Source organism: Papio anubis, chromosome 6 (genome assembly GCF_008728515.1).
Source record: "Papio anubis isolate 15944 chromosome 6, Panubis1.0, whole genome shotgun sequence".
Classification (NCBI taxonomy): Eukaryota; Metazoa; Chordata; class Mammalia; order Primates; family Cercopithecidae; genus Papio; species Papio anubis.
In genome coordinates this window covers 112,201,453-112,345,631 of record NC_044981.1, presented here as the reverse complement: position 1 = coordinate 112,345,631, position 144,179 = coordinate 112,201,453, and the positions used below count along the sequence as shown (strand labels likewise).

The 144,179-nt window shown below is 44.1% G+C and overlaps 1 protein-coding gene and 1 non-coding gene across 3 annotated transcripts; both read left to right on the top strand.

The window, feature by feature from the left end:
- The first annotated feature begins 29,227 nt into the window (after positions 1-29,227).
- Positions 29,228-138,334, top strand: PPP1R14C (protein phosphatase 1 regulatory inhibitor subunit 14C). 2 transcript variants are annotated; one of them, XM_021937729.2, is made up of 4 exons: positions 29,228-30,177; positions 102,184-102,267; positions 104,310-104,342; positions 136,724-138,334. In XM_021937729.2, exons 1-4 carry the CDS (start codon positions 29,872-29,874, stop codon positions 136,796-136,798), a joined length of 498 nt encoding a protein of 165 aa, XP_021793421.2. In that variant the 5' UTR covers positions 29,228-29,871; the 3' UTR covers positions 136,799-138,334. The 2 variants fall into 2 exon arrangements, with proteins under 2 accessions (XP_021793421.2, XP_031523214.1); XM_031667354.1 differs by lacking the exon at positions 104,310-104,342 and having other exon boundaries at positions 29,770-30,177.
- Positions 52,358-52,461, top strand: LOC116275597. The gene has a single exon (XR_004184712.1). It is a non-coding gene; the product is annotated as a small nucleolar RNA U13 (small nucleolar RNA).
- Positions 138,335-144,179: the final 5,845 nt, after the last annotated feature.

The window sequence follows — 144,179 nt, the reverse complement described above, 5'->3', positions numbered from 1 at the left end:
TCTCACCACTGGCCCCCAACTATCCAGGACACCTGGCTGCATCAGGGGCCAGCTTCCCTCCACCCCGTCAAGACCCTCCATGCTCCACCTTCTCACCTCCTCTAGGTGTCATCTGCTGAGACCCTCCCTACCCACGTGGCAATCAGAGGGACCGCCACACCCACTCTTGAGGGACACACATCCTAACAGTGGCTCCATGCACCCATGAAACCCAGTAGGGCCTATAGGGGAGGAAGCTCAGCCTCATGGCAGGGGTAGGAGTTCAGGATGCGCCACCCCAAAATATGTTGCTATTCACTGACAATTAATTATTTTACGCTAAAAACACTGGAAAAAAGCAGGTGCAGGGCCAGGCATGGTGGCTCACGCCTGTCATCCCAGCACTTTGGGAGGCCGAGGCGGGCAGATCACGAGGTCAGGAGGTCAAGACCATCCTGGCTAACATGGTGAAACCCCTTCTCTACTAAAACTACAAAAAAATTAGCTGGGCATGGTGGCGGGTGCCTGTAATCCCAGCTACTCAGGAGACTGAGGCAGGAGAATGACGTGAACCCTGGAGGCAGAGCTTGCAGTCAGCTGAGATCGTGCCACTGCACTCCAGCCTGGGTGACAGAGTGAGACTCCGTCTCAAAAAATAAAAAATAAAAAAAGCATGTGCGGGAAGAGCACGCTGATCTTTTTTGTTTGTTTGTTTGTTTTCAGAAGCAGGAGATAAAATACCCATATAAAATGTGACTATTGGCCGGGTGTGGTGGCTCACACTTGTAATCCCAGCACTTTGGGAGGCCAAGGCAGGTGGATCACCTGAGGTCAGGAGTTCAAGCCCAGCCTGGTCAACATGGTGAAACCCCATCTCTACTAAAAATACAAAAATTTAGCCAGGCATGGTGGCAGGTGCCTGTAATCCCAGCAACTCTGGAGGCTGAGGCAGGAGAATTGCTTGAATCTGGGAGGCAGAAGTTGCAGTGAGCTGAGATCGCACCACTGCACTCCAGGCTGGGAGACAAGAGTGAAACTCCATCTCAAAAAAAAAAAAAAAAAAAGTGACCATCTTGTACCAGCAAAAAGAAACATTCTTTTCATCAGAGAACGGAAGTTGAGGCTGAGAGAAATCTGTACAAACAGACCTTGTTAAAATAACCCTTACTGTCCTTTAGTCTCCCATACATTTCAGTTACTTTTCTGCAATTGCTATTCTTTGTCCAATGTAATATATAAGCACGTAGGCCTAGTTGCTTTGGGTCTTCATCTTTCTTGCGAGGGCTCCCACGTACACACAAATCAAATTTGTGTGCTTTCCTCCGGCTAATCTGTCTTATGTCAGTCCCAGCTGGAAGCCCTCAGAGGGTAAAGGGCCATTTCCCTCCCCTACACGTGGATGTCCTCGTGGGCAGGCTGCGGGGAATGACACCTGGAGACGGCATAGGTGCCGTGGAGGGTAAACTGCAGCTCACGACTCTATAGGACTCACACCCATCCATTGTTTTGCTTGCACAGTCTCTTTTAAAAATTGTATTTAGTTGTCAACATTTTAAAATGTTTTCACATAAAAATCTGAATTCTCATGGAAACCTGGAAAGCTGGCAGCGTGGGATCTGAATAGTTCTTGGTGGAAGTGAAGAATGTGCCTGTGTTTAACATGCGCATGCGTCTGCTTCACTCCCGGCCTGGGGGCCTTGTGGCCCAGCCTGGGGAAGGCAGTGCTGGCATAGACAAGGGGCTGCCAGGCAACTGGGGCCTGGTGCAAGTTTAGAGGAGGCCAGAGTCTAGATTCTCTGCTCGGAACCTGTGTGCCTGGAATCAAAAGAAAGTGACAAACCGCACCTGAGTAAATATAGTTTCACAATGAAGCGCATGCCAACACTTCTACCAACTAAGAGGCTGTATCACTCAGGAAGCTCTTCAGGGACCAAGGGACAGTCAGTGCAGGGAGCGGGAGGGTGGAGCTCAGGGCCGGCCTCTGGGGCCTGTGTGGAATGGTCTGCTGATGCTGTCTTGAACTCACTGATCCTTTCCCAACGAGGGTCATTTGGCACTTTGTACCCTCCCCAAATTATGTAGCCAGTCCTGGCAGAGCTTCACCAAAGCAGAATCTCCTGTGTCACCAAGGAGACACTGTTGAGTTTGTTTACTTTAAAGAGACTTAAATTGTTGGTGGAGGCTCTGGGGTTCTGAGCAGAGTGATTTCATGTAATACTGTCAGTGAAGTTAGGGAACCATTCAGTGGATGAGAGAGCTCCTAGGAGAAAGTGGGAACAACTGGACACATGCGTTGTTAAGTGATCAGAATGTTACTGTTCTCACACGGAGTGAAGTGAATCTCTTCTGTGATTTAAGGATTTTTTGCAAACTGTTGGATGGGCGGGCCAGAGCCAGCTGGGACCACAGGTGGAAGAGTGCTGGTGTGAGCGCTGGGAGGCCCTCAGATTTCAGTGAATGCTTTGGAAACCTCTGGGGAGAAGTCTACTCCCTGTTGCTACTTTTCTTCTAAATGAATACAGTGTAAATACCTGGCTAGGGCAGCAGCAACTCAACTACATGCTTTGAGAACTGAGTCAAAAAAGTGTAATATCTCTGCAAGTATGTTCTATTGGAGTCTTTGGCTAAATGTGTGGTCTTTATAAAATTAAGATAATTTTTAATTGACAAAAATTGCAAGTATTTATGGTCTACAACATGATGTTTTGAAATTTGTATACATTGTGAAGGGCTACATCGAGCTAATTAACATATCCATTACCTCATATACTTTTTTTTTTTTTTTTAGTGGTTTAGACACTCTCAGAGATTTTCAAGAATACATACATCGTTACTGTTACTAACTATAGTCATGGTGATTATGTAATAGGTCTCTTGAACTGACTCTTCCTGCCATATTGAAATTTTGTATCCTTTAACTAACATCTCCCCAGACCTTCCCCCTGTGCAACCCTGGTAACCACCATTCTATTCTTCTATTCTCCATTTCTCAGTTCAACTTTTTTTTTTTTTTCTTTTGAGACAGAGTCTTGCTCTGTCATACAGGCTGGATGATCTCGGCTCACTGCAACCTCCACCTCTGGGGGGTCAAGCAATTCCCCTGCCTCAGCCTTCTGAGTAGCTGGGATTACAGGCGTCCGCCACCATGCCCAGCTAACTTTTTGTATTTTTAATAGAGACAGGGTTTTGCCATGTTGGCCAGGCTAGTCTCAGACTCCTGGTTACAAGTGATCTGCCTGCCTCAGCCTCCCAAAGTGCTGGGATTAGAGGTATGAGCCACTGCGCCTGGCCTGAGTTCGACTTTTTTAGATTCCACGTATAAATGAGATCATGAACTAATTTTCTTTCTGTGCCTGACTTACTCCACTTAGCATAATGTCCTCCAGGTTCATCCATGTTGACAGAAATGACAGGATTTGCTTCCTTTCTAAGGCTGAATAGTGTTCCATTGTGGATAAGTCACATTTCTGTATCCATTCATCTTAGGTGTGGGAGTGTAGATATTTCTTCAATATACCGATTGCATTTCCTTGGATGTATACCTGGAAGAGGATCATATGGTAGTTCTGTTTATAGTTTTTTGAAGAACCTCCATACTGCCTTCCATCATGGCTGTACTAATTAACATTCCTTTTCTTCCACATCCCTTGCCAACTCTTGTTACATTTTGTCTTTTTAGTGAGAGCCATGCTAGCAGGTGTGGGGTGTCATCCCATGCCGTTTTGATTTGCTTTGCCCTGATGAGTAGTGATGTTGAACATCTTTTCATGTATCTATTGGTTCTTCGTATGTCTTCTTTTGAGAAAAGTCTAAGTCCTTTGCTAATTTTTAAAATTTTAACTGTTTATTTTTATGGGTACACTGTAGGTGTATTTATGGGGTACATGAGATACTTTAATACGGGTATACAATGCATAATAATGACATTAGCAAAAATGGGCTATCTATCCCCTCAAGCACTGATCATTTCTTTATGTTATAAACCTTCCGATTATACTCTTTCTGTTTTATTTATTTATTTTTTGGGACGGAGTCGCGCTCTGTCACCCAGCCTGGAGTGTAGTGGTGCGATCTCGGCTCATCGCAACCTCCGCCTGTTGAATGTTGTCAAATGCATGGGTTCAAGCGATTCTCCTGCTGCCTCCTGAGTAGTTGGGATTACAGGCCCATGCCACTGCACCTGGCTAATTTTTGTATTTTTAGTAGAGACAGGGTTTCACCATGTTGGCCTGGGTGGTCTTGAACTCCTGACCTCAAGTGATCCACTCCCCTCTTGGCCTCCCAAAGTGCTGAGATTATGGGCATGAGCCACTGTGCCTGGCCTTCTTCCTGTTATTTTTATTTTTATTATTTTTTTTGAGATGGAGTCTCACTCTGTCGCCCAGGCTGGAGTGCAGTGGTAGGCTCACTGCAAGCTCCGCCTCCTGGGTTCACACCATTCTCCTGCCTCAGCCTCCTGAGTAGCTGAGACTACAGGTGCCTGCCACCACGCTGGGCTAATTTTTGTATTTTCAGTAGAGACGGAGTTTCACCGTGTTAGCCAGGATGGTCTCGATTTCCTGACCTCATGATCCGCCCACTTCGGCCTCCCAAAGTGCTGGGATTACAGGTGTGAGCCACCATGCTGGGCCACTCTCTGTTATTTTTAAATGTACAGTAAACTATTGTTGAGTGTGGTCACCCTGCTGTGCTATCAAATACTAGACCTTATTCATTCTACCTAACTACAGTGTTTGTACCCAGTAACTACCTCCGAGTGCTCCCACCTCCATCACCCTCACTGCACTTCCCAGCCTCTGGGAACCACTTTTGCTCATTTTAAAAATCAGGTTGTCTTCTTGCTATTGAGTTGTTTGAGTCTCTTATATATTTGGGATATTAAATGTATGACTTGCAAATATTTTCTCCCTTCCCGTAGATTTTCTTTTCAGTCTGTTGGTTGTTTCCTTTGCTGTGCACAAGCTTTTTAGTTTGATGCAGTCCCATTTGTCTATTGTTGCTTTTGTTGCCTGTGCTTTTGGGGTCACAGACAAAATATTATTACCCAAACCAATGTCATGGAACTTTCCCCCTATGTTTTCTTCTAGTAGTTTTAGAATTTCAGGTCTTATATTTAAGTCTTTAATTCATTTGGAGTTGGTTTTTGTATACGGTGTGAATAAGGGTTTAATTACATTCTTCTGCACGTGGACATCCAGTTTTCCCAACACCATTTATTGAAGAAACTGTCCTTTCACTATTGTGTATTCTTGGGACCCTTGTTGAAGATCAGCTGAACATAAACACATGGATTTATTTCTGAGCTTCCTCTTCCATTGGTCTATATATCTTTTTCATGCCACTACCGTGCTGTTTTGATTGCTATAGCTGTGTAGTAGATTTTCAGATCAGGTAATGTGATGCCTTCAGCATGGTTCTTTCTGATAAAGATATTTCTGGCTTTTCAGGGTCTTTTGTGGTTCCATATAAATTTTAGGATTTTTTTTTCTATTTCTGTGAAAGATGTCATTGGATTTTCATGGGGATTGCACTGCTTCTGTGGATTGCTTTGTGTGGTATGGGCATTTTAACAATATAAATTCTTCTAATCCATTAGCACAGAATATCTTCCCATTTATTTGTGTCTTCTTCAGTTTTCCTTTTGCTTCCCTCCCTCCCTCCCTCCCTCTCTTCTTTCCTTCCTTCCTTCCTTCCTTCCTTCCTTCCTTCCTTCCTTCCTTCCTTCCTTCTTTCCTTCCTTCCTTCCTTCCCTCCTTCCTTCCTTCTCTCCTTAATTCCTTTTGAGATAAGGTCTCACTATGCTGCCTGGGCTGCAGTGCAGTGACATGATCATAGCTCACTGTAATTCTGAACTCTTGGTCTCAAGCAATCCTCCTACCTCAGCCTTCTGAGTAGCTTAAACTTCAGGTGCACACCACCACACATGGCTAATTTGTTATCTTTATTTTATTTTTTTGTAAAGACAGGATTTCACTGTGTTTCTCGGGCTGGTCTTGAACTCCTAGGCTGAAGCAATCCTGCTGCCTTGTCCTCCCAAAGTGCTGGAATTACAGACATGAGCCACCATGGCTGGTCTTCAATTTCTTTCATCAATATTTTATAGTATTTAGTGAACAGATCTTTCATCTCCTTGGGTAAATTTATTTCTAAATAATTTTTTTTTTTTTTTTTTTTTTGAGGCAGAGTCTTGCTCCATCACCCAGGCTGGAGTGCAGTGGTGCAATCTCAGCTCACTGCAAGCTCCGCCTCCCGGGTTCATGCCATTCTCCTGCCTCAGCCTCCCGAATAGCTGGGACTACAGGCGCCTGCCACCATGCCAGGCTAATTTTTTTGTTTTTTGTTTTTTTTTAGTAAAGATGGTGTTTCACTATGTTAGCTAGGATGGTCTCGATCTCCTGACCTCATGATCCGCCTGCCTCAGCCTCCCAAAGTGCTGGGATTACAGGAGTGAGCCACTGCGCCTGCCCCAATTTCTAAATAATGTCTGATGCTATTGTAAATGGAATTGTTCTCTTGATTTCTTTTTGGAATAGTTCATAGTACATAGAAATGTCACTGATTTTCATATGTTGATTCTGCATCATGTGTTGATTTCTGCAACTTCACTGACTTATTTTCTTTCTTTCTTTCTTTCTTTCTTTCTTTCTTTCTTTCTTTCTTTCTTTCTTTCTTTCTCTCTTTTTTTTGAGATGGGAGTCTCACTCTGTCACTCAGGCTGAAGTACACTGGCATGAACTCGACTCACTGCAACCTCTTCCTCCCAGGCTCAAGTGATCCTCCCACCTCAGCTTCCTGAGTAGCTGGCACCACAGGTGCACGCCACCACGCCCAGCTAACTTTTTGAATTTTTGGTAGAGATGGGGTTTCTCCATGTTGCCCAGGCTGGTCTCAAACTCCTGACCTCAAGTGGCCTGCCCACCTTCACCTCCCAAAGTGATGGGATTACAGGCATGGGCCACTGCTTCTGGCCTTGTTTATTATTTCTAACAGTTTTTTGATGGAGTCTTTAGAGTTTTCTATATATATTATTATGTCATCTATAGGCAGAGACAATTTAACTTCTCCCTTTCCAATTTTAATGCCTTTTGTTACTTTCTCTTGCCTAACCACTCTGGCTCAGACTTCCAGCACCATGTTGATTAGAAGTGGCGAGAGTGGGCATCTGTATCAGTCTGTTTTCATACTGCTATAAAGAACTACCTGAGGCTGGGTAATTTATAAAGAAAAGAGGTTTAATTGACTCACAGTTCCACATGACTGGAGAGGCCTCTGGAAACTTACAATCATGCTGGAAGGCAAAGGCGAAGCAAGGCGCGCCTTGCATGGCAGCAGGAGAAAGAGAGAGAGAAGGGGGAAGTGCCGCATCTTAAACCATGAGATCTTGTGAGAACCCACTCACTATATTGAGAACAGCAAGGGGAAAATCTGTCCCCATGATCTAATCACCTCCTACCAGTTTCCTCCTCTGTCTATGGGGATTGCAATTCGAAGTGAGATTTGGGTAGGGACATAGAGCCAAACCATATCACCATTCTTGTCTTGTTCCTGGTCGTAGAAGAAAAGCTTTCAACTTTTCACGGCTAGTTGTGGGCTTCTCATATATGGACTTTATTGTGTTGAGGCACATTCCTTCTATACCTAATTTGTGGAGAGTTTTTATCAGGAAAGGATGTTGAATTTTGTCAAATGCGTTTTCTACATCTATTAAGATGATCCTATCGATTTTGTCCTTCATTCTGTTCATGTGGTGATCACATTAATAGATATGCATTTGTTGAAACATCCTTGCATGCCTGGGATAAATCCCACCTGATCGTGCTGTTTCATATGCTGTTGAATTTGGTCTGTGATATGGTTTGGATAGGTGTCCCTCCCAAATCTTAGTTGAAATGTAATCGACGATGTTGGAGGTGGGACCTGGAGGTGATTGGATCATGGGGATGGATTTCTCACGAATAGTTTAGCACCATCCTCTTGGTGCTGTCCTCATGACAGTGAGTGAGTTCTCATGAGATCTGATTGGTTAAAAGTGTGTGACACCTTCCTCTGCTACCCATTTCTCTCCCCCCGCCCCCCCTTTTTTTTTTTTTTGAGATGAAGTTTCTCTCTTATCGCCCAGGCTGGAGTGCAATGGCGCAATCTCAGTTCACTGCATCCTCCGCCTCCTGGGTTCAAGTGATTCTCCTGCCTCAGCCTCCCAAGTAGCTGGGATTATAGGTGCACACCACCACCATGCCCAGCTAATTTTTTTTTTTTTTGAGACAGAGTCTCGCTCTGTCACCCAGGCTGGAGTGCAGTGGTGCAATCGCGGCTCACTGCAAGCTCTGCCTCCTGGGTTCACTCCATTCTCCTGCCTTATCCTCCCGAGTAGCTGGGACTATAGGTGCCTGCCACCATGTCCAGCTAATTTTTTTGTGTTTCATTTTTAGTAGAGATGGAGTTTCGCCATGTTACAGGATGGTCTCGATTTCCTGACCTTGTGATCCACCTGCCTCGGCCTCCCAAAGTGCTGGGATTACAGGCGTGAGCCACCGCGCCCGGCCTAATTTGTATATTTTTAATACAGACGGGGTTTTACCATGTTGGCCAGGCTGGTCTCGAACTCCAGACTTCAGGTGATCTGCCAGCCTGGCCTCCCAAGTGCTGTGATTACAGGCGCGAGTCACTGCACCTGGCCCCATTTCCCTCTTGCTCCTCTTCCTGCCAAGTGATCTGCCGGCTCTTGCTTCTCCTTCTGCCTTGAGTAAAAGCCCCCTGAGGCTTCCCAGAACCAAGCAGATGTGCCATGCGTGTACAGCCTGCAGGACTGTAAGTCAATTAAACCTCTCTTCACTGTATTCCCCAGTCTCAGGTATTTCTTTACAGCAATGCAAGAACAGCCCGCCACACTTTGATGGTTTTTGTTTGTTTGAGAACTTAAGGATCTATGTTCATCAGTGACATGGGCCTAGAATTTTCTTTTCTTACGGTGTCCTAAAAAGAAGTACATTTTCTTTAAAAAGTGACTTAGTAGGTTTTTATGGGTTGAATTAAGTCCTACCAAAAAATATGTTGAAGTCCTAGTCCCCACCCAGTACCTCAGAACGAGGCCTTATTAAGACAGCATCATTGCAGATGTAATGATTGAAGATGAGGTCGCACTAGACTTAGGTGGGCCTTCATCCAATGTGACAGGCGTCCTCATAGGAAGAGAAGAGGACGCACAGGCACATGTGGGGAGACAGCCATGGGAAACACAGGCCGAGATGGAAGTGCTGCAGCCACAAGTCAAGGAATGTCCAGGATGGAGGCGCACCACCAGACGCCAGGCAGAGGCAGGGATTCTGCCCTGCAGGTGTCAGAGGGAGTGTGGCTCTGTGGGCATCTTGATTTTGGACTTCTGGCTCCCAGAACTGAGCAAGAATAAACTGCTGTTGTATAAGCCACCCAGTTAGTGGTGCTTTGCTATAGAGTCCTAGGAAATTAGTATGCAGGTATTTCTCTTTTTTTCTGTCTTGAGTAAATATAATTCTTTCTGAATGTCAACATTTCAATTTTTAAAAACAAGGCACTCCATGTTTTTAGATATCTGGACCTCATTTTAAGCTCCTAAAGTTTTTGCCTCACAGGGGAACTTCAGTATTTTTAACACACACTGTGGTATACAGTACTAAGAAGTGATTCCATAGTGTTCTATGATCATTCCATTAAAAATCAGCTGCCATTAATGAGTGTGTGGCTATTTCAACATTTGGCAATCCTGGCCTGGTATATAAACAGCAGCGGCATTTTTGTCTCTTGCGTCCCTCAAATTCCTCTGTGGCCTTACCCCTGTCCCCTGCTCAAGGAGAAAGCACTAGAACCTTTCCTGGTCGTTTTCAGAGCTTTTCTGGTTACTTTTCATTGATCAGGTTCAATGCGATACTTAATATGCTCAGGTCAGTGTAACATCAAAGCTTGACTCCTCCCTACACTTCCTCCCTTCCTGCAGCTCTGACTGCCTCAGGCTAGGAGCTGCCCGGCTGTGATGGTGGTGGGAATGGCAGGGCTGTGGGGTGGGCTTCACCCTCTATCTCTATGCTTGGCTCTAGGGCTCCTCCCCAGTCAGCTACCTCTGGTGTATGGAGTCCAGGGCAGGAAGAGCAAGGAAGAGAAACCAGAAAGTTGACTTTCCATGATTAAAATGGCAGCCCCAGCTGGTCATGTTCACAGCTGCCTTTTCTCGTTAGAACATCACTTTCTAACATGCCTTACAGCTTGCTCATTTGCCATGCTCATTGTTTACTGTCTTCTCCCACTGATACAGAAGCTGTGCCAGGGCGGGGCCTCCGGTTTGTTCACTGATGTGTCCCAGGCCCCTAGAGGAGGCCTGGTAGTAGGAGGTGCTCAGTGAACGTTTGTTGGAAGACTCTGAATTAAACAGAAAGATCGGCAGCACCTTTCTGTGCGTGGCAGGTTGGAAAGATGAATTTGTTCCCCTGTGCCTTTTTGTGAGTTGGTGGAAGTCCCCTTGCCCAGCCCAGTGCCAAGTTCCTGTCACTGGGATCTCTGCTGCAGCTCTCTAACATGGGTGAAGCATCTCGTTCATATTTGGTTGCCATCGGCTCCATAACCTCTGTTACCAGGAAGGCCTTCTTTAGCTGCTTTGCTGAACCCTCCCTGAGGCCCCTTCGATTGGGATCCATGACATTCTTTCGCTTTGCCCTCTCCCGGCCACATCTGGTTCTCACTGGGGCTCCAGGCTTGGTTCCTGGGAAACAATGGGAGGTGGCTGTCCCCATGCAGTGCCTCTTCTGCCTCTGTTGGCACAGCTGCCAGCCTGCCAGGCTTGTCAAGTTTTTCAGGCTTGGGTTAGACACAGGCTACCTGTGTCCCCAAGTGCTACTGTTGCCGCCCACCCCTCATCCCCTCACCACCTTAAAATCAGGCACCTTCAACCCACCTCTCCTGGGCATGGGAGAGTGGGACACCCAGCAGCAACCGTCTTCCCCCAACTCCACCCAACTCCTTCCCATTCCCTTAATGGGAAAGAGGGTTTGAGAGTTGCCTGATTCCTCCTCTCCACCTTTCTTTTGCAAGTCCTGCATGGTGGTCTCATGCCTTACTTTGGAAGGTGGTATCTGTTGTCATTTGGAATCTCAGTGAAATGTGATTTGATTCCTGTTCCCAGGGCTTACTCTGTGCCAGGTCCCATGCTCATCACTATAATATACAGTCCATGCACATCTTCTCACTGAACCCTCATACCATCTCTGTGAGACAGGTACTATTCTTGTACCCATTTACATATAAAGAGACTGAAGCCAAGAGAAATTAATATCTTGCCCAGATCAACCAGCTACAAAGGTGACAGAGTCCAGATTCAAATCCAGGCTATCTGACTCCAAGGCCTTATACAGATTACTGCAATACACACAATTTTTGTCTGCGAGTTTTTTTATTTGTTTAGGAAATCCCTGAAAATGAAATTTAGAAATATTAACTATAAGGCTTCCTACAGCCTATGTTGTCCAGGATAGTATCTTTTTATTGAAAGTGGGGAATAAGGTTCAGGGTTTATCCATCATCTCATATCTCGTTATGGAGCAGAGACTGCTAAGGGATCATCAAAATCCATGTTTCTCCATGGCTGAGCTGTTTCTCAGGTCCCCTTGCCATATAGGAGTGGCCCATGGCCCTGAGTCCTTCCTACCCAATAAAATGCATGCCAAAGGGGTAGATACCATTTCCTGACCTGGCCTAAGAAACCCCACCCATGCTGTCTCCTGGGCTTTCCCTTTGCTGAAGACTTGATTTCAACACCCAGGGCTACCTTGAGAGCCACTTGACTTTCAACTTGGAGTTACAAGAACGTTTTCCACTTGAAAAGGTGAAGATAGCAGAGCTTTCCTGAGCCTGGGCCTCTTCGTAAGTGACTACATGGAGGATGGCTGTGCATCTATTTAGAACTAATATGTGAGCACCGAATAAACTTCTATGGTGGTGGAGCCATTACAGATTTTGGGTCTCTGCCATGGCAGTTAGCTTTTTCTAACGAACGCACACTGTGTAGCTGACACACAAGCAGGTGTATAAGCAGAACATGTGGCTTCCAGGCCACATGTGGGAAGTGCCCCACAAAACTCGGGTATGATCTGCTGATGCTGCTACTGATTTCCCAGAAAAATTAATGGTTTTCAAATGTTTATTCAGAAATAAACACTGATTCAGGTTTTTCTGAATAGCTTTCAGATATTACTGAATGCAGATAAAGGGTCAGCTACCTAGCTACAGCCTGGGAGGTGTCCTGGGGGCAGTTTCAAGAGTCCATGAAAAATGTGATCCACATATTATCTTGACCACATCTGGTAAATAGTCCCATTAGCAAATTCCCTAAATCCCATTCTAATTTCTCACGTACACACAGAAAATGTACTGTAACCTCCAGGAGTTTTGGCTAAAGGAAGTGTATTAGGCCATTTTCACACTGCTATAAAGAAATACCCTTGGCTGGGTGCGGTGGCTCACATCTGTAATTCCAGCACTTTGGGAGGCCGAGGTGGGCAGACCACCTGAGGTGAGGAATTCGAGACCAGCCTGGTCAACATGGTGAAATCTCATCTCTATTAAAAACACAAAAAATTAGCCAGGTGTGGTGGCTGGCACCTGTAGTCCCAGCTACTTCGGAGGCTGAGGCAGGAGAATCGCTTGAACCCAGGAGGTGGAGGCTGCAGCAGTGAGCCCACTGCACTCCAGCCTGGGTGGCAGAGTGAAACTCCATCTCAAATAAAACAAAACAAAACAAAACAAAAACGGGAATACCTGAGATGGGGAAATTTATAAAGAAAAGAGGTTTAATGGACTCACAGCTCTGCATGACTGGAGAGCCTCAGGAATCTTACAATTATGGTGGAAGGGGAAGCAGGCCCGTCTTACATGGTAGCAGGTGAGAGAGAGACAGAGAGAGAGAGAGAGCATGCAAGAACAGGGAAAACTGCCTTGTAAAACATCAGCTCTCCTGAGAACTCACTGTCACGAGAACCGCATGGGGAAACCACCCCCGTGATCCAATCACCTCCCACTGGGTTCCTCCCTCAACATATATGGATTATGGGGATTACAATTCAAGATGAGAGTTGGGTTGGGATACGGCCAAACCGTATCAGGAAGTCATCAGTCTTGGTCCTGCAAATAGAGCCATCACTGCCATCTTCTTGCTTGTGTGGTTAACATTTCCTTTCAATCCCAGCTATGCTAGCCATGTCCAGGGGAATTTTGACATCTGACAAGACAACTGTCTAAGGAAACAAGCAGTTCAGCTTTTAAAACAAGCTAAATTAATTTGTTTGCGAACATTCACTTTCCTCCTGAGGAAGAGCAGCCAAAACTCCAGGTTGTTCCCAACTACACCATGGTTCACATCTTTTTCGGGGTGCAGCTTTTTTTGTTTTTTTGTTTTTTTGTTTTTGAGACAGTCTCACTCTGTCACCCAGGCTGGAGTGCAGTGGCAGTTATAACTCAGTGCTGCCTTGAACTCTTGTGCTCAAGCAATCCTCCACCTCAGTCGGCCAAGTACTTGGGATGACAGGTGTGAGCCACCATGCCTGCCCCCATCGTGTGAGTTTGATGATTCCCTGTACCTGCCTGACACAGGGAGAGAGAGAGACTGGGTGAGTGAGAGCCTGCTGAGTGTGAAGATCGGATTGAGGGAGGAGGCTGTGGAGGGCCAGAATTCGGATTTGGAGGAATGTGAGGGGCCGTGACCAGGAAGAGCCTTCTCTGGGGAGCCTCCTTGGTGCTTCTTTGTCTCTGTGTGATGGCAGACGGGGGACTTGCACACAGTGGGCCCTTCATAGATGCTGACTGGAGGAACGGCTTCTGAGGAGAGGCTGCATGGCACAGGGGCTGCCCTGGATGGCTCTGCCCTCACCAGCTGTGTCTGGGAGAGTTACCTGACTTCTCAGTACCTCTATGGCCTTGATTGCAAAGTGATGAGCTGTCCTGAGGACTGAACAGTAGTAGATATAGAGCAGGTATGACGGGGGCTGGCATTAGCGAAGGGCTGTTTAAGCATTGCCATTGTCCCATGCAGCAATATTCATGTCTTCCTTGAATAGCAACTTTCAGAATGCTGAAGAGATTCTCAATGTCTTCCTCTTAATAAACTGAGTGGAAAAACAGTATAGAGCAATTCCAGGTTATCAAGATGATATTTTAATGCCCAAATAGCATTTGGTGTCCAATTATCTGTAAACCTTTTAAACAAATTAGCATGTGGAGTCAGGTATTTATTTGCTAAACCTTCTGCTTTCCATATACCATGCCAGGCACGGGGGTCACTGAGCTAATGTCATAAGCTAAACCCATTCTCTGTTTTCTTCAGAGATTTCATCATCTAAACTCTGTTGTTTAAAAACCATCTTTTCAAGGCCGGGCACGGTAACTCACGCCTGTAATCCCAGCACTTTGGGAGGTCGAGGCGGGTGGGTCACAAGGTCAGGAGATCAAGACCATCCTGGCTAACACAGTAAAAACCCATCTCTACTAAAAACACAAAAAATTAGCCAGGCATGGTGGCGGGCGCCCATAGTCCCAGCTACTGGAGAGGCTGAGGCAGGAGAATAGCATGAACCCGGGAGGCAGAGCTTGCAGTGAGCCGAGATCATGCCAATGCACTCTAGCTTGGGCGACAGAGCGAGACTGCGTCTAAAAATAAATAAATAAATAAATTAAATAAAAAATAAAATAAAAACCATCTTTTCAAGGCCGGGTGCTGGGGCTCACACTTGTAATCCCAGCACTTTGGGAGGCTGAGGCAGGTGGGTCATCTGAGGTCAGGAGTTCAAGACCAGCCAGGTCAACGTGGCGAAATCCCTTCTCCACTAAAAATGCAAAAATTAGCCAGGCGTGGTGGCACATGCCTGTAATTCCAGCTACTTGAGAAGCTGAGACAGGAGAATCGCTTGAACCCGGGAGGCCAAGGTTGCAGTGAGCTGAGATCATGCCACTGCACTCCAGTCTGGAAAATACAGCAAGACTCTGTCTCAAAAAAACAAACAAACAAAGCATCTTTTCAGGCCACACATTTTCTGAAACCACTTTGACTTTATATTTTAAGTCTTTAAACTGTTATAAGTCAATCTTTTTCTTCAGGACCCTTCTCTAATATTCTTTTACATATACCTCCATACTGGGCCTAGGATCTGTTAATAAGAAACAAGCTGACCTTCAGTGTATTTGTAGAAAGATTAATAATTTCACTCAAAAGAAAAAAGGCTGGGTGCAGTGGCTCACAACTCTAATCACAGCCACTTTGGAAGGCTGAGGCAGGTGGATCACTTGAGCCCAGGAGTTTGAGACCAGCCTAGGCAACATGGTGAACCACCATCTCTACAAAAAACATTAAATAAAAAATTAGACTTCTAGATTACTGACATTTGAAAAAGATTACTCCTAATTTTAAGTGCGCTATTTTGTATTCATTTTCTCTTTCTCCTATAACATGAAAAACAGAAAACATTTCAACACAGTAGGAGAGCGGGTGATTGTTAGTGTGAGGCTGTGGGCCCTGGGGAGTGCCCCCAGTGGGGCTGGCATTTCAGGCCATGAGACTGTGGCTCTCTGTTCTGCGCTCATGGCAGACAGCACTAACGCTGCCTGCAGCACGCTTCTTTCCTGACGCTGGACAGGGCCCTGGAGCCCTTCGCCACACAGAGAGAGCTAAGTGGCCCCTGCAAAGCCATGTGAGTTATCATTTGGAATGAAACTTATTCTCCACGCCAATCTGTAGGTGGCCACAATTAGCAGCCAGGTACACATGGCCCTGTAAAGGCTCTGTGTTAGCTCCTGAGGCTGTACAAACAAAGCACCACAAACTGCGTGGCTTCAAACAACAGAGATTTATCCTTTCATGGTTCGGGAGGCAGGAAGCCCAAAATCAAGGTGTCTGCAGGGCTGTGCTGCCTCTGAGGACCTTGGGTGGGTCCTTCCTTTCTCTCCAGCTTCCGCTGCTTCCCAGCAGCCTTGACGTTCACTGGCTTGTCGATGCGTCACCCCCATCTCACCTCTGTCATCCCATGACACTCTCCATGCCTCATCATGTAGTCTTCCTCCATGTGTGTCTGTGCTTGTGTCCCTTCTCTTCTGATGTGGACACCAGTCACTTGGGCTGAGGGCCCCCCTACTCCATGGGACCCCAGCCTAACTGATTACATCTACAATGATCCTCTTTCCACATGAAGCCACATTCTGAGGTTCCAGGAAGTCATAGACTGGGGGCCAGGGGACTGTCCAACCCAGCCCAGGCCTTTGCCTTTTGTCGTCATCACACCACTGGGTTAGTCCATCACGAGCTGCTGCCTTGGTCCCAGAGGAGCAGGAAGGGGACTGGCAAAGGGAGGAGAGGGCAGGGGAGGAAATGTGGCATTGGGGCCTCGCAGGAAACTCTGCCGGCAAATGGCAGTGGTGGAAAGACGAGGCACCTGGAGTAGGCATCTGGGGAGGTGGGTGGCCTGGAAATTAGGAAGAGGGACACAGTTCACCCCTTCGCAGCTTATCTCAGGCCAGGAACCAACCCTCAACTGCATTCCAGGATTGGCAGCTGCAGACGGCCCGGCTGATCCTACCCAGGTGTGGGGTCTGGCTTGTTCCTTGTGCTGCCTGTCTGACTTTAAAGGACAAAATAGAAGAAGAAGCATAATAGGTAAATTAAACTCTTACCCTGTTTTTCAGAAAGACTCCATATTCCTTGGCTTAATAGATTCAGAAACTTACTAGACTTTTTACTTTCTGAAGAGATGTCTGTGATGACAATTGCATTTCTACTGTCACTGCAGTGACAGCTTGGGAGGCACCTTGAGGCTTATCCTCATTCATTACAGGCTGTCACATTTCTGGGCTTTCAACTATAAATTCTCTTTCTAACTTCGTCAGGGCTCAGGTAGCCAAAGGGCATCTGTGGAATATTTTATAATATTCTTTTTCTGTGGGTTGGGCCGTTGGGGCAGAGGAGGTTAATGGCACTGAGGATTTGAGTCAACAGCATAGTGCTTTGCTGTCTACATGAGATACACCAGGTACAATTAGTGTTTGGTTTGTTTTCTAGGCTATAACGTTATTGCTGTGCCATGACATACAATGTTATAATGTGGTTGGTTTTTCAAACAGTCTGTATGCAACACATGTCAATAGATTTTTCATTTATCTTACTTATGAAAGCTAGAAAGAAATGCCTTTTTTACTTTTTTACTTTTTTTTTTTTTTTGAGGCAGGGTCTCACTCTGCCACCCAGGCTGGAGTGCAGTGGTGCAATCCTGGCTCACTGCAACCTCTACTTCCCCAGGCTCAAGTGATCATCCCACCTCAGCCTCCAGAGTAGATGAGACTATAGGCGTGCGCCATCATGCCTGGTTAAGTTTTGTATTTTTTGTAGAGATGGGTTTTACTATGTTGCTCAGGCTACTTTCGAATTCCTAGGCTCAAGCAATCCACCTACCTCAGCCTCCTAAAGTGTTGGGATTACAGGCATGAGCTACTGCACCTCACCTCCATTCTCTACATTTTCAACATACTGTAATTTATAGGATCAACATAATTCTCTACACAAGTTTTTGGCACATCTGCTGTTTGGATATCTGTCCCCTTCAAATCTCATGTTGAAATATAATCTCCAATGTTGGAGGTGGCGCCTGGTGGGAGGTGTTTGGGTCATGATGGCTTGGTGCTGTCCTAGCGATAGTGAGTGAGTTACAGCTAGACCTGGTGTTTACAAGCATGTGGCACCTCCTTCGTCTCTCTCCCTCTGGCTCTTGCCATATGAGATGCCTGCTTCTCCTTCACCTTCTGCCGTGAGTGGAAGCTTCCTGAGACCCTCGCCAGAAGCAGATGCCAGCACCGTGCTTCTTGTACTGTTTGCAGAATCGTGAGCCAATTAAACTCTTTTCTGTATAAATTACTCAGCCTCAGGTATATCTTTATAGCAATGCAGAACAGCCTAATACAGTACTCTTAAGGTTTTTTTATTTTTAATTAACAGACTTTCTTGGTGGCGTGAGATATTCACTTATTTACACAATTATGTAACAATTTCCAATTCCTTTATTATTCTATAATGAAGATATATATATATATATATTTTTTCGCCTGCCGGTCAATGTCCACTCTTAATTTTTTTTTTTTGAGACAAAGTCTTGCTCTGTCTCCCAGGCTGGAGTGCAGTGGCATGATCTTGGCTCACTGCAAGCTCCACCTCCCAGGTTCACGCCATTCTCCTGCCTCAGCCTCCTGAGCAGCTGGGACTACAGGCGCCCACCACCGCGCCCGGCTAATATTTTGTATTTTTTTAGTAGAGACGGGGTTTCACCGTGTTAGCCAGGATGGTCTCAATCTCCTGACCTCGTGATCCACCTGCCTCGGCCTCCCAAAGTGCTGAGATTATAGGCATGACACTCTTAATATTTTAAAACAGTTGGCAAATTGCTTTACCCATCTCAAGTGGTGAGTGAAATCTGTGCAATGATGGAAGAGGGTGTTCTGCGGGACTGAGAAAGCACCGGCAGGGAAGCAGCTGCTGCTGGGCCTGAGGCCTCTGTGGGACAGAGCCCAGAGGAGAGCAGCTGCGTGTGGGAACAAGTGAGAGAGGTCTGGGAAAAGAGGGCAGAGCTTGTGGAGTACACTTGTCACCCTTAAGACTGTCCTTAAATGGCCTGGGACAGTTGTCCTCCACTCTATCTGCACAGTGCGATCACCCAGGAACATTATTTATTTTTGAGACGGCGTCTCACTCTGTCGCTCAGGCTGGAGTGCAGTGGCACAATCTCAGCTCACTGAAAGCTCCGCCTCTTGAGTTCAAGTTATTCTCCTCCCTCAGGCTCCCAAGTAGCTGGCATTACAGGTGTCTACCACCACTTCCGGCTAATTTTTGTATTTTCAGTAGAGACAGGGGTTTCACCATGTTGGCCAGGCTGGTCTCGAACTCCTGACCTCAGGTGATCCACCTGCCTTGGCCTCCCAAAGTACTGGGATTACAGGCGTGAGCCACCATGCCCAGACTCTAGGAACTTTTATTTATTTGTTTATTTATTTATTTTTTTGAGACAGAGTCTCGCCCTGTCACCCAGGCTGGAGTTCAATGGCGCAATCTCGGCTGACGGCAACCTCCGCCTTCCGGTTTCAAGTGATCCTCCTGCCTCAGCCTTCCGAGTAGCTGGGATTACAGGCACATGCCACCACACCCGGGTAATTTTTCTTTTTCTTTTCTTTTCTTTTTTTTTTCTTTGTATCTTTAATAAAGACAGGGTTTCACCACGCTGACCAGGCTGGTCTTGAAGTCCTGACCTCGTGATCCGCCCGCCTTGGCCTCCCGAAGTGCTGGGATTACAGGCGTGAGCCACCCTGCCTGGCCTTCTAGGAACTTTTAAATAACACCAGTGCCCAGGCCAGACCCCCAGAGACTTTGACTTAATAGGTCTGGGTGGGCCCATGTGACAAGGGACATGGTACTGAACATCTGCCAGATGCCATCTAGTATTACCAATTAATTGTAGGGGTTTTCGTTCTTTTTTTCTTTCTTTCTTTCTTTTTTTTTTTTAGATGCTCTGTGGCCCGGGCTGGAATGCAGTGGCGCAATCTTGCCTCACTGCAAGCTCTGCCTCCCGGGTTCACGCCGTTCTCCTGCCTCAGCCTTCCGAGTTGCTGGGACTACAGGTGCCTGCCACCATGTCTGGCTAATTTTTTTGTATTTTTAGTAGAGACGGGGTTTCACCATGTTAGCCAGGATGGTCTCGATCTTCTGACCTCGTGATCCGCCCACCTCGGCCTCCCAAAGTGCTGAGATTACAGGCGTGAGCCACCGCGCCTGGCCCAGGTTTTAGTTCTTAAAGCAGAGAAAGGGAAAGGAAAAACTGCCTTCATTAGTTAGAACAATATTTGACAAGTCCAGAATTGGGACTGAAATAGTAGTCTTTGCGAGGGGAGGGCGCACGTTCCTTTTGAAGCTGTCTGTCCCCTGATGCTGTCCTACGATGTTCTCAGACTCCACCAAGCCAAGCTAGAATGGAAGGTGGGGAGTGGGGGTTGCTACCTGCCCATATACCCCGCCATAAACACACAGCCCTGCCCTAAAGACCCTGCCTCAGAACTGAGAGGGGCTGAAACATGTAGGTAAGATTTTATAAACAACTAGGCCAGCAGATTAAAAATAAGGTCCCATCTCCACTACTCATAAAACTTCAGGGTGATGTTAGGGTGCCACATAGCTTCTAGTAGCTTAGTTTCCTTATCTTGCAAGTGAATATAAAAACCAGCCTACAGGTGGATTACCTTACAGGGTTGTGGGAGAATTTAATGAGCTAGCATTTATAATAAAGTGCCTGACACATAAGAGGTGTCAGTGATGGGCAGCTTTTGGTATTACTAGACCCTAACTATTACCAGTCTGGGTCAACTGCTTACAGATGAGCCCAGCTCAGGACCTTCTCACCCTGGCTGTGGGCCAACTTCCTCGTGGAGATCACACACAAGCATAGTTGGGTCTAGACATCTCCTGTGAGTCTAATCATGAGGCCACGCAGTAAAGTCGCTTCTCCCACCTCCCCTTGTTGGTGCCTAAGGAGCTCCAGCTTCCAGAAGGCCTCTTAGATCTCCAGATAAATGATACTGGCAATATCAGGCCCTTCATGGATACCCAGCCCCCTGTTCCCTGGCACAGAGGCCGTTGTAGCACCTTAATACAGTGGACCACCCCAACAGTCCTAAGAGACCCAGTAGAACAAGGATGTCGATTTCAAAGGATTCTTGAGAAACCCTCCAGACCACATGGCTGGCAAACAGTGTGGAAAACCACACAGCCTCAATCAGAAGGTTCACATCTTCCTGGGTCACTGGGATCAGCATTATTTTTATAAAAGATTTCTGGAGGAGGAAATTAAAACCAGTGTGTCATTTTCTCAAGCTGGAGGGCAATGCCCAATTATTATTGCTATTATTATAGTTATTGCCAGTTGTAAATTTACACAATGAGACTTTTAGCACAGTGCTTTCCAGAGAGTTCGTCCTGAACCGCTGCCAGTTGGTGAATGGTTTATAATTAGTCCATGGTGAGGTAAGCTCATAAATGGAGAGTAGGTGTTCCGAAAGTTTTAGAGGAATGTGACATTGTCATGAGACCAATGGTGAAACTAGTCTCACAGAACAGGGCTCAGACCAGCCTGAGCGTTGTAGACTCACGTGGTGAGTTGCAGGAGGCACAGGCCATACAATAATGTTGTGCTCTAGGACCACGCCCTGCTTCACAATGAACTGCAAAACAACAAAATTGGTCCTTCACTACAGATGGCCTTAGGCGGGAGCCTTCAGAACCATCCCTACATTTGCAAATCTGAGAATGACTGCTCGCGGCCAGGTGAGAGTAGAGCTGGAATTACAATTTCATTTTACACCTGATTCCTCAGCCACTATTTCATGAGTGGCTCCAACTCACAAGGTATTGAAAGCTGAAACCAAATACTGGAGGAAAAGGTGATTAGAGATTCTTTTTCTTCTTCTTCTTTTTTTTTTCTTGAGATAGAGGCTCACTCTGTCACCCAGGCTGGAGTTCAGTGCAGTGGCACACACAGCTCACTGAAGCCTCATTTTCCCAGGTACTGCCCTACCCAGTTAATAATTTTTTTTATTTTTTTATTTTTTTAAGTAGAGGTGAGGTCTTGCTATGTTGCCCAGGCTGTACTTGAACTGCTGAACTCAAATGATCCTTCCACATTGACCTCCCAAAGTGCTAGGATTACAGGTGTGAGCTACTGCATCTGGCTGAGATTCTGCTCATGTGTAGGGCCCTAGAGGAATTGGTGACTATCGTCCTTCTGTTTACTATGGAAACATAGTAAAACCCACAGGAGCGTCTTGGTAGAGAGCAAAAGTGTGATTTCCTATGATTTAAAATCACCACCACCCCCAGATTGGAACTATATTGGGGAGAGAGGAAAGAGACCTATATTTTTGTATATTTGTATTATAGACTCAAGAGAAGAAACGTGTGCAGCTAGAAGTGAAGATGGTCTCACTCATTCACTAATCTGGGTGCACCTGCTATGTGCTAAACATCATTCTTCTTCCTAAACATATAACCCAATTAGCTGCATTCTGGTCTTCAGGAGTTTGCAATCTAATGGGAGGGACAGATGATAGCCTCCTTCTGTCCACGGTGGGACGCTCGGTACTACTATTTGTCTCACACTGTTTTAGGAAGTGGAGATACTGAGGTGAACACTGGCATCCTGTCCTCATGAAATTTGCCTTCTGTGGGGAGAGTAAGACAATGAACAAATGCATATATAGTTTCCAAGCTGTCATAAGAGCGAGAAAGAGCAATAAACAGGGCAGGAACATAGAGGGTGCAGAGAGAAGGTCTGTGGAGGGGACATTTGAGCAGAGAACAGATCACGCACAGGTTTAGTGGGTGATATGATAGAGCCAGGGGTGGTGGCCAATAAGAAGCATGAGGGGGATACCTCCCTAAAACTAGGGACATCAGGGAGAGCTTTGTCAGGGAGGTGAGGAGCACATTCAGCCTGGGCAGATGGGTGTCTTAGTCCATTTGTGCTGCTATAAGAAAATACCACAGACTGGGTGATTTATAAAGAACAGATATTTATTTCCTCATGGTTCTGGAGACTGGGAAGTACAAGGTCAAGGTTCCGGCATTTTGTGTCTTGTGAGGGCCTTCTTGCTGTGTCCTCATGAGGTGGCAAGGATGAAAGGGCAAAAGGGGAGAGGCAGCTCCCTTGTACCTCTTTCATAAGGCCACCAATACACTTATGAGGACTCTGTCCTCGTGGCTTAGTCACCTCCTAAAGGCCTCTCTCTTAATACGATCACATTGGCGATTAGGTTTCTACAGATGAATTTTGGGAGAAACATTCAGATCATAGCAATGGTAATTTCCATTTGGGTTGCTTTAAATTTGAGGTGATTGCAGTCATCCAGGTGTTAGTGCCCCCTGAGTAGGCAGTTGGACATACGTGTTTACCTCCCACTTATTGAGGCTTGTTAATGGGAGCAATAATTGAATTTGCTGCATAGAGAGTTGGAGCGGGACCCCCATGGAGATGGTTTCCACTGTTCTCTTCCCATCCCTGAAGTCAGGGTGTGCCCTTGGCCATAATTCCTTTGGGAAATTGCTAGAACCGTAGTGAGCCAGTCCTCCCTTCTGTGTTTGTGGTTCCTCAGCAGACAACAGAAGGCATTGTCCTAGGTGCTTTATTCCCAGTAACTCACTCAGCCCTCCCAAACACACTCACACACAAGCACCACTGATCATGCTGCAGATGGAGAAGTGGAGGTACAGACATATTCAATAACTTGCCAAGGTCACCCCGTACTTCAGTGGCAGAGGGTAAATTTGATCTAGGCAGCTGAGATATGGGTTTGTGCTGGTGACCACAATACACTTGTTCTCAAGCTAGAGGCTCTCCCAGTTGCTGTCTTCTCATCTTCATCCTCTGGGCACTCTGGAGGGCATTTCCTGAGGGAGGCTGGAGGCCCGGCCAAGGTGCCTCTTAATGTCAAGAATATGCTTTCTCTTTGGTTCTTCTGTGGCACCTCCAGGAGGTCACATGCATGCCCTTGGTCAGCCATTTGGGATCAAAGTTCTTCACCAGAACCCTGAATAACTTAATGATGGTAGAATGAGAATGCCTAGGGTGCTGGGCATGGTGGCACACACCTGTAATCCCAGCACTTGGGAGGCCGAGGTAGAAGAATTGCTTGAGTCCAGGAGTTCCAGACCAGCCTTTGCAATATAGGGAGACCCTATCTCTACTAAAAGCAAAAAGCAAAAAGCAAAAACTACAAAACAAAAAATTTAGCCAGGCATTGTGGTGTGCAACTTCCAGCACTTTGGGAGGCAGGGAGGTGGAGGATTGCTTTAGCCTGGGAGTTAGAGGCTGCAGTGGGCTATGATCAAGCCACTGTACTCCAGATTAGGTGACAAAGCAAGACCCTGTCTCAAAAAAAAAAAAAAAAATTTAAAAAGAAAAAACCCCAGAATATCAAGGGTATCAATAACCACCCTGGAGTGTGCCATTAAGATGAAGGAGAACTGGGATTCATGTTCATAAGTGCCCTGAAGGCTGCCAGCAGTGGTTTGAACAGTGGGCTTTTTGCAAGAGTGAGTCGCAATCCTTTAGTGGGTTAGGACTCATTTTAGTGTGCTGGGACCAGCATTCTTTAAACATAAAGACACAGAGTAGATTGAGTGGGAAGTGTCAGAGTATATCACATGAAACATGGGTGATATGGTTTGGCTTTGTGTCCCCACCCAAATATCATCTTGGATTGTAATCCTCGGGTGTTGAGGGAGGAACGGTGGGAGGTGATTTGTTCGTGGGAGTGGTTTACCTCATGCTGTTCTCGTGACAGTGATTGAGTTCTCACAAGATCTGATGGTTTTATAAGTGTTTGGCAAGTTCCTCCTTCTCCCATTCTCTCTCCTGCTGCCTTGTCAAGAAGGTGCCTGCTTCCCCTTCTGCCATGATTGTAAGTTTCCTGAGGCCTCCCCAGTTATGCAAAATTGTGAGTCAGTTAAATCCATTTCCCTTACAAAAACTACCCTGGTCTCAGGTACTATTTTTACAGCAGTGTGAGAACAGACTAATACAATGGGTAAGTGTATGTGTGTGGATATATATTTGGGTCATTGCATAAAATGTATTTATTGTGGTTTGTAGTTTTAAAAAATGTTTGAAAAACATTGGGCTTGAGTACTATTTACTGTGCTGGCCACCCATGACATATATATAGTAATGTTTTGTTTTCTCATGAATTGCTATATCTATGTACTGATATACTTTAAATATAAAGACATTTGCGGAGTGCATTGGCACTGTATGTGGCATGCCACAGATCTGAAGTTCTGGCCTTAGATCTGCTTGAGGTAATGATTTGAGGGGTCTGTGGCAGGTAGGTGGGAGTCAAAGCTGCAGGAAGTTGGAGCTCTAGCAAAAGCACCTGGGGAGGCTGTGAATGAGCAAGGAAAGAGCCCAGGGCAGAACTTGGTAACACCTACCTTGAGGGCAGGGGTGTAGGAAAAAGAGCTCACAAAAAACACTCACTGTGATGCAATAGATAAAGAGGTAAGAGGAAAACCAGGAGGGTGATGGTACCCGGAGCCAAGACAGGAGAGAGTCTGAATAGTGAGGAAAGGTTCAAGATTGTTAAATGTGGCAGGAGGTCAAGTTTTATAGCGCTAAAACTGCACCTGCGCTTGAGCAACACAGAGCTGGCTGGTGACCTCAGTGAGGGCGCAGGGCTCCACAATGAGATGGGAAGACCTAGAGACGTGGGGGAAGGGACACTTCCTCCAGAATGTTTGGTGGTAAAGCGAGGAGCACAAGAGGCCATTGGCTAGAAGGGAGGATAATTTGATCCTCTAGAAACAAATTTGAACCTAGTTTTTCAGAAGGAGACAATGTACCCCACATGTTAAGCTTATTGAAATGGGCAGAGATATGTAATCTTTGTTAAAAGGGATAGATAAAGTCATGGATTTTTTTTTCACCCATTTTTCATCATGTCTGAACAGTGAGGTTGAGACCTTCTGTTAGTTTCTGAGACAAAATTTGAGACTTGCAACAATGATGGCTGTTGCTTTTTTTTTTTTTTTAATGCAAGCAATGGCAAAATTATTTTGGAATTACGATCCTAAATTGATCCCAGCCTGATACAATCAAAGGTCCAGAATTAGAAGGAGAAAAAATAGAGGGTGAAACAGTAGCCAAAAGAAAAACTTCACTGATATACTGTCAACAGCTGTGCTGTTATCACTGTAAAGAACAATGAAATACTGGAATGAAAATGGAAAATGCTGTGGGTAACCAATGGAATCCCAAAGGACAGAATAAGTTTCTTCAACATTTGTAATGAAAACCAGACTGAAAATTATTTTTGATTTGTCTTTGCTTTATCAAATCTTGGAGAGAATTTGGATATAGGCACCTTATCATTTGACATTTATTACTCAAGATAAGAAGATTATGTTCAGGTTTGTGGGCCTCCGGGATGTAATTATAACATTGTCAAAGTGGATTACCAGGTGTTGCATAATTATTGTGACATTTAAGGAAATTTGCATCTGAGTATAAACATGTGTATTTAATTATTTTCCTGGGGGTGACAAAAGTTCTAGGACTCCTGATTAAGTCATCCATCTTGTCTAACAACCTTTGGGCATAAAGACCATATTCAGAGATAAAGGAGCTATACAATTCCTAAACAAACAAACAAACAAACAACTTCGTCCAATTCAGGAAGCAAGTAAAACATACCCAAGTTAAGAAAACATAAAACTAAGAAGAAAAAGATACTGGCAAATGAAACATCCTTAGGTTGACCTCTCATAGCCGGGAGTAATTGCCTTCAGGTAAAAGTACATTCCAGACCATTCAATTCACTGAAAACTCTTCATTGTCTTAGATTAGCCAGCACCTAAAAACACTTGACTAAATAGGCTAGAAATAAAAATGTTTTCCGGCTGGGTGCCGTGGCTCATGCCTGTAATCCCAGCACTTTGGGAGGGAAGCAGAGGCAGGCGGATCATGAGGTCAGGAGATTGAGACCATGGTGAAACCCTGTCTCTACTTAAAAAATACAAAAAATTAGCCGGGCGTGGCATCGGATGCCTGTAGTCCCAGCTACTCGGTAGGCTGAGGTAGGAGAATGGCCTGAACCCGGGAGGCGGAGCTTGCAGTGAGCCGAGATCGCGCCACTGCACTCCAGCCTGGGCGACAAAGCGAGACTCCATCTCAAAAAAAGAAAAAAAGTTTTCCTTGAACAAATGCATATATTGTTCTTGTAGATGAGAATATCACTGGTTTTGCTGAATTTAAATAGCTATGTAAGGGGTCTCTGGACTAGGAAAAATTCCTTTATTCCTAAATATTTTGGCTTCAATATTTGAAATCTGCAAAAGCAGTATTTCTATCTGTCAAAATGAGGCCATTACAAACCTAGAATGAAGTGTGTGTGTCTGGGGGTAGAGGAGATTATATGGAGTTCACTTTAAATATAAATTATGTACTGGGTGGAGCAAACGGATTTAAAGAGCGACCCTGGTTCAACTCTATTTGCCAGTCAGGGTGACTCACTTGAACATCTGAAGGCCAGCGTGCCTGTGGAAAGAGATTATTTTCTGGATATTCTTCTGTGAGTGAAGATGCCTAAAACCCATGTCTTTTAGTATCTGTCATTTCTGGAGTTGTAAGGAAAAACTGAGTTTTAAGCATAAACGAAAAAGCATCTTATGCAGTGAGAAAAAAATTGACGTCAGAATTTCTCAGAAAGAACTTAGTGAATTTTTATAAATTATTTGATGTTGTCCTTGAGTGACTGATTTCATTGTCCAAAGACTTAAAGGAAGGAGTTGGAGTTCCCCAGACTTCGCTAAACTGCAAGATGGCAGGTACAATTTTTAAAACAATAGGTATTGTCAGGTCCCAGGGCCAGAATGAGGCAGAGATTTTATGTAGTTTCTCCTTTGTTAATAACATTTAAGCTGTTTTCATTTTGATTTGCATTCTCCTGATTAGTGCAGTTGGTCAAAGCTGGTGCTAGCGGACTGAGCCAGATGTCTGGAGCCACACAAGCTGATTCTGTGTGGGAGACGCTGGGGCTGGTCCCGCCCTCCCTTCCCTTCCTCCTTGCAGACAGAGTTCCATTTTATTGAGGCGGTCACCCTCACCCTCTTGGCTGTGTGTTCGGGGTTTACAATGACCCACCCTAAAGGCAGAGGGGCAGAGGTGGTGCAGAGACTGGTCATCGGTCTCCAGGGGCAATCAAGGTAATTCGTCTCCCTTGTTTCTGATAGGCTGGGTGCAAAGCCCATCTTCTAAAGGACAGCTGGCCTCTTCTAGGCCAGAGATCCTTCAGCTTTGACTCCTTTGTAATCATGGCAGGAGTCCAGGGTCCACACCAGCCACCCTATTTCAACCCCTACAGACCCTTCCCCTTCACATTGTGAGGCTTGACATGTCCCTGTGAAGAGTCACAGGCGTGGAACACTTTGGGAAAATCCCTATTCAGGCTTTTACTGGAAAACCCCAGACTGAGGGAACAAAGGCGGTCCATCCTAAGCCTGGGTAGAGCAGAGCTGGGCACTGGTGGATCCCAGAGACTGAAGCGCCAGGAGAAACCTGCTGGTTACTTCCTTTTATTTTCTGTCTTTGTAAGTGTCAGTCTAGAACCCCACACAGGATCTTCTCCATCATAGGAAAGTGTTCTGAGGAAATTGACTTGGTATCTATTTTATCTCTGAGAAACTTCTTTGAGTAGCTGCCAGTAACCTTTAGGGCTCTTTTATTAAAAACAAACAAACAAAACAAAACAAAACAAAAAAACCGTTCATGGCCAGGCACGGTGGCTCACATCTGTGATCCCAGCACTTTGGGAGGCACAGGCGGGCGGATCACGAGGTCAGGGGTTCGAGACCAATGTGACCAACATGGTGAAACCCTGTCTCTACTAAAAATACAAAAATTAGCTGGGCATGGTGGTGAATGCCTGTAATCCCAGCTACTCAAGAGGGTGAAGCAGGAGAATCGCTTGAACCCCGAAGTCAGAGGTTGCAGTGAGCCGAGATCTCACCACTGCACCCCAGCCTGGGCGACAGAGAGACTGTCTCAACAAACAAAACCAAACCCTTCATAAAAGCCGCTTACTTGTATTCATTCAGACGTCTCTGTGGTTTCTATCAGTTCCTGTACAGGAATGTATTGTTATGTACAAGAAGAATGTGTTAGTGTCTCCCTAATTTTTCACATGCAGTTTTCTGTTTACAACTTCCCTCCCCACCTTATTGTCCTAACCCTTCTGATAAGCTCCTTCATGTGTAACTACTAGGCTGTGATGCTTTACAGTAGAGTCAGGCAGTGCTGTTGCCCTCCTGGGTGGAAGGGGCTGTTTGGAATGGGATTGAGAGAAAGCTGGCAGTGCAGGGGACGCAACGCTAGAAATGTGAAACCAGGGCCCTGTCGCCGACCCTTTTAGAGAAACGTTTACTGTCTGGATGCCCCCAGTCGCCTTGCCTGAGCGCCGTCACGCTTTCTGCCCTTTGATATGAAGATATCCTAATGCTCTGCCTATGATTAAGCAGATGCTTAGTAAGGAAAGAAAACACTGGTCTGGAAATAATTTCTCAAGCGCCGTGACTGCCTTATTGCACAAACATCGCCTCTTCGATGTTTCTCACAAGCCAGAGAGGAAGTGGCATCCATCGTGGCATGAATAGGAATGTGTGTTTGGAGCCGCGGGGCGGGGCTGGGAGGGGAGGGGACACTACCCAGCCAACCGAGGAGACGGTGGGGCTAGGAAAACCTCCAAGGGGAGCCTGCGGCGCGGTCCTTTCCTGTGTCCCCTTCGCTGCGGGTCCTGCCCAGGGCTGCGCCAGGTGGAGGTCCCGAGAGGCGGCGCGTTTCCTACGCTCCGGGACTGCGGGAGAAGCGCGAGTTCCTGTCTCTGAGACTAGAGGCCACGGACACCCGCGCAGGAGCATCTCCTGGCACCCTGCCCCACGCCCGTCCCTCCAGAGTCTACACACCGGCGACCGCCAGTGTCTAGGCGCACACATTTTCCACCCTGCGGAGACTCCCACGTCCCGGGCCCTCTCTCCCGCAGGCGCCAGATCCCGCCTGCGGTGGCTGGACTGAGAGGGTCCTCGGCGGCGTCTTTAAGGCTGCGGTCCCCGCCCCGCCGTCCTCCCCGCCCTCCTTCCTCCCGCCGCGGCTCCTCCCGCCTTCCCAGAGCAGCCGGGCGGCTGGGCGCGCGCTGCGCAGAGCAGGTGCCGGGGAGCCCTTCGCATGCGGTTGCCGGGCCGGAGGTGGTAGCGGCGCCGGGCGCGCTCCGCCCGCCCCTCCTCCGGGCTGCACTCGGGCTCGGGCGTGCGGAGACATGTCGGTGGCTACCGGCAGCAGCGAGGCGGCCGGAGGGGCCGGCGGCGGCGGCGCGCGGGTTTTCTTCCAAAGCCCCCGGGGTGGCGCCGGTGGCAGCCCCAGCTCCAGCAGCGGCTCGGGCTCCTCCCGGGAGGACTCGGCGCCCGTGGCCACGGCGGCCGCCGCAGGGCAGGTTCAGCAGCAACAGCAGCGGCGACACCAGCAGGGAAAAGTGACAGTGAAATACGATCGTAAGGAGCTTCGGAAGCGGCTGGTGCTGGAGGAGTGGATCGTGGAGCAGCTGGGTCAGCTCTACGGCTGCGAGGTACCTGGGCGCGGGGCTGGGAGGGTCGGGGACCTCTCTAGCTCCTCTGTGCCCGCGCAGGAATTCTCCAGGGCTCCAGCTCTGGGGCGCGCACGTCCCTGACTCCTGGGACCAAGTGCCAGGAGCGAGGCGCGGCGCCTTCTCTCCCCCGCGGTGCCCTCTGGCGTCGGGCTCAGCGGTTGGGACGCCCCTGTCTGGGTTCGGTTGCCGGTGCCCGGGCCCCCTTGGTGGCCGTGGGGAGGGCTGGGTCTTGTGGAGCACAGTGCTTTTCTCCCAGCTCCGGGTGCCTCTGGGCTCCAGCTGCAGCTGCGCAAAGCGGGGCTCGGAGGGGCTCGCTCCAGCTGCGCCTCAGCAGCCGTTGGGGAAACAGCAACCAAAGAGAGCAGCGCTCACTGCTGGGATCCGAGCAGCCCTGATTTTTGTGGAGAACGAGCAGGGAAGGAAGGAAGCTGTCTCGTGGAAAGGAGAGGTTCTGGGGATCTCAGAGGCCCCCTTGGTTCCTGAAATTCCCCGTGAAAATCCTGAGATGGAACGCTTTCCCCTTTCTAGCCAGCCTCGACGGTGTCTCCATAATTCGTTCCTGCGTTATCAGAGCTGCACTCGTTGTGCTTTATTGAAGCCGTAGATTTTCCTTTCTAAGCTCAGTTACTCCAATTGATGGGCGCAGAACGAGCATCTGGGGCAACCTCGACGGGTGCCTCGGTGGAAGGGCGGGAGCCCTGTGGGTCCCCTGCGGGATCCCGGGATCTGCCAGCTTCAGGCTCCCAGCTCCCCTCTCCTGCACGACATCGTGACTTTCCACAGTCCAGGGATTAAGGTCATGCACAAGTCTCAGGGACGTGTATATGTTTGATATAGGGATAAATATGTAGAATAAACTGGAGCAAAACGACTGAAGCCAAAATGATCTCTCATGAGCATCATGAATAACAGTAATTAATTCTAAATGAAGTGTCCTCCTCTTAAGGGAGTGGAGTTTGGAAAGGGTGGAAGCATGAACGGGTTAATAATTAAGGATGTGGCTTCTAATCTAAAGCTAGGTTTGTGTTCATTCAACTGTTGTGCTCTTCAACAAAGATGACAACCAGATGAACTCAAAGGCTTTACCACTAATGTTGGGTATTCTGTATTTGACACATTTCATGGCGTGTTGTGAAGACACATGTTCTTAAACACCCTCATTGCACAAGGAAACAGCTTACTCCTTACTACCAATGAATGATTATAATATAACGAAGCTCGACTGTATGACTAATGGGGTTGTAAAAATGTGTTGTTTCTCCAACCCAGCTCTTACAAAAAGCCAATTTAATTGCATAAATAAAAACTGGCAAACATAAGAAGTGCTCATGAGATTTTTATAGGAAGTTGGCAAAACTTGGTAAAGAAACAACATTATTTGATGTAGATAGGATTACTGTTGGATGAATGGATGTGCTCAGTCCTGCCTCTGTAGAATCCAGTTAATTTTCATTTATTTCATACTGTTTTTTTTTTCCTCCATTTGGAGAAGATTTGAGTTAATAGAAAAAGTATTGTTGAAATTAACAATGCTCCAGCATGGCTCTTTGTGGGAGACTAATTAGACGTAGATTGGGAAACTAGAAAGAGCTCTTCCCCCTGAGTAGACTGATAAACAATATATTTTAAAAAATTCTTCAGAGTAATTAGAAAAAATGGAGGTTTGATTGTTTGCTGTGTGGAACATGTAGGTTAGGTATATATTTTAAAGGGTAAACATGAGCTTGAATCTTTTCCTTGTATTGTACTTTTCTTCTTGGGTTTTAAATCTTCAACCCATAGCAAACAGCTAGACATTTGAAAGGGAGATTTTTTGTGGTGAAATAATACAAGATGCTATATGCTGCCTGCATGTCATTAATATGTGGCAAGTATTTCTCTTCAAGTTGTTTGTTCAGTCATTGTTGGCTGAAGGAGTATAAATCATTAGGAGGTTGTTGGCAATTTGTAATCACTGTGCTGGTGGTGTACCTCCATTTAATAATAAAGAAACATGGGCAAATAGGTAGCCAAATAAAGTCTTGTGTCTTTGCATCTATTTCTCTGCTGATAGGGCTCTATTTTTAGCATTGGGTTCTCTTGTTGAGTATCCTTTCTTTGTTGATAGCTTCAAGTATTTCAGCCTCTGGTTTGTGAATCAAGAAGGACATACCCTGGCTTGTAGCTCTGAACCTCATGCATATGAAGATTAGGAAATGTCCTTTTTACACTTAAAAGTGGTAATTCTTTCAAATGATCAGCCCATGAAAGTGACACAGCCAATTTCCCAGGCTTCAAACTTCAAACCTGCCAAGAAAGGCTTGAGTTATCTGCTGAGGTGGGGTAGAATGTAGACATCTTTAATTTCAGAACTTGATCCAGGCAGGTCAGCAGTCAAGATGACCTGACCTTTTCAGAATAGAAAATAATCTTTTGGAGCAGCATAAAGCAATGTATTTAAAAGGGAAGAGGAAGAGGAAAGAAGAAATACACAGAACCACTTTCTGTCTGTGGTTTTTTTCTGGAAGTATGCAGTGACTAATCAGTTTTGTATGAGAATAATGTCATAGGGGAATTTATTACCTACCTACTAGGTGACTAGGTGCTCTTCTAGGTGCTTTGGGCTAATTCATTTAGTCTTCACAACAACACTATAAAGATGATGTTCTTTTTATGCTTGTTTAAATGTAAATAAAGAAATGAAGACTCAGGGAGGATTAAAAGGCTTCTTCAAGCTCATGTAGCTGGTGGGTGGGTTTGGGTTGGGGATGAACCCAGTCTGGAATCTGAGTCCACTGTATAACTGTATAACCAGGCCTGTCTGTACCGTGCAAGAGAACAAATGAAGGTCTACAGGGCATCTGTCTAAATGCTTACAACTTATGAGTTAAACTAACAACATTTGTATGAAATTTCTTCTATCCACTGACCTTGACAGCTACATCTTCATAATGACCTGGAAGGCTAGGTTTGCATTTTGAATTCAAAATGTAACTTCTCAGAGTCATGAGCTGAAATGCAGTTGGGAGACTCTGCCCTGGCCCAGGTTTCTTTCCTTTTGCTTCCCATCCTTGGTACAGTCCCATCCTTGGTACTCCCATACCTGGTGAAGGACACTGTGTCCACCTGCACGCCCAGTCTTGGTATGCACTTGCCACTCCTTGACCATGATGCCTCTGCACACACCAGTGGTGATGTCCCCCTTGGGCAGGACAGATCTGGGAGGAGCTTGTTCATGCCCCAGAAGCTACTTGGGATTTGAGAAGGGAATTCTGGGGACCTGGATCACAGACTAAAACCAGGTGGAGGGACACTGGTTCTGGATAGATGGGTCCACTTTGTCGTAGGAAGTCTTCAGGAAGACAGGTTATGTGTGGCAGGAGTGGGGCCCGGAGATGTGGCCCCCTCTTACCTAGCTGAAGGGCAACATTATAAAATATCGTGCCAAACAGCCTTTTGAATACATAGATAAATGCTTTTATTGGATTCCAAAATGATTTGTTATGTGCTTATAGTTCTTTTCCATCTCATCTTCTCATGGGACGGCTTATACAGGTAAATTTTCAGCTAGGAATATGATTATAACGTAACTGTTAGACCAAATCTACATCTGTATCCACATTTAAGGATTTCTGTTTAAAGACTTTTTTTTATGTCTTCCAAACCCTGGTGGTTTTTTTTGTTTGTTTGTTTTTGTTTTTTTGAGATGAAGTCTCTCTCTGTCACCCAGGCTGGAGTGCAGTGGTGCAAACTCAGCTCACTGCAACCTCCACTTCCCGGGTTCAAGCAATTCTCCTGCCTCTGCCTCCCGAGTAGCTGGGACTACAGGCACGTGCCACCATGCCTGGCTAATTTTTGTATTTTTAGTAGAGACAGGGTTTCACTGTGTTGGCCAGGCTGATCTCGAATCCTGATCTCATGATCTGACTGCCTCGGCCTCCCAAAGTGCTGGGATTACAGGCATGAGCCACTGCACCTGGCCAACCCTGGTGGTTTTTAAGAGCATTTGAAATCTGGCATAATATCTACTTTAACAAGTACTGCAAGATGACTTACTGGATAAGTCATATGAATATTTCCAAGTTTGCCCAGCATCAAGATAACATCTGTACTTCCAGTTTTGCAATTCAATTTGCTTTGGAAATAAAAACATGTTCCTGAGCTCAGATGATTGCAATGCCCGTAGCATCCTAGCCATAAACAAGCTTGTGTGCCTCGGGTACTTGCTGTGTTGTTCTGACTGTCAACTTAGTAGTCTTTCCCTTTGCTTCCAGTGTCTGCTTTTTATAAAATGGTTCCTGACTTCTTACACCTTTCAGTCTACCCTGACTCCCCGTTACCCCCATTTTATAAAAACTGTCTTCTGAGAGATGTTAGTGGTGACACAGAAATAAATATCCCGTTGATTGCTGCCTGATACATCTGGATGTATAGATTGCTGCCTGACACATGGATACATAGAAACAGAGAGTCATAGGGCACCACTTAATCTTACTATGTATGCTAAGGAAAAATATTATAAAAGTAATCTGAAATACAATGTCATTAATGTTTAAATACAATGTTTTATTCCTCACTTTCTGAAAAATGATGATTTTCTTTTTCTTTCTTTTGAGACGGAGTCTTGCTCTGTCGCCCAGGCTGGAGTGCAGTGGTGTGATCTGGCTCACTGCAAGCTCCGCCTCCCGGGTTCATGCCATTCTCCTACCTCAGCCTCCCGAGTAGCTGGGACTACAGGCGCCCACCATGCCTGGCTAATTTTTTGTAATTTTAGTAGAGGCGGGGTTTCACCGTGTTAGCCAGGATGGTCTCGATCTCCTGACCTCGTGATCCGCCCGTCTCGGCCTCCCAAAGTGCTGGGATTACAGGCGTGAGACACCGCGCCTGACGATGATTTTATTTTTCTAAATTTATTTCATAATGCATTTATGGGTTGTGACCTGCAATTTTAAAAATACTGCTTCTGAAAGGGAGAAGCCTAAACGTGTGTAATAGAGTTAGCAGGCACTGGCTGAGTACTTAGCATGTACTAGGCAAGGTTCGTGTAATCCTGGCAACAACCTCTGAGACCCCCATTTTGTGGAGGTGGAATCTGAGACACAGAGAAGTTAAGAAGTTGCCCCAGGACTCTCAGCGGGGATGTGACAGAGCAAGGCTGTGGCCAGGGAGTCAGGAGCACCTTAGCGAATGCCCTGTCCTGCCTCCTGAGACAGGACAGAGCCTGGCACCTATGTGAACCCCATGGTTTGCGTGTTCCAGATGCTGTTGTCGTACCTTGTAAATGTGAGTGCATGTGGGGGACACACTGTCAGCAGGTTAGTTCTTGTACCTGGATGAGGCCTCTCCTTTTATGTGCAGGTCCTGGATTTCCATAGACTTTCTAGGTACGGATCGCATCAGCTGGCTTTGCTACTTTATTAGTGACCAAGCTGGAAGGTAGAAGCTGCTGCTTAGAACTCGTCTTGTGGATTGTTTGGTAAATCCCCATTTGTTCAGGTATTTGAGGACAGGCTTTTGAACAACAACAAAACCCAAAAAACTCCATAAACTCAACCTGTAAACTACTAAGGAGTAAATTACACATGCAAAAAGTCAGTAGATAAAGCCAGGCATGGTGGCTCACGCCTGTAATCTCAGTACTGACCGATTGCTTGAGGCCGGGAGTTGGAGACCAGCCTGAGGAACATGATGAAACTCCATCTCTACAAAAAATACAAAAATTAGCCAAAGATGGTGGCATGCGCCTGAGCCCAGGGAGGTCGAGGCTGCAGTGTGCCAAGATCACACCACTGTACTCCAGCCTGGGAAACAGCCTGCCTCAAAAAAAAAAAAAAAAAAAAGTCAGTAGATACAAGAATTCTAAATTGCCAAAGGAAGAAAAGAAAACTGCTTAACACATTCCCTTTGGAATAGTGGTTAGGGAAATGTGGGGTGGAAGCAGTGGTTACAATGTGTGCTTTGAAGTGAGATGAACCTGAATTCACATGTGGCCCTGTCATTCAGTGGGGGTATGTGATTAGGCAATTTCCTTCACCCCTCTGAGCCTCACTGTCTCCATATATATGTGTGTGTGTGTGTGTGTGTATGTGTGTATGTATAGAAAGAGAGAGAGAGAGAGAGAGTGCGAGCCCAGGCTAGAGTGCAGTGGGGCTATCATGGCTCATTGCATCCTTGACCTCCCAGGCTCAAGTGATCCTCCCACCTCTTTTTTTTTTTTTTTTTTTGTAGAGACAAGGTCTCACTATGTTGCCTAGGCTGGTCTCGAACTCCTGGGCTTAAGTGATCCGTCAGCCTCAGCCTTCCAAAGTGTTGGGATTAGAGGTGTGAGCCACCGTGCCTGGCCACTTTCTCTGTATGTTGAAGGAGATCATCCTGGTGCCTTTGCAGGACTGTCAGGAGGACTGACTGGTGAGACACCAAGCATAGTACTTAGGACATAGCACATCAGTGTTATTGGAGCCACAAGCTGCCACTAACTGTTGGTTATTCTCTGTGATGTGGAGAGAGAGGAAAGGGGGGAAGGAAAACAAGGTATTCACATCTATTTGGTGCAATAATTTGGAGAAGAGTATGTGGTTACTTTAGGGTCAGGGGTGTTGGCGTGTGTTTGAACTTGAACATGGGCAAATATTCTCTAAACGATTCCTCCTGTTTCTAGAGCCTTCCTCATTCTCTATGTTTCAGTGGATTTTTACATATGTGTAGGGAAGTTAGACTGTAACAACCTGAAGGCAAGGAACTGTCTTAATTTTCATCATTTAAAAGTTCGTAGCAGGACACAGTTCTTCAACCCTTAAGCATTTGCTTGAATGAATGTAAAAGGATCAATGCTCAGCAAATGTTTAAAAGTCACTGATGTTTTCGTATCTGAATTAGTTGGTGGTATTCCTTTATCATAGACATGGCTAGGGAAAAAGTCAATCTGTGTTTCTGTTACTATAGTCATATCACATTCTTGCATCCTTACAGCTTTATGTCAGTGCTGTTGGAAAATACACCTTTCTTCATTGACTTACTTGCTCCAAACGGAACTGAAAGGTGGTAATGGTAGCCAATTGACTTTGAAGTTTAGGTTGAGAACATTCTTTTGCAAATGTGATCTTCCCTGAGTCCTGTCCACTGTCTTTTCCTTTGCTCCTAACGTGCCCGTGCCACACTAGTTCTGCCTGCTGTTCTCATCTCTGTGGGTACATGCGTGCTTTTGCTGTCTTCTGTTTGTCCTTTTCCTCCCAGCCTAAAACAGCCTGGCAGCCCCTGGCCTCCCTCGCCTAGCCCACAGCTCTCTGCCAAGAAGTCTCTTTCTAGATGGAGGGAAGAATCAAATCTGAATTTTGTTTTCCATGTGGCATGTGCTTTGGCCACATGGTTTAGTTTGTAGTGCACGCTTTTGCTCTTGTTTCCTGCACTGGGCTAGTTCAAGCCTTCACCTGCCTTTCCAAGGCACCTCCCAGTCTCCTCCTGTGCGAGCTAGACCAGCCACCCTCCAGGCACTTCATTCATGACACTCCTTTTTTGGCTGAGTTTTCAACCTCTCTGGCCCATTCATTTCAGCATATACACAAGTTGAAATCTTTCTCTTCTGTTTAAACCACCACCATCCCCCACTACCGCACAAATAGCTTCCCCTCCTCCGCCCTGTACTCCCCCACCGCACGTGCCACCCTGTCTTTCTCCTTCCCTTACTATTTTCCCAGAAGATCTTTCTCCCCCTGGGACACACTCCTCCTTTATCCACCACAAACTGATGTCAGCTCCAACTGGCTTCCCTGAGGACCTTCTTGTTTCTCAATCCCTTGGCCATGTTTGCACCTTTCTTTGACTCGACCTCAGCAGCCTTAGGCACTCCTCACCCTCTCCTTTTGTAACCCTGTCCCCTGGCCCTGTGGGCCATCCGGTCTCCTGGTCTACTTCTTGTGTTCTCTCTGCCCTTCCTGTCCTCCTTTCTGGGTTTTTCCTCTCTTGCCTGCTCTTCAATGACGACATTTCTCTGTCTTTGGGCCCTGGCTCTCTTTTCTGTTTTTTTTTTCCTTCACTCCTGCGTGCTCTTTCTGGATGACAGGACCCTTCCTGTGGTTTTAGTTGTTGTCCATATGCGGACAACGTGTAACTCCGTATTTTTAGCCCTGATCTGTTTTCTGTGTGCCAGATGTATTCAGACAGCTTTGAAATGGACAGTGCCACATAGTACTCCAGAGAAACCTCATATTCAACTGGTCTGAAAATGTGTTTCTCATCTTCCTTAGCAAACCTGCTCCTCTTCCTCACTTCCCTCAGTGGGCGGCAGGTGCTGCTGTCCACAGTTGTTCCAGCCCAAGATTACGTGGCATGCTTATCTCTTGCCTCCTCCTTGCTGTCACACCCAGGAGTCACAAAGTCTTGTTGATGCTCCCACAGCTCTGGAATCTGAGTCTCCACTGGTCCCTGCTGCTGCCTTAATCCAGCTCCTTGTAACTTCTCACCTGTGTAATAGCAATGGTCACTGTAGTCCGGTTTCTTTCAAATTACAGCAACTACTCCTGCTACCGCACCCTCCACCACTGCTGCTATTGTTTCTACTACTTCTGGGACTAACCCAGCTCTCAGATGACAGCCAGGAGATTTATGCATCCTACCTCATACCATCGATCCTCCTAACAGCTTTATGAAGGAGATGGTGTTATCTTCATGTCTTCATTTTTTTGGAGGAAGCAGCTGAGATCTGAGTTGTCACTTGTCCTTGTCTAAGGTCACACTGATTCCAAAGTCACTTAGCTATGATGTTCCCATTGCTCCTGATAGCTGCACTGAAGAAGTGCTGATTGCAGACCTCGTCCTTCATGGGTGCTAATTTAATCCTCGCTGTAACTCTGCAAGGTAGGTGAAGACACTGAAGTACAGAGAGCTTGAGCTGCGGCCCCCCGTCAGAGGCCACATGGCTGGCAGGTGGCAGGGTCTCTGGTTCCTGGGTTGGGGCTCCCGCTCTGTCCCTGCTCCAGCTCCCCATGGTCCTTCAGAGCCACCTCCATGTGCTGCAGCTGGTGTGTTTTCTAAAATCCAGGTGGGATCTTGCTCCCCACAGCCTTCAGGATAAAGCAGGAGCCCTTTAGCACGTGACCAGGGCTCAGGGGTTTCCCTGCCCCAGTCTCTGGACTTGTCTCTGGCCACCCCTGGCCCTGCTGCTTCAGCTATCAGCTGAGTCCCTAAGGCAGCTCATCAGGAACCTCTCTGCCAGAATCACCTCCACTCACTCCCCTGCCCCTACTTCCCAGCTGTCTAGCTCGCACCTGTTCTTCAGCCTGGCACTTGGCAGTACCTTCGCAGGAGCTTCTCTGATCCATCTCCTGCTGTCAGGCTGGCTCTGGGGCCTTTCCAGGGCCCCTCTTTCTGTAATCCTGTCTCCTACCCTCACTGCAGCCTCCTGCAGGCAGAATCTTGTACCTTTGCAGCCCTGGTGATTCTCATACACCTGGCTGCACTTGGGTGTCCCTGCTATGGACTGAATGTTTGTGTCCCCCCAGATTCATAGGTTGAAACCCTAGTCCCCAGAGTGATGGTATTTGGAGGGAGGACTTTGGGGAGGTCATTGGTGTTAGGTGAGGTCGTGAGGGTGGAGGTCCTGTAATGTGATTAATGCCCTTGAAAGGGGAGGAAGGGACCAGAGCTCGCTTTCACTGCCATGCAAGGGCGCAGCATGAAAGCACAGCAAGAAGATGGAAGTCGGCCACCTGTAGACCAGGAGGAGGATGCTGGCACCCTGATCTCAGACCTCCAGCCTCTAGAACGGTGAGACAGAAATGCTTGTTGTTTGAGCCACTCAGTCTGTGCTATTTATTTGACTGTCAGTGAGTGACAGTGGCTGCATCTTCTGGTTTCGTGATGTGCATTTCAGAAATGTGTTCCCAAAATTAAACACATGAATATAATTTGGTTCTGCCTGTATTGAAAACCTGCTCTTTCACTGTCAACTTGAAGTTATGGTTCTTTTTCCTGGTTATAAATTATAACTATGGAGTCCTTTGAACATCTGAACTAAAAGGAAGTTGTGGCATAAGGCACAGATGTATGGGGTAATGAAAGTCTTCAAAGAAAGGGATCACGAGTTACTGCCATTCTCTATAATTTTAAGTCTTCAGCATGTCCAAGAATTTTGTTTGCACAGGAATTGCTTATTTCTATGTGAGTATAAATGCTTGTGCAAGGAAGTAGCAAGTGCTTTTCCATCTGTGGATAATACTCGGAGCAACAGGCTCACACAAGTCTTCATAGAACAAGAATGAAAGCCTGGATTCCTGCCTCTGCTTAAAAGTTAGGGCCAATACATTCTCACCAGGTTTTTCTTAGTCAGCACTGGCATTTTGGAAATCTGTTCCACTGAGTAAAAGCTTAGAAAAAAGAGAAGACCAGAGCGTAGGTGGGTCTCTAAATAATCACTTTATGGTTGAGGAATAAAGTGATTAAGAAACAGCTTCTTCATTTTGAAAGAATCCATGGGGAAAACTGTGGAAGGAGCTGTGGAGGGCTGGACTATTCATTCACTCACTCATTCATTCACTTGTTCAACAGATAACATAGGGAAGGAAAGGGGTTATAAGAAGCTTTACCCCTTTTAAACTGTGTAAGGGAAAAAATAGAAAAAGTCAAGGAATCCTTCCCATTATGACAGAAGAATGGAGGAGACTATAGGATTGAAAGCTCTTTGGGGCAAGGACTCTATCCTGTCCACAGCTGTGTTAGTGTATTCAGTACAGTTATTTAGTACATAGTGACTGCACATGTCTTTACTCAAAGTCTGCGTTTAGGAAAGGATATGATAAATTCACTGACATTATAATGCAAATGACTAAAAACAATTTAGTTATCTTTCATTTTAATAGGAAGTCAGATCTTAAGTAAGAGAAAGTAATCTCTTAAGAGCTGGGCTTCAGAAATGAATAAGCCAGGGCAGGATGTATGCTTTGTGGCTGTGGGAACCTTGCTGGCAACTATGAGATTAATTCCGGTCGGCCGTTCCCAGTGTGAGGTAGTGGGAATGGCCCTTGCCTGTGAGTTCCGTCTTAGTCGGGCCACTGCTGACCAGCTAGAGGAGCTTGGCAAGTCACAGAGTTTGTTTTCAGGTTTTCTTTCTTCATCTGAAAAAGATGAGGGAGGTCTGGGGCTTTCCAGCTCCAACCTTTAGAGGTTCTATGCTAAAGCCAGGGCTGCACTGGCGAAAGTGAGATGTATCAAAGAAAGAGTGATATTGAAAGCAGGAGAAATAGAAGTGTCTTCCCCTTCAAGGCAAACCTGAGACAAGGATTAGACTAGTTCACCAAAGGGCCATCAAATTTGCAGAGCTAATTTCCTGTGGCTGAAGTGGGAGCGTATCCATCCTGCACTGGCATGATGTCTTGTGTGAGTGGCTTGGATAGGGACTAGAATGTAAGGATTAGTTTAAGAACTTTTTAAAAAAATCATCTTTTCCTCTTCTGAAACCTCTCCTTAACTACTGGCTTTCAAGTTAAGTTTGGAATCTGCCAGCACAGACACTTACAGCCACCGTAGCTGCTTTTTCTTTGCATTTAATTGGGTTAACCTTTAAGAACTGGCATGTTTGACTTAAGATTTTAGGCATATAACCTATAATATTGACTTTGGGGGGTGCTTTTCTGTTCTTATTATTTGTCCTTTATCTTGGCACCTCCTAATTAACTAATGGTGGTATTTATTTTAACTTGAGGGAGGTTTGTTTTGAGATATGAAATGAGCATCTGAGAGGGAAAATCACAGCAGTTTTCAGGAGTAAAATTGAACAAGGTGAATTGTACAAATTAGCCTGAATAAGAGCATGACTAAATCTATACTGAGCAAATTACTTTCTATTGGGGAGTTTATTCCTGGAGTGTCGCTTTATAGTTAGTTTTAGTACTAATAAGAGGGGATAACAAGAAAAACTTAAGATTTTTTATGGACAGTTCTGGCAGGAAGTGAAAAGCAAAACTTACTCTTTGTTATATTTATTTGGTATAATGATAGAATCATAAAGCACCATTGGATAATCCCATTTGACCCGCATAAAGACTCTGTGACATAAGTAGTTACTCCATTTTAAAATGAGAAAACGGGGAGGCTCCAAGAGTCTTAGGAACATGCCTAAGTTTAAACTGCCTTGCTGTTTAAAAGGCTTGCTTCTTGGAAACTGTGAACATCAGTTGCACCATTTCCCCCCAGATACCTTCCATGTATTCTAGAATGTTTGGCCAATAGATTGAGCAAATCTTTTTTGTTTGATTTACTTGGTACATTTTCAAATATGCTTCATCTTAGTTGAGCAATTTACAGGATTCTGTTATTTCATAAGTGAACCATTTACAGGAGTCAGCCATTTCTTAAGAAAAATGCAAATCCTGGCTGGGCGCGGTGGCTCACGCCTGTACTTCCAGCACTTTGGGAAGCTGAGGCGGGTGGATCACTTGAGGTCAGGAGTTTGAGATCAGCCTGACCAACATGATAAAACCCCGTCTCTACTGAAAATACAAAAATTCGCCAAGTGTGATGGTGGGCGCCTGTAATCCCAGCTACTCGGGAGGCTGAGGCAAGAGAATCGCTTGAACCTGGGAGGCAGAGGTTGTAGTGAGCTGAGATCACACCATTGCACTCCAGCCTGGGCGACAGAGTGAGACTCTGTCTCAAAAAAAAAAAAAAAAAAGAAAAAAGAAAAATTCAAATTCATTATCTCTGAAGTAGACACCCCCGTGAGTGAGCTACTTCTTTCTTTCTTTGCCAGATTTGCATGGGCAGTTGGTCATGGAGTCCTTGCACTCTTGGTCTATCTATTTAGATGGAATTGGCTCCTTGCTCAATCCCTTTTGAGGTTAAAAGTTAGAAACTCTCTTTAAATAAGCCAAGGGATATGAGTATATATTTTATCTTACATAGTTGAAGGCAGCAGATATTATCACTGACATGGTAGAAGTAAAGTAATGCTTTTTCTAAGTACAATGTAAAAAACTATTAATAACTTGGTTTGCTTATGCTAAATGATGTTTTTGCTCAGGTCCTTAGCTGCTGCCACCAATCATCTGTTAATATTTTTCTCTTATATTTATATGTCAATAGTGCAATTGGCAAAGCCATTTCATTCATTTCTGCTAATATTAGTGGAATTAAATCTGTTTCAAGCCAGGTAGGTGAGGTGTTGAGTTTTCAGATTGACAGAGGTGGCTTTTCTGTTTGGTTCTTATGAGCTAATACTCTACATAACAATTCAAATTAGTCAACTGGCTTTTCTCATGTTTGTGTTGGGTTGTGGCCACTCTCTGACAAGTCAAAAGAAAATGAGTCATTGATTTGGTGCTAAAACATGATTATGCTTGCTATAATGAAAGCACCCTAGAAATATTAAAACTAAGAAAACAGCACGTACTATCTCTGTTAGACAAGTGCCTTTTGTTATGTTAAAATATTCCATTTCTTCATCAAAAAGAAAAAACTTTTTTCATAGGATATCTTTTATATCCTATGGTTCAGCATTTACTAATCTTACACCAGAAGCAGTTTACATGGAGAGATGTTTAGATAGTGAAAACTTGTCTGTATTATGGAAAGGTTGCCACCTAAATTAGCCAGAGACTCCAAAGCATTTAGCTGCCAGTCATGCCTTAAACCTTGGGAACATCCCATGTTAGACTTAGATTAAGAACCCTTTTAGGGGTTCAAAGAGGTGATGGGCTGTATTCAATGGTGAATGATCCCAAGGTTGAGTTAACTCATCACTCTGAAGAACAAAATGAGGAATTAGTTTACTTAGTTAATTACTGACACCTTACTATAAACTCTGAAGGAGGGCAAAGAATGAGATACAGATAATGTATAAAATATTTAGTAAAATGAAATTCTCATGTCAGCTGTTACAACCACAACTCCAAGGATGTGAGAGAGTGTGGTCTACACAGGAGGGGTGGAGTGGGTGTGGACCTCAGCCTTCTGCTCCAGGAGTCCATGCTTGTGAATGTCTTCCTACCTCTAGCGCCACTTTACAAAATCAAAACAAACAGAAAAGCTCCTAAGTATGGCTTCTTACTGGTGGTGGGAAACAGTTTGTCTCATTGTCTCATTTCAGAGATACCTACTGGTTACACACACAGGTTCTTTTCACATCCTTTATGCCCTGATTGAGAGGATGTCTTAGTCCATTTTGTGTTGCTGTCACAGAATACCTGAGACTGGGTGATTTATCAAGAAAGAGGCTTGTTTGGTTCATGATTCTGGAGGCTGGGGAGTCCCACAAGCATGGCATTGAATCTGTTTGGCTTCTGGGCTTCCAGGGAGAGTCTCATGCCATGTCATAACATGATGGAAGGTCAAAGGGGAAGTGGATACAGGTGAAGGATCAAAACAGACCCTGGCCTGGTGGGAACTAATCTGTCACCTCCAGAATGAATCCAGTCTCACAAGAGCAAGAACTCACTCACTGTAGTGAGAACTGCGCCAAGACACCTAGGCCCAGGAGGTGGAGTCTCTGTGACCCAAGCTCTTCCCATTGAGTTCCACCTCTTAAAGTTTCCACCTACCAACATTGCTGCACTGGGAATTAAGGTTGCAACGTGCCTTTTGATGGGGACATTCAAACCGTAACAGAGACGTTGCCTTCTAAGATAGACCCTCCCATCTTCCTGGGGTAGGGGAGCTGGCTTGGTCTGTCTAGAAGGATGAGCAGGCTGCCCACTACCTACCTTTATTAAGAGTGATTGTCAGTCATCATTCCTTGGCTAACTTTAATTTCCACTTTTAAATGATCTAATCCTTTCAGAGAAATTTTGAGGATTAATAATATGAAAAACCATCCCCCCAAAAGCTCAGAATATTTATGAAGGTATTATTAGCAACATCTACTATACTTTTGCTATAACTAATTCTGCCTTGTTAATCTGTGTATTCAAATTAAAGGTTGTTCTTTGACCCAATGGGGGGCAGAGGCTTATGAGATTTTTTTATTATGGAATATTGGTGGGGTTTCTACCTTGATTGCAAATTTGGTCACACACCAGGTTTTATGAATGTAAAATAATCTAATCAACACTCCAGAATGAAAACTCTTGTTGGATTGCTTCAAGAGAATTACTGTTCTGTAGTAGGAGCTCTATCACATTGAATTAAGTAATAATAGATAACATGTATTCTAGGTAAAACTCTTTTTTCATAGGGTATCTTTTATATGTACCTAAAAAAGAGATTCGGATGATACATGGTAACTATTAGTAGTGCTTTTTAGTATAATTGTGGGTAATTTATTTTATCTGTTTTGTGCAATGCACATGTATTTCTCCTATAAGAGAATAACTTCAAAGTTGTTTTTTAGAAGGGGCGGGCATGAGTATCCCACTGTTTTATTGTCATGGGTGAGAAAGGGGCACAAGCCCTCTCCTGCCACAGGGCTTTACAATGTTTGGAATAGCTTGATTGGTGTTTTTTCCATCTTCTCTTTTTGAGGAAGATGGGTTTTAAATTTTTAAAAAATTATAAATAAGGAAGAAAAAGCCAGTAAATTTGTTTATATTAGATTCTTTATATTTTCAGAGGAAGCAGCCTTAACACTTTGGATAGAACACATAACACTTTGGAAGACTCCTTTGGTGTCTTCATTTTTGGGGGGCAGGAAAGACAGTCTCTGAGGATGAGGATGGTACCACCACCCACAGGACGGAAGGAAAGTTAAAAGGAAGGTTGGATCACTTTTCAACTTCCTTCCGGAGCCCAGCCCCTTCTAACTGCTCAGGGGCTGACTTCTGTATCATCAGCTGTTCCTTTGCTTCAAGAGTCATAGACTGTATGTTGAAGATCTGTGCAGTTTGTGATATGTAAATTATACCTCAGTAGACTGTTAGAACACAAATACACACAAAAGCCTTTCTCTCTCTTCCTCTCTTCAGCCACATTTGACAGAGAGATTGTCTATATTCTTTGATCGCATTTTATCAACTTCTGTGACCTTCTTAGCCACTGCTGTGTGGCTTGTCCTTCTTTTCTACCCAGAAGGTTCATGACCTCCATGTTGCTAAATTCCAAGTGCCTGTTCCAGTTTTTGTCTTGTGTGCTCTCAGCCCCCTCCCCTCCACTCCCCTCCCCTCCCCCCCTTTTTTTGACGGAGTCTCGCTCTGTCGCCTAGGCTGGAGTGCAGTGGCGCGATCTCGGCTCACTGCAAGCTCCGCCTCCCGGGTTCACACCATTCTCCTGCCTCAGCCTCCCAAGTAGCTGGAACTACAGGTGCCCATCATCACGCCCGGCTAGTTTTTTGTATTTTTAGTACAGACGGGTTTTCACCGTGTTAGCCAGGATGGTCTGAATCTCCTGACCTCGTGATCCGCCCACCTCGGCCTCCCAAAGTGTTGGGATTACAGGTGTGAGCCACTGCGCCCGGCCTGTGTGCTCTCGGCTTTCTAAGCCACTCTGTCAATTATCCGTCCATCAGCCATCCCAGCATCCGTCCATCCTTCCATCATACAAGGCACTGTCCTTCTGTCCCTCCTTCCAATATCCACCTACTAGTCCCTTCGTCTGTCTCTGCCAGGCATTCTTTTTTTTTTTTCCAACAAATATGCTTTATGTTTTAGATGGTTTTAGATTTACAGAAAAATTGCGAAGACAGAACACAGTTCCCATATATTCTGCAACAGGTTTTACCTGTTAGCAACATGTTAGAATTATACATTTGTCACAATCAATGAACCAATATTGATACATTATTATTCTCTAAAGTCCATACTTTATTCAGATTCTTTAGTTTTTGCCTAGAGTCCTTTTTCTGTTCCAGGATCCCATCCGGGACACCACGTTGCGTTTACCTGGCATGTCTCCTTAGACTCCCTTGGCTATGCCAGTTTCTCAGCCTTCCTTTGTTTTGGATGACCTTGACATTATTGTGGAGTACTTATTAGGTATTGTGTAGAATGTCCCTCAAATGGCATTTGTCTGATATTTTTCTCATGATTAGACTGTGTTTATGGGTTTGAGGGAGGAAGACCCAAAAGGTAAAGAAACATTTTATCACATTCTGTCAAGGTACATCCTGTCAATATGCGCATTGCACAAAACAGATAAACAAAATAAATTACCCATATCGATACTAAAAAAACACTACTAATAGTTATCATGTATCATTCGAATCTCTTTTCTAGGTACATATTTTATATATATATATATTCACCTGTTGATATTCACCTTGAGCACCTGGCTGAGATAGTGTCTGTCAGGCTTCTTCACTGTACAGTTACTCCCTCTCTTTCCACACTGTATTCTTTGGAAGAAAATCACTATGTGTAGCTCATTCTTAAGTAATGGGAAGTTATGTTCCGCCTCATTGTGTAGCTACATAATGTATATGGAATTCTTTTGCATGGGAGATTTGTCTCTTCTTCCTCATTTGTTTACTTAGTCTGCTTTATTTATGTCACTATGGATCATGGATATTTCTTGTTTGCCTTGGATTATAATTCAATATTACTTTACTTTGTGGCCCATATTATTCCAGTTTTGGCTATTGGGAGCTGTTTCTATTGGTTCTTGTGTTCCTTTGACATACCCCCATGATCATGTGCGTGTGTGTGTATTTAATACTTCTTTACTTTCTAGCACTACAATACTTGAATACTTCTTTACTTTCTAGCACTATAAAATACTCATCTTGTATGTCTTCTGCCCCAGATTTAGAGCCAGTCATTTCTCCAAGGACCCCTGGTTCCTTTTATTAGAGATTGTTATTAGAAACCAAGATATGGCCAGGTGCGGTGGCTCGTGCCTGTAATCCCAGCACTTTGGGAGGCCAAAGAGGGCAGATCATCTGAGGTCAGGAGTTTGAGATCAGCCTGGCCAACACGGTGAAACCCCATCTCTACTAAAAATACAAAAATTAGCCAGGCGTGGTGGCATGCTCCTATAATCCCAGCTACTCGGGAGGCTGAGACAGGAGAATCGTTTGAACCCAGGAGGTGGAGGTTGCAGTGAGCTGAGATCATGCCATTGCACTCCAGCCTGGGTGACAGAGCAAGACTCTGTCTCAAAAAAAAAAAAAAAAAAAGGGCCGGGCGCGGTGGCTCAAGCCTGTGATCCCAAATCTTTGAGAGGCTGAGGCAGATGGATCATGAGGTCAGGAGGTCAAGACCATCCTGGCTAACATGGTGAAACCCCATCTCTACTAAAAATAGAAAAAATTAATTGGGCGTGGTGGTGGGTGTCTGTAGTCTCAGCTACTCAGGAGGCTGAGGCAGGTGAATGATGTGAACCCGGGAGGCGGAGCTTGCAGTGAGCAGAGATGGCACCACTGCACTCCAGCCTGGGTGACAGGGTGAGACTCTGTCTCAAAGAAAAAAAAAGAAAAGTAACCAAGAAAACCAACATAAGGGATGCCAGGTGTACTTGTTGCTACTGAAATGCCATTGTTTCTAAGATCTCTCACATGACAGCAAGAAAAGATATATGTATATTCTAATTTGTGTATATATATCTACAAATATTTCCATATGTAACCATCAGCATCTATATCAAGCTAAACATCAGCTCATTTGATGTCTTCGATTCTAATCCATTACCACATGGGTCGTGCTAGTCCCCTTTCTTTCCCTGTCTTTAAACTCCTACTGCAACAGAGACAAACCTGTGGTTCCCACCACCCGTAACCATTCCCTTAATTGTTCAGTTGTAGTGTACATGTACAGCAATATCAGAATTGTTAACTCAATCCCTATGGGAAACAACTTTATCAACTAGAAGATGGTGCTTATGTGCACTCCGTTTGCATTTGATTTTAACAGACTCTACTTATTTCTAGTTACTTCGGTTAGCACCCTTTTCCCCTATCCCCTTCAGTGAGGTTGTTGCATACATTTGTAATATAGATAGATTGTTTTATCACATTCTGCATTCCATCCTGGGATCCCGCAATCTCCTAAATGATTTTTTAAATTTGTGTATATTGTACATTAAGATTCATTCTTTGTGGAATCAGTCCTATGGATTTTAACAAATGCATAGTGTCATGTATCCACCCTTACAGTATCAAACAGAATAGTTGCACCTCCTAAAATATCTCCTGTGCTTTACCCATTTACCCTCCTCCTTTTCTTTTGTTTTCTTTTCTTTTATTTTGTTTTCTTTCGTTTTGTTTTGTTTTCTTTTATTTTTGAGACGGAGTCTTGCTTTGTCGCCCAGGCTGGAGTGCAGTGGTGTGATCTCAGCTCACTGCAACCTCTGCCTCCTGGATTCAAGCGATTCTCCTGCCTCAGCCTCCCCAGTAGCTGGGACTAAAGGCATGCGCCACAACATCCAGCTAATTTTTGTATTTTTAGTAGAGACGGGATTTCGCCATGTTGGCTAGGCTGGTCTCCAACTCCTGACCTCAGGTGATCTGCCCACCTGGGCCTCCCAAAGTGCTGGGATTACAGGCAAGAGCCACAGTGCCAGCCCAACCTCTGCCGTTTCTTCCTGAACCACTGATCCCTTTCCTATTGCTATCGTTTTGCCTTTTCCAGTATGTCATATAATTGAAATCATACAGTATACAGCATTTTCAGACTAACTTCTTTCACTACACAATATACATTTAAGATTCATCTGTGTGGTTTTTTTTTTTTTTTTGTGGCTTGATAGCTCAATTCTTTTTATGGCTGAATAAGATGCCATTGTATAAATGTACTACAGTTTATCCACTTGGCTCTTGAAGGACATCTTGGTTGCTTCAGTTTTTGATGATTACGAGTAAGCGTGGTATAAACACTTGTGGGTGGACTTTTGTTTGGATATATGTTAGAAATTAGTGAGGTCAAAATGCCACATGCACTTTTAGGTGCTAGGGACACAGGTGCTTAGATACAACAGCGAAAGAGTCCCTGTGCTCTTAAAAACAAACGCAAATGAGTAAATCAGAATGGCTTCAGCTCCTGAGTAGTGCTAGGAAAAAAAAAAGCTAATAGAATAATGAGTGAGAGACTGTGGCCAGGTTAATGGGGCCAGGAAGGGCTTCTTTGAGGAAGTTCATTGCATTTGTATCTGGGTCTGCATGATGAGGGATGGCACCAGCGGTGTGCAAAGCCCTGGGGGGACATACTGGACTCAGTTCATGCAAACACCCTGTGGCAGGATGAATCTTGGCATGACCAAGGGACTAGGAACAGAAAGAGGTGAAGATGTGAATGAGAGTATTTTCTTAAAAACTTTTTATTGTAGGCCAGGCACTGTGGCTCATGCCTGTAATCCCAGCACTTTGGGAGGCCGAGGCAGGCGGATCACGAGGTCAGGAGATCGAGACCATCCTGGCTAACACGGTGAAACCCTGTCTCTACTAAAAGTACAAAAAACTAGCCAGGCGTCATGGCTGGAGCCTGTAGTCCCAGCTACTTGGGAGGCTGAGGCAGGAGAATGGCATGAACCCGGGAGGCGGAGCTTGCAGTGAGCAGAGATTGCGCCACTGTACTCCAGCCTGGGTGACAGAGCCAGACTCTGTCTCAAAACAAACAAACAAACAAACAAACAAACCCTTTTTATTGTAGTATAACATGCAAAATACACAAAACCCAAGTGCAAGTGCACAGTTGATGAATTTTGTCAAATTGAAGCCACCCACCTTCCAGATCAGGAAATGGAATAGTGCCAGCACTGCAGGGGTCCCTCATGTATGCTCATCCCATTATTAGCCCCCTGTCCTCCCTCCAAGGTCATCTGATTAATTTTGCCTTCTTAAAAGCTTTTATGTCTGTTTTTGTTGTTATTGTTGTTCAACATTAGATGTGTGAGATACCCACATTGCTGCGTGTCATTTGAGGTTTGATCATTTCCGTTGCCACATAGTACTCCATGTGTGAATACGTCACAGTTGTTTTTTTATTGATTCTACTTTTGATGGACATTTGGAAGGCTTTCAGTTTTGAGCTATTCTGAATTGCGCTTCTGTGAATATTATTGCATGTGTCTTTTGGTGAACCTATGTCTGCGTTTCTGTTGGCTTATATACAGAGTTGCAAAATTGCTGGTTTATAGAGTATGTATATATTCAGCATTGCTAGGTACTCTCAGATGATTTCTTAAGTAACTGCACCAATGTACCTGCCCACGACACTATGTGAAAGTCCTGATTGTTTTCCATCCTCACCTACACTTGCTATCTTCTGACTTTTTCATTTAGCCGTCCATTATGTATATAGTGGTGTTGCATTATGGTTCAAATTTACATTTAGCTGATGACTAGTCAATTCCAGCCCCTTTTCATATGTTTACTGGCCTTTGGATATCCTCTTTGTGAAGTGCTTGTTCGATTCTTTTGCCCATTTCAAAGAGAAAAAACAACAACTTTGGGTTTGGGTTGTCTTTTATATATCCTGGACATTGATCTCTTATAGTCTAGATAAGAGCCCTTTGTTGGAAATATGTGTTCCACTTTGTGAATTGCCTTTTTCACTCTCTGAATGGTGACTTTTGAGGCACAGAGGTTCTTAATCTTAATATTTTCCAATTTGTCAGCTTTTTCCTTTATATTTGGTATATTTTCAACCTATTTAAGAAGCCCTTGTCTGCTACAAGGTCATGAAAATGTTTTTCTATGTTACCTTTTTGATGCTTCATTATTTTACCTTTTATATATAGATCTGTAATCCATCTGAAATTCATTTTTATGTGTGGTATAATGTAGAGATTAAGATTAAGATTATGTGTGGTATACAAGCCTGTAATCCCAGCACTTTGGGAGGCCGAGACGGGTGGATCACGAGGTCAGGAGATCGAGACCATCCTGGCTAACACGGTGAAACCCCGTCTCTACTAAGAAATACAAAAAACTAGCCGGGCGAGGTGGCGGGCGCCTGTAGTCCCAGCTACTCGGGAGGCTGAGGCCGGAGAATGGCGTGAACCCGGGAGGCGGAGCTTGCAGTGAGCTGAGATCCGGCCACTGCACTCTAGCCTGGGCTACAGAGCCAGACTCCGTCTCAAAAAAAAAAAAAAAAAAAAAAAGATTATGTGTGGTATAATGGACAGGTCTGAACTTGCCTTTAGGCAAGAGTTTTAAAATATCTGGGCTCCCACTCCAAGAAAAGATACTCAGATTTTGTGTTAGAGAAGACTTGACTTGCCTAGTTAATTACATTTCTTCTCTAGGCCCAAATATGTTTCTGGACCAGTTCTTTTGGCTAAAGTCCTTGGGGAAGGTTGGTTGACCTCAGATTGTTCAGTTGGCAGTACTGTACTTTTGTAGTACATGAGCATGATGACTGGGTATTCACATGCGTGTGTGAGATGTACCAGCCTTGAACCTTGTTATGACATTGGCACATTACCCATCTGCCCTGAATTTGGAAAAAAAAAATTCTTTTTTTTCCACTTGGACATCTAGTTGACCCAGTACCATTCATTTAAAGATCATCTTCTCTCACTGCACTGTAGTTAAAAATCAGGGGATACTGTAGATTGAACGTTTATATCCCCCTAAAATTTATATGTTGGAATCCTAAGCCCCAATATTATAGTACTGGGAGAGGGGCCTTTCAGAGGTGATTATGTCCTGAGGGTGGAGCACTCATGAATGGGATTAGTGCCCTTATAAAAGACACAAGAGAGCTCTCTTTCTCTGCTCTGCATCATGGGAGAACACATTGAGAAGTTAGCCATCTGCAAACCAGGAAGTTGGCTCTCACCAGACATGGGATCTGTGGCACCTTGATCTTGAACTTCCCAACTTCCAGAATGGTGAGAAATATATTTCTGTTGTTTAAACTACCAGTCTGTGGTAGTCTGTTAAAGCAGCCCAAACTGACTAAGACAGGAGACCTTATATGTGTGGCTCTATATAGATTCTAGTGAGTATGTTCGAATATTAGGTGGAGCCTTTCTGTCTTGCTCACTATACTCCATCTGCATTTCCTGGCAGTGGCCCCTGTGCTGTAAATATTCAATAAACATCAGTTAGTTGGTGGACAGGTCTGAACTTGCCTTTAGGCAAGAGTTTTAAAATATCTGGGCTCCCACTCCAAGAAAAGATGCTCAGATTTTGTGTTAGAGAAGACTCGACTTGCCTAGTTAATTACTTTTCTTCTCTAGGCCCAAATATGTTTCTGGACCAGCTCTTTTGGCTAAAGTCCTTGGGGAAGGTTAGTTGACCTCAGATTGTTCAGTTGGCAGTACTGCATCTATTTAACCATCCAGCCAGTCATACAATAAATATCTTTTATGGGCCTACTATGTGGTAGGCATAAAGTAGAACTGAAATAATAGGATTATTTCCGGAGTTTCTATTTTTAATTTTATAACATTTGTTGTTTCTTTCTTTACAAGTTAAACACTCAGTGCAAGGAGGGTAATTTTGAGAATATTCCTCCATATCTGAGGTAGCTTTATTGTTCTATTATAGTTATTTAAAATTTTTGTGTGTGACAGCCTGGATAAACAGGCAACAGGCCTAAGAATTAGAACTTTTATGTTGCTATCAGACTATTTTAAAACAAACAAAACCCTACAAAGAAAAAGAGATGAAAATAAATGTGAAGTGCAGTATTTCATACAGTGAATTCAGCGAGAAGTTAAGTACTTTTCTCATTTTCAAAATTTAGTGCCAAACCAAAGACCAAGTTTAGAAAAATAGACTAATGCATTTTCAGGAGGTTGGTGTGGACTCTGGATGTGCCAGTCAGTGCCAGTACACCAGATCGCATTGTGAGTGGGCCACGTGCCACATACCATGTGTCACATGCTGCATACTGCTCTTCTTTTTTTTTTTGAAATGGAGTCTCGCTTTGTCACCCAGGCTGGAGTGCAGTGGCATGATCTCGGCTCACTGCAGGCTCTGCCTGCCAAGTTCATGCCATTCTTCTGCCTCAGTCTCCTTAGTAGCTGGGACTACAGATGCCCACTACCATGCCTGGCTAAGTTTTTGTATTTTTAGTAGAGATGGGGTTTCACCATGTAAGCCAGGGTGGTCTCGATCTCCTGACCTCGTGATCTGCCCACCTCAGCCTCCCAAAGTGCTGGAATTACAGGCGTGAGCCGCTGTGCCTGGCCAAGTGCTGCTCTTCTTGGTAACTGCCCCCTGGGGAACAGAAGAGCCCTAGAGGCTTCTCCCATGGTGCCATCTTGCTTGGTGACACCAGGGCCTGGGGTTATGTCCCAGGGTCTCTTTATTCCTCCTTTCCTCTGGGGATGGATGTGAACAAAGAGGGGCAAGGGACAAGCAGATCCCCAAACTGGGGCCAGCTTCAGGAGGTAGCTGTTGGAAAATGGGGCTGCCTCCACCAGCACTTGTTGTCCACCACTGCCCATGTCCAGTGGCTGCAGTTTGAGCTGCTGTGAAGCCTTTTGGAGCCACTGGGAGAGGCAGCCTCGTAGCTTCCCCTCCTTAGGAGGAGGAAGCAGATTGCTAAGGGAACAGGGCGGCTGGTGCTTAATGTTACTTCCGTGATGGGACTGTGATTCTCTTTTCTATTTAGTTAATGTCATGTCCATTTTCCTTTTCAGCTTGTCTCAGGCGAATATTTTATATATTTAGTGAAACCTCACCAACCTTGAAGTCATGAATTTTGTAACTCCAGTCATTTGGAACCGAGTGAAGGAACCTAAAGGAAGGCAGAAAGAGGTCAGGCGCGGTGGCTCACGTCTGTAATCCTTGCACTTTGGGAGGCGGAGGCGGGCGAATCACTTGAGGTCAGAAGTTCAAAAACAGCCTGGCCAACGTGGTGAAACCTCTCATCTCTAAATACAAACATTAGGCCGAGCACAGTGGCTCACGCCTGTAATCCCAGCGCTTTGGGAGGCCGAGGTGGGCGAATCACTTGAGGTCTGGAGTTTGAGACCAGCCTGGCCAACACGGCAAACCCCGTCTCTACTAAAAATACAAAAAAATTAGCTGGGCATGATGGCGGGCACCTGTCATGCCAGCTACTCAGGAGGCTGAGGCAGGAGAATTGCTTGAACCTGGGAGGCAGAGGTTGCAGTGAGCTGAGAACGCACCACTGCGCTCCAGCCTGGGTGACAGAGCAAGACTCTGTCTCAAAAAAAAAAAAAAAAAAAAAAAAAAAAAGCAAAGAAAAAAGAAAGCAGAAAGCGTAGCTTTGAGACCCTAAAGAGATATGATATTCTCGGGTATGCTGGGGTATGTTCTTGATTTATCACAGAGGTCCTTGGGCTTCCACGTAGAGCTTCTGTGCTCTTACTTTAGCCACATTTCTAACAAGTTTGGTTTTCTGCTTTTTTAGTTCACTAGATTTAGAAGCAGCAAACTAGGCTGCTAGGTATACATCCTGGGAGAACATCTAGAAGTGACAGCTGACAGCCTGACAGTAAGGGAGGGGACGGAGCATCTATAAAAAGCTTGGAAGACCAGAGCCGTCTTATACTCTGTATAAGGCAAAGAGAGCTCTGAGCCTGTTGCAGCGTGTCCCGAGAGGCAGTGTGGCAGGACGCCTGGCCATAGGAGTGACCTGAGCCATTCAGACCCCAAAGGCAGGCACACGAGGAATCCCTTTAGAGAGATTTGAAGAAAAAGAGTTGAAATAATTTACCTATATAGAACCCTTGTTTTCCTTGGGATACTAAACACATAAAATAACTCCCCCTTTCTCTCCATGTCTCCCTTCTCCCCTTTCTCTTTCTCCCCTTCTCTCCTCCCCTCTTTCTCTCCTTCTCTCCTTCCCCCTTCCCCTCCCCCTTGCTTTTCTCCTACCCTTTCTGCAGTCCCTCCCCTCCTGACTCTCCTCTCCCCCACTCCTCCCCCACCTTGCTTTCTCCCTTTCGGTTTTAACTTCCCCTTTTACTTTCCTCTCCCCTACTCCTTCTCCCTAACACAATACAGCGTCCCTTTTTTTTTTTTTTTTTTTTTTTTTGTCTTTTGTCGTCTTTGAGGTTCACATATATGCAGTAAATTGCTGGTGAAAGTTTTAACAACTGGCTCTTATGAGAGAAAAAAATTCCTTGATTCACAGCAGCCCAGTTTCCTTGGTGTAAATTCTCACCATGGTTGATTTCAGGTGACCCTTGTGAGGTCCCTGGGGAGGAGCAGGGACAAGTACTTCCTCCATACAGATGCAGGAGATGGAAGTAACCTTAAGAGCGTAAGAATAGGAAAATGTCATCAAATAATTAGAAAGTCATGTTTTGAGTATTTACAACTTTATTATATACTCTTCTTATACAATTATATAATTTAATTAAAAATGTTAGTAACATTTAACTCAATGTATCAAAAATATTATCATTTTAACATATGATGGATATAAAATTATTATTATTTGAGACAGAGTCTCACTCTGTAGCCCAAGCTGGAGTACAGTGGTGCAATCTTGGCTCACTGCAACATCTGCCTCCCGGGCTCAAGTGATTCTCCTGCTTCAGCCTCCCACGTAGCTGGGACTATTGGTGCGTGCCACCATGCCCAGCTAATTTTTTGTATTTTAGTAGAAATGGGGTTTCGCCATGTTGCCCAGGGTGGTCTTGAACTCCTGAGCTCAGGCGATCCACCCGTCATGGCCTCCCAAAGTGCTGGGATTACAGGTGTGAGCCACTGTGCCCAGCCTCAATATAAAATTATCAATAAGATATTTTACACTCCTTAAAAATATATAACCTTCCATTATAGTTAGAGGTGATTCTATGACAAATTTTGACCAGGGAAATGAATTCACTGCATGGAGTGTCTGAATAATAATTTAATGGTAATTGATTCAGTTGTCATGGGAAACTTGTCCTTTTCCTTACTTCTTGAAATGTAAGTAGAAGAGGAAAAAAAATTAAAAATAGAAACAATAAAATAAGAACTTACGTATGACGTCTTTGAACTGTTGAACAAATGCCAATATCCAACTGTGTTGGACTTCTCTGTATATGGCAGAAAAAAAATCATATTTCGTCTCCAAACTGCTGTTAAAAGGTTGTTGTTGTTGTTACATGCAGCCAAACCCAATGGTTGAATAAAAGAGAAGGTGTCATAAGCAGAGACCTGTATAAGGTGAAGGCACAGGACAAGTGAATTGTGAATGAAGAAAATTCTAGGCTGATGAAATCAAATATGCAAAGGCCCAAGCGGGAAGGAGATGAAAGTAGAATGAACCAAGCTTTACTAATTACCAATATCATGCAACAAACTGCCCCACATCTTAGTGGCTTAAGAAATGCCTATCATTTATTTTGCTTACAAATCCGATTTGTGCATCATTTGTTGGGGGTGACTAATCTCTGTCTCATGGGGAATTAATTGATATGGCAAACTTAGGACCTGAGTATGTATTTTTAACATGACTCACTCCCGCATTCAGGAAACTGTTAGGGCCATGGGCCATTGTGTCAGCTCTTCAGCTACAGGCTTTTCCATGTGCTGTTTCGGTTTCCTTGCTGTATGGGGACTGGGCTCTGGAGTAAACATCTCAATACAATCAGGAAGAAGTTGTATTGCTTTTAATGACTTTTCCTTGGAGGTCACATAGTATCGCTTCTGTTCTAGTCACGGTTCTAACAAGGTTTCGAGGAAAAGGAACATAGATTTTACCTTCTGATGGGAGGAAAGTCAAGTGAGATCACCTTGTGAGGAAGGGAAGTGGAATGGGAAATACTGTTGAAGCCAGTTTTGGAAAATACAATCTGCCACACAAGAAAGAATAAGAAAATATGGGTGATGAGAACTGAATTCAACACATATTCATTACACTTTTGTCATGTCCTAGTTACTTTTTTTTTTTTTTTTTTGAGATGGAGTCTCGCTCTGACGCCCAGGCTGGAGTGCAGTGGCGCGATCTCGCCTCACTGCAAGTTCTGCCTCCCAGGTTCACACCATTCTCCTGCCTCAGCCTCCCAAGTAGCTGGGACTTTGGGCGACCGCCACCAGGCCTGGCTAATTTTTTTTTTTTTTGTATTTTTAGTAGAGATGGGGTTTCGCCGTGTTATCCAGGATGGTCTCGATTTCCTGACCTCGTGATCCACCGGCCTCGGCCCCCCAAAGTGCTGGGATTATAGACATGAGCCACCGCACCTGGCTGCTAGTTACCTTTTAAGCACCCATGATGTAGAAGTAGACCAAAAAGACAAAAGTCACTTCCCTTCCTTGTGGGTTTTACATTCTAGGGAAATGAGAGAGAAGAGTGATAGGCAATGAGGTTAGAAGAAACAGAGCCTTGGAGGTTACAGTACGATTCTTTTTTTTTTTTTTTTTTTTTAATGGTAAGGAATTTGAATTTTGTTTCCAAGTATGATAGCTTTTATGCAGGGAAGTGATATGGTCTTATTATTTTTTATGACTATAAAAGTTAACTTTTATTTAACATTTTTTTCAAAATACATTAAAAAAAATTTAAATGTTTTTTAGAGCAGTTTTAGATTCACAGTAAAATCGAGAGGAAGATACCTTTCCTGTGTACTCTCTGCCCAGTCCCCCAACACAGCCTCCCCACCAGCTTCCCCAGCGTGACACTCCCTAGGAGTGGTACATTTGTCACAATCGATGAACCTACGTTGACACGCCATTATCACCCAAAGTGCGTAGTTTACGTGAGGGTCCACTCAAGGTGTTGTACATTCCATGGGTTTGGACAAATGTGTAATGACGTTTATCCACCATGGTATGTTACAGAGGAGTTCCACTGACCTGAACATTCTCTCATTATCATGTTTGACAGCTGGCTTATAAAATTCCTGAAAATTTAACAGTGGTCTCTAGTGAGCTGGTACAAGCCAGCTCCATCTAGCATACCACTGCACATACCTAATGTCTTATAGTTGCAGGATTCTCTGTAATTTTGTATGAGCATAACAACAATCTAAACTCTATTATAAGGAGAATCCCAGAAGCTCACATTTAAAAGAGACCCGAGAGATCTTCTGTCCTGACTTCTCTGCCTGACACACTGACTCCATCTATAGCATGGTAAAAGGATCTTTCAGGGCCACTGCTGCTCAGATTTCTCACGTCTCCACACAGTGTCCGTGATTGACGCACACATTTGAAAGTTAAGGGATTTTCTTCAGGCTGCAAACCGGGACTGGAATTTCATCGCTTTCTCTCGTTCCTCTCTAATTTTATTCTCATGCAAACAGTCTGATTTCTGATTTCATAATTTAGCACAAGACATATTTTATTTAAATAGGGATGAATTTAAAGATCACAGAACCATGTCACTAAGTAAAATCAACAAATGTTTATCAGTGTTCAGAATCTCTCCCTTTCTTTGCTAAAGAATTTATGCTATGTATTCGTCACCTGTCTATAAAGAATTATAGATGGGAACCCTTTGCAGATGGGTAATTCATCATTAGATAGGTTATAGATAATCTCTCTATATATTCGTTACGTGGCATTGACATTTAGAACTAGTGGTTAAAGTCACTCTAGATGGGAAACATTAGATTCCTTCCCTAGACCAGGGAGACTGGACAGCTTTCTAGAAGATCTCTGTAACCCCCAGCATTGGTGCTTTTATGACAAGGCGAAGCTCTTTTGTAAAGCTGTGGTTTTGTGTGTGTGTGTTAATGCATCAGACCATTCCTGGCCTACTGTGCGAGGCCCTGTGGTGCAGGTGGGGAGGCAGAAATAGAGAGCGAGGTACAGCTGAGTGCAGACTCCCAGCTCTGAGCATCACTAGGTGTGTGACTTATTCAATTCATCATTTAGATATTGAGAGCTGATGTTAGGCATATTCTTTCTTTTCTTATGAAGCCTTGGTTTATTGTGGGCCTCAGAACAGAAGCTTCTTAGCCTGAAAATGAAGTTCTTTGGAAGTGCCATCTGACATGTCTCCTGATGGGCAGAGTTGCTGAAACCAGATAGCAGGGGGTTTGAGGGGTGCTGTAACTGACGTGGGGAGACTGACTGGAGACAAAGAATGAGGATAGTAACAGGAGATGACACCTCCTCCCCAGGAGGCTGGATGCATCTAGAGGCCTCGCGTGGCTGGATGTGGGTTACAAGGTCGCTCTCACAGTCAAGGTGTGAGCAAGGCCTTGGTCTTCCTATCAGCCGTGCTGTCTTCTAAGCCGCTCAGTCCACTCCCCATCCACCTCCAAACTGCTGCTTGCCTGGCCTCCCTCTTCATTGATGATGTGATGAACCACCCAAATAGACATGGAGTTTTTTTGTGTTTTGAAGTAATTTTAATTTACAGATTTGCAAAGAAAGCACATAGTTTTCCCCATGTACCCTTCACCCCGTTTCCTCCAATGTTGACATTTTCTTGTGTATTTCTCTATACTAAGAAATCAGCAATGGTACAAGGTAGCTAATGACAATCTTTATTGAGATCTCCCCATTTTTTCCACAAATACCATGTCTCTTCCAGCATGTCTTCCAGGAAACCACATTGCATGAGTAGAGTTCATTTTCAGCTCCTCTCATTTTCTCCCACACTTGGCACCACCCTTTTTCTTTCCCATCCCTATGGTGAGTGCCCGGGCCCAGCCTTTTCCACTCATGTGGAGCCTTTGGCACCCTCTCTTGGGCTCCCTTCCCCCGGATTCTCCCATCTTGCTGTATATGTGCTGCTCAGAGAGGCCACCATAAACATGACTCTTCTCAGGGGCCTCAGATCTCTCCCTGAATGAAGTCTGAGCTCCCTACAGCCCTTCTTTGTAACTTTCCAACTTGGTCTTGCACTACTTTCCAATTTCAGCCTTCTTCTGCAGACAGATGGGTCTCTTGGCAGACAGATGAGTCTCTTTAACTCTGCTTAATACCTGACGATGCCTAGTTCTCCCTGTGTGTTCCTTACATGCTTTATTTATCTTGTTCAGTCTTAGAATAATGCCGATGCCAGCCAGTGCTAGGAATTGAGGCCCGCAGAGGCTTATGGAACTGGCCCATGGTCACTCAGCCAGGACGTGGGAGCCTAAAACTGCAGACCTGAGGCTCTTAGGCACCCCACTCTCTCATCTCAACTTCAGGATAGCCTCGTGAGTTCTGCTCACGGCATTCCCAGGATCCCCCATCCTCAAAACTTCCTCTCTCTCAGTCCTGTCCATCCTTCAAAGCCCAACTTGAACCCCATCTCCATGAGGTCTTTTGTTTTAGGCTGAAATCAATTTGCTTACTCAGCACATCTCCCCCCACCCCCCCAGATTTATTAAGTATTATTGAAAAGTAATAATTATATATATTTGCAGTGTACAGACATGATGCTTTCATAGGTGCATACGTTGTGAAATGATTAAATCAAGCTAATTAACATATCCATCACCTCACATACATACCGTTTTCTAAATTGTGAGAACACTTACTAGCTTACATACTTCTTGGTATTTATAAATCAATTACAAAAAATGCTATGGCATCTTGGTGGGCACTTGCCATAGTTGCCTGTGGTATGGTTTCTTACGTGTGTGCATTTTTATCTTCTCAATTCGACTGTAAGCTCCTAGAGGGTGGGAACATTGGCTTATAATATTTGTGTCCTCTGGAAAGCCTGGCAGATATTCAGTGTTCAACAGTGTGTTTTAAATAAGTATAATTTTCTGGAAGATAATCTAATAATAAGTAGTGAAGGCCAGGCGCGGTGGTTCACGCCTGTAATCCCAGCATTTTGGGAGGCCGAGGTGGGCGGATCACAAGGTCAGGAGTTTGAGACCAGCCTGGCCAATATGGTAAAACCCCATCTCTACTAAAAATACGAAAAAAGCCTGGCATGGTGGTGCATGCCTGTAATCCCAGCTACTCAGGAGGCTGAGGCAGGAGAATTGCTTGAACCTGGGAGGCAGAGGTTGCGGTGAGCTGAGATCACTCCACGGCACTCCAGCCTGGGCAAAGCGGGAGACTCTGTCTCAAAAAAAAAAAAAAAATAATAATAATAATGAAGAGGATGTTCCATTTTTGCTCTCGTGTTTGAAACGTATGCTCGTTTGGCTTGAACACGGTTTATGATACCACTATGACATTTCATCCGTGTTGACCAAATAATAAAACCAGAAACAACAATGACAGTAGTAGCTCACATAGCGCTTATTATGTGCTGGGCTCTATTCTACGGCTTGCCCATGTTAACTCCTTCCATCCTCTTAATAAACCTGTGAGGTGGATGCTACTTCTGGTCCCATTGTAGGGATGGAACCAGGCAAGAAGAAGTCCAGTAACTTGCTGAGAGCCGTGGAGAAGGTGGTGGAGTTGGAAGGGGCCCTGTCTGAGCTGGGTTTCTTGGATCTGCTTCAGTGGGATCTCTCAGCAGAGAGCACATGGACCCAGTGCTTGCCTCTTTTTGTGTGTGGAATTACAGTGGTCATTTACTAAGGATGCAGAGCTTTGATATGTTGAATTTATTTTGGGGAAAGTGAGTCTGTTAATATTGTGAGTCCTTATAAATATTTAACTCCCTGCTCTTTATGACTAGTTAGTAATCTCCTTTGTAAAATATTACTTCAACAATGAAAAGCACAAATAAAGTTGAATTCCTTCAGCATGGGGCTGGTGAGGACATTTCCAAATGCAAGGAAGTTACTTTGACATCTCCCTGGTGGTGCCTTGGTCAGCCCAGGTACAGACGTGGGTAATTACCAGAACTGTTGCTTTGTGTGATTTCCCTAGTCAAAGGCTTAATCATTTGACAGCATCTAACCAAGTGTTACCAGGTAACATAACCCATGGCTCTTGACTGTGCTAGGTATGAGGCTGGTGTTTTCTCAGCAGAACCAGTTAAAATAAAACCTAGATGTCATACCCTAGTCTGGCCTGTTTTGGAAAATGCAGCTTGAACCACAAGCCCAATCTACCTGTGGTGTTTTATAACACTGTTTGGTTGGCCAGTCTTCTTCAGCGGGCCCTGAATATCTTATACTTCTCTCTCTGGTAACAGGTTCTGTAAACCGGCCACACCTGTCATAATGACTCCACTAAAGGAGAATTCAGAGCTCCACTGGGGATACTTAGAATAGTGAGATGATGTGGTCTTGTGTTATTTTCCCTTTCTTGGGGGTTATCCCTTGATTAATTACCTGTCTTTTGGAGAGAGAGTGTTCTTATAATTGGGGTGAACAGAAGGGCCCTAGTGGGCACCACAGGATGGGGGAGTGTGGGGCATTGCAGTAGAACCCAGGCAGCACTTGGAGCCAGCCCTACTGGCTATCTGGGCAGGCCAGCCCTGGAGGGATTCCTGTCTTCTCAACGGGAGTGCCTATGGCTTCCATGAGTTACCAAACTGGAAATTGCTTCTAACAATCGAGTTGGAGGCAGGGCGCCCGTGGTACTATCTGTGTCTGGCTTCCTTGGTAACTACCTCTTGTCTTGTTTCCTGCTTCCAGTCAATGCCTTTAGGATTAGGCTGAACTTTCCCCTTCATTGTATGTCTCAGCGTCAAAGAGAGGACAAAGAAGGAACATCTTGTTGCTATCTTATTTGAAATACCAGATTAGTTCAGGGTTCAATAAAGGTGAGACCGTCCTTCGCTTATTTGAAGGAATTGCTGTTAGTCTAATTCATGATCTGCGTCTTTCTACTGCTATTTTGGTGGATTTGTGGATTGGCGTCCCTGGGCCAGAAGAATTTTGTTATCATCCTCAAGTAGTCCACATTCAAACAAATCCCTTTTGGATCACAGAAGTAAGATTTTTTCCTTCAAGCTGTTATAATGAGTAAGGCCCAGGTAAGGGCCATGTCCTGCCATTGCTGCAGGTGTCTGGGTTTTGCAGAGGGCCTGAAGGAGTGGCTTCAAACAGGACAGTCCTGTTCATCATGTGGGAGACCTTGTGGGCAAGGAGATGGGTTTTATATGGAGGAGGACACTCAAGGAAGAGGGAGGAGAGATCACGAGGAAGGACCAGTTATTTAGGGCTGGTCCCACCCGCCAGTGATCTGGCCTCCCACTGTGTGTCTCTCTCTACCTTCTAGCATGCCTGTGTCCTAACTCCACGTCCTGTTTGCTGCCTTTTCCATACCAGAAATCCTAATGTCCATGGCTCAGCCTGGCCCTAGGTCCTGAGAGACGTCCTGCTGTGTAGCTCTAGTGGCAGATGTGGTGGACACGGAGCACCTGTCTGGGCACAATTCAGCCAGCCTGTTCTCAGTGGAAGCCGCACAGATCTTCTCTGCACCATGTGACCATTTGAAAACGGGTGCCCTTGACAATTCCGAAAAAACTAAGATAGACCGTGTCTTTTCCTGTTGTTTCTGTGAAAGGATCTGGGGAGAAGAGGCAAAAAATGAAGTGATAGTTTCAGAGCCATATATGGACCTCACTTAGTGGAGTGAGTGTTGGGGCCAGGTTTATATTGGGAAGGGAACTATCTTGGTAGATAAAAAGGGAAAACTCTTGCTGGTGTGACCAAAAGGCTGGAACCTGTCTGTTGACAGCAGAGAAGGCACGTGAAGAGTCATGTGTAGCACGTCCTCAGGCCTGGCTTTGGGGCCTGTGGAGCTTCCATGCAGATCCGGTGGTCACCGATAGCCTTACTATTCCTTTCGCCCTCTCAGTCCCTCTCTGTCTGTCTCTCCCTGGTAGGATCCAACATACACATATCTGTGGGTGCAAATACATAAGCAGCTCTGAGTCAGTCGTCTTTCCCTCATTGTTGTCCCCAAAGTCCCACAATCTTGTGTCCTTCTTGGAGACCCGTTTGATTCAGCATCCTGTGAGGCCTGGGGTTCCACTCCTGACAACTGTCAGGGAGGCAGGCAGTGGGGAGTGGGGCGTGGGCCGCTTTCTCTGGGCCAGTCTGGACTGCAGCAGAGCCCCAGCAACTCTCCCAACAAGGGGCCAGGGCAGACTCATCTTCTGAGGCCCGGTCGTCAGACGAGGAAGATGGGCTTCCCTGTGGCATGTGTGTTTCCCCTCGTCACTGTGTGGTTAGCCCCGGCGGGGATATAAATATTATCCAGCTGTTCACTGGTTAATGTTTTACCTTGCATGAGAATGTGTTGTTCCCAGGCAGCTGTGTGTCATAGTTACAGTCTCCTAGAGGGCTTGTGCGTGTGTCTCCTGGAGCCGCGGCTGGCCCTCACCCCCCATGCAGCCTCCGTGAGGCCTTTTATGCAGAGCCTTGCCCTTGTGTGTGCCCTCCTACTCCATCTGCATCTTGTCGTCAGTTGCTGGTGCCACCTCAGCAGGGTTTACCGTGACCTTTCTTGGGCCCATCTGGGAGCAGTGGGAGTAGGTCTGGACCTAGGGGTCCAAAGGGTCTTTCCCACAACCTAGCCTGTGTAAGAGGCTGGAGGAAATCCTGAATGCAGGCAGAGGAGCCTGTCACAGAGGCCCCTGGGGACAGTGGACACTGGCTCTGTGGGCCGACTGAGGAGCAAGACCAGCTAGAGCATGTCAGGGGATGGTGGGTGTGATTGGAGAGGAGGGCGGTCACAGCAGGTGAGGTTGTGTCCCTCTCCTAATATGCAGGGCAGCCTTTGAATTTCATTTCTTCAGTTCAGGTAAAGTCAATACAATTGATTTCTAGACCTGTAGACCTACACGAAGTATCTCAACCAAAGAGATGTTTATCTCTAACCTAAGCATAGCTCCAACTATTTTATTTCTCCCTTTGTTTTTTGGAATCATTAAAGGTAAAATTACTCCCAGTCATCACAATTGCCACGATGACATAAGATACTGCGTCAGAAATAGTAACGAGGGTCTTTATACTATTGTTTATTTCATTACTTGGAATGAAAATGACAATCTAAGGTGAAGAGATGGACTTAGTTTGTCTCAAATAGGGAAACATCTAGGTGTAGATTTTCAGATCTCACAGGGGACTAATTTCTTCATCTGCAGAGGAGGAAATAGACAGGATGTGTGTAGCTCTTGGGTGACCGGCTCAATACACAGATGCTGGAGGTGAAGGGAGCTCTCTAGGGAAAGTTGGTGGCTGCACTTACTTGCTTTCTGTACTCTCCCTGTCACTACGAATAAGGGAAGTGTTTTTAGAAGCTCTGTTCTACTTCCTAAAATACCTTATAATGCATTTCCTTTTGGGAGGAAGGGAGGCCTGTGGTGTCTGCCTGTCCTGAGATTAGAACCAACCTGGGAAGGCACTGGGGAGACCCAGGGAGGAAGGAGACTGTGGTCGCCAAGCATAGTGGCTCATACCTGTAGTTCCAGCACTTTGGGAGGCCAAGATGGGGGTGCTGCTTGAGCCCAGGAGTTCAATACCAGCTGGGACAACATAGCGAGACCGTGTCTCTACACAAACTAAAAATTTGCCAGTGTGGTGGTGCTAGCTACTCAGGAGGCTGAGGCAGGAGGATTGCTTGAGCTCAAGGGTTCAAGGCTGTAATGAGCTATCATTGCATCACTGCACTCTAGCCTGGGCAACAGAGTGAGACACTAACAGAAAGAAAGAAAAAGAGAGAAAGAGAGAAAGAGAGAGAGAGGAAGAGAGAAAGAAAGGACGGAGGGAGGGAGGGTCGTTCATGAAGCCTTTATCTATAACAGACAGCCCAGGTGTAGAGAGTCCAGATAAGTGTCTAGATTTTTCCATGTTGGCCTATGTTTTTAAATGGAAATGAACTCTGTAGACTTGCCCTTCATTAGAATCTGAATCCCCAAACACCTGTCTCTCATTAAATCTCCACCATTGGTTTATGGGCTGTTAAAAAAAATGGGATAATATCCGTGATGGCTGTCTTACACGGGTGACATAAATAACATTCTTTCCAAATACAGCTGTGACAAAACTGAACAATAATATCCATGCATAGAATTAGTGAGAAAGACAGGGGTTTGAGTCCCAACTCTGCCACATTACTGACTGTGTGATCTTAGGGAAGTTACTTAGTCTCTCTGTTTTTTGGTTTCCTCATTTGTAAGGTGTATGTTGGGGGAACAGGTGACAAAAGGGATGTTGTAAGAATTAACTGAGATGGGCCGGGCATGGTGGCTCCAGCCTGTAATTCCAGCACTTTGAGAGGCCAAGGGGGATAGATCACCTGAGGTCAGGGGTTTGCGACCAGCCTGGCCAACATGACGAGACCCTGTCTCTACTAAAACCACAAAAATTAGCTGGGAGTGGTGGTATGTGCCTGTGATCCCAGCTACTCAGGAAGCTGAGGCATGAGAATCACTCAAACCTGGGATATGGAGGTTGCAGTGAGCCAAGATTGTGCCACTGCACTCCAGCCTGGGTGACAGAGTGAGACTCCATTTCAAAAAACAAACAAACAACCAAAAAAGAATTAACTCAGATGATCCATGCGATAAAGCATTTAGCATAGTGTCTGGTAGACAGGGTGCACTCAGTGGATGTTTGCTATTATTATATTTGAGACAGAATAGTATGGATTGGTACAAGAGTTGACTTCAGCTCTAGCTGTGTGACTGTGGGCAAATAACACCCTGAGTCTCAGCTACTTCATCTGTAAGATGGGGATATTAGTTGCATCTGCATGAAAGAGTGGCTATGAGAGCTGTACATGGCAGGGCTTGGGGAAAGTAGTTTAATGAAATGTAAGCACTGTAAGATTTAATACTTCTGTGTTTCATCCAGCATTGTATAAGGAACTCTGCACCCGTGGGTACATGTCATGAGCTCCTCAGTTTGCCTCCTGTTGTTTTCTCTGATGTCCATGTTGTCACAGCTGTTCTTGGAAGAGTTGTTTTAGGCGTGTGTCTTGAGGTCCTTCCTGTGGGCACTGTAGTGGGCAACACAGGAGAGGCAGTCTGTGAAGCTCCCTAAGAGCATGGCTGGGGTGGGGGCGAGTGAAGTGAAAGCCTCAGATTGTGTGACTTTGAAGGGAGCCTGGTGCTGAGTCATTTGAAGAGATGATTTTTTATTGCTGAATGATGAGCCTGGACTACGTCAGCAGGTCTAAGAGGGGCTCTGGACAAAATAAGAGACAATCTGGTGCAAATCTACATAGTTACTGGAAAAATTAGTGTCCACATTCTTCTTATAGTGCATCCAAAATAAGGACAGAATGTCAAAGTGTAGGCTTATTTGGGTGAGAGAAAGGTAGAGAAACTACAGCTCTTCCCTTAGGTCAGATTTAAATTGAGTAGTTACTGATGTCTTTTTTTAAATGTGAAATTTAGTGGAGCTGCCTTTCAAAGTGCGGTGTTTATCCCCCCTTTAGTCTGTCTATCCATAGTGGCTGGGGGCTTCAGGTTAGGCTGGCATTCTACGAGGTGTTCTTGGTAAGGATTTCCTGGCATGGAGTCTCGCTATGTCACCAGGCTGGAGTGCAGTGGTGAGCTCTCATCTCACTGCAACCTCTGCCTCTCGAGTTCAAGATTCTCTTGGCTCAGCCTCCTGAGCAGCTGGGATTACAGGCATACACCACCACGCCCAGCTAATCTTTCTCTAGAGGTTATTATTATTCAAGGGTGTTTTTCAGGAAGTTGGTGGACAGTGGTGGGCATTTCTGCTCTGGGATTCAGGTTGTCCTTAGAGGAGAAATTCGAATAATCTGGTAGAACATTAAAAAAATGTTCTTGAGTATTTAACTGTTGGCTATCAATGTTCTTTTCTGCTGCCCTGTCTCTTCGCTTACTTTATTTCTTGTTCCCCAAGCAATCCACTTCTCAAATTGGCTGCTTGCACATAATGTTTTCAAAAAAATTTTTTTTTTGCTGATACCTTAATTAGGAAAAATGTCAGCTCTGCGCCTAGCCTTCTTGTTTCTAAACATAGTAAGATGCCTTTGTCCTTCGCCTTAGTTGTACCTTGCTGCAGAGCTAAGCTGTTAGGTTTGCTTTGAGTGTGTGTGAGTCATCTTTTTGACAAACACAGCATACCTTTTGTGTATATGTGTTAAGATCTTTCATTAAATGTGACTTGATTTATTTATGATTTTGAGCTAGGACAGGTTTTCTTTTTCATTGCTTCTCAAATTTGCCTTGAAATAGAATTACTTACTGCAGTAAATGATTTGCAGTATGTTTATCCCCTTCTTCTTCGTCCGTAGCAGCTGCTAGTTGAAGTGGGAAATAGGATTCAGTGGTGGAATAAGAATTAGTTTTTTTGGATATGCCAAATTTCTAATTGACTATATAGCTAACTAACTTGTGTGTAAAGGATATTTAAAAACCATAAAACTTAATCTTGTCGTTTGACTAAATTCAGCCATTTTCATGAAATTGGTATGCATTTATAGATTTTCAGGTTATGGTCAGCAGCAGAACAGCTTTAGACTGTGTAGTGGTCAAGGGCATGCACTCTCTATCCAGACCTGCCGGGTTTGAATTTGACCTCCCTATTTCCAAGCTATGTACCTTGAGGGAAATTATTCGGCCTCTCTGTTTTAACTGCCTCAGGCTGCTATAACGAAATACCATAGCCTGTGAAGCTTGAACAATATAGATGCGTTTCTCACAGTTCTGGAGGCTGGGAAGTCCGAGGTCAGGACCAGTAGATTGGGTGTTTGGTGAGGACCTACTTCCTGGTTTGCAAATGGCGGTCATCCTGCTGTATCCTCACATGGAGAGATAGAGATCATCCATTCATGAGGCCTCCACTCTCATGGCCTAATAACCTCCCAAAGGTCTCACGTCCTAATGTCATCACTGTGGGGGTTAGGGCTTCACCATGTGAATTTTGGGGAACACAAACAGTCAGTCCATGGTAGCACTCTCTATTTACTCAACTGTAAAATGGGGATAATAAAGATGTGGACCTACCTTATAAGGTTGTTGTGAAGATTAAATGAGATAATACATGTGAGATGCACAGTACTACTTACTGTCACCAAGTAAGTACAGCAGCCAGCCATGCTTTGCTTAGTGATGGGGATATGTTCTGAGAAATACATCCTTCAGTGACTTTGTTGATTTGTGAACATCATAGAGTGAACTACACACACCTAGATGGTACAGCCTACTACACACCTAGGTTCTGTGGTACAGCTTATTACTCCTAGGCTACAAACCTGTGCAGCATGTGACCATCCTGAATACTGTAGGCAGTTGTAACACAATGGAAGCATTTGTATATCTAAACACGTCTACACACAGAAAAGGTGCAGTAAAAATATGGTACTATAATCTTATGGGACCACTGTTGTATATGTGGTCCACTGTTAGTGGAAACATTATTATGCTGGAAATCCATAAATATCCACTCGATACAAATAGTGCAAAGATTCTGTTGTTTTTTAATTCTATCTTTCATGATTACTATAGCAAATTAGACTTTTCATATTTGAAGGGGATTTTTTTTTGGTATGTGTGTGAGTTATCTTGGACTATTAGCAAGCAATTCTGGCTGATGTTAGTCATAAACTTTACTTGAATTTTCTTTAGTACAGTCAGCCCTGAAATTATAAAGAGGAAATGAGTTGGTGAAAATGGGTGTGTAAATTCAACTTTATTGCTCCACCTGTACAAAAAGGAAGTAGAATAAAAAATAAACATATTTTGTGTTAGGACTTCAGGGAAATTCGGTGTTCAGAAAAATGCTTCCAAATGTCATAGCACAGAGAGAGTTATTATGAACCTGGTTAATATCTGACTGCGGGTTCTACCAAGTCACCAAACTGGGACGTTTCTTTTTCTTTTTTTTTTTTTTGAGACAGAGTCTCACTCTGTCACCCAGGCTGGAGTGCAATGGCACGATCTCGGCTCACTGCAACCTCCGCCCTCCGAGTTCAAGTGGTTCTCCTGCCTCAGCCTCCCAAGTAGCTGGGATTACAGGCGACTGCCACTGCACCTGGCTAATTTTTTGTATTTTTAGTAGAGACGGGGTTTCACCATCTTGGCCAGGCTGGTCTTGAACTCCTGACCTTGTGGTCCACGCACCTCAGCCTCCCAAAGTGCTGGGATTACAGGCATGAGCCACCATGCCCGGCCCAAACTGGGACATTTCTTAAGATGAGCAAATCAAACAAAAGTTTCAGTGGTTTATGTAGAATCTCGTGTTGATGTATATTTATAAGCATGTTTATTTTAAACATCTGAGAGAAACAGCAGAGACTTGCTATCACGTAACACCTACTTTCCGACTGTTCACATATTTCCCAAGTTTTAAGGAGTTCCTGTTGATAGCAGGTCAGTGATTCTTTTGGTTTTTGAAGAAGGATTAGTTGTGACAACCCCGTGAGCTAATCGGGCAAGGTGAATGTTGTTTTCTTCTCTGTCATAGATTCAGAAGTTAATATATGGGTTCTTTAGCAACTAATTTGCAGGTGTAGTCACACATCCAAGTGTGCGTGGAGAATGAGTATCCCAGGTAGGATGTGATGTGAACACAGGAGGGACTCAGTCTGTGACCAATCATGTCTTTGTGCCAAGGCACAAATGGAGTATGGAGGGGCCGTCTCCATCATTGCCACCTCCTCTTGCTCCTCGGCAAGCCTCACTTCCCTTGGAAGAGGGTATCCAGCCACCTCCTGGTAGACAGTATCTTGTAGGACAGTCACATGCTGCACAGGTGTGTGGCCAAGGAGCAATAGGCCATACCCTACAGCCTAGGCATGGAGTAGGCTGTACCGTCTAGATTGTGTAAGTTCACTCTATGATGTTTGTACAATGACAGAATCACCTATGGATGCATTTCTCAGAACATATCCCTTTTGTCCCTTCCCCCATCCCATCCTCTTCATGGCCATGTGGTGTGTTTTGTCATTACTGTACCTATATCTTGGAGACAGCAGTTTTTAAGCATATTTTGGACTTCTGTCTGCCAAAAATGTGGACAAGTAGCCTCTGTTTTGCCCTCAGTGGGTCCTTACTCCCAGTCTGTCTAGTTTTTCCCCTTGATTGAAAGGCTTCTTGAAAGCAGCCACCACACGATTTTGTTTACTCTTGTGTCCCAGAGTGTAAGACAGTGCCTTGCACAGGGCTGGTGCCCAAAACAATTTGTGAATTAGTTGGTGAATGAATAAAATTATCTATTTGAACAAACCAAAGCTGGGCACACATGGGTAGCCGCATAGCCTGACTGAGATACGCTTGATCATGAGGTTATGGCTTTATTCATCCGTTGGCAGTGGGATTGACTAATTCTCCCTTCATACCCTCATGTCCATGGTTGGGCAACCAGGACCTTCTCACCTAAACATACCATCTGTTGTTGGCTCCTGGCTATCATATTTAGTTACAGGTCTTTCCCCCTTTTCATTCCTGGCCGTTATTAACTATACTCCATTTCTGATGTAGTAGCATTCTCACTTCCTGCTTTTCAGTTTGGCTGGGTTGCATGGGTCCATTATTTACTCAACTTCTTTCTGTATCAATTTCCTCATCTATAATATGTCAACGATGGTATTGCCTCTCTTACAGGGTAGTTGTGAGGATGAAGGGGTTAAGTGCAGGTGAAACACTTAGAAAAGTGTGTAGCAATGGTCAGCCTGACACCGACTGTGTCTCATGAAAGAGTCACACAGACCTGCAAGGCCCCTGTCATCTGCCCTTTGCTCTTTGCCCTTGCCAACTACCTCACCGATTTCCTGACTGCTCATCTTGCCACGGGGACCACCCTTGCATTAACCACAGGAGTTTCCGGCAACAGTCCACTACCATATTCCTAGCACTTAGCATAGATTCTGACAGATAATGTGTTTGATTGGAAGATGCTGTGTTTCTGCCTACCCTTGCTGCTGGGTGCAGGGCTCAGGGCTCCACAGAGTGAAGGCTACCTCTGCATAATAGCTCTGTGGCCTCCCTGTCTCTATTAGGAAGCTGATGATCATTTATCATTCCAGCAAGCAGTGACAAATCAGCTCTGTGTATCGGTGAGGATAGGCGAGGCTATGTTACACTCAGGAGTGACCCAAAATTTCAGTGGCTTACACTAAGCAAGTCATATTCTCACTCTTGCTGTGTAGCTTATATTGGCTAATGTGGGTTTCTATTCTCACCATCACTCAGGGACCTAGGCTGCTGAGGCTCTGTGTGGACATGTGTGGCCATGACTCGCAAGGCAGGCAAGGGTCAGGCGTGGCACCTGTCGGCTCCTAAAGCTTCTACCAGGAAGTGCACACATCACTTCATGTCGGAGTTCCTTGGCCAAAGCAAGTCCCTTAGTCACACCCAGCTCCAGAGGGGCAGCAAAGCCCAGCCCTACCCTGTCTCTGGAAGGAGGCCACCGGAATATTCGTGCCTGGTCTTGCGATAAATGGAGTGGGGCCCCACTGTTCTCGGGTCTTCTATAAAGGAATGCCCCTTGCCACATCTCCACCCTCAGTTCAGATAATTAATTGTTTTATTTAATCAGGGAGAAAAGACATTAATTCCAGGAAGCTTAGCAAACAGGCTTTTCCTCGTGGTATGGTCTTCAGAAGCCCTCAGGAGCAATTTTCCCATCCATTTTGAAGGGATGTAATTCCACTGTTGGTCTGAAGAGCAAATGCCCTGCGTCATTTAGAGCTGGGCCTCAGAGGGGAGTGTGTTGCCAGACAGTGCCCTCAGTGAACTCAGTGATTCCACTGGGCTTTTGCTGAGCCCTGCTGTGTGTTTGGACTTTATGTGACCTTCAATACTGACTGATCCATAGGCTTGTCATTGTATAGGTGAGCTCCACATCCTGTCTACTTGATTTTGACAATCTGAAGCTGGAAGCATGGAAAGCTTTTGGGAGCAGCGCGTCTGTGCACTGTGTCAGGACCTGAGCTTCCGGGGGTCCAGAGTGGTTGATAAACATCATGATGGCTCAGAGAGGGAGAAGCCAACTGACAGTGTTTGCCGGAGGCCAAGGTGGGGTCAGGGCCTGAGGTGGGGGATGACCTGAAGCTGGGAACGGCCTGGGCCAGTAGGTGGCCGACTCAAAGACTGAGCACTGAGAACCTGGGGGAGAAAGGGGGAGAATGTTCAGGAAATGGATACCAGGCCGGGATGGCTGCTAAGCATGAGGCGAAGCTGGAGAAGTTTCTGTAGTCCAACCAGTAGGACCTTGTGGGCCAAGCCAGGGAGTCAGAATTTTCAGCTCAGTGAGGAGCCATGGAAGCAGCGGTGTGTGGGGTGGTCAGGTTTGACTTTTCTTTTAAATTATGCCTGGCTTAGTCTTTTTTTTTTTTTTTGAGACGGAGTTTTACTCTTGTTGCCCAGGCTGGAGTGCAATGGTGCGATCTCAGCTCACTGCAACCTCTGCTTCCTGGGTTCAAGCAATTCTCCTGCCTCAGCCTCCCAGGTAGCTGGGATTACAGGCACCTGTCGCCATGCCCAGCAAATTTTTGTATTTTTAGTGGAGACAAGGTTTCACCATATTGGTCAGGCTGGTCTCAAACTCCTGACCTCAGGTGATCCTCCCACCTTGACTTTTCTGTGTGTGTGTGTGTGTGTGTGTTTGCATGCTTTTAACTTCAACTTTTAAGTTCGGGGTGTAAGTGAAGTTTTGTTGTATATGTAAACTTTTTTTATGGGAGTTTGATGTACAGATTATTTTGTCACCCAGGTATTAAGCTGAGCACCCATTACTTATTTTTTCCTGATCCTCTCCCTCCTCCCACCCTTAAGGCCCCAGTGTGTGTTGTTCCCCTGTATGTGTCCATGTGTTCTCATCATTTAGCTTCTACTTTTGAGAACGTGTGGTATTTGGTTTTCTGTTCCTGCATTAGTTTGCTAAGGATAATGGCCTCCAACTCCACCCATGTTCCTGCAGAGGACATGATCTCTTTCTTTTTATGGCTGTGTAGTATTCCATGGTGTATATATACCAACTTTTCTTTATCTAGTCTATTGTTGATGGGCATTTAGGTTGATTCTATGTCTTTGCTATTGTGAAGAGTGCTGCAGTAAATATACACATGCACTGTCTGTATAATAGAACTATTTATATTTTTTGACTACAGGATCTTGACGAGATTTACATTCCTTGACCCCGGTTAAGTGGTACTTCACTTAATCATTGTTTTTTATTTTTAACATGCTTTACTTCTTGGCATGATTTGCATTTCTACAACTGATTAGTTTTCACAATACTTGTTTTAACCCAAAGATATATGTTACACCAAATAACCATATCACATTTAATCTGATCCTTTTCAATATTTTTTCACTTACACAGAAGACTCAACAATGTAAAAAAAACTGAAGTAGAATATTATATTCTAACATAGTTTTAGTCACTGTTGAGAAAGGTCTGTTTGTTTTCAGGATTTCTTTATTTTATTAGGTAGTTTTTCTAATTTGTTGTTTTGTCCAAATTTAGCTTTGTATTTATGTGCTTAAAACATTAAGGATCTCTAATTTAGAACAGATTAGTCTTCTAGATTAATTAGTCTTCTAGATTTGCTGGTTTGATGGTGAAATAATGTATTTTCATGAATCTTCTTTTGGTAATAGCTTAATTAAATGATCAGACAAATGTTTGTACAACACATTCTAAAATCATACATTTTGTTCAGAAGAGGTCAAAGGTGAATTGGAATTTTAAAAAGACCCCTCTGTGCTCAGGGCATGCCTTCCTGATGGGCGGGTCCTGTGGAAGATTGATTGGTGTGGGAACAGAAGAACAAGAATTATCTTCTTTTTTGTTGCTGTTGTTTTTTGAGACAGAGTCTCGCTCTGTCGCCCAGGCTGGAGTGCAGTGGAGCGATCTCGGCTCACTGCAAGCTCTGCCTCCTGGGTTCACACCATTCTCCTGCTTCAGCCTCCTGAGTAGCTGGGACTACAGGTGTCCGCCACCATGCTCGGCTAATTTTTTGTGTTTTTAGTAGAGACAGGGTTTCACCGTGTTAGCCAGGATGGTCTTGATCTCCTGACCTCATGATCCGCCCCACTTGGCCTCCCAAAGTGTTGGGATTACAGGCATGAGCCACTGTGCCCGGCCAGGAATTACCTTCTTATGGGCCATTTTTTCTTACAGGATTTTTAATTTTTTAAATTATTTATTTATTTATTTATTTTAGACAGAGTCTCGCTCTGTCGCCCAGAGGTGGAGTGCAATGCCGCAATCTCGGCTCACTGCAACCTCTGCCTCCCAGGTTCAAGCGATTCTCCTGCCTCAGCCTCCTGAGTAGCTGGGATCACAGGCACGCACCACCATGCCTGGCTAACTTTTGTATTTTTAGTAGAGACTGGTTTTGTCATGTTGGTCAGGCTGGTCTCAAACTCCTGACCTCAGGTGATCCGCCTGCCTCAGCCTCCCAAAGTGCTGGGATTACAAGCGTGAGCCACCGCGCCTGTCCCTTATAGGATGTTTTAATTAACCTTTGCTCACTCACTAAATTCCTCCTTCTTGTAAGTTCTTTTTTCTGGACAGCATTGAGATCAATCCTTGAGGGCCTGTGTACTCCCTTCTCCCCAAAAGCACCAGGTGAACAGTGATGCATTTGAACTATTTGATAGCACTCTACCCCTCACACCCCATTTCTTAATCTATTTCTGTTGACACAGCACCACCCCAGACAGGGATCATAATGCAATAGAGCAGACGTTAGTGTTCCTGCATGACTTGCTGTACATTCTAGTCCCATTTCTCAGGGCCACTGTTATTGGATTTGAGCCAGACTCTAGCCTCTTGATTGGATAAGGAAGACACCTGGCTGTCTTTGTTGCATTTGGAAAACATTCTGCTTTTTTTGTGGAAGATTGAGACATATTCTAGTCTCATCTTCAATATAGTATTAAGTCATCTTTTATGTTGGAGGCTTTCTGTTGATGGCTAAACTTATCATTGATGTTTTTGCTTTTCTTTCAGTAAGGAACATTTCTGACTTTACATTCTAGGATTGCTCCCATTTGAAACCTTTGAAACCTTTCTTCAAACTGATATAGAATGCTTTCTTATCAAGCACACCTCTGGATAAAACTGTCTATTCCTTGGCATCAACAGCCACAGTTTGGAATCTTGACCCTGAGTGGTTCTAACTGAATCCAGCAGCTTCTACTACCTTTCTGTTCTTTTAAATGAGTCACATAAATCTGTCCCTCAACCCCCCAACACAGAACCCCTCCAGGCGTCTACAGGAAGGTGAAAGCCAATGGTCACCCTTCAGCAAGGCTTTCTTAGGCATGTAGCCTGTCCTTGATTCCAACTTGTAGGTTAAAGGCGAGAAAAGGATGGTTTTGGTCAAATTCTCCCTTGATGCCTGACCCAGGGCAAACCATGTCATCTTTCTTATCCTTCTACATGCTATCTTTTGAGGTTCTTAGTCTCATGGCTTAAAATGCTGTCTATGTACTGGTAAATCACAAATGTATATCTCTAGCCTGGACCCGTTTATGAAACTTCATTCTTATATCTCCAACTTCCTCTTCAATGTCTCCACCTGGATGCTTAGTAGGAAGCTCAGCCTTAGTTTGCCCAAAACCCAGCTCCTGATCTTCAACCCTCCTTTCTCCACGGCTCTTCCTCCCCACTTTATGCATGTCAAGAATGGCAACTTCATCCTAACAGTTGCTCAAAGTCATCCTAGGTCTCTGTATTTTGCCTTCTTTTTTTTTTTTGAGATGGAGTCTCTCTCTTTCACCAGGCTGGAGTGCAGTTGCATGACCTCGGCTCACTGTAACCTCCGCCTCCCAGGTTCAAGCGATTCTCCTGCCTCAGCCTCCCAAGTAGCTGGGACTACAGGCGCGCGCCAGCACGCCCAGCTAACTTTTGTATTTTTAGTAGAGACGGAGTTTCACAATGTTGGTCACAATGGTCTTGATCTCTTGAGCTCATGATCCACCCTCCTCAGCCTCCCAAAGTGCTGGGATTATAGCCGTGAGCCACCACGCCCACCATATTTTTCATTCTATAGTCAATTTGTCAGCAAATCCCATTGGCTCTACCTTCAAAATAGACCCAGAGTCTGGCCTCCTCTACGTTGGTCCATACCACCAAGTTCTCTTGCTTGTATTACTTTTGCAGCCCTTACCTGCCCTCCCTTCTTCTTCTCTTGCTCCCTATCCTCAACCTAGATGCCAGAGTGATCCTGTTAATGTAAGTCAAATGCTGTACAGTGGTTATGTCTTTACGCTGGTCTATACCACCTGTGTGATCTGATTCCCCCACCCTACCCATACGGTTACCTCTCTGATCCCCCACTTCTTTGCCCTTCACTCTCTCTGCTCCCCACATTGGCCTCCTTGGTCCTCACATGTTTTCTCCTCTGGGCTCTGCAGCTTACTGTTCCCTCTGTCTGGAACGTTCTACATGGTTCCCTCCCTCACCTCTTTCAGGACTTTATGGTATGTCAGACTCCCAGTGAACCTTCCAGGATCAACTGTTGTTGAAGTGACAGCAGCCTCCACACTTCCTGGCTCCTTTTCCTACTTTGCTTTTCCCTATAGCACTTATCTCCTACTAACATTATTTTGCACATCTAAAAGCCAGGAGTGCAAAGATTCTGTCAATTTTGTTTCCTGCTCTATTCCCAGCATCTGGAATAATGCCTGACATATAGCAGGCATTCAATAAGTATCTGTGGAGTGAATTTATCCACCAGATGTTTATATATTGACTGTGTGCAAAGAACAGTTCTCAAACTTGGGAGAGACATGAGTACATCAGATGTCGGTATGTCTCTCAGAGCGTCTGCAACAGTGTGACAGGGGGCAAAGACCATAACACCTGCTCTTAGAATCTTCATTTAAGCATCATAGATCCTTGATTGAATTTGGAAAACATTCTGCTCTCCTTGTGGAAGATTGGGGAAATGTTCTAGTCTCATCTGCAATATAGTATCAAGTCATCTTTTATGTTGGAGGCAATATAGTACCTGTATATTTAACTGCTTGGTGGTGGATGTTTGCTATCCTTTAGCATCTCAGAGAGTATAGGGGAAATCTGTGTGTTTGAGTACTTATGCACATTGAATGTGGTTATTGACATGAAATTCAAAGGTGAGACTTTATAGGAGGGAGACCTTACCCTGCTGACTATTGATGAGGGAAATGATTTCAGGCACCGGAGTGGTCTCTGAACTGGAATTTGAGGTGTAGATAGGGAAAGAAGAGGGTTCCAGGTGCAGATGACTGTGCGCAGAGGCTGGAGCTTGCTGACTCAGTGTCTGGGAATGAGCACCATTCCAGATTCTGTTTCTCAATGTCTCCCTAAAGGGTACTACTGAATTCTCTTCTCAGGGTCCTCACAGAGCATGAAATTCTATGCATGAGATTTGATTGGCTGCAGGTTTAGGCTGGCCCGTTTTGACTTTTCCCATTCATTCTGTGGACTTGATTTGGATGCCGGCTGGGCTGCCTGCTTATTTTGTTGTCTCCAAATCCTGACCCTGATTATTTGTGTTGTACTCGAGTCTGCTAGAGCAGTGGTCCCCAACCTTTTTGGCACCAGGGACCGGTTTCATGGGAGACAATTTTTTTCGCAGACCAGGGGGTTGGGGGCAGATGGTTTTGGGATGAAACTATTCCATGTCAGATTATCAGGCATTGGATTCTCATAAGGAACACGCAACCCAGATCCCTTTCGTGCGTGGTTCACAATAGGGTTTGCACTCCTATGAGAATCTAATGCTGCCATTGATCTGACGGGAGGCGGGGCTCAGGCGGTAATGCTTTCTTGTCCATGCTCACCTCCTACTGTGTGGCCTGGTGCCAAACAGGCCACGGACCAGTACCACTATGCTTTAAAGGAGATTCAGATTGGCAAATTACCTATCTGCTCCAGGTGTCTGTTGTTGAATGCCGCAAAACACCCCCAAATCTCAGTAGCTTAACACAATATGTATCATTATATTTCATGGTTCTGGGGGTTGATTGGGCTCAGCTGGGTGGTTCCCTCTTGGGCTCGCACAGTTGGAGTCAGATGGTGACTGGCTCTGGAATCATCTGAAGACCGGACTGAGCTGGTTTTCCACAATGGTTCCTTCACCTACAGGCCTGTTTTCTTGCCCTCTCTGTTTCCACACAGTGTCTCATCTTTCAGGGCCTCTCATCTTTCAGGACTAGTACTAGTCCATGGCCTGGGGTTGGGACCCCTGTGCTAGAGGATGACATGGCAGTCACACATTTGGCTGGCCTTTTAGTGGGACGGAGATAGACCCTGGAATATTCTGAAGGATCAGTTCTCTTTTCCCAGTTATCTTTTTCTTACTCTGTTGTTTAAATACAGAGTATAAATCATTTTTTGTATAGGCTGTTCCTGGCAGATATGGGCCAAGCTTTGATTCATTGAGAGAAGGAAGCTTAGAGGTTACCAAGACCAGTGCTTCCCAAATCTCCTTATTATCCAAATCACCGAGGAAGCTTTAAAAAGTCACACAAGGCTTGTTTAATCAGCATCTCCAGGACACAGGAAGCAGAAAAAGAGGAGGAAAAAGAAGAGGAGGAGACAAGGATGTCTCATATGTGGGAAAATCTCAGAGACTGCTACACTAGACGGAAAGTTGGCTATGTCAGTGGTCCCCAAATGCCACACTACTCAGGAAAACAGGAAAACAAGAAAAAAATACATTTTCTGTATTAGAACTGGAGTGTGTGGATGTCTGTATCAGAGTCTGCGTTTTCAAAATAATTTCCAGGAGTGAGTAAGAGATAGGAAGATGAAGAAGAGAGTTATGATGAGGAAGAGATAGGAAATGAGAAGGAAAACTTGGCTTGCATCTTGTAGATAATGAGTAAATGCTAAAGTGCTTGATGGAGGCCCAGGGAGAAGGGGAGGAGTGAGGGGTGGGAGGTAGCTGTATACATCTGGAGGAGGGAGGGGACGACATCTGCCTCTGCTGGGTCACTCAGATTTGGAATGTCCTTGCAAGGAAGCGCATTCTGATTTTGAACAGCTGCTCTTGATAAAAGCTCATTCTCTATTTCCTTCTGCCATTCATAGGATGTGGCTTTGGAGCCCCCTGTCCTAAGCCTCCTTATCCCAGCTTTCATCCATTCCTTCAGTAGGCATTTATTTAATGCCTAATGTGGATGACACGGTTTGGCTGTGTCCCCACCCAAATCTCATCTTGAATTGTAGCTCCCATAATTCCTATGTGTTGTGGGAGGGACCCTGTGGGAGATCATTGAATCTTGGGGGGTGGTTTCCCTGATACTGTTCTTGTGGTAGTGAATGTCTCACATGATCTGCTGGTTTTGTAAAGGGAAACCCCTTTTGTCTGGTTCTCATTTCTGTTTTGCTGCTGCCATGAAAGAAGTGCGTTTCGCCTTCTGCCATGATTGTGAGGCCTCCCCAGCCGTGTGGAACTGTGGGTTCATTAAACCTCTTTTTCTTTATAGATCACCCAATCTCGAGTATGTCTTTATCAGCAGCGTGAGAACAGACTAATACAGTGGTCATGGTTTTCTTATTTCCTTTTTTCTCTAAATCCCTCTTCCATTTCTGTTATCTTCCACTTATCCCAAGAAATGGTTACTCAACAAATTCAAAACCCTTATAAGGATTTGGACACAGCTTGAGCCAAGATTTATCTTTGTTTGGCAACCCCTGTTTTTGTCTCTTGAGAGTATGTACAAAATGATACTGTAAACAGGATTTTAAGTGGCGTGTGTAATTTAGTGAAGAGAACCAAATAATGTTCTACCACAATTTGTATGCCAATTATAAATCATTCTTTTCCATTAATTAAAGGAGTAGCTCTTTGATTGCTTACCAGTAGGATGCAAAAATGATTAGTGTTTTATTTAAAATATTTTACATTTTATTAAACCACCTTGGCTTCTGACTACTCTTGACTCACAAACAGTTAGCACAAACAGTTCTGTCCTTGGTGAACCCGATAAAATGATTTTCTTGTTCTGCTATAAAACGTAAAAGAGGCTCTTATAATTTGTTGCACAGTTTAAGACCCTGTTTTGTTTATTTGACCACCGTTTGGGGGTTGATGTTTGTTATTCTTTAGCATCTCAGTGAGTACAGGGGAAGTCTACTTGTTTGAGTACTTACCCATGTTGAATACAGTTATTGACACTGATTTAAAGGTGAGATTGACTCAGTTAATAAATATGACAGTTGATCTAGGAGGCATTCTGTTTGGAATAAATTGATAAATAAAGACAAAAGTTATAAAAAGAATATGTGTCTGCTTTTGCTTTGTACTTTGCTTACATACTTAGAGCAGTTCCTAGTTACAGCCTTTTTAATATAACCTGTATGACCATCTTCAAATCTGTGCCAATTTCAAGAGGAAGTTAAATACTCATGCAATTATATGGGTTACTCTTATTCTTAACTTGAACATTTCAGAAAATGCGTTTTATGGTAGTTTTTAGCCTAAGCATTTTACATGGCAGAGAGCTCCAGTTTATTCACTCAGTAACAAATTGCAGTATGTGTATGTGTGGATACCATGTTATACATGGGGGCTAAAAAAAAAAAAGAAATGCAGTTCCTGCCCTCAAGGAGCTCTTAGTTTGCTAGTGGAGACAACTGATACACATCTTGATTGATGTTTTTTGCTTTTGACATAGAGTGTCGCTATTGCCCAGGCTAGAAGGCAGTGGTGCGATCTCGGCTCACTGCAACCTCTGCCTCCTGGGCTCAAGCTATCCTCGCACCTCAGCCTCCTGAGTGACTGGAACTACAAGCACCTGCCACCATGCGTGGCTAATTTTTGTGTGTTTGTACAGATGGGATTTTGCCATGTTGCCCAGGTTGGTCTCCTGAGCTGAAAGTGATCCGCCCACCTTGACCTCCCAAAATGCTGGGATTACAGGCATGAGCCACCATGCCCAGCCCCTTGTTTTGTTTTTTAATTGTTGTAAAATACACATAATATAAAATTTAACATTTTATCCATTTTTAAGTGTACAGGTCAGTTATATTAAGTACATTTATTATTTTTTTTGCAACCATCCCCACCATTCCTCTCCTGAACTTTCTCATTTTCCCAATCTGAGACACTGTGCCCATTCTTGATGAGTTTTAATATGCCTAGGACCACAGAGCTATGGGAGGCCAGAGGACAGGAAACTCCCAGTGCTAAGGCAGTGTCAGGTCACGGGCAGCAATTGGCCTGAATGCCCCTTGCCCATCTTCTGCTGTGTCCAAGGATTGAAGACCTGCCACTGTGCAGCCTGGTCACTGTCTGGGCTGAAGAACCTGTCTCAGTGAGTGGGGAACTGGGATTCTCCTCTCTTGTGTTAGAGAGACTAAAACTGTAGTCCTACTTGACCTCTCACTCCTTTCTATAAATAGGAGCATCAACAGGTTCTTCCAAAGGAAGTCACTGCAATACACTGTTGTTAAGCCTTCTCAGCTTCTAGCTGGACTGCCTGGAACAGCCTAGAAGCTGGCAAGATTTATGGTCACTGGGGGCAACCGGGCAACCATAAATCTTCAACCCTGCTTGCCTTTATAGCGTCTGTGTAAGCTTGCTGGTTCAGAGCCACTGGGACTCAAAGTAAATCATTCAGTCAGTCACTTAGCAGATAATTATGGACCGCCCACTAGGTGTGAGACATTCTGTTTCTCCTTTCTTTTATGTCAATATTTAGCAGAAGTAGTAGTAGCAAGGCATCCAATTCTTGAATCTAGTTTCTCTTCCAAGGACTTTTTTTTTGAATCTCTAAGGTTGTTTTGAGTATGTCCTCCTCAATCCAAATTGTTCCCTGCTCAGGAGAAAATAAAGCTCTGGGGAGAGGCTTAATCGTTTAACCATGTACCATTTAACATCTCTTTCTGGGAATGGAAACATAGATAGCATAAATAATTTGTCCCGTTAGTATTTGCCACTGTTTTTCCTTTGAAAAATAAAGATGTGGTTCAATCACTTCATTTGTTAAAATTAAAGCACGGCCTCTCCTTCTCCCTGTCCATCTGCCGTCACTTGTGATCTGATTTGAGTGTCTGTTCTAGTAGCAGAAGCAACAGAGGTAGATGAGACAACAATTTACTGCCTCAATGCAAACCTACTTTATGGCTGAGTCAGAATAACAAAATTGGGGTTTTCAAAATTAATTGGAATTTTATTCTACACTACTTGTCTGGAGTCTTAAGCTACAAAGCTGTTGTTGTAAAGGTGGAAATCTAGCCTAATCAGTGCCAATGGCATTTGCAGAAGATGCCAAGAACTTCCTGGGTCTCAGGAAGGCTGGAATGTGCTTGTCCTCCCTTCTCCCTCCCTCCAGTAAACACAACCTTCCACCCTCCCCTCAGGCTCCAGCTGCTGCTTGCTTCACCCCTTTAGATCCCCGAGTTTGGGAGATGGCTGAAGTCTCTGTTGAAGGACTGGAGAAGGTTACAAGGATTGTCTCTGCCCCTGCCTTCCTCAGGCCTCCCAGAGGTGGGGGATGAGGGAGTCTTTGTGGAAGAGGAAAGAACTAAGGGAGGAGCCCAGTGTGAGAGGCTCAGCTCCCGCCTGCAGCACTTCCCTGCACCTGCCGCAGGTCCAATTCATGGGAACAGCTGGACTTTCTAGCCACTGTCGTTGGTCTAGTAAGTTAAACTGTGGGCCTCTTACCCACTGCAGTCACTCCCTGGAGGCGGCCTCAGAGCTCTGGCTCCAGAGGGCACCTGTCTTGCATGGAGAGGTAAGAAATGTTTGAGTTGGACTGAATATTCACTGCTGGCCTGGGGTCAGTGAGATTAGTGAGAAGGGAACAGGTGGCGTCAAAGCTAATGGGATGCTTTATGGTTGGCACATTGCTGATTTCCAGGCTGCCGTGGGAAGGCTGGTGGTGGGTATCCACGTTGCTGTAGCGGGGTGGAGAGAAAGCGCCTCCTGTTTTCCAATGTGGAGGCAATCTGGCCATGACATCTGTGTCCCTGCCCACCATGGTGGAGAGGGGCCTGGATGCCTGGCATTGTGTGCCCCTGGCCGCCACAGTGGAGGAGGGCCTGGATGCCCGGCGTTGTGTGCCCCTGGCCGCCACGGTGGAGGAGGGCCTGGATGCCCGGCTTTGTGTGCCCCTGCTCTGGCTGCATGGTTGTCAGGTGACCATCCTCTCCAGGGAGGGGAGAGCTGCCCCTCGCTGACGGAGGGTGTGCGTGACTCGTTCCCCTGCCAGAATGTCGCATTCCTTGACATTTTGACCAGTCTTGCCACGTCCTATGGGTTAAGACCTGGATGATTACAAAAGTTGTGGAAGATGGTTTTCTCAACTCTTGTTTGCAATGGAGGTGCCAGCAGGGGCTGAGAAACACGGAGGGACCTTAGCAATGCCATCTGTTCTCAGAGGGGCTCAGGAGAAGCAAAGATGAGTGGTGGCCGAGGAATGGTGCCCCGACATAGTCTGGGCAGCCCCGCCGGCACTCATGCTGCTGAGCTTGGCTTCCACAGCCAGGGAGCAGGGTGTCTTTCTGTAGCAGCCATCTGCCTCGCTCATCATCACTTGGGATGGTTTTGTCTTACCTGCCAAGTGGTAGTTCTTATGTCTTGCAGATCTTTGAATCCTCAGCACCTAGCACAGTGCCCTGCCTGCAGTAGGGGTAACATAGCCAGGAAAGATAGCACGCACGATTGTTTCTCCAAAAGATGCACAGAAATCAGTGAGCAGACAGAAGTGGTGGCCTTCCTTGTTTTTTTTTATTGTCACCATCTGTAATGGAATGGCATCCTTTACTTAAACTGAACACCTTTGGAAGCAGTGGCTCTCAGAGGTTAATGCCTGTGGCTCCCAGCTATGGCGACACCTCACTCCGATATGACGATATGATGGGTCAGTGGCTTGGAAGGGGTTCTCAGGAATCTGCATTTTTACAAGTTCATGGGGGTGATTCTGGGGCAGGTGTTTTGTGAATGTGAATCATAACTTGAAAAAGAACACTTCAGGCTTTCAGCTGAGGCACGGCTATCATTTGAATGTGTCCCCTCCAAAATTCAGGTGTTGAAATTTAATGGCTAATGTGATAGTATTAAGAGGTGGCCCTTTAGGGATCTGCATTTAAAAAGTGATTAGGCTCTGAGAGCTCCTCCCTCATGAATGAGATCAAGGCCCCCGTAAAAGAGGCTTCATGCAGCTTTCGATTTCACTCTCCTCTGATCTGTGTGAGGACACAGTGTTCTGGAGGGTGCAGCAGGAAAGCATCATCTTGGAAGCAGACACCTGGCCCTCAGCACACAATGAAGCCACCAGCCTCTTGATCTTGGACTCCAGAACTGAGAAAAAAATTTCTGTTCATGGTCAGGCATGGTGTCTCACACCTGTAATCCCAGCTCTTTGGAGGCTAAGATGGGAGAACTGCTTGAGCCCAGGAGTTCAAGACCAACCTAGGCAATATAGTGAGATGCTGTCTCTACAAAATTTTATAACATTAGCCAGGCTTAGTGGCACGCATTTGCAGTTCTAGCTCCTTAGTAGGTTGAGCCAGGAGGATCACTGGAGCCCAGGATTTCAAGGTTACAGTGAGCTATGATTGTGCCACTATATCACAGCCTGGGTGACAGAGCGAGAATCTGTCTCTAAAAAAGAAAAAAAAAATCTGTTCTTTATATATTACCCAGCCTTTGGTATTTTGTTAGAGCAGCACAGATGGACTAAGTCAGACATGCTCTGGAAGGATTTTCCAAGTGAGGAATAAACAATGAGGAAGGTAACTCTGTCTCATTTCCACTTTCTTACACCTGGGGTGCTTCACACTTTAATTTTTGTCACACCTGGTGTAATCCCCTAGGTGCACTTTAACATTAACCTTGTGGTACACCTTACGTTTTTGGTAGCATTATTGAAACCAGTTGATATATTAATATTTGAGGGCTTTTATAGGACACACACACACACACACACACACACACACACACCCCTGTAGGACGTACAATGAAAAACCAGTTAACTTTCCAAAGTACAGGATCTTAAGTAGACTCTGTTTGAGCCCTGGAGATTGGCAGTAGTCTCGGCTACCCCTCACGGTGCCGGGGTCTGAATTACTTGCCTCTCTGCGAAGCTGCCTTTTCTCCCTCCCTTGTGATCTTGCATCAAACGTTTCCTTAACCAAGTCTGCAGACTTAGGCTCGTCCTTCTCACCCTCAGGTGAATCGGCCAGCTCCCGTTCTCAGTCTGGGGAGTGCTCCTTTTCCACTGCTGAGCGGAGACTGGAGCAGGAGACAGTGATGCATCTCATGGCCCTGCCCCTGGCTCCCTTCTCTTTGGACACACCCCGAGGTGCAGCTGTGGCCTCCTCTGTAACAGGTCTGCAGAAGAGCAAGATAAGAAGCAGCCATAGCCCCTACATTTGTAACAGGAGAGGCCCAGACCTCCAGCTGGGGGATTAACATGTTCTCCAGAAATGGCTACTTATTCCCAAACTTGCTTCTTTCCTCCAAGTCTTCACTGAGAGCCTGAATGCATTCATAGCTGCCTCACAAGGAGTGTGGTCCCCTGAGTGTGTGAAAGCTGTTGTCATCCTCTAAGTGTCCATGGAGTTTCCTGGGCTCCAGCTGGCTGTGGATACCAGGGCTTCTTTAAAGTGCTGGGTTCCTGGAGCCACATGTCTGAAAGGGCTCTGCTCTCCTCCCTTGCTGCTCCAAAAGTCACGGAAGTCAAAAGGGAGAAATGATTTCCCCAGCCATGCTGCATCCTGAAAGGCACACAGCACAAGTTGTAGGCGCCATACATTTTGAGGTCAGATTGTCCAGGTTTGGAACTAAGGAAGCGATCAGCCCCACTGAGCAGGATATTCAGACATTCCATCTGTAAATAGAGATGATGATAATACCCACCTCAGGGAATTGTTTGTTATTTTATTTACAAAATGATTATCAGGGCTGTGTGTCAGGCAGGGTCCCAGGCACTGCTCTTGGTCCTCCAGTATAGGGAGGGAGACTGAGAAATGTAAATTGGAAGTGTGTGGAAAGTACAGTTAAAGAGAGGTGCAGGGCATTCTGAGTTTCCAGGGCTGGGAGGTTGACCTCATCACAAGTCTGGCGAAGACATTTTGCTTTAGGAAGTGATGGCTGATGTGAGATAATGAGAAGAGTGTCCTGTACATGCACCCAGCATGTACAAAGGCCCCGTGGAGGCCTGGCTGGGGAGTGTCCTGAGGGATCGGAGGAGACCAGCAGATCTAGAGCTCAGGGAATCGAGGTGAGGCATTGAACGGAGAGGAGGCTGGGAGCCCAGAAGGGGAAGCCTTCCAGGCAGAGGTAAGAATGTTGGTCCTAAGACTAGTAGGAAGCTGCCCGTGGGTTCTAAGCTGGTGAATGACAGATCTGTGTTCTTAAAGTTGCTACTCTGGCTACAGAGTGGAAACTGGGATGGAGGAGTAATGAAGGTGGGTTTATGGAAGCCAGTTAAGAGGCTCCTGCTATAGCTTATGCAAAAGATGATTTAGCTTTCACTAGGGGGGCAGTGGAGGCGGTACAAAGTGCAGGTTTAGGAGACATTAAGCCATAGAATTGATAGTTATGGTGAGGGATTGGATGGTGGGAACAGGGAGAGGAGGTGTCAGGAGTGGAGTATTCCATGAACTGTCACATTGCCTGCATAAACATGCATTACACATAAACGATTATGGTAATAATTTACAAAGAAGCATGCCCTTTGGTCTGCTCATTTCACAAGGCAGCTCTGGTTAAATGACTTTTTATTTTGGACTGGCCACATTCCCTAAGACCAAAGGCAGCTGGGCCCGTGTGCCCAGGGGGCCTGCCCTCTGACCCTGGTGTAGCCTTGCATCAAGCCTGAGCTCCTCTCTCCCCTCTCCTGTGTGGTGTGAGGGAGGTAGTGCAAGGAATGTTCTAGCAAGTTTCTCATCCTCATGCAGAACATCCCTGGTGGGTGCCCAGCCCCCCCACAAGGCTTGCCAGCCTTGAGTCTCTGTGAGTCTCTGTGTCCCTCCTCTGTATCCCCACTCTGACACGCAGGCTGGGCCCCATGGAAGAGGTACTGCCTGGCTCCGGCTGGCTTTTCCCAGATCAAGCCCATGCCTTCTTGCCTCAGGCTGTCCTGGCGCCTGGCTTTGCTTTTCCCTTTCTCATTGGCACCCTTGCTGTTCTTAGGTTTGGGGCAGGCCCGTGTCTTGTCAGCAGCAACCCTGGCTCCTCTCAACCAGAAACTGGAGTCCCCATTGGGCAGAAGAGGCTTCGGCTGACTTTGCCGCTCCTTTGCCGCTGGGATAGCCCTGCAGGCTCTTCTCTGGGAGGTTCCCCATGGTGCCCTCCCACACAGCCTGGCTTGGTCTCAGGGCTGAAGCTGAGGACCTGGGTGTGCCTCAGTTGGCCGAACGTCATTGTGCGACTCACACCTGGACCTTTTGCCCAGCCCTCGACTGTAAGAAGAACCAGCAGAGCCAGTCACAGGAAGTCCTGGCCCTTACCTTCCCAGGTTCAGCCACCACCAACATATTAGTCTTGGACTTTTGTTTTGTTTTAATTTGATAACTTAATTTTTTTAAAGCATTTTAGATTTACAGAAAAATTGAGCCGAAAGCACAGAGAATTCTCATCTACCCCTTTCTTTCTCCTCCCTCCATTCCAGTTGCCCTTTTTCTTAACATCTTGCATTAGTGTGGTGTCTTGGTTACAATTGCTGAGACAATCTTGCTATGCTATTATTAACTAAAGCGCCTCATTTCCATTCAGGCTCACTCTTTGTGTTGTACATCCTGTGAGTTCTGGGGTTGTGTGTCCTTTTCCTCTAATTGGGTTTTGACAAATGTATGATGACATAGATGCACCCTTACAAGATCATACAGGTTTTCTGGCCTGAACATTGCCCTGTGCTCTGCCTTAGTCATCTCTCTCTCCCTGTTGGCCCCTGGCAATCCCTGACGGTTTTACTATCTCCATATTTCAGTCTGTTCCAGAATGTCCTGTAGTTGGAATCATGCAGTATGAGTACCTTTCCGGTTTGGCTTCGTTCACTTAGGGATCTGCATTTAAGGGTCCGTCGTGTCTTTTCATGCTTGATGGCCCATATCAACAATGGTCTTTCATACTCCCAAGTGCAATGTGTCTGCTCACCAGCTGAGGCCTTGCCATGGGATTCACAATTTCCTCTCAGTGTCTTCCCAGCAGCTTTTCCATATCATCTTCTCAGGCTTCTGTGCACCTGCCAGTACTGGACATATTTGGCCGTTGCTGATCTAGGAGCCTTCCCAAGGCAGGTGGTGAAACGGTCTGGATTTCATGTTCTGTTTTAGGAAATCTAACACTGCAGCAACCCCAAATGCCTCGTTCATGGGCAGGTGATAGTGCAGGGCAACCGTCTTCTCTCCAAGAACTGGCTAGAACAGGCTTCTGCCCACTGCTTTTATTCCATCATCAGGTAATTTGAGTGTTTCCAGTCTAAGAGAATTCCACTGCAAATCTGGATGTGGACCATCTTCTATCAGAGACAGTTCAGGCTCAGTCCCTAAATTAATGGGAAGCAAGACATAGGTAAGTGTGACTTCTTAGAGACAGGCTGGACTGCTGCTGCTCTGTCCTTGGGTTGTGCCAGCCCTTCCTTTATTCTTTCCCAGTGTCCTTATCCATTGCCTGTAGCCCAGGACCAGCACCAAGCCTGTAGGTTCTGCGTGGCATTCCTCTACCGCCCGGGGATCTTCATGTAGGTGCTGCACGGGGAAAGAAGGGTGCTGAGAGGAGAGGCTGCTGTCAGCACAGGAGCCATGAGGGTGGTGGCCATTTGGCCACTATGTCCAGTGCTTTCAAGGTGTCCTCAGTGTCCTCATTTATGCCATGGCTTAGAAGATTGTCCTTGCCATCTTTATGAACTGTCTCAGCCATCACTTATTTTCACTTTCCTCATGGGGACCAACCTGCCGACTTTCTCGTCACTGGGGCATTGTTAACTACCAGCTGTGCGTATTTAGTGTTCATATGCAGAGCAAAGTGTGATCGTCTCTGGGACGCTCTGCATCTGGGGTTTTTTGCTGACATTTACTTTTCCTTTTTTCTCTTTGAATGCTGTGGTTTTGAACAAGTTGGTAGTGTGATCAGTTTTCACTTACGATTTTCAGGCATCAGGAGTACAAGATTCCCTGGAAGAGACATTTGCATGGAATATTTACTCATTTGAAGAGGAATCAGATGTGCCCAGTCAACTTAGCACCCGCTGAGGTCCTGTCGCCATTTGTTGAGTTTGCACAACATGCCTGGGCGTGATTGTGCCAGATTTCTGTCCAGCCCTGAGAATTAGCAAGCAGTCTGCATTTTACAGGTGTGGGAACTAAGGGTTAGGGGATGCGTTACACGCTGCCCAACCCTCATGGGTTGTGAGAGGCAGAGATGAAATTGAAACCTGGGCCTCCCTCTCTCCAAACTCCATGCTCTGGGTGCAACACCACTTGGCCCCTCCCCAAGGGACCTCCTCTGTGCTGAGAAGCAGGACAGCCTGGGGCATACATGGGAAGTCGGAGGCTTCAGTCACTTTATTCCCATGCTGTGCTCTGTTCACCAGACTCCCTAGGGTCCTCCCATCACAGGAGAAAGTGGCCTCTTGAGCCCTTTGAGATCAAGGCTGGGCATAGAACACCACCGCGGCTCAAACTCAGAGTCTTTTTTTTTTTAAACTGTGTCTGGAGCACTTTGATAATCTCTCCAGAGATAATTCGTTTGCTAAAATGAATTGCTAAATGTAGGGGAGAGTTTTGGGGGCATGACTGAAGCCTGCCCTGGGTGCCAGTGATACTGGCAGCTTCCCTGGTGGGTGGGAAAGAGAAACCTGCCTGGTGGGTGGGTTCAGGACCTGGAAAAGACCTCCTCAGCCTAGTTCCTTGTTGCTTTGCTGCCGCCCCCAGGCAGTTCAGCCTGGGCTTAGTCAGCGTCTAGCAGCCTCACTGAACTTTTAGGACCAAGAGCCATCACACTGGCCTGCTGCTGCTGTTGCATAGGCGTGAGCTTGGTACTTGTCATCTCGCAACGTGCTCAGTGGCTCACCCAACTACAGTACCTGGTGGAGCTCTTGAGATACCCGTTTGCTCTCTGAGGTTTGGATCAGCGGTGACCCAGATAAGAGTTCATTTGTAAGAACAAAATATATATCATGCTTGGGAGGCTGAGGTGGGCGGATCACTTGATGTCAGGAGTTCGAGACAGGTCTGGCCAACATGGTGATACCCCGTCTCTGCTAAAAATACAAAAATTAGCTGGGTGTGGTGGCAGGCGCCTGTAATCTCAGCTACTCGGGAGGCTGAGGCAGGAGAATCCCTTGAACTTGGGAGGCGGAGATTGCAGTGAGCTGAGATAGCACCACTACACTCCAGCCTGGGTGACAGAACGAGCCTCCATCTCACAAACAAAAAAAAAAAAGAAAAGAAAAGAAGAAAGAAAAGGAAATATATATCATGCTACCCCTTAGCTGAAGCCAGTGTCATCTCTTCCTAGCTTATTTCTGTGGCTTCTTAAGTGGTCTTGTCGTGTATACCTTCCTTTCTTACAGGGAAACCATAACCCATCGTGCCTCTGTCCTAACCCACCAATGGCTTTTCTCTTGCTCATGGTCAAGTTAGAGGCTTTACAGGGTCCTCTGAGTCTCCATATGCTCTGTCCCTTCCCCCGCCATGGCCCCACCTCTGCTACAGTGACCCTGGGGCTCCTGGCAGCTTTTCAGACACAGCCTGGCATTATGTGTTTTCCCCTGATGCAGTGTCTTTAATCAGACGCCTTTCTCGCTGAACCTTACCCTGTCACTGCCCGATTTAAAACTCCAGGCCCCGCTACTCTCTATCTCTCTCCCCTGCCTAATTTTTCTGCAAAGTATTTATCACCCTTTGCCATGCTACCTATGGTACTTATTTGATTATTGTCTGTCTTCCCCTGTTAGAGTTTAATCCCCATGAGAGCAAATATTTTTGTCAGTTGTTTATTCTTCATCCCTGGCATCTAGGACAGTGCCTGGCAGGTAGTAGGTGCTCAGTAAATTGGTGCTGCAGGGGTTTGCCTGGTGTCCTGAGATCCTGATGTAGATGTGCCTAGTTCTAGAATAATCTGACATAACCCGTGATGTGAATCTTCATGTGTGAACGCTGGTATTTGTTTTACAGTGTTGATTTGTGAGATAATGCCACTCCTGCTCACTTGTGTTGGAATGTGTCTTCATGAGCAGGAGGAAAGGGAGGGGTTCTATATGGGGCGTGGGGATGGCCCCTGCTGGGAGCTCTCCTCTCTGCCACACAGCTGTCATTTGCATCTGTGTCAGTGCCCCAGAAGTGAACCTTCATAGGGTATAGGTAGGTCAGGACCTGCTCTCCTGGGTGACAAGAACAGCAATTCCTGTAAATATTATGTAAAACATTCCTTCGCTTCACCATGGCGTCAGGTTCAGTCAGGCTATTTTGATTTTTTTTTTTTGGACAGAGTCTTGCTCTCTTGCCCAGGCTAGAGTGCAGTGGCATGATCTTGGCTCACTGAAACCTCTGCCTCCCGGGTTCCAGCAATTCTTCTGCCTCAGCCTCCTGAGTAGCTGAGATTACAGGCACGTGCCACTATGCTTGGCTAATTTTTGTATTTTTAGTGGCGACGGGGTTTCAACATGTTGGTCAGGCTGTTCTTGAACTCCAGACCTCGTGATCTGCCTGCCTCGATCTCCCAAAGTGCTGGGATTACAGGTGTGAGCCACTGTGCCTGGCCTATTTTGATGTTTTTAAAAAGGGCTTTGGGAGGACTTTGCTCTCTGGCTTTAAGCAAGCTTTAGCCATTTGTTTAACTTTTAAAACAAATGTGTATTAGGGAAATACTGGTAATATGGGATCCCACTGGAAAGGCGTGTGCTTGTTTACCCATGCTACTTCTGTCTAAGGCGCAAGGTGAGGCCATCCTACCCCAGCCACTCTAAATGGCCCGACCACCTGTGCAGATGGGTACCCAGTGGGGCTGGGCCCTTGGTTGGCATCAGGCAGGTTCATCTGCATGCCTTGCATGCTCCCCAGCTTGTCAAGCCTCCATCTGCTTTGTTCTTCACTCTGGCGTCCCATGAACCTTTCTCAATCTGGATTTGGGAACATGCCCTCTGGCCTTCATGAGCCACAACTGTAGAGGATATAAGAAAATCAAAGTTTGTTTCTCTATTTTGCCGGAGCACTCCTTCCCAAAATAGGAGGTAAATATATGAAGATCTAAGACCCAATGTGTCTTAAAGTATCTGTCGTATTTTCTCTACTCTTTCTAGATAGTTTGGGAATGTCTTAGTTCATTTTCTGTCACTGTGACAGAAGACTACAGACTGGGTAATGTATAAAGAAAATAAATTTATTTCTTTTAGTTCTGGAGGAAGATCATCAATGTCAGCAGGCTTCCCAGTGGAAGCCAAGAGCAAGGATTCCAGAATCCCAAGAGGAAACAATTTCCAACCTCAAGGCCTGGGAAGTTCAAGGTTGAGGGGTCATATCTGGTTGGCTTCTGGTGAGAGCCTTCATCCCGTGTCATAGCATGGCAGAAAACTGGAAGGGCAGGCGAGTGTTTGAGAAAAGAGATGGGGCAAAGGGGGCCTACCCACTTTATAACAACCAGCCTCATGGGAACCAACGCAGTCTCTGGAGAACAGTGTTAATGCACACATGAGGGCATGCCCCCATGACCTAATTGCCTCTGAAAGTTCCCACTACCTCTCACCCAGTACTGTTGCACTGGGCACCAAATTTCACCCTGAGGTTTGGAGGGGTCAAACCACATCCACACCATAGCAGGGAGGATGTAGGCCTTGAGATTGGAAATGGTTTCCTCTCGGGTTTCTGGAATCCTTGCTGTTGGCTTCCATGCTCTGTTGCTTTAGGGAAACCCACTGACATTAATTCTCTATCTTCCATGTGTGGCCTGGTTTTCTTCTGAAAGCTTCCAGGATCCTCCCTTTATCCCCAGTGCTCTGACATTATATAGTGATGTGTCATGGGGTAGGTTCGGCCCCTTGTTAAGTGGGAACATTTTTTTTTTTTTGCAGATTCCAGGGCTGATTTAAATATTTAATGTTATATTACTTAAATACATACCACTTAAAACTGGGTATAAATTCCTTATGCTATGGTTATAAAAATCACATCCAAATTGCAAATTAAACATGAAGTACCCAGCTAATGAAACTCAAATGCACAACATTGCTTTGCTGTGATGGCTGGCTTCACTCCTTTTGTCACAGGAATTAGGTACAGATTGCCGTCGCTCAGTGTCCTTTGAGTGATAACGTTTGGCTTCACTTGGCGTGAATGAGTCATGTATATATTAAATCTACCCTGTGGCTTTTTTCTCATTAGCCACAATAATTAACATAATTCTGCTTGATGCCAATGTGTAAACACAGAGGAGCCCGGCACAGCGTGGTTATAGCACGGCTGTCCAGACTATTCTTAGACTGTGCTTGCTTACAGGAATTATTTTGGATTGTCATTACAACGAAAACATGAAATGTAAATGTTTTCATAGAGAGCTCACATAATCCCGAGGAATTTGGTTCTTTTTATATGCTTCCTAGGCCGGTTTTCTCCCATAAGCCTATAGAAAGGTGAGCTATAAGAAATCGTGGCTATTGTTCAGATGAGTGGTTGAACAGGTCATAATAAACTGGCATTTGCCCCTCCCCACCCCTGCCACCCCACGTTTCTCTGTCAGCTGCCGCAATTTGCACAGCAGTTTAATCCCATGTTACGTCGCCATCCGTATTTTGAGATGGAGACAGATGAGAGCTGTTAGCCACGGTCATTTTCAGGGAGCTGCTAAGCTGTGTCTCCTGGAGCTTGGAGACCATGATCCATTTTTCAGGTGAAGTTTTAGCTTAAACATTGCTGCCCGCCACCTTCACTGCTGTGGGCAGGGGTAATATTTGTATTTTTTGGAAGCTAACATGACATCGGAGAGGGCTCACAGTGTAAACTTTCTGGCTAGTTAGAAGTGTGTGTGTATATCTGTGTGTTTATTTGTGTGTGTGTGTGCGCGCTGTAGCATGTGGAGTGACGTGGAGTGTGTGCATTCCTGTGTGTGTATGCTTGTGTATATATTTGTGTGTGTGTGTGTGCATGTGAGTGTATGAGTGTGTGTGGAGTGTGTGTATTCATCTGTGTGTATTTTGTTATATATTTGTGTGTGTGTGTGCCTGTGAATGAGTGGTGTGGAGTGTGTGTATTAATCTGTGTGTATGTGTATATATTTGTGTGTGTGTGTGTGCATGTGAAGGTGTATGGGTATTAGTGTGGAGTGTGTGTATTCATCTGTGTGTATGTGTATATATTTGTGTGTGTGTGTGCATGTGAGTCTATGAGTGGTGTGGAGTGTGTGTATTCATCTGTGTGTATGTTTGTGTATATTTGTGTGTGTGTGTGCCTGTGAGTGGTGTGGAGTGTGTGTATTCATCTGTGTGTATGTATATATTTGTGTGTGTGTGTGCATGTGAGTGTATGAGTGGTGTGGAGTGTGTGTATTCATCTATGTGTATGTTTGTGTATATATTTGTGTGTGTGTGTGCATGTGAGTGTATGACTAGTGTGGAGTGTGTCTATTCATGTATGTGTGTATGTTTGTGTACATATTTGTGTGTGTGTGTGTATGTGAGTGTATTAATGGTGTGGAGTGTGTGTATTCATCTGTGTGTCTGTGTATATATTTGTGTGTGTGTGTGCATGTGAGTGGTGTGGAGTGTGTGTATTCATGTGTGTGTATGTTTGTGTATATATTTGTGTGTGTGTGCCTGTGAGTGAGTGGTGTGGTGTGTGTGTATTCATCTGTGTGTATGTGTGTGTATTTGTGTGTGTGTGCATGTGAGTGTGAGTGGTGTGTGTGTATTCATGTGTGTGTATGTTTGTGTATATATTTGTGTGTGTGTACCTGTGAGTGAGTGGTGTGGTGTGTGTGTATTCATCTGTGTGTATGTGTGTGTATTTGTGTGTGTGCATGTGAGTGTGAGTGGTGTGGTGTGTGTGTATTCATCTATGTGTATGTTTGTGTATATATTTTTGTGTGTGCATGTGAGTGTATGAGTGGTGTGGAGTGTGTCTATTCATGTGTGTGTATGTTTGTGTACATATTTGTGTGTGTGTGGATGTGAGTGTATGAATGGTGTGGAGTGTGTGTATTCATCTGTGTATCTGTGTATATATTGTGTGTGTGTGTGCATGTGAGTGGTATGGAGTGTGTGTATTCATGTGTGTGTATGTTTGTGTATATATTTGTGTGTGTGTGTGTGCACGTGAGTGTATTAGTGTGGAGTGTGTGTATTCGTGTGTATATGTGTATATATTTGTGTGTGTGTGCATGTGTTTGGTGTGGAGTGTGTGTATTCATGTGTGTGTATGTTTGTGTATATATTTGTGTGTGTGTGCATGTGAGTGGTGTGGAGTGTATATATTCATGTGTGTGTATGTGTATATATTTGTGTGTGTGTGTGTGGATGTGAGTGTATGAATGGTATGGAGCGCGTATATTAATTCGCATGTGTATATATTTGTGTGTGCATGTGAGTGTATGAGTGGTGTGGATTGTGTGTATTCATGTGTGTGTATGTTTGTGTATATATTTGTGTGTGTGTGCATGTAAGTGAGTGGTGTGGAGTGTTTATATTCATGTGTGTGTGTGTTTGTGTATATATTTGTGTGTGTGTGGATGTGAGTGTATGAATGGTATGGAGTGTGTGTATTGTGTGTGTATGTTTGTGTATATATTTGTGTGTGTGTGCGCTTGTGAGTGTATGAGTGGTATGGATTTTGTGTATTAATGTGTGTGTATGTTTGTGTATATATTTGTGTGTGTGTGCTTGTGAGTGTATGAGTGGTATGAATTTTGTGTATTCATGTGTGTGTGTTTGTGTATATATTTGTGTGTGTGTGTGTGTTGTCACTGCAGGCCAGCTGTGTTTCAGGATTCTGCTTTGCTTGCATTTCTGCATCCTGGTACCTGAGCCTGTTCTGAGCTTCCATCCGTGGCATGCCCAGCACCAGGCTCTGCAGCGCTTCCCAGTGTGGTGGCAGTGTGGGGTACCGCTGCTGCTTGCAAGCTGGGGCAGGGGTGCTGGTGATGGCCAAGCCTGCACTGCGTGTTGGTTTGTGAGGTGTCTTCAGGGCTCCGGTGTGCTCCTGTCATTACTGTCCTTCTCCAAAACCTCTCAGGCTCAGAACCTGGATCTTATCTTTACCTTTTCTTTCCCCCTCATCCCCCATCCAGTTCATCTCCAAACTCCATCTGTTTATTCCTCCCTATTATCACTGTTTTAAAATCTTATTCTTGCCGGGATCATCTTCAAGCCCTGTTGCTTCGCACCTGATGCATGGCCTTTGCACTGCCTCCTGCCCCCTCCCTGTTACCCGCGCTCCGCAGCGGGGTCAGCTCTTCCTTCTGTCATTCCCCTCGCTTGTTCTGGAGCTGTGGAACCTTCAGTGAGGGCAGTCTCTGCAGGACAAGGGGAGCCGGCAGCCTATGGGCCAATGGGTTTTGTTTATCCTACACAATATTTTAAGAAGTTGCCAGACAGCTTTAAAAACTGGATTTTTCTACGTTAAAAAAACTCTACTTTCAGTTATTCCTGAAAACATAGACAATCCAGCAGCACTGAGCACATATTCTTAGAAGGTGACAGGAGGTGGGAATGGTGTGTTCCCTGCTCCTTCCCCTCGGGCCGTGTTTTCTGCAGTTTGCTGCACTCCTCACTCTATGGTATAGCCCCTCAGCCTGCCCCATTTCTGTCACCTGTCTGGCCCCCATCAACATGCATGTTTGTAGCCCAGAGTTGACTGGCTTCCAGGTCAGGGACCTTTCTACACCCATAGTTAGAACTCATCTTGTCTTTTTGCCTCCCGCTACCATTTTGCCTCTTGGGAGTTCTCTCCCTTCCCCCTAAACCTGTTCAAATCCTGTCATTCCACAAGGCCAGCTCACCTCCTCCCTCCTACGTGAAACCTCCCTGCCTGCCGCTGGCGGAGTTTTCTCCCTCCCTGAATTACTAAAGCACTCCAGGTTTGTCCGTGGCTTTGGGGCCATTGCGTATCATTGTGTTTGTCAGAGCTGTGTTTAGATGGCCCGTCCCCCAGGGCCAGGGCCTCACTGTGGCTGACACACAGCGCCTTGCTCACTGTGGACTGTGGGTTCTCAACAAATCTACGACAAGAAAGGTGTGTAGAGGTGACCCAGGGCCTCATGCTATGGGTACCCATAGGAGGGCCTCTCACTCATGTGGGGCAGGGTGTAGCTGATAACTTTCCCCAGCAGCTCTGAAGACAGTTGTTTCCCTTTTTGTCACCAGAGCCACTGTTTAGGGACACATCTTTAATGTGGGAAAATGCCCAAACACAACTAAGCTCTGGGACATCACGGTGGGCCATGGGTGTGTTCCCTCCGTTGTAAGTGATTTGATCTGTCACTAAGGTCATTCAGTGATACTGCTTTAAGATCAGCATACAGAAAAGAAAGTTAAATAGGACTTCAGTGAAATTTAGAATATTTCCGTACTTCTCATTCAGAATATTAAGTACCAATCTACAGGATTCTCTACTTGGTACTAGGTGCTGTCTTTGCCTCCCAGGACTCTCCCTCCCAAGAGCCTCTGGGTCTCTGTGTTCTTCTCACCTGGGTTTTGTTTCAGCCTCACTGACATTCAGAACACCTGGGGCGCATGCTGAGCTGGGAGCACGATGCCTCTCCTCTCCTATGCCTCTGATAAATCCGGGTGGGATTTCTGAGAAGCAGCATAGGTTGGTAAAAAGCGCAGATGCTTAATGACTGTTGTGATGACTCAATCACTTGAGGTTTTCCCCAACCCTTGAGATCGGGGCTTTGTTTGCATCAGCTTTCTGGCTTGCAAACCCAAGCTCAGGGTTTCTTATCACATGCCCTTGGGTAGTGAGAGCGACCTTGAGATGCCTGGCATTTTTTTTCTTTACTCCTGTCAAGCCCCTTTGAGAGGGAAAGGAGCTTTGCTTCCCAACTTCTGGGCCAGAGGGCGAGTGTACTCCAGGGCAGCACTGTCTAATAGCGCTTTGTGCCACAATGCAAGCGTTCTCCATCTGTGCTCTCCGGTGCAGTAGCCACTGGCCTTGTGTAGCTATTGAGCACTTGAGATGTGGCCATTGCGACTGAGGAACTGAATTGTATTTCATTTTAGTGTATTCAAATGTGCTTACCACATGTGCTTACCATATGGGACAGCCCAGATCTCAGGGGCTGGGGAAAATGGGTCAGTGCAATACCTAACAGAGAGCCGTGCGCAGTCCTAATGGGAAGATGCCTAATTGAAGACGCCTACTGCGTAGGGCGAGGCTCTACACTGCTATGCAAGTCAAAGCCTGTTTGGCCAAACTTGGCTGGCATCAAAACGTTTTGAATAATATTTGCAGAAAAACCCATTGCTGTGCTGTTCTGAGGAGGGCATTAGTTACTAATCGTTCTTTCATTTCCTTTAAAAATAGCAGACACCAAGCTCTGTTAGTTGTGATTTAAGGACCCACAGTGGTATAGCTTGTGAGTGCAGTCACCTACCGCATAACAGCATTTCAGTCAACAGTGGACTGCATATATGACAGTGGTCCCATAAGATTATAAGACCCTATTTTTACTGTACCATTTCTATGTTTAGATGCACAAATACTTCCCACTGTGTTACTGTTGCCTACATTATTCCATATGGTAATATACTGTCCAGGTTTATAACCTAGGAGCAATAGGCTGTGCCATACAGCCTGGGTGTGTGGTAAGCTAGGTCATCTAGATTTGTGTAAATTCACTCTGTGATGCTTGCACAACAATGCTCCTAGCCATCGAAAGGTCATCCTTCAGCTTTATTATCATCAAAGCATTTCAACTTCCTGTTTCTACATCATCAGCTTCTATTAATAGCTACAGGATTGTTAAGTATAAATATGAAAATTATGTTGAGGAGTACAAGATCTTTCTTCCATTAGGCAGAACCGCACAGATGAGATCTAAAACATTCACATTGATAAATACTGCTTTTGAAGTGGATTTTTCCCCATAAGAGCTAAGCAAAGGATCAAAACAGAAATTCTCCACAGAAACAGGAATAAATCACTAGAGAGGTTGTTTCTGGAATTTTCCTGTCCATTGAGCGCCTGCCCATGGAGCTAATGTCAGCAAGGATAGTATATCATATTCCTTGACTTCCTCAGTATACTAGGGTCCTCACTTTTGTGTTGTAATACACACGCAAGAGGTTGAGTACTATTACTGAATAAATGCACTTTAGTAGGAAGGAAACTTTCAGAAAGTCAGCCTCTCCTGGGAAGCCAAGACAAACAGCTCTTGGAGCCAAGACACAGAGAGGCCACACCCAGGGAATGCCCAGGTGTCCCCAGTGTCCCCATGCACACTTTTCTCTCTAGCTCCTGCAGGTGCTTCTCAGCCATCCCTGTGGCTGGAAGGAGTTGGATTGCGGTGACTCCTGATGAAATGCAAAATTGCAGGACTCTCTTAAATGCTCTTTTATTTTGACATTTTAAAATGCTATTCTGAGAGGTATAGAGAAGACTTAGGTAACAGAAGAGATGAGAAATAGCCAAGATCTCCTTTGAAGTTCAGATTCCAAGTTAGTGAGGTCTTGCACCAAATCCAGCTGGCCCTTCTTCCCTCTTTTCGGGACTAGATGCCTTTGGTGGCAGGAATATTAAACTAGACCCACGCTGACTGCAACAGTGAAAGGGGTTGACTCACTCACCGATAGGCAGGCTTCAGAGGTGGTTTGATGCAGGGATGTGGTGATTTTACCTAGAGCCCTGTTTTCTTATTCTCTTCAGCTCCGCCCACTGTGGAGTCAGCGCCTCATCCTAAACTCAGCCTTTCTTCAGGGTTGTATGGTGGCCACCGGTAATTTCCGGTGCCACACTTCCTTGGTTCAGAGGGAGTGAAGGGGATGTTCTTGTTAAAAGAGCACCTTTTCCCAGAGCACCCTTAGTTCTTAGTTGGACCATGTGTCTTCTCTTACGTCAGTAACTGGGGCTAAAGCAATGCTGATGCTCTAAATCCCATGGTGGAATCAGGTTTTCCATAGACCCAGAGCTGTGAAGGAAGATGTGGACCCCCAAATAAAGATTGGGGTAATCGCCCAGCAAAGAGTAGCTCTTAGATAGGAAACTACCATCTCCCAGCTCTATCATCTGCCAGTCTCCCCTTATATACTTACAGATGCAGCTTTCTGCTAGAAAGTAGAAAATTCTCACTTTTTTGAAAGATTACTTTTATGGCTTTGTGACTATTAATTCTCCTTTGCTCCCCCCCCTTCTTTTCCCCCACTCTTCTTTTCCTTCCTTCCTTCATTTCCCTTCTTCCTCTGTCCCCATCCCTCCTTCCTTTTTCCTTTCTTCTCCCCTGTTCTCCTCTTTACCCCTTCATCCTGTTTCCCCTTTCTTCTCTTTCCTTCCCTCCTCTCCTCCTAGCCTCTCCTTACCCTCTTATCCGTCAGCCCTTCTCAATTGATGATCTAGTTGTTTGTTCAACTTAATCTAACTGGTGGGGTACAGTTAGGTTTCTTACTAAATTAAACGCCTTCATATCCTCCCACTGTCCCCCAGGAAGAAGAAATGCCAGAGGTAGAAATTGACATTGATGATCTTCTTGATGCAGACAGTGATGAAGAGAGAGCTTCAAAATTACAGGTAAGCAGTTTTCAAAATTCTAATCATGGATACTAGGGAGTCTACTTGGGTCTCCAGAGCTTGGCATGAACTGATTCCGCCCTGTGGTGGAGTTGGCACCAGGACCTGGGCCATGGCTGTTTGCAGAGAGGAAAGCAATGGGCTGCTAAGTGTTCGCCCTCTTAAACTGCCTCTCTGAGGATAAAGCAGCTCTTGACTGTAGTCTGTTCTCAGAGTACCTTATGGGTGTAACTTTCTCCAGCCCCATTTTCTTAGGACAAACAGCTGATTCTGCTTCCAAAGATCCACTTGCCAGGGAAGGGAATTGATACCCCACAGTTGCATGAGAAAGAGAAGGACTGAGCTAGCACTGGAATATCCAAGCCCAGGGCTCCGGTATCACAGTTGTGGACTGTATCATTCATGAAATTAATTTCTAAATATGATTGCTTATGACATAATTCTATTTAGTAGACGATCTCTTCATAGACAGTGTTCACCTCATAGCATTGCAGTACAACGATGGATATTGAGATGTCTAGTATTTCTTTAGTGGACAGCAATAAAGTACAGTACTTATTTCCCTTCCCACAGTAGGTCAAATCTATCATTTTAAAATCTACATTTGGGAGTTTCTAAAACCAGTTGACTTTTGACTTGCCGTTGTTCTGAATGTCCACTGATAATTACTGTTAATGGCTGTTGGTGACCACAAATGGCAAATGGCCACTACGGCAATCAAAGGGCACATTTTAATGTATTAATGTGTTTAATGCATTAGTCATTACGTGTCCCTTGAGTGGTGAACAGTCTGAGTTATGAAAATTAGTTCTTCTTGGTAGATTTAGCTGGGAGAAAATAGCATCCTACTTACAAAATTTTAAAAAGATAATGCAGGTATCAGTTCTATAGAAAATGTAATGACATAACAAAGTTTTCTTAACATTGAGAACTTGAAAGGAGTTTTTAAGCTATCATCACCCCCCAACTCCCAGTTCCCAGGTGAGGACCCAAGCTAGTTTATGGCTACATTGCACTTAAACCCTTTGCTTTCTGAGTGCAGTGTGGGTGCCACCGTCTTGCACAGGCTGGCTCAACTTGAATATCCACCAAGTTGGCAGCCAAAGGAAAGGTGTGTGCATGCGTGTGTGCACACAGAGGAGGCAAAAAGTCATTGACCGGAGGAGTGGGTTTGAAACCATTTGAATCTTGCCGGGTTATATCCAGTTAATTAAAGGAAAACTGGAGAGGGGGATTTGGTTCCTGTGGAGGGCCATCCTGGATTTGAGCTACTGAGTTAGTCCAGATCTCTCTGAAGTCTATAACCTAATGGATGCTTGAGCGTCCCTGTCCTTCTTTAAAAGAAACTGTTCCTCAGCAAGGCATTCAAAACCTGGTCAAGGGGCCCGGCGTGGTAGCTCATGCCTGTAATCCCAGTGCTTTGGGAGGCCAAGGCGAGTGGATCACCCAAGGTCAGGAGTTCGAGACCAGCCTGGCTAACATGGCAAAAACCCGTCTCTACTAAAAATACAAAAATTAGCTGGGCGTGGTGGTGTGCACCTGTAGTCCCAGCTATTTGGAAGGCTGAGGCAGGAGAATTGCTTGAACCGGGAGGCGGAGGTTGCAATGAGCTGAGATCGCACCACTGCACTCTAGTCTGGGAGACAGAGCAAGACTGTGTCTCAAAACAAACAAACAAACAAACACAAAAAAACAAAAACAAACAAAAAATGAACAAAAAAACTGGTCAAGGGTTATGTTTTGTTTTCAATGCTATGGGAGCAATAAATAAATAAATAAATAAATAAATAAATCTTTTCCTGTTCAAAAAATTTTTTCATGTAGCGCATGTGTGTGCAGGCTGAAGAATTTATGAAGGTTAAACGTTTTATATCTTCAGACAACCAACTGGTGCTGAAATGAAGTGTGTTTCTAGACAGTATGAAATCTTGCTTTACCATTATAAAATAATACTATTAATATAAAATGATGTTTAATTTTGCCTTAAAAATAATACTGAATTTTAAGATAATAAAACTGATCTTCTGTGTGTTTAATTCTAGGAAGCTCTTGTAGACTGCTACAAACCAACAGAGGTAAACAAATCACTCTTCCTAAATGCCATGTTTGAACTGGTTTTTATTAAATCAATTTGTCTATTTTTAAAGCAAACCACAATAAGTGGATTTGAGTGTGTGTATACCAATTAGCAATTATTATCCATGAGTGCATATGTTTGAATAGCTATTATTTCTAAGCCTAAACATGTCTAGTTCAGAGACACTTAAAATTAATGGAGCAGAGTGTGTTGCTTGTGTTAGATAAAAGCCAGACTTCAGAGGAAATTGTGAAAGGGTTTGGAATCATTTTAGTAAAAGTTTTAGGTTTGTAACTGGTTTATACATCCTATTAGTTTATTGGTATGTATTTTTAAAAAGCTTACAGTCAGCTCTGTCTTTCCAAAGAGTTACCTTTACTGGGAAAAAATGTTGTGCTTTCTTTAGATATTTATGAAGTATGATGTATAAACATTAGCAGAAAAATGGGTATTAATGTGATTAGACTAAAGCATTTAATGTAGACTCTCATGACTGACAGCACAGAGTAGAAAGTAAGGTTTAATCAGTTATGAAAATATTAGCAAGAGAAGTACTTTGTTCCTGTGATAAACTGGAGAAATTATAAGATCTGCCAGATGTTTTGAAGTCCATTTGTAACATCAAAGCCATAGTGGTAATAAGACTTCTGATTTTTGAAGAGATCTAATTAAAAGGGGGGAGGAAAGCATGCTTTGACAAGTATCTGATTTCAGTGACTTGGTTTGGGACTAGTTACCTATTTGAGCTTTATTCTTCCAACCTCCAGCTTTGATTACATCTTGCAGTCATAGAGATTTTTAATTTTAATTTTAGCCATCAAAATATATACTTTTAGACCAGGCTTGCTGGCCCACACCTGTAATCCCAGGCCAAAGTGGGAGGATCACTTGAGCCCAGCAGTTCAAGACCAGCCTGGTCAACAAAGCGAGATCTCATCTCTTAAGAAAAAAAAAATTATACATATGTATATTTAAGTTAATGTAATACAAATACATACTAATACATCTGAACCCTCCCCCCCAAAAAAATTCTGAAGCTTATTTTAAAAAGGTAACAGTGACTTTCTCCACCTTTCAGACCCCTTCCCTATTTTATATTGTATTTATGTATTATATTTCTATATTTTAATAAGCAACACTTTTGCACTTTTTGGCTGCTTCCCTTCCCTGCTATTTGCTCTTTTCTTTCTGTTTTTTCTTTTAGAGGCAGGGGCTCATTCTGTCACCCAGGCTGGAGTGCAGTGGTGCAGTCATAATTCCCTGCAACCTTGAACTCCTGTGTTCAAGCAACTCTCCCTCCTCAGCCTCCTGAGTAGCTAGGACTGCAGCCATGCATTACCACACCCAGCTAAATTATTTTTATTTTTATTTTATAGAGACTGCATCTCACTATGTTGCACACACTCATCTTGAACTCCTGGCCTCAGGCTATCCTCCTGCTTCAGCCTCTCAAAGTGCTGGAATTACAGGCATGAGCCAAACTGTGCCTGGCCTACTTATTCTTTTGTTCTTAAATATGCATTTACTATTTTTTTTTCATTTATTGACTTTAGGAGAAAGATGATCACTTTCTCACTCTCCACACAATTCCTTTTCATCTATACCCTCATCAAAGTTATTTAACAGTATTTTGTTAAATTAGTAGTCAAGGTTTATAATACTATGATTTAAACAGATGTTTTTCACTGTTAAGCCAACAGTAAAATATGATCATGGTTCCTTTTTGTATAGCCTTTTGTTTCTCTTGGAGTTGACAATCCTTGTCATTGTTATTATTATTATTAGTAGTAGTAGTATTTTGAGACAGGGTCTCGCTCTATCACCCAGGCTGGAGTGCAGTGGTACAATCTTGGCTCACCGCAACCTCTGCCTCCCAGGTTCAAGTGGTTCTTGTGCCTCAGCCTCCTGAGTAGCTGGGATTACTAAGCCCGGCTAATTTTTGTATTTTCAGTAGAGACAGGGTTTTGCCATGTTGGCCAGGCTGGTCTCAGACTCCTGGCCTCAACTGATCCACCCACCTCAGCCTCCCAAAGTGCTGGGATTACAGGCGTGAGTCCCTGTGCCCGGCCATAACCCTTGTCTTTAGTTTTGTCTAATACCAATTGCTATTTTTTGTTGAACCCTCTAGTGTGTTTGTCAAACATGCAATATATTTCCTGACTGCTCAAACACATCACTACCATCCCCCTGCCCCCAGACTTTTCTCCTGGAGCCCCTATACAACAATCTGGAGAAATTTTTCTTTGTGTTTATGTTTAAAATTATTCTGCTCTCTGCATTGTCTCTGTTTTCTCTGAATCTTACCTTTTTCTGCCTATTTTCATGTCTTTGCTGATTTTTGGTGGCATAGTCACATTTGAATATGGGGAGACAGTAAGCTGATTTGCATTTGTGTGTATAAGAACAGCTTGTTTTTTTGTTGTTGTTTTTGAACAGAGTCTTGCTCTGTCCCTCCAGGCTGGGATGCAGTGGCGCCATGTAGGCTCACTGCAAACCCTGCCTTCCGGGTTCAAGCGATTCTCATGCCTCAGCCTCCTGAGTAGTTGGGATTATAGGTGTGGGCCACCATGCCCGGCTAATTTTTGTAGTTTTAGTAGGGGCGGAGTTTTGCCATGTTGGCCAGGCTGGTCTGAAACTTCTCGTCTCAAATGATCCACCTGCCTCGGCCTTACAAAGTTTTGGGATTACAAGGAAGAGGCACTGCACCCAGCCAGGGCTGCTTGGTTATTGCTGGATCTCACTATGGAGTGACCACGTTGCAAGCCAGATTTATTTTCTTAGTCTGTTATGTGTGGAAGGGGATGGGTCCTCAAAAATGTCGATGTTTGGTTCTTTTTCTCTGGAGAGAGTCAGGATTTTTAGAGTTTGACCCTCAAATTTCCTCCCAGAGAGGAGAAGGCAGGAGACTTTACCATTTAGCTCTTTGGGGACTAAACCTTCTTTATTTATAGGTAGTTGGGGAATTAATATAGGAAAGCGATTTTAAGTTGTGTGATGGGTTAGACAAGAATAATAGAATTGCAGTCAAGAAAAATGATGAATGATGCAGATGAATGAACATGTAATATGGGGGTGGAAGGGGTTGCTGCAGAGAGGAAGCCCCATTGGCCACTGCAGACATGCATTCACTCATTTCATCAAGCCCTTTTTCTTCAGTTCTCCACCTAAGTGAAGAAATTCATGCTTTGGTTATTCGGGTGAGAAAGTTTGGACTTGCAGATTTCTCTTTTGCCCAGCTTCGCAGCCAACAGTGAAACGCATTGCATTTTCTCATGGAAATGAGCCCGTTCTCTCCCTAGTTTTTGTAATGTTTGGGGAACCAATATTTACATTAGTTGAGAGCCATGCCATTCAATGAAAATGGTGGGTCTTGTCCCCAGAGCAAAAATATTTCTCATCTGGTTTCTATACAGAGGGTCAGGAGATGAAGAATATAATATTTGAACACTCTTCAGGTTCTGAAAGCAGAAAAAGGAGCTGGAGTCTCTAAGTGAACATCTCTATGTTCTTTTTTTAGCTCATGTTTCTAGGAATGGAAATGATGTAAAATGCTGAGGAATTTCATTCAAGTTCCCTTATCTGTTAATGGATCATTTCAAAAAGGCTGGACACTTTTGCCTTTGAGCATATGCTCCTAGGAAACAGATTTTACTGGCACCTGGATTGTGATAATGACAATCAATAGCTTATTTTTTCCAGAGCTCTGTAGTTCACATTTGCACTAACATACATTGCTTTATTTAATCCTCACAATCGTCATTTCAAGTAGAGAGGGTTTGGGTAGCTTGCCCATAATGTCAGAGTCGTGAGCAAGAGAGTCAAGACTCAACCCAAGTTTTGACGCCTAATTTTGTACTCTTTCTTTCCAATCTGCTAGTCTTCCTAAGCTACTTGACTCAGCAAGAGGCTTAGAACTTTATAGGACTTTGTCTTATCTGAACTAAATGCCTATCAATTAAGGTGTTCTTTTCTAAGTAGGGATCTCTAAAGGTGCTGTTTTTGATCAAAATTATTTTACTTACAACTGTTATGCCACTTGGAAGTTAGAAATGTAAGGAAGATGTCTTTGCTGATTTAGGTACTTTTATTTTATAACCCCTCATTGCAGAGGTAGGGTGAGTGGTGGAAAGAATACTGGAATTTGAGTCAAAGTCTTGTGCCAATGCTAGCACCAACTGTATGACTTTAAGCAATGTTCTCAACCTCTCTGAGTCTCCCTTTCCTCCTCTATAAAATGGGGTAATACTAACCAGCTCTCCTCATGTTTGTAAGGATTATTTGCTATGATAACTTTTTAAAATTATTTTATTTTTTGAGAAAGAGTCTCACTGTGTTGCCTAGGCTGGAGTGTGGTGGCACAATCACAGCTCACTGCAGCCTCAATCTCCTGGGCTCAAGCGATCCTCCTGCCTCAGCCCCCCCAGGTAGCTGAGACAACAGGTGCACACCACCACACTCGGCTAATTTTTGTTATTTTTGTAGAGACAAAGTTTCTCCATGTTGCCCAGGCTAGTCTCGAATTCCTGAGCTCAAGCAATCTACCCTCCTGGGCCTCACAAAGTGCTGGGATTACAGGTATGAGCCACCAAGCCTGGCCCACAGTGATAATTTTAGTGATAGTAACAACAGCAATGATAATGGCTAAAAAATCACTAGGCACTTAGTAGATGCCAGGCACTGGTCTAATCACATCTCATGTATTAAGAGATTTAATCTTTTTTTCCAGAAAAATGTTAACATTTGTTAAATTCTTCATAGCTTTTAAAAGAAAATTTTAAGTAGACTTTATTATTTAGAGCAGTTTTAGGTTCACAGTGAAATTGACTAGAAGGTACCAATTTCCAATATGCTCACTCTCGTCCACCTCACACATGTACACAGCCTCCCCAGTTGTCACCATCTCCCCACAGAGAGGTACATTTGTTAGAACTGTTGAACCTACATTAACACATCATTATCGCCCGAAGTCCACAGTTAACATTAGGATTCACTCTTGGTACTGTACATTATGGATTTGACTGAATTCATAATGACATGTATCCACCACTACAGCATCATACAGAGTAGTGTCAGTGCCCTAATAATCTTCTGTGCTCTGCCTAGTCATCTCTCCTTCCCCCCAACCCCTGGCAACCACTGATCTCTTTATTGTCTCCATAGTTTTACCTTTCTCAGAATGTCATATAGTTGGAATTATACAGTATTTAGCCCTTCTATTTTCAGAATAGCCATAGCATGAAAATTTGTAGCCTTTTCAAACTGGCTTTTTTTTTTTTTTTTTTTTGAGGTGGGATCTTGCTTTGTCTCCCAGGCTGGAGTGTAGTGGCATGATCTCTGCTCACTGCAGCCTCTGCCTTCCAGGTTCAAGTGATTCTCCTACCTCAGTCTCTCGAGTAGCTGGGATTACAGATGCGTGCCACCACACCCAGCTAATTTTTGTATTTTTACTAGAGACTGGGTTTCGCCATGTTGGCAAGGCTGGTCTTGAGCTCCTGACCTCAGGTGATGTGCCCACCTCAGACTCCCAAATTGCTGGGATTACAGGCATGAGCCACCGTGCCCAGCCCAAAATGGCTTTTAAAAAATTTGATATCAACATTTCACAGCTACAGATTGGCTTCTTTTCCTTAGTAATATGCATTTAAGTTTGCTCCGGGTCTTTTCATTGCTTGATAGCTCATTTCTTCTCAGTGCTGAATAATATTCTATTGTCGGGATGTACTAGAGTTTATGAATCCATTCACCTACTGAAATACTCTTAGTTGCTTCTAAGTTTTGGCAATTAATGAATAAAGCTGCTATAAACATTCCTGAGCAGGTTTTTGTGTGGACATAACTTCTCAAGTCTTTTGGGTAAATACCAAGGAGTAGGATTACTGTATTGTAAGAAGAATGTGTTTAGGTTTTGTAAGATTCTGCTTAACTCTCTTCCAAATCAGCTGTACCGTTTTGCATTCTCACCAGCAAAGAGAGTTCCTGTTGCTCCACATCCTCCCCAGCATTTAGTGTTGTCATTGTTCTGGATTTGGGCCATTCTAATTGGTGTGTAGTGGTATCTCATTATTGCTTTAATTTGCATTTCTCTGGTGATGTATGATTTGGAACAACTTTTCATATGTTTATTTGTCATCTATATCTTCTTTAGTGAGGGGTCTGTTAGGGTTTCTGGTCCATCTTTTACTTGGTTTGTTTTCTTTTTGTTGAATTTTAAGGGTTCTTTGAAATTTTGGATAATAGGCCTTTATCAGACATGTTTTTTGCAATATTTTCTCCCAGTCTCTGGCTTCTCTTTTTATTCTCTTGACAGGGTGTTTCACAAAGCAGGAATTTTTATTTTCATGAAATCCACCTTATCAATGTTTTATTTCATGGATCATGCCTTTTGTGTTGTATCTACAAATCATTGTAAAACACAAGATCATTTAGATTTTTCTCCTATATTGCCTTTGGGAGATTTATAGTTTTGCAATTTACATTAGGTCCATATGTGATCCATTTGAGTTAATTTTTGTGAAGAGTGTAAGGTCTGGGTCCAGGTTCATTTCTTTGCACGTGGATTTCCAGTTGTCCCAGAATCATTTGTTGAAAAGCCTACCTTTGCTCCTTCGAATGCCTTTGCTTTTTTATCAAAGATCAGTTGATATTTATGTCGATCTGTTTCTGGGTCTCTATTCTATTCCAATTATCTATGTGTCCATTCTTTCAGCAATACCACACTGTCTTGATTATTGTGGCTTCAAGTATGCCTTGAGGTTGGGTAGTGTGAGTCCTCCACCTTTGTTTTTTGTCCTTCAACATTGTGTTAGCTGTTCTGGTTTTTTTGTCTTTGTATATAAACCTTAGAATCAGTTTGTTGATATCCACAAAATAGCTTCCTGGGATTTTTATTGGGATTTCATTGCATCTGTAGATCAAGGTGGGAAGAACTGACATACTGACCATATTGCATCTTCTTATCTATGAACATAGAATACCTCTCCATTTATTTCTGTCACGATATCCTCAAGCTTAAAGATTCTTTCCTCAGCTGTGTGCAGTTTACTAATGAACCCATCAAAGACATTATTTCTGTTATAGTATTTTTCATCACTAGCATTTCTTTCTAGTTCTTTCTTAGAATTTCCATCTCTCTACTTACATTCCCCATCTGTTCTTGCTTGCTGTCTACTTTATCCATCAGAGCCCTCAGCATATTACACAGAGTTGTTTTAAATGCCTGGATGGATAATTCCAACATTCCTGCTCTATCTGAGTGGTTCTAATGCTTGCTCTGTCTCCTCAAACTGTGTTTTTTTGCCTTTTACTGTGTGTTATAATTTTTTTGCCAACTGAACATGATGAACTAGGTAAAAGGAACTGCTGTAAATGGGCCTTAAGTAGTGTGGTAGTAAGGTATGAAGAGAGGGGAAGCATCCACAGTCCTGTGATTAGTTCTCAGTCTTGTAGGGAGCCTGTGTCCTTGAACTGTGAACTTCACAAGTGCTTCTCAGTTCGCCCCCATTCCCCTTTAGGTAGAGTAGATAGCCAGAGCCAGCTGGAGTTTGGTATTTCCCTTCCCCCAGGTCACTTAGGCTCTAGTAAAACCATGTCAGGTTAGACTCTGATTAAATAGTTTCTTCTCAGGACAGATCTTGTTAAATAAACTTTTAGACTTTGAAAAAAAAGAAGAAAAAGAAGGAGAAGGAGAAGGAAGAAAGAAGACGAAAATGCTCTGGTATATTTCAAAATGGTTCCTTTTTATCTCATCCTGCTGGAAGTTCAAGGGAATTCTTCTCCAGTGTTCACTGTGAGGACCTGGTAGAATTCTTAGAGGTGAAACTCATACAAAGGTCCTACAAAGATATGCTCCTACCTCTGCCCGTGACTGGATCCCCATGGAATTTTAATCTCTAAAACTTGTCCACTCTGAGACTAGCAATTTGTCAATTCCAGTTCAAGTTTTTCTACTCATCTTTTGGTTCCCACAAAGGTTGTTACTTATGAGTTTCTCTTCCAGGAAGTTGGTGCTTTTCTGTATTCACCTGTCAGTCCCTCTACTTCTGGGGCATTTGTTTGCTCAGTGACCTCACTTCCCTTGTGGATCTAGAAAGAGTTATGGATTTTTGAGTTTGTTCAGCTTTTTACTTTTGTTAGGATGCAGTGGCGATTTCCAAATTTCTTACGTACCTGACTGGAAACAGGAAGTCGCATTTAATCTTCACAACAAAGCTAATAGATTGACACTATTATTGTCCATTAAGGAATTTGAGGCATAAAAGTGTTCTGTAATTTGCCTAAATTCACACAGTTAATGAGTGGAGAAGTCAGGGTATATATTAAAGCACATGACATAAAACTTCACACATAGTAGGCCCTTAGTATGCTAGTTGAATCTGCTTCTGTATAAAGTAATGCTTCCCTGTCACATATTAAATATGCAAGATGTCCAAGTTTACCAATAATGATATTCTTGGATTATTAAATTTAAAGAGTTGACTTTAAAGAATCTGCTAACTTCCCAGAAGTGATATTGTTTTTGGTGTGTCACCTTCTGTCATATACTTTGGGTCTATGGCTTCATCCTATATGGGCCACTGATCAATAGGGAAGGGACTTGTGTGCCCCCATTTTGATTCATATTCATTTTCCCCCCCAAATCCATAGCTGACCTGACTGATTCATATTCAATCTGTGAACTCTTGTCATGTAAATCTTCCTGATTGCTGGGAAACACAGCAGTATAATTGTGGGCACCTCACTAATGTATAACTGATTGATTAGTAAGAATGGTGATTTCATTTTTTTCCTTAAGTAAATGCCATTTCTAATGTAGTGAATATTAAAATAGATCTGATTTAAGGGTAGCAAAAGGATGTTTCCATATAATGCAAGAGGCAAAAGAGTAATTTTATTTTGGATATTACTTGTATTTGCATGATCAGTAGTGTTAGCCTAGTGGGCATGGTAAAAATCAGAGGTAGGGGTCTGGAAGCCTGCTAACCAGACTCAGGAGGAGCTTCTTTTCCTTTTTCTCACTTTCTTTGCAGTTTTCAATTTTGGGATTACAAAATAGAACCTCCATTGTACTGGGAGGATGAACAGAAAATGGATTTAAAGTGGGCTTGAGGGCATCTGCCTTACCATCTGTTAGGGGAGTTGTCTAGTCAATGAGCTTTATAAAAAATCTCTTTTTGTGGTTGAAGATACCTATCCCATTGCTCTTTGATAAACATCAGGTTTTCTTTCCATGCATTTATTTTATTTTTTGAACTAGAGGTTTTGATAGAACCTATCATTGTATCAAATTATACAATGATATCAAAGCCTATACATTGACAGGCATCCATTCATCTAGGATGACTAAGTCTGAGAGTAGGTGGCAAGAGGCATTTCTGGGTTCCAGTAATCTACCAGGTAATGGAAATGTCATGGTCACGCACTGGTGCCAGAAAGCCATGTGTGATCTGGTTTGTAAGTAGAAATCAAGCAGTAGTTTCTAAAAGGCAGGACTGCTCTGTTGTTCTTCTCATATTGGCAGTAAGAAGGCAGAGTTTCCTTCTGCCATGATTTCATGGCAACTGTGACTTTCTGACTAGCTTTGGTGATGGCCATTGTCAACCATTTATTTAGCATTCAAACCTATCTTTTAAAATCATTGTTCAGTTTATGGATACATGGAGGTACATTCCTTCTGCATTGAGCTGTTTACAGTGCAAAGAGAATGTAAATGGTGTTTACAACACAGAAAAACCATGTGGTGACTGAAAGAGACACAGCTTGGTGTTTTACAATCTTTTCTTTATTCATTTGCTCAACAAATGTGTATTGAATATCTGTGTGCCTGTAACTAATCTAGGAACTGAGACCTGGCAGGGAACTTCTACATCCATTTTTAAAGCAACCTCTTGGAAGGCCACAGTAAACTATGGTGGGAATTTAAATGCTCAAAGAATATTTAGGAATGAAAGGACAAAAATGTCAGGCTGTCAGCTTATTCGATGGTTCTCTAAGTTAGGAACCAAATTGCTTGACAGAATGCGCTTTTTAGGGCATCTGCACTTGCTAGAGGAAGCAGTCATATTATTCATTTCAGTGGATCTGAGTGTGTGTCCATAGGCAGGGGAACTCTTTTCTTATGTCAGACCCTTTTCATCTGGCCTCTCATGGGGTTTCCTTGAAAAAGACTGCAATCTTGGGCTGGGATGAGGAACAGAGCTTGAATGCTAGATTCCTGAGTTGAAAAGACACCTTTAAGAAGTTGTTGGCCGGGCGCGGTGGCTCACGCCTGTAATCCCAGCACTTTGGGAGGCCGAGACAGGCGGATCACAAGGTCAGGAGATTGAGACGATCCTGGCTAGCACGGTGAAACCCCGTCTCTACTAAAAATACAAAAAAGATTAGCCGGGCGTGGTGACGGGCACCAGTAGTCGTAGCTACTCGGGAGGCTGAGGCAGGAGAATGGCGTGAACCCAGGAGGCGGAGCTTGCAGTGAGCCGAGATTGCGCCACTGCACTCCAGCCTGGGTGACAGAGCGAGACTCCGTCTCAAAAAAAAAAAAAAAAAAAAAAAAAAGAAGTTGTCACATTTAGAACAATGTTTCTGAATAGAGAAGGAATTGAGAAAGACAGACCAGAATCAGATGAAAGCTACATTTTAATGGTTGTAGCCACTGGCTACAAAAGCCTTATAATGTTTTAGTGTCATTGGGCTGGCAAGTATTAAAGGATTGAGGTTTATTAGCCAGAAACATGTGTAGCTTTACTTAATAGCCCAAAGAATTTTGGTCCCATTATTACAGTTGCTCACATACTTTCATTAGGACTCTATGCACCAGACTTCATCTGCTCAAAGTAAAAGAGCCGTAGATGCTGGAGCTGGAATAGGACCCACATTTGAGTCCAAATCCTATGCTCTGTCAACTCCTCACTGCCTTTTTCTGAATTTTTACTAATTGAGCACAAGCTCTACTTTAGAATATTTATAAAGCTGATTAAGATTATCTTCATTGAGGAAAATCAACCCAGAAATGTTAGGTAAGCTTGCTGAAGACATGCAGTCATGAGGCAAAACTCTGCATTTATTTCCTGGCCTTCATTCAGCACTCTTTGTAAAGTTAGGGAACTGTCCAAAAGACTGCTCTCACTTCTGGCACCAATTACAAGTTCACACGTCCTCAAAACCAACTTCAGCTTTGATCATTTTCAAGAATAATTCAAATTTTTATACTCATGGTTCTGATTTATTACAGGGAAAGGCTATAGTCAAGGGAAGAGACAGATGGGACAGGGTCCAGGAAAGTGCAAATGTGAAGCTTCCACGTGTCTCCTCCCTGTGGAATGGACAGCATTCTCTTAGCAGTGATGTGTGACAATATGCAGAAAGTATTAGCAATCTGAGAAGCTAACCTGAGCCTGGGTGTCCAGAGTTTTTACTGGGGCTTGATCACATAGACATAGTTGACTACCCATGTGGCTGACCTTGTCTCTAGCTGGTACTACCTGACCCAAAGTGTCTACTCTAAATCACATTGTTAGACTCTCTAACTTGGCACCATACCCCAAGTAAATGAAGATGCTTTTTTTTTTTTTTTTTTTTTTTTCAGGCAGATATTCTAAGGGCTTAGAACTCGCCTCTCAGGAGGTGAGGTCAAATTAAATTTTTCACTATACACTCTTAGAAGCAGGATGACCATGAGATGGTGATAATAACACTAATAATAATGGTGATCAGAAGAAACTAGATGGTAGTATAGGAAAACCCCTGTGGGCCTTGCTTTTGGATGCCTTCTTTCTCTTGATAATTAATAATTGTTATTTTTATAAGAGACACAATAGAGAAGGCACAAGCTTTAAAGGGCAGTGGACCTGGTTAGCATTTTCAAATGATTGATTGTGATTTTATGGCCTTTTCTTATTCATTAAACTCAGAGCGGCCAACCCTGTATTAAAAACAGCTCTACACTCTCTTCCTATACTTAGACTTATCTAGACAAAAGAAAGAATATAAAATATAGACAATATGACACATGACTTTAATTTCTATGTCTATAACAGAGTTATAATCAAAAACAAGTCCCCAAAAGTCAGGAAATAGGTTTCTTTTATCTAGGCAAAATTCAGGTATTTGTAGCAAATAATATGCTCCCTCACTGACAATTAATGAGAATCTTGGTGAAGTTATTTCTACTTTAGTTCCTCAGTGATTTAAACTGGGAGATATAATTTTGCCAAATTTACTCTATTGATTGTTTACTGTGGCTGGATGATATATGTGAATTTTGTTTTATATTGCCCAAATTGAAAATGTAAAGATTATGAGACACTGGTTAGTAAGTGAGGGGATAATTAAATGCTGTAGGATTGAATCTAGGGGAGGGTTAATGAACTGTTCTGGTGCATACAAATAGAGGTTGGAATTTGGGTAAAAAAATAAATTAGCCCAAGAACAATGGACTGAATCTATAAAATAGATTAATGGGACTTCTCTCACAGTGGAACAAATTACTATTTAAAGGCAGATAGTCAAGAAAATAAATGGACAACATTGTGTCAGTGGTTTTAAGTTAAAGGAGAGGGGGAAAAAAAAACCAGGATGTAGTTAAGACCTTCAGGAATTTATGTTGGCAGAAGTCATTTTAACAACAGCAGCCACGAACCCTTACCCATAACAGATCCATAAGCCTCTTTTCAGATAATGAAAAATAGGATAAGTTCTGGTGTGCCCTGCCAGCAAATGAACCTCTCAAAAGAAAAAACACCCCCTGCCCCCCAAGAAAAAGGGGGAAATTAAATGTGTCAGTGGTGAGTGATGGTGGGCGATAGGGCTTGCTGTGGAGCTGATTCGTGCCTGTGACTTCTGGGAGCAAATCCCTTTGTCACTCTGAGCTGGGGAACGCCCCAAAGCTGAGCTCTTCAATACTGAGTCAACTGCCTGCCTGTTTGGCCTCATCCAGGAGTTTTCAGTGTGATTTTTAAATGCTTAGCTGGTTCTTTGGGTGAGGACATTTTGCCATTTGGCACAATTTGCAGGTATTATTCTCACCTTTTCCAAGAGACACACACCACCTGCTCATTTTCCTCACTCATCTAAACTTTGGGGATCTGGAAATTCTTCCCTTCCCACCACCCTCTTCACACTTTGCCTGATTCCCACCCATCTGCTAATGTCAGGCTTTCTGGAAGAAGTGTCTGGTAGCTGCTTCACAGGAAACTCACCATGGAGTTGACTCATTTGCTGTAAGTTGGCAGCCACCCCCAAGCCCGGGGCAGATGGCCCCTGTGAATGTGCACCTTGAAGGAAGTAACTGGTCAGGGGCACAAAGAAGAGGCAACACATGGGAAGTTGCATGACCCATGTGGATCCCAGTCTTTGGAATCCTCATCTGCTGTTTCTCTCCCCTGTCTCCTGACCCTCTGCATAGGTCGTGGATGGGTTTTTGTTGTTGTTGTTTGTTTGTTTGTTTTTGGAAAAGCTGGGTCAGCATCCGGATTTCTTCTGCGCACCCTTTATTAGAGCTTGCGTAATGTACATAATCACTGCCATTGGTAAGACTGTTTCCTGAGCAGGGATTTTAAGCATTTCTTCTTTTGTCAGGAAATACTTCCAATCCAAGGGCTACTGCGTAATTTCCATTTATCTCATTTAGCTTTTTAAATGACTCAAAATTCTTAAAAGAAGGACAAAAGTACAGGTAATGCACAGAACAGAACAGGGATTTGCACTGATACTGTGATTTCCCCTTTTCCTACTTTCCAATGGGCCCATCTTTTTAAAGCAGCACATTATCATCAATGAGAGGAACAGATGAATTACTTTGAATGACTAGGGAAGGCTACCAGATAGCTGGCTGTGGTGATAATTACAAAATGTGTGTCCATCTGCCGCTGCTGGTACTGGCTAGAGCAGGTGGGGTGCTGGGGGTGGAATATTAAAGTCATGGGCCCCAAGATGGATTAGTGCAGGAGGCAGAGCTCAGAGTAGGGCGTGGCCACTGTGATACCACGCCCCTGTGACAGGGCCATGTGGTAGAAACTCCAGGGGGAGAAAGGACCTTGTGTTTTCATGGCCATTGCCAGATCCCCTCAGAAACATGTTTGGACTTCTTTCTTTCTTAGAAATCTCTCAGCAGCATGTTGTGTAAAGTCAGTTTTCCAAGCTCCCTGGAAACGTTGCATGTCTTTCTATTGCTTCTTCAATGTCTCCCCTGTATTAGTGTGTGTGAGTGTAAAGGAACATCCTAGCTTACCCCTCCCCTAATGCTCTGTGTCTTCCCTCACTCCCAAGTCTGGCTAGCTTCCAGTGCTCGAAGGGGCATGTCTGGAGCCTTCATAGTTGCTGGGCCAGTTGACACTTTGTCTAGTTTTTCTCCTCGATTTAAAAATTTAAAAATTTCAGTGTCTCCTCTCTCATTTTCTTCACTTTTATGCCAGAGTTACAGGAATTAATCGGTTCATTCGTACAATCCTTTACTCTGCAAAACTTTGAGCAGCTCCTCTTATTTCTTAAGCACTCACTATGCTAGGAAGACAAAGATGAGTAAGACTTTTGGAATCGTGGGGGTGACAAGTATGCACATGGATTATTTTGTATGCACTGTAACTGTGTGAAGAATATTTTGCAAATTTTCTTTTTCAGCTTGTATATTTTGCCCAACATTAGGTGTCTGACATTTATCCATGTTAATACAGAAAGCTGTCGTTCATTCATTTTTATTACTGTACAGTATTTCTATTCATATACTGTAATGTATTTATCCATTCTTCTGTTGATACTCAGGCTGTATTCAGTTTTTCGTTATTATGAACAGCGGTGCAATAAAATAACTATTATTGACCTGTTGCCTTCCTTGTGTACAAGACTTTCTCCAGGAATATATAAGAAATGGGGTTGCTCTTAAATGTTGGCACCAGCGTGCATGCCCACCAACAGGATATAAGAATTCCCTGTTAAACTCATGATTTCTACACCTGGTATTGCTAAGTGTTAAAAATTTTGCCAATCTGATGCTATTTCATTGTTTCAACAAAATTTTTCCTGACTGCTAGTAAGGTTGAGACATTTTTTTTTTCCTACTTGCTTATTGGGTGTTCATGTTTCCTTCTCTGGAAATTTCCATTTTGAAATCTTTGCTCACTTTTCTTTTGAGTTGTTGGTGTTTTTCTTGTTGATTTTTAAGAGTTAATTATATATTCTAGAAGACAGTCCTTTGACCTTGATATAGGTTGCAAAGTTATTTTCCCAAACTGTGGAGCTTATTTGCACTTGTGTTATCTTTTGTGTACAGAAGTTTTAAATTTTAATTGAAGCCAAATTTATTAACAACATCTTTGGCTTGTGCTTTTTAAAGAAAGGTTTGTTTAAGAAATCTTGCAGCTGGGTACGGTGGCTCATGCCTGTAATCTCAGCACTTTGGGAGGCCGAGGCGGGTGGATCATGAGGTCAGGAGATCAAGACCATCCTGGCTAACATGGTGAAACCCTGTCTCTACTAAAAATAAAAATAAAAAAAATTTAGCCAGGCATGGTGTTGGGCGCCCGTAGTCCCAGCTGCTTGGGAGGCTGAGGCAGGAGAATTGCATGAACCCAGGAGGCAGAGCTTGCAATGAGCTGATTGTGCCACTGCATTCCAGGCTGGGTGACAGAGTGAGACTCTGTCTCAAAAAGAAAGAAAGAAAGAAAGAAAGAAATCTTTCATGACTCTAAGGTCTTAAATACAGTCTTCCTTATATTTTGTTTTGAAAGCTTTCACTTTCACTGTTTTACACCTAGGTATTCAAACCCTCTTGAATTTGTTTTTGTGTATGGTGTGAGGTAGGGATCTAATTATGGTTTGTCCTATTGTCCCAGTCCCATTTATTGAGCAGTCAGTTCAGTGTACTCTCACTGCTCTGTAATCCACTTCTGTTGTATGTCAAGTTTCCTTATAAGTAGGTACTACTTCTGGCTATTTGTCTACCCCTGCATTTTGTCTCAATTACTAGGGCTTAATAATAAGTTCTTAATAAGGGTCCAGTAAGCCTACAATTTCCTTATTCAGAGTGTCTTAACTATTCTTGAATATTTGTATTTGACCAGAATTGCATTAAATGTATAAGTTAATTTGGTGAGAGAAGAGATCTTGATGATGATTTGTTCAGGACACACAAAAATGGACACTATAACTTCCTGAAGGGCAGGGACAGGTTGGAGGAAGGGATGGGTAACAGTGAGTTAGTTCACTTTTGGTCATTTGAGACCAATCTTCCCATGGGACATCTCGTGGAGATCTTTGGTAGCCACAGAAAATGTGGGTCTGGATCTCAGGGTGAAACCAGAGCTAAAGATGATCTGAGTCACTAGTGTGGCTAGTAAAAGAGAGTGTCCCAAGGGGCCTGGAAACAGAGCTTTGGAGGCCAGCATTTAATCAGCTGGTGGGTGGTGGAAGTGCAAAAAGGGGAGTGAGGAGGGGCGGTTAGAGACCCAGGTAGAGAATGTACAGCAAGTATTCACTTAACATCATCAGTAGGTTCCTGGAAACTGAGATTTTAAGTGAAACTACATATAAACAAAACCAATTTGACCCATAGGCTAATTGATATACACAAGAGTTAAGTTCCTACAGCTTATTTCTGGTCTCAAAAACATTTCCAAACTTCTAAATAAAGACTCCCAAACACTTCTAATATTAAACATTGAAATAAATGTGAGCTATATAGACATTTAAGAAAGACTAATAAAATCAAGTTTGATAATTAGTCACCCCATTTGTGGTGAATCTGTGAGTGATAGTGATCATAGCGGTAGTGGGTTAAATCCAGGAATAAATGTGTGCAAAGTGAAAATTGTAAGACGTGCCCCCCTCCCATCACATGGTTCCAAAATAATCAGTAACCAGTATGGGAGGCTGGCCAGGCACTTTTGGACTGCATTATTTATTGTCATGCCTTTGAGTGATCATCATATTCTTTATGATTTTTGTTTTATAACTATTTGTATTCATTTATTTTCCACCCCCTTTTTCCAGTTCAGTGTTGGTAGTGGCTGGAGCTCATCCTGGCAGCTCAGAGTACACACTAGGCAGGAGCCAGCCCCGCACAGGAAGCCACCCCATTGCAGGGCATGCTCACACCTGCACCCACATTCACTCACACTGGAACGTTGTAGACATGGCAATTCATGTAACACACACAGTTGTGGGATGTGGGAGGAAACCAGAGTGCCGGGAAAAAACTCAGGCAGACATGGGGAGAGTGTGCGAACTCCTACACAGACAGTGGTTCTGGGGGGAATCTATTTTTTCCCCTACCTTATAACAAAACAATGTGGAACAAACCAATGTTCTTGGAGACCCTGCTGCAGAGGGAAGTAGGCAAGCTCCTTGAAAACCTCCCCCAAAAATTTTACTGCTATACACCTACTAGAATGACTAATATGAAAAATACTGACAATACCAAGTGTTGGGAAAGATGTGGAAGAACTGAAATTCTCGTTCCCTGCTGGTGGGAGTGTAAAATGGCACAATCACTTTAGAAAACTGTGTGGGGATTTCAGAAAAAGGTAAGCATACACATTCCACAACTCAGTCATTGCACTACTGAATATGGGCTCAAAAGAAACAAAACAAAAGACCATAAAAATACTTGTACATATATATTCATAACAACTTTATTTGCAATGACCAGAACCCCAAACATTTATCAGCAGATGAATAAATAAACAAATAGTGGTCTAGCTATACAATAGAGTACTACTCAGCAATATAAAGGATCAAGACAGCTGGGCGTGGTGGCTCATGCTGAAATCCCAGCACTTTGGGAGGCCAAGGCAGGCAGATCACTTGAGGTTAGGAGTTTGAGACCAACCTGGCCAACATGGTGAAACCCTGTCTCTACTAAAAATACAAAACTTAGCCAGGCGTAGTGGCTCACACCTGTAGTTCCAGCTACTCAGGAGGCTGAGGCAAGAGAATCGCTTGAACCTGGAAGGCAGAGGTTGCAGTGAGCTGAAATTGTGCCACTGCACTTCAACCTGGGTGACAGAGTGAGACTCTGTCTCCAAAAAAAAAAAAAAAAAGGAATCAAACTATGGATGCACACAATAGTATCTAGTATTGGTGAATCTCAGAAATAGAGTGAAAGAAATAGAGTGAAAGTAAAAAGACTACATAAGAGGAATTTCATTTACGTAAAATTTCATTTACATAAATGAAATTTCATTACGGAATTTCATTTACGTAAAATGCAAACTAATTTATAGTGACAGATAACTGGGTTTGGGACCAGATGACCTCTAAAGGGGAATAAGACATCTTTGGTGGTGATGGAAATGTTTTTTCTTTGTTGTGTTTTAATAGGCAGGATCTCATTTTGTTGTCCAGCTGGAGTGCAGGGACACAATCGTAGCTCACTGCAGCCTCGAAATTTTGGGGCTCAAATGATCCTCCTGCCTCAGTCTCCTGAGTAGCTAGGACTATAGGTGCACACCACCACACCAGGCCAATGTTTTAAATTTTTCGTAGAGATGGGATCTCGCTTTATTACCCAGGCTGGTCTTGAATTCCTGGCCTCAAGTGATCCTTCTGCCTTAGCCTCCCAAAATTCTGGGATTGCAGGTGTGAGGCACTGCACCCAGCTGGAGGGAGGGAATGTGCTGCATCTTGATAGTGATGGTGATTTCCTGGGTATAACCAATCATCCCCACTCCTCAGTGATACACTTTAAATAGATGGAGTTTATTGTTCTTAACTTACTCCTCAATGAAGTTGATAACTTAAAGACAAAAGGAAAGAAAGGGGTCCTTAGCAGTGTCAAGGGACCTGGCGGGGCACACCGGACGTGCCAATGAGGAGAGCCTTGATGATTCTGGGGGCTGTCTGGGTAGAATTTCAGTGGGCAGAAAAGTCAGCATTCCACTCCCTCTCTCCCTTTCCTCCTTCCCCTCCTTCTTTCTTCTTTTTTTCCCTGCTTTGCCTCATTTTTTTCTTCTTCTTTTCTGATTTATAAGACAGCTAGAATAGAAGGGAACTGCTGAGGGATCTGGAGATTTTTATTGTCCCCTTGGGAAGAGGCTGTGGGCAGAACTGGAGGAAAAGGTTCATCGTACTCAGGGGAGAATTTCCAGTCTAGCTGTGGACACTGACCTTTGCACATCTTTCGTCCCTCCTCCAATGCTGGAAAATGAAGGATTGCTGTGTTTATCATAACACATTTTCGGTCATTTTAGTTTAGTTTGTAATTAGACTACAATTACCTAACCCAGTTGCTTAATAATAAAGACTATTTACCCCAGGCAGCATGGTGCAAAGGGAATTGTGCCCTCCACCCCAGGGCGCTGATCCCAGGTCCCTTTGGCCTTTATATTAACCTACGGTTTGAATCTTGGTCTGACCATTGAGCTGCTGTGTGACCTCAGACAAACCTCTAAACCCTTCTGAGCCTGGTTTATAATACTTGTAATGATCAAATGAGACAGTATGTGAAAATAAAGAGAGTGGCTGTCACATGAAAGGTGCCTGGTAAGTATGTGCTGTATCTGAATCCCTGACAGATATATTCAGTACCCGTGAGAGCACGGTACTGTGCCAAACAAACTAGAAATACACACACATGGGAAAGAAAAGTCTCAGGTGAGTGAATGCATTAAAAAGGTACATGTGGTGCATTCTCAGATACCAAAATAGTGCTCAGGACTGAGGTGAGAGGTAGGGGCCCAGGAGTTTACTGAAGAGAGGACCTTTTCATTGTTTTCAGTGGGAGGGCAAAACTTCACCTGCAGTGTGACAGCGGCCACATCCAAAGACTCAGAGGAGCCCGCATGAGGAGGAGGAGCTGAAAGCGGAGGGAGGTGGTTGGTGCCACTGTGTGTGTGTGTGTGTGTGTGTGTGTATTTAGCCAGGAGGGAGCTGTTGGGAAATGCCACCTAAGGAATGTTTTCAAGTGCAATTCGAGCACTTCATGATGTGAAGAATAAATATGCTTTCCTTTGTAGTCCCTTGAGAGGGGAAGTAGCACATTCTGGGTGGCTCTGGAGTGGCTGATTTTGGTCCTGGGCTGTTGCTCAGGCTGTGGGGAGGAGCGGTCCCAGGCAGGAATCTGAGGAAGGAGCTACAGGGACTGTGGTCCTTGGCCAGGCGGGACGGAGAGCCTGCTGTGGATTTTCTCAGCGGTTAGAGCCTCTGTTGTCTAAGCTGGGAAAACTGACAATCACTGAGGGAGAAACACTGGCAGGACACTGACAGCTTCCTCAGAAGACACACATGTGTGCTACACCCAGCCTGATGTCCGTGCCCCAGCCTGAGCACCCGTGGTCTCACTTGGTGTCACACAACATACTTCTCCTCTGTCTTCAATGTCAAACCTTCCCCATGGTGAAAATGGGCAGAGGTGGGCCAGGGGGGAAATACGCTACATTTTTCTTACTGTGTTCAGAGTAGCACATTCTTTTTTGTTTTGTTTTGTTTGAAACGGAGTCTCGCTCTGTTGCCCAGGCTAGAGTGCAATGGTGTGATCTCAGCTCACTGCAACCTCCACCTCCTGGGTTCAAGTGATTGTCCTGCCTCAGCCCCCCGAGTAGATGGGATTATAGGCATGTGCCACCATGCCCTGCTAATTTTGTATTTTTAGTAGAGACAGGGTTTCACCATGTTGGTTAGGCTGGTCTCGAACTCCCAACCTCAGGTGATCTGCCCACCTTGGCCTCCCAAACTGCTGGGATTACAGGCATGAGCCACCATGCCTGGCCCAGAGTAGCATATTCTTGATTTGAATGTGTAGACTGGAAAGGTCAGTGTAGTCTGATGATGATGATGATGATAATGATGATGACAGTATCAAGCACTTGTACAGCACTTACTACTATCTAAGCACTTTTCCAAACATGTAGCATACAAAAATTCATCTCATCATTTAATCCTTACAGCATCCTTGAGGTGAGGTCTTATTGTCATTGCTCCTATTTATAGTTGAGGAAAACTGAAGCATGGAGAAAATGACTCATCTCTAAGTGGTGCAGAAGGATTTGAACCCAAGTCATCTGACTCCAGAGTCCCTCTCGTAGGCATGTGGCTACACTGCTTCTTACCATGTATGTGTGGATTGGATGACTCCTTCCTGATAGGAACAAACCCATTAGGTTTTTTTTTTTTTTTTTTTTTTTTTTTTGAGACGGAGTCTTGCTCTGTCGCCCAGGCTCCGGAGTGCAGCTGGCCGGATCTACAGGCTCACTGCAAGCTCCGCCCGGCTTGTTTTTTGTAGTTTTAGTAGAGACGGGGTTTCACTGTGTTCACCAGGATGGTCTCGATCTCCTGACCTCGTGATCCGCCCGTCTCGGCCTCCCAAAGTGCTGGGATTACAGGCTTGAGCCACCGCACCCGGCCTCCATTAGGTTTTTTTAGGCATCTGTTTCAAAGGGTCCTCCTATATTTGTAAGGCAAACCTTTTTCTTCTGTTTCTCTCCTTCTTGCACCATTATATGATCCATAGTCCTCAGGACACGGCCCCAGCCTCATCACAAGCAGTACATGTGACAATGTGTCCACCTGCAGTTCTGTCCCTGCCTAGGGCTGAGCACAGCAGCCCACAGAATGCTTCTGCTGAGAGGTAGATTCTAAGGTGTGGACCCAGGACCTCTTAGGTAGTATTTTGAGACATATCTGGACAAAAGCTACTGAGGCAGTGTGGAAAATAGATATTACTTGTCTTGAAAGCTAGGTCAAGGCAAATGTTTGTTTGTCTTTTAAAAATTATGGCAGTTAGCTGAAATTGTATTTCAACTGCTAGGAAGCTAGAATGGCCAGATCTTAGAAACTGGTGGAGAGGCAGTCAGTTAATAAAAATTTCCTTGGAAGGAGTGATGGGGGAAGGAGAAGAGAGGGAGGGAGGGAGGAAGGAAGGGGAGGGAGCTGGACCTTCCAGAGCAGTCATTTCTGGATTCTGTAGCCTTTAAATGAACACAGAGGTCTTTCGAGGCCTCTCAGAGCTCTGGCTGCCTTCTGCAGTCTTTGACTGTGAGAGGCAGTGTGGGAGGAGCCTGAACTGGCCTGACAGGGGCTGTCCTTTGCCCTCAGGGCACCCGTGCACCCCCAGCTGCACCTCATGCCATATGGTGGCAGGGCCTGTGTTCTGTGTCTTCTTTCCCAGATGGCCTGGAGCTCCTGGAAGGCAGGGCCTGTGCCACCTTCTGCTCTGCATCTCAGCACTTGAGTAGAGTCTGGCATAGACTCTACTTAGATTAGAGCATGGGCTCAGTACATATTTATCAAAGTCAGTTGGCATCCAGAAGCCTGGATTCAAATATTCGCTTTGTGATCTTAGGCAATGACTTGTAATGAACTAGAATATCAGTATTTTTGAACTGTAAAACCTCTACTACATTGGATTAAATATGGGAACATGTAAAGAGGCCACAAAGAGGAGGCCTTCAATCAGGATTTCCTTCTTTTTTTTTGGCAGTCGAGCATAAGCAATGTCAGATCCCCACACAGAAACCACATCCACCAGGGAGTTCCTCGTTGATCCTCACCCATCCTTTTAGCCAGGGACTGAAACTTCAAAAAAGAATGGATTCCCTTTTTAGAATATTGCAAAAGATCATGTCCTTTGTGGTTAGAAAATTGCCTTAAATAACTGATCATTTTCACTTGAATATCCTGCAACAGGGGAACACTCGTGTTCATCCTTTCAGCATGTTCAATGCATGTACAAGTTACATGGGAGGAGGCTGTATAAAGGTAGTGGTGAAACATTGGCTTGGAGACAGACTGCTTTTTAATAAAATGCACATTTACGAAGACAGGCATATTCTGGGACAGAAAGCAATTTTCAAATTTAAAAAGATTCAAGCCATACAAAGTGTGTTCTTTGATTACAGTGGAATTACATTAGAAATAAGTAACAGAAAGATTATCTGGAAAATCTCCAAATACTTAGAAACTAAATGACACATTTCCAAATAACCCACTCCAAAGAAGAAATTAAAAGGGAAATTAGAAGCTATTTTAAACTGAATGAAAATAAAACCCCATCATATCAAAAATTGTGAGATGCCACTAAAACAATGCTTAGTGCTCCTGGTGGGGTTGGGGGGTGGTGGGAACATATAGAAGTAAATGTCTGCATCAGGAAAGGTCACAAAGCGATGGCCTGAACTTCCACCTTAGAAACCAGGAAAAGAAGAGCAAATTAAACCCAAAGCAAGGTGGAGAAAAGAAATAATAAAGGAAAAAAACAGAAATCAGTGAAATAGAAAACAGAAAAACAGGCCAGGCGCAGTGTAATTACACGCCTGTAATCCCAGCACTTTGGAAGGCTGAGGTGGATGGATCACTTGGGGTCAGGAGTTTGAGACCAGCCTGGCCAACATGGTGAAACCCCATCTCTACCAAAAATATAAAAAATTAGCTGGGCGTAGTGGTGCATGCCTGTAACCAGCTACTCATGAGGCTGAGGCAGGAGAATCGCTTGAACCTGGGAGGTGAAGGTTGCAGTGAGCTGAGATTGTGCCACTGCATTCCAGCCTGGGCAACAGAGCAAGACTCCATCTCAAAAAAAGAAGAAGAAGAAAAAAAGAAAACCAATAAAGAAAATCAGTGAAACAAAAGCCGATTCTTTGAAAAGGTCAATACAATTGATAAACTTGTAGCCATAATGATAAATGGAAATAAGGAGAGAAGACACATTACTAATATTAGGAATGAGGGAGGTAACATCACTACAGAGTCTATAGATACTATGAACAAGCTTGTGCCAGTAAATCTGGCAACTTAGTTGAAATAGGCATGATATTGTTACCAGTGGAGGGTGTCCAGGTTCTTGGCGTTTTGAACAAAGAATTGGACAAAACACACAAAGAAATGAAAGAATGAAGCAATGGAAGCACAGATTTGTTGAAACGAAGGTACACCCCACAGAGTGGGAGTGGGCTGGAGCAAGTGGCTCAGGAGTGCTGGTTACAGAAACCTCTAGAGGTTTCCCATTGGTTACTTGGCTACACCCTATGTAAATGAAGTAGTGGCCTGAGACCAGTCTGATTGGTTGCAGAAGGCAGCCAATCAGAGCCTGAAGTGAATTTTCAGTTACACCCCTGTGCAGATGAAGACTAGGCCTGTGACCAGTCTGATTGGTTGCAGGAGGGGACCTATCAGAGGTACCTTCCGTTTTTCATCTGCAATGCAGAAAGTGGGGAGGGTTGCAAAGAGAATAGCCTCTGATATTTTTGTTACCTGAGTGTGGAAAGTTAAGGTTTTCCTTTTGATTCACTTCTAGTCAGTTTGTGCAAATCAGCCTTACGTTCCCTGCCTCCAGACCCTATTCTCCTACCTCAACATTGTAATATAATAAGAAATACATATTCGCCTTCTGCTCCAGGTCCTTGGCACAAAACTCCTAAAACTCTTATAATTTCTGAGCAATCAGGTGCTATGTACATCTTTTGTTCTAATATTTCATCTTTGACCTCAGTTCTTGACCCAGATCTCCTAATCTGTTGGAATTTCCTAGGTGATAGGAGTCTCTTTTGTTCTAATGAGGGACCTCTTGGTGGGCGCCTAAGTGGATGCTGGTCACCGGAAAGACCAAGCTACAGTTAGAAACTTGGAACTTTCAACCCTACCGCCATCCTCCAAAAAGAGGAAGGGGGCTGAAGGTAGAGTTAATAATTGATCATGCCTATATGATAAAGCCCACATAAAAATCCCTGAAGAACTATGGGGTTCAGAAAACTGGGTTGCTGAACATATGTATGTGCTAGGAGAGGAGCCCAGAGAGGGCATGAGAGCTCCATGCTCCTTCCCTCAAGCACTGACCTGTGTGTCTCTTCATCTGCTGTTCATCTGTATCCTTTATCACATCCTTTATTAATGTAATAAGTAAATATAAGTGTTTCCCTGAGTTCTGGGAGTTGCTCTAGCAAATTATTGTACCCACAGAGAGGGTCATGAGAACCCCAATTTATAGCTGTTCAGCCAGAAGTATAGGTGACAACCTGGGACCTAGAATTGGCATCTGAAGCTGAAGTCAGGCTTGTGGGCCTGATGCTTTAACCTGTGGCATCTAACTATAACTCCAACTCCAGGTAAACAGTGTCAGAATCAGCCAGGCACAGTGGCTCATGCCTGTAATCCCAGCACTTTGGGAGGCTGAGGCAGGCAGATCACTTGAGGCCAGGAGTTTGAGACCAGCCTAGCCAACATGGCAAAACCCTGTCTCTACTAATAATACAAAAATTAGCTGGGCATAGTGGCATGTGCTTGTAGTCCTAGCTACTTGGGAAGCTGAGGCACAAGAATCATTTGAACCTGGGAGGCGGAGGTTTTAATGAGCCAGGATCATGCTATTGCACTCCAGTCTGGATGACAGAGTGAGACTCTGTCTCAAAAAAAAAAAAAGGTCAGAATTGAATTGAATCGTAGGATCGTAGGACACTCTGTTGATGTCTTCTGGAGAATTACTTGATACAAAACTTCCCCTCAAACACAACACAAAACAAAACAACAACAAAACAACAACAACAACAACAGCAACAACAAGCCTTATAGGCCCAGATGGCTTCAGTGGGGAATTTTACCAGACATTTAAGAAAGAAATCCTACCAACTCTACATAAACTCTTCCAGAAACTTGAAGAGGAAGGAATACTTCCCAACTCATGCTATGAAGCTGGCAATACCCTGATACTAAAGATAAAGATATTACAAGAAAAGAAATGTACAGACAAGTATTTTACATGAACATGGATGTGAAAATTCTGTCAAATTGAATTCAACAATATGTAAAAAAGCCATCATGATCAAGTGGGGTTTATCCCAAGAGTGCAAGATTAGTTTAACATTAGAAAATCAATGTAATTCACCACATTAAAAAACTAGGAGGGGGAGAAACCCCTTTAATCATGTCAGTAGATGCAAAGCATTAGAGAAAACCCAGCCTGTATTCCTGATACAAACTCTCAGCACAGTAGAAATAGAAGGGAACCTCCTTAACTTGGTAAAGAATATCTGCAAAAAACCTACAGGTAACATACTTACCGGTGAAAGACTGAGTGCTGCCCCCTAAGTTTGGTAACATGGTCAGGGTATTCACTCTCACCACTTTTATTCAACACAGTATTGCAGCTTTTAGCCAGTACAGTTAGGCCAAAAAGAAATACAGGGCTTCTAAATAAGAAGAAGTAAAATTGTTTTCATTCATAGACAACACGACTGTGTAGAAAATTCAATAGAATCTACAAAAAATCTCCTAGAACTAATAGGAATTCAGCAAGCTTGCAGGATACAAGATAAATATATGAAAATCTATTGTATTTCCCTATACCAGCAACAATTGGAAATAAAAATATTTACAATAACATCAACAATATTAGATAGGAGGATATCTGACAAAAGATGAACAATATTCGTACACTGAAAATTATAAACCATTGCTGAGATAAGTTAGTTCTTAACTGAGAGTAGAGATAAATCATGTTCATGGGTGAGAGGATTCATTATTGTTGAGATGTCAGTTCTCCCCAAATTGATCTACAGATTTAAGGCAATCTCAATCAAAACCCAAACAGGGAAATTTACAAGCTGATTCTACAATTCCTTTTTTTTTTTGAGATGGAGTCTCACTCTGTCACCCAGGCTGGAGTGCAATGGCACAATCGTGGCTCACTGCAACCTCCGCCTCCCAGGTTCAAGCAATTCTCCTGCCTTAGCCTCCTGAGAAGCTGGGATTACAGGCACCTGCCCCCATGCCTGGCTAATTTTTGTATTTTTTTTAGTAGAGACAGGGTTTCATCATGTTGTCCAGGTGTTCTTGAACTCCTGACTTTAGGCAATTGACCCACCTCGGCCTCCCAAAGTGTTGGGATTACAAGCATGAGCCACCGCGCCCAGCTCTAAAGTTCTTCAGGAAATTTAAAGGACCTAGAATAGCCAAAACAATTTTGAGAAAGATCAACAAAGTTGGCAGACTAACATTACCTGATTTCAGGATTTACTATAAATAAATCCATACTTTTCAAAACAATGTGGTGTGGGTATAAACATAGACAAATAAATAGATCAGTGATTCAGCCATTCCACTCAGAGATATTTACACAAAAGAAATGAAAGCATATTCCATACAAAGATTTGTACATGAATATTTTAAATAACTTTATTTATAATAGCCCCAAACTGGAAACAGCCCGCATTTCTACCAACAGGTGGATAGATAAATTGTGGTACATCTTTATGATGGATGCTACTCAGCAACAAAAAAGAAATGAACTATTAACACATGCAGCAGTGTAGCTGAATCTCCAAATAATAGTGCAGAGTGAAAGAAGCCACACTAAAAAGTACAGTGTTATGATTCTATTTATGTAAAACTCTGGAGAAGGAAAACTAATCTGGAGTGACAGAAAACAGGTCAGTTTTTCCTGGGAATGGGAGGAGAGGGGGATTGCACATAAGCATGAAGAAGAAACTTCTGGAAGTGTTGGATGTGTCCATGATGTTGATCATGCAGATAGTATGCTTGCAGTGGTTGTCTGCCTTAAATATGTTCAGCTTATGGCATTTCAATTATACCTTAATAAAGCTGTTTACAAAAAAAAAAAAAAAAGTCACTGGGAATATTGTAGCCTCTTCCCCAACCATTCTACTCAAATTTGTCTCATCTAAGACACACTGACCCTTTCTTGCCCAATCCAATATATTTGTCTCTGTCCTTGATTTACTTAACTTCTCATTGCACTTGACTTAGGTGAGCACTTCTTTTTGCTAGAAACACTTTTCTCTCTTGGCTTCTGAACAGCACATTCTCTTGGGTTTTTTCCCCTAGCTCTTGTGGCTGCAACTCCTCTAGCAAACGTCACTTGTTAGAGGGCCTTTGACCCTATCTTCCTCTCTATTTATACTCTACTCAACTCCAAGGTTATCCCACCTAGTCCTATAATTTAAAGCAGCAGCATCTGTACATCCCAACAGAATTTTCTGGGATAATAGAAAGAGTCTCTATTGGCATTGTCCACATGGTGGCCACTAGCCATCTGTGGCTATGACTTGAAATGTGGCTAGCATGACTAACATATGAATTTCAAATTTTATTTATTTAATTTAATTTCAATTGAAATAGCCACATATGGCTAGTGGCTACCGTATTGAATAGTCCAGGTCTAGATCACTGTGTGTTTACAAGCTGTGGGTAGGAACACATTTGCTGGTCTTGACTTTTATTTTTTCAGAATAAAATAAGTTCTATTTTTCACAAAATATTTGTTTCAGGCTGGTATCTCTAGGGCTCACACATTCACACATAGATTTTTTTTTTGTTTTTTGTTTTTGGTTTGGTTTTGTATGTAAGTTGAAAGGCACTGATCTAGATGCCGATGATGTCCATGTTAATGTTTTCAACCATGAGCTGAGGTCCAAAGTCATATTTGTCATCCTGACATCTCATCACAAATCTGTAAGTGTGCTGTTTTTCCCTCCAGTTATCCCACGTCTCAGCAAATGGCACTATCTTTTCCTCCAGTTGATGCGGAACAGTGACCTGAATTTTCTGCTTTCCTGTCCCCGCTCCCCGCCACACCCTACTCCCACACTAAGTCCAGCAGCAAGGTCTGTTGGCTCTGCTTCCTAAATGGGTCACAGATCTACCCACTTGTTTTCATTTGGGTTTCTATCAACATACTCTTAAGCCCCTGGCGTCTCTTGCCTGGAGTACTGCCGTAGCTTTAAACTGGTCTGTGATTCACTGTTATCTTCATAAGACCCACAGTGGCCAAAGGAATCTTCCAGAGCCATAAATCAGATGCTGCTGCTGCCCTACTCCAGAGCCTCCAAGAGCTTTCCACTGCAATGCTCTGTTGTCACCTTACTGTGCCTATGAGGCCCTGGTGACTGGGCCCAGCCCTCTGGTATTGGTCCACCACAGTCACCCCGGTCATTCTGTGCCAGGGACTTCCACTTCCTTGCTTATTTATCTGCAGGACTCTGCACATGTGCTGTGACCTAGGCCCCCCAGATCTTCCCAAGATGGCCCCTCTCTGTTAGTTCAGGTCTTCACTCAGAGCTGACTTCCTCAAAGGAGCAGCCATTCTCTGACTAAATCAGTAAGTGTAACCCAAGTCAGAGTGATAGTATTTTAGGAGCAAATGAGATACATTGTTACTGAAATAGAGTGCTTTTGAGTAATAGGAGCCAAGAGCCATCAAAGTATTCTTGACTAGAGATCCTTGAATTTTCTTTGCAAATCATCTGTAATCAACAAAATCCTTCTGTGCAAGTAATACTGCCAAGTTTCTGTATGAAGAATAAATATTGGTCTTGCTATTTTTTAACTTACTCGACTGAACACCCCATTATGCAAATTTAATGAACAGTTTAAAATATGCATGTTATGTACAATATAGTGTATTAAGATATAGATGTATAAATTATGTTAATATAAAATTTAAAATGAGTATTTCATTAATGTGAATATATCATATGCACAAGGCAAATAGCATTTATTTAAACTTTTTAATCTCTGAGATTTATGTACATCATGGTTAGCTTTGTGCGAAAGTTTGAATTTGATTTGATTTTGGTTACCAAATTTGATTTTAATTATCCAAATTTAAATTTGATTGTTGTGAAGAGAAAGGTCTGTAGGGTCGATTATTCCTTATGTAATTTTAGTCTTTACTTTGTGAAAATGTGTTATTAAAATAGTGCAGAAAAATTACAAGTTATTAACAAAATAAATTATAGGGTTTGTGATTTTTGACCTTTGCTTTAAAAAAAAAAAAAGAAAAAGAAAAAAAAAAAACATCCTGGCAAACGCAGTGAAACCCCGTCTCCTCTAAAACTACAAAAAACTTAGCCGGACGTGGTGGCGGGCGCCTGTAGTCCCAGCTACTCGGGAGGCTGAGGCAGGAGAATGGCGTGAACCTGGGAGGCGGAGCTTGCAGTGAGCCGAGATCACGCCACTGCACTCCAGCCTGGGAGACAGAGCAAGACTCTGTCTCAAAAAAAAAACAACAAAAAAACCCCCCAAAAACAAACAAACAAACAAAACAAGCTTACATTCAAATACTGAAACTTTTTGTAGTAGTCACTTGCATAACAGATTCCGAAAACAACAAAACTGAAACTGTATGTGCAGAATACTATGTATTGGTTAAACTACATAACACAGGAGGCAATAGGAAATGCATTTACATGTGCAAAATGAAAATTGAATATAAATAGGAAAATGTGGCATGATTTTATCCTAGAAAATTATTTAAATCAGAATAGACAGTGTTCAGAAAGTTAAAATAAGGCCTCCATTTTACTTCACTTGTATTCCATTCTGTACAAATTCAGAAATGGTGGTGATTAAAATATTTAAGTCACTTTACATTCTTCTGGGATAGCTCTCCCAAGGGAATAATCCAAGCTACAGACAAAGATTTATGCACAAAGACGTTAGTTATGGCATGGTTTATAATTTTGAAAAGTCAGGATCCATCCAAATATCCAGTGGTGGGGGGAATTAAGTAGATTGTATAACATCCTTACAAAAAGATTATATAACCACTAACATTAATTTTTAGGAAGATTGTTTAATGTGGGAAAATGCTTCTGACATAATGCTAAGTGAAGAAAAAGGATATATTTATATGGTATGATCTTAATTAGGTGAAAACAATATCCATAGAAGAAAATATATTAATAGTAGTTAATTCTGAGGACTGCATTGTTGCTGGTTGTATTTTCCAGGTTTTCTAGAAAAAACACATATTACTTTTATAATAGGGAAAAGATTATTCATAAAAGAAATTTTGGTGCTAATAAAATATTAAATATTTAGGGTTATGTGCTTTAGAGCCAGAGAGTAGTGCATGGCTCATTTAGTCTGGGAGCTCATGAGTGAGGGTTATAATTGGTAAGGGAGATTGAGAGCTGTTTTTTTCAGATGGCTCTAAGGACAGCAAAGTTCCTTGGTGTTTTTGCTCTCAGTCCCTGATGTGCTCAGTTCTGTCACTTACTGACTGTCACTGCTGATCAGAAAGTCTGACTGGCTGTTAGCTTTGTATTTGACAGATATAAAACAGGAAGACCAGGTAGTTGTTACCTAATAAATATGACTTATTTGGCGGCCAAACATTTTAAAACAGGAGGCAACAATGACAGATTCCTGATTGTGTAAAGTGGGAACCATTCTGGATCATTTTTCAATCTTTAGGTTCTGATCAATTTAGAGGTCATGAAATCCTTTTAGTGAGTCTTCCCTAGCATTACTTTGTAAATGAAATTAGAGTAGAATAGAAATGCCAGAGTGCGTGGCATGTAGTAAGTATCCTGTAAGTTTTAATTTCAGATATGTGTTTGTAGGTACTGGATTGTGACATAAAGTGTGTTTTTGTTTTGGTTTGGTTTTTTATCTATAGTTTGCTGTCAAAAAAGTCCAAAGACTCTTAGTGCGATCCACACCAGTGGTGTGCAGTATTCTCCAGTGATTATAGCATCAGTGTCACTTGGGAGCTTGTCAGAAATGTACCTTATTAGGCCCCGCCCAGATCTACTGAATCACAAACACTGGTGGTGGATCCCAGCACTGTGTGTTTTAATGAGTCCCTGTCTTAGTCCATTTTCTGTTGCTGTAAGAGAATATCACAGGCTGGGTATTTTATTATAATAAAGGTTTATTTAGCTCACAGTTCTGGAGGCTGGGAAGTCCAAGAGCATGGCACTGGCATCTGGAGAGGGCCTTTTTGCTACGTCATGTCATGGTGGAGGTTATCATATGGTGAGAGGACAAATGTGTGCCAGCTCAGGACTTTCTTCTTCTTATAAAGTCATCAATCCCATCTTGGGGGCCCTACCCTGATAACCTTATCTAATCCAAACTACCTCCCAAAGGCCCTACCTCCAAATGCCATCAACATATTAATTCAAGGATTAAGTTTCCAATACATGAAATTTGGAGGACACATTGAAACCATAGCAGTCCCCCTGGTGATTCTGATGCACACTCAAATTTGAGAGCCACTAGTCCAGCCTTGCTATTCTTGGTGAGGTTCAAGGACTAACACTGGCATCACCTGCGAGCTAGTTGGAAATGCAGACTCTCAGACCCCAACCTGGACAGGCTCACTCAGAATCTGTGAGATCACCAGGTAATTTATTTTTGTGGTAATGTTAAATAGCTCTGATCTCAACACAAATGCCTCGGGGGCCAAGTAGGTCATGTCAGTAGTGAAAGTAGCCTGGTTTCCCCCCTGAAGAAAGTAGAACAATAAGAAGGCATTGTGGTGTGAAGTTTTAGTACTCTTGTTTTTAAAAATCCTGTATTATACCAGTGGGGGTTAACACATTCAACCAAATTCATCAACTAAGGTTAACTGTGGTTGACATCAATTACTTTAAGCAGATTTTTAAACACAGAATTTTAATAGTGACCCTCATATTAACTTCTTCTGATCTCTTTTAGGAATTTATCAAAGAGCTGCTTTCTCGGATAAGAGGCATGAGGAAACTGAGCCCTCCGCAGAAGAAGACTGTATGATTCTGGAACAGGGTGGAACTCTCTTGGAAACGAAGAAAGGGTCCTGGGATTTGTACTTCATGAAGACTTTTGTGAAAGAATAGGTGTCCTTATGAACAACGTTTTTTTTTTTTTTCTTTCTTTTTTTGGTGTGAAGGTGGGGGGTTCTATTAGACATTTATTCAAGAGCGTTCCATTTTTGGTTTTAAACGTTTTTGTTAGTGTAATATTTTAATAGCAAAGATATCATGACTCTAGCCACAGCCCAACCAAGGATTATCAAAGCAGGTGGACACTTGAAGGGCCGCGCCAGGCTGCGTTTTCTGCAAGGACTCAGATGTTTAGTACCTTATGATACAGGGAAGATAGTTTTCTTACAAGTAGTTTGGTAATATTTTTTTCTTAAGTTGTACATTTGACTCAGCTGTCAAATTTCTCATACTTGTATATATCTACACACAACTAAGTTAAAATGTTGATGTGAGTTTTATTTCACATGGAAGGAATAAACCCGTGGTCGTCCTTTAACTGGAGGTCCCAGCACATGTGTTTTCAAGAGGCCACTAGGCCTTCTTCATTGAGTGCTGCTGACTTCAACATTCACTTTATGCACCAAAGTGAAAGAATTCAGTGTATCCGTTATTTTAATGTGCTACACTACAGAAATGTTAAGTTGGTCAAGGGCTTAATTTATGGAATTTCTATTATTTCATTGGTTGGGATGCTTTGCCAGGTCATGTGCTTATTGTCTCATTTGTGGTCTTTTAAAGTTGTATGAACCCTTAATTTGAAGAACTAACTTGATTTCTAGAGAAATGCCCACTCTAGCTAAGTGATATTTTGCATTGGAAAAAGGAAGCATTGTGTGGAAATGAATCATCTGCTTTCCACCGGGTACTGTGTATTATTCTGTCTCCAGGAAAGCAGATCAAAAGAAAGTTAGCAGATCAAGTGTCTTCTTCCTTAGAAATACATTCTGGTAGCTTCTGTGCCTGGGTAGCATCAGACCAGTGGGTGTAAACCGAGTGTTAAGTGTCAAGGTGAGAAAGCCTCACATTCTCTCAAGACAGTCGCTCTAGGAGCCAACGTTGCTGATTTGGAAGTGTGGAGATTGCATTTCTGGCTTCTGTCAATGGCTTGTGTTGAGGACTCTGGGTGCTCCTGGCCCTAATTGTGCACCCTGATCCCCGTGCTTGGAGCTAGGCCTGGTGGTATGTTCTAGCCCTCTCAGTTATCAGCTCTTTGGAGAAGGATCAAAATTCAGATGGGATGTGGGATGGGTAATAGGTGAGAGTAGAAATTCCTTCCCTCCAGGAATTCCCTGCTGCCTCCCACAGAAACCCACCTACCGTAAGATGTCTCCAGATGGCCTTGTCCAAGGATGGGGGTCAGGCATTTTATATCAAGGGTGCTCTGAACATATTTAATTTTTTTAAAAAAACTATGTTTGTGAATTTTGCGTATACTGGCAAGCTTTTGAAAATGTATTTAATTTTGTATTGTTTACCAATGATTTATTTACAAGATATTTACTCAAATAAATGGAGCTGCTTACAAGCCTGTTGACATGTGTGGCTTGCACAACACATTAACATGATGGTTTTGCTTTGTCAGTTTCTCTGCAGAGGTGAAGACCAAGCACCTGTGTCTATCTAGCTTTTCATTTTCAAAGTATTTCTAGGCATGTAATCTTGGCCCTCTCCTCAGGCATCTTCAGATCAGGTGGTGAAACCAAAGGAGCTGGGCCACATTCTTGGGCTGAGAAAGAAGATGAGCTCTGTGTGCTCAGCCTGGCACTCTCCTAGGCCAAGCTCCTTTCATTTAATTAAAACTCCCCTTTCTCGTCTGACAAGAACCCTCATAAACATTTCAAATTAGTAAACTATTTCACTTATTGTTAGAATGCCTTGCACCATGGAAGTCAGAAAAATACAGAATGGGCAGGATTTCTGTTAGGCTTAATTGACCAGCCCATGTGATGGTCTCAGATGAAGTAAGAATAGACTTTTCCTCCAAAGGCCTCTGCTCCCACCACACACCCCCTCGCCACCTTCCCTCCTGCCATTGTCAGGGCCTGGCATTCCCTGATCCCTGTGAGTGCTCCAGTCAGAAGTTTGGGCCTCTTCCTTGACTCCCCAGTATGCTCCCAGTCACCCAGCTTGTCCTCTGTGAATATGTCTCAAATCTATCCTGTGTCCAACTTTCCTGGATTGCTGCCACCACCTTGGGATTGGATTCTCCATGTCCAGGCTTGTCTCCCTCTGATCCATCCTCCACCCAGTTGCCAGAATAGTCTGATAACTCCACCCTCTGCTTGAAACCAAACCCCTCTGCATGCCTTATGAGAAATATTGTCTCTGCCTCTCCCACCTCATCTTTTGGCCTTGTACTCATGCCCAGTTCTGCCAAATTCCTTGGAGTTTCTGGCAAGTTCTATGTATTTTCTTCTCTGATGCTTTGTAAAATCTGTTGCCTTGGCCCGGAACACCCTTTTTGCTAACAGGCTCTGTCCAGAGAGCTGGGTTAGATCCCCTCCTAGGTGTGTTCCCCCTCAGCTCCAGCCTATACCCCATCATAGACGCATCCACAGTATCATTATTGTCTATCCATTTGTTGGTGTCTTCTGTTAGAATCTAGGATCTTTGAGGCTGAGGATCTGGACTTCTCCAAGCATCTGGTCCTAGGCTTGGCCTATCAAAGAGATTGATGTGTGTTTGCCAATTGAATGAATATGACAAAAGATTCAAGAACTCCACTGTTTTCTTCCCAGCTAGAGTTTTGGTTCTTAGATCTGAGTGTACATTTGAATCACCTGGCAAGCTTTAAAAACATTGGAAGCCTGGGCCTCAGTCAATTCTGACCAGTGAAATCAGCATCTCTAGGACAAGAGGTAGGGTGTTTGTTTTCAAACTCTCCAGCTTGCGCATCACTGGGCCTTTGGGTCACTCTTGTGCCATTGGATGGCCAGATGCATTAGCTTGACCTCAGCTCTCCATGTTTATGCTATTACAGCAGGTGGCAGCTGTGACGTTAGCACATTGGCTGTTTCTCTTACAGAGTCTCCTCACTAGGGTGATGGCTCCAAATTATCCAACTTCTAGTGCCAACTTTGCACTCACTTGAACATTGGGAAATCTCAATGTAAACTTCATGGAGTAGCTTCCATTTTTAACAATCATAATAAAAGTTAGCACTGTGCTAAGTGCATGCTTCACCTCATTTAATCCTGACATTAACCTTACGAGGCAGGTACCATTATTCTCATTTTACAGATAAGAAAATAAACTCAGGCTTAGCAGCTTGCCTGAGTCCACACAGCTACAACACTGAGATTCAAACCCAAACCTATTTGGCTCCAAAGTCCCATAAAAATTAGGCTTTCTTGCCACTCTTAGGGGATTACTCTTAGTCCCATTCACAAGAGTGAACCCTGGTAACCACATTTAAAATGAGCCAGGTCCCTGAGCTGGCAGGGTAGGGGTGGAGGCTTTGCGGATGGAGGAGGTCCCAGCCACCTGTGGGGCTCTTCCTCACTCCTGGAAACGGAGGGGCTCCCTGCTCCCTGCTCCCCGCCTGCAGTGCAGCCAGGCCCTGTGATGCTGGCCCTCCTTGTCCAGAGTCCTCTTGCCTTTTCCCATAACGTAAAGCTCCTGGACTTGGGCTTAGCAGCTGAGCAAGGAGTATCCAGTCATCAGTTTCCTGAGAAAGAGCAGCTCAGGACAAGGCAATTTTCAGTTCCTGAAACACAGGAATTAAACGGATTTTCACTTATTTATCACTGCCATAGTTTAGATATTTGTCCCCTCCAAATCCCATTTTGAAATTTGATCTCCAGTGTTGGAGGTGAGAAGTGTTTGGGTCATGGGGGCAGATACCTCATGAACGGCTTGGTGCCATTCTCCTGGGACTGAGCAAGTACTTACTGTTAGTTCCCTCTAGATCTGGTTGTTAAAAAGAACTGGGCACCTCCTCCCCTCTCTGTCTTACTTCCTCTCTTGCCATGTAACAAGCCAGCTCTCCTTCTCCCGTGATTGGAAACTTCTGAGGTCCTCACCAAAGGCAGATGCTGGTGCCATGCTTCCTATACAGTCTGCAGAACCACAAGCCAAATAAACCGCTTTTCTGTATAAATGACCTGGCCTCAAGTACTTCTTTATAGTAACACAAACAGCCTAAGACAATCACCTAAAGTCTCCATAAAAGATGGTCCACTGTGCAGAATCAGCTTTTGGAAACAAAAGCTGTTTTTGACATGACTACTGTTTAGCAAGAGAGTGGCAGGCCCACAGCTGCTGGACACATCCCCATCCCTACTCTCCCACCCCATTTTTGCCTCTGAATGAAAGGTTCTGGGGCTTCCCTCTGCTTCTTGGGAACCTTTCCTGGAATCTAGCCACTTGGAGAGTGAGCCTGTGTAGCCATGAGTCGTATCTGTGCCACTATGGCCCCTATCTACTTCTTCCTTTGACTCTTGTCTTTGGGTGCTCAGGGTCAAGGACTCAGCACCCTTCAATGCTGCTGCATAGCCTAAGAGAGAAGTGCTGTGGATGGCGGGGACCCTTGTCTGTTGTCTATGAAAACAAAACTCCTATCGGGTAGTTGGAACTTTCTGAAAGCCGTTTTCAAATTGGACACAAGCATACCACTATTTTCCGTTACTGGTTTCTCTTTGCTTGAATTAATTTTAACCCAAATAGTCCTGGAGAATTATTCCTCAGAAACTAGTCTCATATCCTTGTGGGCTTGGGGTACAACCCACTGTGTGTTTGTAATTTGCCTGTGAAAAATGGAGTGGTTTCTCAGTCTTCTATGAGTGAGAAAGAACAGTGCAGACTTCTTGGAGTTCCCTCCCACCCCCACTCAGGAACAAATGCTGGAAATGCTTCACTAATAGCCTTCTTGTGCGGCCATGAAGGCCAACCAGTTCTCTCTTGTTGACTGGCACATCTTGCCTGGGGATGGATTGTTCTTTCAAGACTGGATTGTTCTCTACCTCTCGTGGCCCTGTGGGTGTTCCCATCACAACACATTAGCAGACATTTCAATAAGGTACTGATACTAGAACAGCTACAAACAAAGTCCTTGAGAAACCTGCTTTTCTGTTGTTTTATTGAGTCAACTGGATAAATAAGGGCAGATTAGTGTCTGGTGTGTGTTTCCTTCACTCTCAGTCTCCTCGGTGGGGTGTAAATGAAACTAGTGGGGTGGCCTTCTTTGGGCTCATCTTGTTCCAGTGGATTCTAGGAGGTAATTAGTTCCAGCAAGCACAGGGGGTAAAGAGTGCATTCTAAACATAGGCGCTGTATAGACTTAATCGTAATTCAGTGTTCAAGTTGTTAGGAGACATTTCTACATGGGTCTCATGTTTCTGCATGTCTTGTGAGCAGAGACTGCCTTTGTTCCAGACCCTCTTTCCAAGAATATTTATATGTATAGCAAACAGCCTTGGAAGTTAGAGATAGTATCTCCTTGCAGAGCAGAGTTGTCTATTATAAAATATTTGGGTTCCCTAAGCGCTGAGCCCCTCTCCTGGGATGTGACGCACTGCATGCACAGGTGTCATCTGTCCTTCTTTGCAACACCCTAGGAGAACTGGGACTCAAGAAATGCCAATAATCTAGCCACTGCTATTGCTGTAACTGTCCTTCCTCTCTGACTCAGGAGTGTAGCGTCTTCTACCAGCATCTATGAAACTGACAAGCTAATTTGTTAGCTTACAGTAGTGTAAAACCTTAGACCCTACACAAGTCTTGACAATGGTCAGTTGTCTTGGTCTCTTTCAATAGGACTTGAATCATTTTTGTCATTAATATACATTTTCTTATATTTAGACTCTGACTTGATTAATCATTTTCAAATGTATAGGGTCAGAAGTTTCCTTTAAAGAGATTTCATGCCTGGAAGTGGTCGTTCTGTGGAAAGAATTTACTTTCACAAAAGTCATCTTTTCTTGTCCTCCTTGTTAGCAACATGAAGTGAATGTTGCCTGGGGTGAAAAGGCTCATGAAAGAGAGATGGAGTGATGGACTGTCCCAGGAGTTTACAGTAAAAATTACCCCGTAGAGTGAGTCAGAGAGGACAAACAAAGACTCTTGCCTTGAATCTTTCTGTTTAAAATATGTGTCTACATAGTAATAAATAGTACATCGTCACTTCCTGTTTTGAAATTCCCCAGTTAATCTCTAGAAGTAGTTTTGTGAACTTATTTGCAGTATCATGGCCCACCCAGCAGTTACCAAAAATAGAAATTGAAGTCAGGGAATATCTGAGGCTACCAGATTGATTTTCATCAGGTCACTAAATGATTTACATAAAGTGTAACCCAACACACCCTCCGGGTCACAAGATGCTTGAGGGTGAGTGATTTACTATTTGGTTTTCTGTTGTTAGTAGCACAAAATTATTCCTTTGGTGCTGATAGGATTTTTAAAAGGGAACATTCCTGACTCAGACCTCCTTTCTGATAGCTCATGGATAAGGGACAAATACGTTTATTTGTCTTTTCTTAAATATCTTTCTACAGCACTTAGGATAGCACCTTGCTCTTTTTGGCTGTAATCTCAACATGGGGAATCAATATGTGTAATCTATAGTGTTTCATCCTCACAGAATACCCCAGAGCCACAGAGAATCACCTCTTTCTGTAATTGGTAATGAGAGAATTAACCAAAACCTCTCAAACTGATTTTCAAAAAAAAAGCATAGGTTTTTTTTTTCCCCCAATCTTATTTTCTATCTCAAACGTCTGTCCTCCTTTGAGAGCTGGAAACTCCCTACTTAAATCTTTAATCGAGGAGGTCTTAAAATTATAGTTCATGTGGACTTAGTGAAGTCCTCATAATCTCTGAAACTGTGTGGGAGATGGAACTTACAGAGAGAGAAAGGAGAGACAGATTGAAGTGAGCCACACATAGAGCAATGGAGAGAGATGGAGATCCCAAGACAGGATGCTGGAAGGAAGAGAGCCAGAGAGCAGCAGACAGGCATGAACATGTGCGGGAGGGTCTCAAAGTATCCATACCTAGAACAGGTGAAGAGCCAGGACCCAGAGCCTTGGAGCCCAGACCCATAGTAGACTGCAGCCACCCAGGGAGCCAGGGCTCGGGTGTCCCAAGAACAACCAGGGTCAAGTTCTGCCTCCCATCTTCAGCCTCAGCCCTCACCTTGGTTGGATTTCCTGGTCTCCTTCCTTCCCACATCATTCACTCTGCTGAATTCCTTCCATAGATGATCACTTCTCCCCAGGACACCGCCCCAGCAGCAAGTAACAGCCTGCTTGGCAGAGAGCCTTGCATGGACCCATTCCCACTTGCTCACAGGCACACACTGGCTTGTTCAGGAGGTGGGTTCCAGCTCCCTCCATCCTCCATGCGCTCCGAGTTGGGTTGCTCTGCCTGTGGGT

Bases quoted from the DNA above. Each gene is read 5' to 3' on its own strand.
- PPP1R14C (XM_021937729.2), top strand. From the start codon at position 29,872: ATGTCGGTGGCTACCGGCAGCAGCGAGGCGGCCGGAGGGGCCGGCGGC. The intron at 30,178-102,183 runs GTACCTGGGCGC...ACTGTCCCCCAG, and splicing joins GTCAGCTCTACGGCTGCGAG to GAAGAAGAAATGCCAGAGGT. The intron at 104,343-136,723 runs GTAAACAAATCA...GATCTCTTTTAG, and splicing joins ACTGCTACAAACCAACAGAG to GAATTTATCAAAGAGCTGCT.